A 144,179-nucleotide genomic window follows, 5' to 3' on the forward strand; every position below is an offset into this window, starting at 1 on the left:
TATTATTATTAATGATAATAATAATAATAATAATAATAATAATAATAATAATAATAATAATAATAATAATAATAATAATAACAATAATAATAATAATAACAATAACAATAAAGACTGACTGATTTATTACTCTACGGTTTACTGAATAAAGACGGATAAAAGTTGAAAATGCTCAGTGAAAACAGGCAGAGGCTTTGCATGGTATTGCACTTACAAGTTTACCTTACAGAATCTTTAAAAACTAGTTAAAACGTTATAATAAGAAGTATTTATAATATCTTTGAGTCAAAACAATCATATACGAGGACTGTCCAGAAACTATTCGACTAAAGGCTCTGAAAAATTAAACAGCTATCCTGTTGAGCTAGGACACTAGTCCCCCTCAAAGTAGGCACTTCTAACTTGACACACGTAGCCCAGCGTTCTTTCCATTGCCTGATTCATTTTTCAGATTCAGTTTTCGGTATCTCCTGCAGGTGCTTCGTCAGATTTGTCATGATCTCTTCTCTCGTCTCAAACCGAGAACCCTTCAGCGGAGTTTTGAGCCTGGGGAATGACCAAATGTCGCATGGAGCCATGTCTGGTGAGCAGGGAGCTTGCTGGTGCTGGACCTGCGTGATCTTGTGCTTGGCCAAAAATTCCTGAATCAGTTAAAAAGAATGGGCAAGGGCTCTGTCGTGGTGCAGCTTCCAACTTGTTGCATTCTAAAGGTTTGATCTCTTCCGCCGAACTGGGTCACGAAGACCACAGATAACGTCGAAGTAGCAATGTTTGTTGAGAGTCTGACCTGGTGCGTTTTCGTGATGCACAACACGACGGTTGTCTATCTAATTATCTATCTATTGCCAGACGCCTCAATCCCGTTTGGGGTGGCCTCAAACAAATCGTCTCCAAGTCGCCCTGTCCCCCGCCATTTCACTGCCCTGCTCCCAACTCACACCCCCCTCTCTCATATACCTCTCCACCCCATCCCTCCATCTCATCCTCGGCCTCCCGCTTCCTCTTCCCCCCTCCATCTCACTCACATACACTCTCTTCGTCAGTCTTTCACCCTCCATCCTCTCCACATGGCCAAACCACCTCAGTGTGTTCCTCATAACGCTTCCAATCACATCCACATCCACACCACAACGCTCTTTTATATCCTCATTCGTCAGCCTGTCTCTCCATGTGACTCCACAGGCTCCTCTTAAATAACTCATTTCCACTGCTCTCACTCTTGACTTGTGTCCTTCCAACAACGTCCAAGCTTCACTTCCGTACGTTAGAGTTGGTATCACAATACTGTCATGTAGTAACTTTTTCACTTCCATGCTCACTTCCCTGTTTCTTATCACTGCTTTCAAAGAACCAGCAACCTTTCTTCCCTGCTGTACCCTTTCAAGCACTTCACCCTCCAAACCTCCATCCTTACTCATCACACTACCCAAGTACTTAAACGTACTCACATTTTCCAATTCCTCACCATCCAACCTCGCTGTACATTCACTGATTTCACCTCTCTCAAAGACCATCACTTTACTCTTCCCTACATTCACCTTTAGATTCTGTTTCTTACACACTCTCTCAAACTCATCCACCAAGCCTTGCAGCTCCCCTTCGTCTTCACTCAACAACACAGTATCATCTGCAAACAACAGTACAGGGAGTTTCCAAACACTATCCTCTCTCACCAGGGCCACTCCAACATCCACTACCCTACCTTGTGCCTCTTTTATTACCCCAGCCATGTACAGATTGAACAACCATGGAGACATGACACATCCCTGTTTCAACCCAACTTTCAAAGAGAAAAATTCACTTAGTTCACCATCCACACGCACTGCAGCCTTCGCACCATCGTACATACTCTTCACAGCATTCAACAACTTCCCATCTACTCCATATATTCTTAACACTTTCCACAATCCTTGTCTATCCACCCTGTCATATGCTTTCTCCAAATCCATGAAAGCCGCATACAACTTCTTTCCCTTCTCTAGAAACTTTTCCACTAAAGATCTAAGAATGAATATCTGATCTACACAACCTCTTCCCTTCCTAAAGCCTCCCTGTTCTTCTCCAACTAATTTCTCTGTTCTTTCTCTAACTCTGTCAATAAGTATCCTACCATACACTTTTCCTATTATACTAAGAAGACAAATGCCCCTATGATTACCACACACTTCTTTTTCCCCTTTTCCTTTGTACAAGGGAATAATTATACCTGACTTCCAATCCTCCGGGACTCTACCTTCCTCCCAGGCCAATCTGCACATCTTCCACATCCATTTACTACTATCTCTCCCCCATGCGTCAGCATTTCACCACACACTTCATCAATTCCTGGGGCTTTCCCCGATTGAACTTTCTTCATTGCTTCCACAACTTCTATCCTACTGATTTCTTCCTGTCTTCTCACCTCCCTCCTTCTCCCAGCCATTCCCCAGCGACTTATACTCGCATTACTTCCATCCTCTATATTCAACAATTCCTTAAAGTGTTCTCTCCATCTGCTCACTTTTTCTCCCTTCTCCACTAGTAATCTACCATTTTTATCTTTCACTCCCCTGCTAACTTAACTTCCACCCTGTCTTACTCTTTTCACCTCTTTCCAGAACATTTTCTTACAGTCCCTCCACTTCACACTCAAATTCCTTCCAAATTCCTCATCCACTCTCTTCTTACTCTCTCTTACTAATCTTTTCACCTCTCTCTTTCTTTCTACATATAACTCTCTCTTCCGCCTCTCAACTTCTTCCACGCCCCTGTTTCTCATCCATTCATTGTATGCTTTCTTCTTTTGTGCCACTGCCTGTTTTACCTCTTCAGTCCACCACGCTGTTCCTTGCACCCCCCTCCGTCTTCTCTTCCTTCCACACACCACATCACATGCTGCACATATTTCTTCTGTAAATATCCTACACACACTTTCCACGTCTCCCATCTGTTCCAATTCATATTTGCCCAATCGTTCCTCCACTTCTGTCTTATACTCTGCCTTTTTCTCATCCTCTTGTAACCTTTCCACTCTCCTTGCAACTACTCCTTCCTCTCGTCTTTCCCTTCTTCTATTCCTCCATCTTACTTGAATCCTAATTCTGGCCACCACCAAGTAGTGGTCAGAAAGTCCACTCCCCCAACCTCTATAAACTCTTGCATTCATTACACATCTTCGCATCTTTCATCCACACACACATAATCAATCATTGCCTTCCTTTCATTCAGTTAACCACCCACCCTTCTCATCACTCGCCATGTATACCTGTGGATCATTTTATGCCTGAAGAGGGTATTGGCTATCACCAACCCCTTCCCAGTACAAATGTCCACTAACGTACTCCCATTCTCATCTATCTCAGCAGGGACACCCCACTCACCAACTATTCCATCCACCTTCACATTCCCAACTTTACCATTCATATCACCCATCAAAAACACTCTCTTATTCCTTCCAAACTTTTCCATGCACACTTCTACATTTGTCCAGAACTCTTCTCTCACTCTTCTAGCACGATCTTGCGTTGGCGCGTACACACACACAATCGCCCACATTTGTATTCCAACTTTCAACTTTACCCACACAATCCTTGACCCAACTGATCCATACTGTCTTATGCTCTTCTTCCATCTTTTACTCACAACTATACATACTCCTTCCTTTGCCCTTTCATTCTCACCTACTCATGCACATATACCCCATCCATACTCCCATTCTCTCACACTTTCTCCTCTCCATTTTGTTTCAGTTATTCCACATACATCCACTTTAGCACCCTCAAGCACCTGGACAATCTCTCTCTCTTTCACCTCATCATTCTCTCCCCTTACATTCCAAGTTCCAATAACCATGTCCTTTGTCCGGTCCTTGGTCGTCATCGTTTGGTCAGTCCTTGTCCGAGGCTTATTGTTTGTTTTTTAGTTAGTTGTTTTCCGGGGAGAGGCACTAACCGTCCGCCAACCCTTTTAGTCGCCTTTTACGACAAGCAGGGATACTGGGGGAGTAATCTTGAAAAAAAAAACTACCACCTTGCTGCGAACCTCCCGTGCGATTTTTGGCTGAAGCGACCCTGCATGCTTCCACTGGGACTATTGTTTTGGCTTCTGGGTATTACCTATATACCCAAGTTTCATCTCCAATGATATCAGTCTTCAGAAAGTCTGGGTCGCGATTTGCACACTCCAGCTGGTCTTGAGCAACGTTCATCCTAGGGAAGAGATCATGACAAATGCAACGAAGTACCTGCAGGAGATACCGAAAACTGACATTGGAAGATGAACCAAGCAGTGGAAAGAACACTGTTTTACCTGTGTCAAGTCAGAAGGGGCCTACTTTGATGGGGATGAGTGTCCTAGCTCAACAGGTTAGTTTAACTTTTTTAAAGCCTACGGTCGGATAGTTTCTGGACAGATCATGAATGGCTATTTAAAATTCTGACTAGATGAGAATAGACCAGTTTTTATACCTGTTAATCATGGCTGGAATGGGAACAACTTTTTAATATCCTCGAATGGCATGCACTAGTGTGCGGGTGGTGGTGACGCGAGTTTTCTAGAAGATATTGGCCAAACTGTTTATGAACTTATTGAGAATTCAGAGCCAAGGTATTGAGCACCTGGGAGCTGAGGCTGTCATTGTAGGTGCTGTGTCCCATGATAAAATGCATGTTATCAGTTATTTTCAGGACAGTGTTAGTGTGTCAGCAATAAGCTTCGTGGCCAGGCAATTAAGGGAAAGGTCAGCTTTGAAAGGACAAACTGATTCTGAATACAATTATAACTAGCAGTTATTAGGCCTATAATGTTTTTATTTTGGTACAAATTCAACTATAATCTTTTAAAGAGTAAAAAAAAAACATTATAACTGTAAAGCTTATGTGATTTTCCGGACGCGAAGCCAGTTTTTGGAATATGAAAAATAACTGTGCAGTGGGTGAACTAGGATTTATTTTCTATTGATAAATGGCAATAATTTGAAAAGCGGAGGGACCTTGCTTAAACCCTTCCATACGACGATATACTCTCTAACTGCTTATGATACTAAGCATAGTTAAAGAGATGCTTATTAGTGAAGAGGCTAATGGAAAATATTTGTAGCCTCCAGATTTTTAGCTTCTCTTCAAAGTAATAGATCATCCAGTAGTAGCGAGAAAAGAAGAGGGATGTGTCACCAGATTGAAGGGGCTTCAGGCAACTTAAAACCATAATGGATCTCACAAAAAAAAAAAAGCTACTACTACTACTGCTAATACTACTACTACTACTATTAATGCTAGTACTAATGCTATTATTACTACTACTAGTGGCTGTGGGGCGCGGTAGCACAGTGGTAGCGCGCTGGACTTGTGATCGGGGGATTGCAAGTTCGAGCCTCGCCCGGGCTGCCGTGCCGGGAGCCGAAATTTTTTTTCCTGCCCAGTTCCGTCACTTTGCACATATGGCAAAGTTGCCCTGTGTTTAGTTTGGCAACGCCGCGCAGCAGTGAGCCTGACTTGGGACCGAAGGGGCGCCAAAACCACTGCATAGGATAAACTTGCAGGGGCGATTGCTTGCCTATGGTAGATGGGTCAGTTGCACAGACTGTCTGAGATTATTCACGAACAACAAAGTAGACCCTTAATATGACAACAATAATTGCTTATTTTCCAATCATTATTTTACATTCAGTCCCTCACTGAAGATCAGCAAATGTGTTCCCAGCCCAATGCTATTACCAAATAGAATATATTAAGTGAGTTTATTTTTTTAATTCCTTGTTTCTCTTGATTTACTTATTTTGCACACAATGGTCTATAATGTCTCATGTCTGACCCAATGCCTGTCATCAGCACATGGGAAATAGCATATGGTGCCTGGTGCTGTGTAATATTTAATAAAGATTATACCGTAACAAATAAAGCTTTGCATTTCATCAAATACAAAAACCTTTCAAGCATACTTAACATGAAATAAAAGACATGAGAACATGAAAATAATCTGAAATGTAACCTGACATATGATTTTACTAATATACCTAAGAAAAACAAGAAAATAATCTGAAATCTAACCTGACAAATGATTTTACTAATATATCTAAGAAAAACAAGAAAATAATCTGAAATCTACCCTGACATATATACCTAAGAAAATGTCTAATGAAACATTGATATTCAGGCATCATTGATTCCAATATTTCCCAGCTTGCGCAGAAATTACCAAGGTTAACCCTTAAGAATGATCATGAAAAGCGTTTTAGGTGATAAAATATTATGGGTCATTAACCTCTCTCTCTCTCTCCTGTAAACACAGCTGATTGAATCGTACGTCTGGGAGCAATGGCAAGAAATGACAGGTAAAGTAGTATAGGCCTACAACATATGTTAATGATAAGTGTTCTCAACGAACAGTCATGTACCACCCATAAGACGTACCGCATTTTCATTAAAACAACATATAACTAATTTTAGCAAAGTGTAGAGAGTATCTTCCTTGCATACTCACTTTTTATTGATGACCCTGCATGTTATTATTTTATACTGTTTCAAGCTCTCTCTCTCTCTCTCTCTCTCTCTCTCTCAGCATACGAGTGACGAAGTAAAGACAGTGGTATGGTCCCTTTTTATATTTATTTAAGCTAAGGCAGCGAAAACTATATGACCTCTATGTCTCTATTATTCTTTCAATCCATATAAAATATAGATAGTCAGGTATTATATTTATAGTCAACCATAAAAAAGGTAAATAATTGTTATGAATACTAAACCTGGCATCCGATATGGCTCACTGCTGCGCGGCGTTGCCAAACTAAACACAGGGCAACGTTGCCATATGTGCAAAGTGACGGAACTGGGCAGGAAAAAAAATTTCGCTGCCGGGAGGGGTAGTTACCTCCTGTAACCCTAGCGGGGCTATATAGTCCAATACAGGGCTTAGCTCGGGGGAACTCCATTTCTCCCATTTTTTACTACTACTGGTTAATAATAATAATAAATAATGATAATAATAATAATAATAATAATAATAATATTATTATTAATAATAATAATAATAATAATAATAATAATAATAATATTATTATTATTATTATTATTATTATTATTATTATTATTATTTACATACTTACTTATAGTGCAGCCACAATAAGGAAGCTTCGCCATATCTGTGTTTGATATACAGTATAAGGTATGAAATTTTGGCATCATAAACAAGTCTGTGACCTTTAAAAGTAGTTCAAGGTAATTCATATATGGATCATGTACTTACAGTAGGTTAACCGAAGGTAACTTCTTGTGTAATATCAACAAGATCTGAAAACAAAGGTGTGGAAGAAATAAATGAAGCATGAGTACATTTCCATTTGTCTTAATAACTGGCTAAGTGTATGTTTAACTGTAACCATATTCCTTTCAGGGAATAAGAGGAACCACAGCTTCATTTCTGTAAAGTTGCTGCTTTACAGTTTTTGCTGTTTTCTCTAAAACGTGTTACAAATAAAATGCTGAACAAATATTAATTCGGTCCTTTCCACTAGGCTAAATGGCAAAATCTTCAGCCTAAAATCTCAGCAAACATGTTTATCAGTGAATTTTTAACCAAATAGCTGTATCTAAATTAGTTTCTGAGATATTTCGATTTCAAATTTACATAATTTTTATAAAAATGAGTATATGACCTTCAAAAATAGGTCAGGGGCATTTATACTTGACACAAGTACCCTGGTTACCCTAGGGTAGCTTCCTCTGTAATACGATGAAGCTCTTTGAAAAAAATATGCAAAGAAAAATAATATTACTACTTACCACAACAATAAGCTTCTCCATATATGTGGTAAAGCATAATAATAGTAGTAGTAGTAGCAGTAGTAGTAGTAGTAGTAGGTAGTAGTAGTAGTAGTAGTAGTAGTAGTAGTAATAATAACAAAAATAATAATAATAATAATAATAACAACAAGTAGCAGTGCCAAGGCAGAGCAAACCCGTCCCCGGCAGTCGTTTTGGTGCTGACGTATAAACACAAAAGGATATCTAGTCAAAGATGTCACAAATGGAATTTGGAGAAAATCGGGTGAAAATTGACGACTTTATGTCCATTTGAAGTTTTAAGCGTAACCCGCCTTACATTGATCCCCCTACCGGTACATGGGAGGTGACCCCCTGATGTAACGAGGCATGTTATAGGATGCAGTTATGAAAGATGCACCTTTAGGTTTTGGTGTCATGTCGATATGACGAATTTGAAAGAAATTATGGCGAAAAAATGATTTTTGCCATCATATATATATATATATATATATATATATATATATATATATATATATATATATATATATTTTACCTTTTTTTGGGCCTACAGCCTGGGCCTTGACCCAATTTGGCTCAAAATTTAAGCAGGTGATCAGATCATAGTCCATCATCCCTGTATTTTTTTTTTCAGAATCGCATCACTAGTTTTCGCGTAAAGTTGTTAACAGACAGACAGGCAGACAAACCGAGTGAAAACAATACTCGTCCCCGAGACCCTCCAGAGCCGGGACTGGTAATAATAATAATAATAATAATAATAATAATAATAACAGTAATAATAATAATAATAACAATAATAATAATAATAATACTTAGTTACCTACTTTATTATTGTGCAGCCACAATAAAGAAACTTCACCATATCTATTTAAGGTATTGATTGTCCTGGTATGCATGGGTACATTTTACATTTGTCTCAATATCTGGCTAACTGTATGCTTAACTGTAACCATATTCCATTCAGATAATGAGAGGGACCACAGCTGTACTTCTGTTACAGCTTTACAGCTTATGTGGTTTTCTCTAAAAAGTGATACAAAGAAAACACTGAGCAGATTTGAATTCGGTACTTTCCACTGGGCTAAGTGGCAAAATATTCAGCCAAAATTCTCAGCAAACTTTTTCATCATGGAATTTTCAACCAAATAGTTGTATCTGCATTATTTTCTGAGATATTTCAATTTCGAATGTGCAGTTTTTGCATCAAACATAGGTAAGGGTCATTTATATTTGGCACAAGCACTTGGGTTACCCTAGGGTGCCTTCTTGTATAATATCATCAAGATCTATGAAAAATAAAGAGCAGAAGAAAAAAATTAACACCAAAAGAGTAAGCTTCGCCATAGATTGGCTAAGCTTAATAATAATAATACACTCATATATAAATAACTAAAATCGGTCAGTAGTACAAACAGACTAAGAACCCTAATTTTAGAATACATTGCTATTGACAGTATAAGCCTGTGCTGTCCCTCACCTAACACACGCACACACACTGGTACACACACCACCACACTAATTATCCGCAGACACACACATAAGTATCACAGGTACACACACACACATATGCACGCACGCCCACACGTGCAGATACTGTACATTAAACATGGTACTCGGATTTAGATTGCTCGTGTTAAGACTCGGAGTAATGTGCTTGTATAGCTAAACACACACACACACACACACACACACACACACACACACACACACACACACACACACACACACACACACACACACATTTTTAAATGCATAGTAACGTACTCTCTCTCTCTCTCTCTCTCTCTCTCTCTCTCTCTCTCTCTCTCTCTCTCTCAGACAATACATACTGCGGGGACAGGGGTGTGTGAAAGGCGTCTCCTTCATCAACAAGCATACCAGAATAAAATGTTGGCATGAGGGGAGATAGAAGAGAGAAACAGGAAGAAAGAAAAGCAGAAGAGAGGACGGAGTGGAGGATGGAAGGAAGAAAGGGAGGAGAGAGGAGGAAGAGTGGAGTGACAAAGGAGGGGAGGGCAAGAGGAAGGTTGATTGAAAGATGAGAAGGAAGAAGGAAGGGAGAGTGGAAGGAAAGGAAAACGGGAGGAAGGGATCGTGAGTGGATACACCTAGATGCACGAGTAGAGCTCAGAAAACCATTAATTAACATCAGAATGAGAGTAGATGAAACTAGGGAACATAAAGGAACACCATTGTTAATACTGTTATAACAGTGGTCATCTACACCTGCAGCTATAAAACAGAGACGAAACTTCATACGAAGGTACAGAAAGAGAGATTGAAAGAGTTTAATGTCCGTTTGGAATTAATTGATTTGAGTCAGACTGTTAAACGCCTTCAAGGTGTCCAGTGCAATACCAAAAGTTTCAGAGATTCCGAAAAGAGAAAGACCAAGATTAAGAGAGGAATGTAAGAAGTACACCAGCGTATCATACCTGGCAGAACCCATACTGGTGGTCAGAAAGAAATTAATAAAAATAAGTTCGTGCTAAAAAGAAATTCAACGACTGAAAATATTGAAGATATTAAAGCCAGTGGCAGATGGTTATACAGCTATGGGTGGCCACCCTTCTATAGGATAGACTGAATGAGAATAAACTTCCGTGAAGAAGGCAAGGTACAAATTGACAAACAAAAGTGTTTGCCTAGGCAGGGCGTCGGCGCTGAAGTACAATTCTTATAAACAACAGAAGGGACCCCATCAGGACCATATGCAACATCAGTGTTGAGGCCAGTGAGGGCAGAGATTACATCTTTTAAAGTGATTTTAATGACAGTTATGAGAAAGTCTCCCTGTGCATCTTTATAGAAAAACTACTGGGTGATATTGCACAAGGTTTTAAGTAGGCATAATGATTAAAGACCACCAGAGGAACAAGTGTTAAAATTTTGGGAGAAGGTTATTAGGAGGATGGCTCTGCCTTGCCAGAGGCAAATGTTATAGTTCTTTCGCGGCTTGTCTCGTAAACAGCTCCTGTCTCCCCGTCCTGATTCCCCCCGCCTTTTCCTGTCTTTCCGTCTCCCTCCTGCCCTTCCCATCCTTCTCTCACTTTCCAACCTTCTACTCCTCCTCTTAGTCATCCTCCCCAAACTCTGTCCTGGGTAGGAAGAGGTGAAAGATGGCGTTCTCTCTCTCTCTCTCTCTCTCTCTCTCTCTCTCTCTCTCTCTCTCTCTCTCTCTCTCTCTCTCTCTCTCTCCAGTCCCAGTATTTACCAACCCACCAAGATGGCAACACCGGGGGCACCAGGGTGACAAGCTTCAAGCTTAACCTGACCGTGCATTTCAGAGTTTATTCTTCAGTCAGTTTATCTCCAGACGATTTTAATCATCTTAGGTACGATTTTTCAAACTGAAGGGATTAGATAAATTATACCACTGATTATTCATTTCTCTAGCAGGTGACTCTCCTAACATAAATAGACTGTAGTTCTTTCGGGAAAAAAAGTGAGCAGATGAAGAGAACACTTTAAGGATTTGTTGAACGTAGAGGATGGAAGTAATGCGAGTATAAGTGGCTGGGGAATGGCTGGGAGAAGGAGGGAGGTGAGAAGACAGGAAGAAATCAGTAGGATAGAAGTTGTGGAAGCAATGAAGAAAGTTCAATCGGGGAAAGCCCCAGGAATTGATGGAGTGTGTGGTGAAATGCTGAAGCATGGGGGAGAGATAGTAGTAGAATGGATGTGGAAAATGTGCAGATTGGCCTGGGAGGAAGGTAGAGTCCCGGAGGATTGGAAGTCAGGTATAATTATTCCCTTGTACAAAGGAAAAGGGGAAAAAGAAGTGTTTGGTAATCATAGGGGCATTTGTCTTCTTAGTATAATAGGAAAAGTGTATGGTAGGATACTTATTGACAGAGTTAGAGAAAGAACAGAGAAATTAGTTGGAGAAGAACAGGGAGGCTTTAGGAAGGGAAGAGGTTGTGTAGATCAGATATTCATACTTAGATCTTTTGTGGAAAAGTTTCTAGAGAAGGGAAAGAAGTTGTATGCGGCTTTCATGGATTTGGAGAAAGCATATGACAGGGTGGATAGACAAGGATTGTGGAAAGTGTTAAGAATATATGGAGTAGATGGGAAATTGTTCAATGTTGTGAAGAGTATGTACGAAGGTGCGAAGGCTGCAGTGCGTGTGGATGGTGAACTGAGTGAATTTTTCTCTTTGAAAGTTGGTTTGAAACAGGGATGTGTCATGTCTCCATGGTTGTTCAATCTGTACATGGATGGGGTAATAAAAGAGGTACAAGGTAGGGTAGTGGATGTTGGAGTGGCCCTGGTGAGAGAGGATCGTGCTTGGAAACTCCCTGTACTGTTGTTTGCAGATGATACTGTGTTGTTGAGTGAAGACGAAGGGGAGCTGCAATGCTTGGTGGATGAGTTTGGGAGAGTGTGTAAGAAACGGAATCTAAAGGTGAATGTAGGGAAGAGTAAAGTGATGGTCTTTGAGAGAGGTGAAGTCAGTGAATGTACAGCGAGGTTGGATGGTGAGGAATTGGAAAATGTGAGTACGTTTAAGCACTTGGGTAGTGTGATGAGTAAGGATGGAGGTTTGGAGGGTGAAGTGCTTGAAAGGGTACAGCAGGGAAGAAAGGTTGCTGGTTCTTTGAAAGCAGTGATAAGAAACAGGGAAGTGAGCATGGAAGTGAAAAAGTTACTACATGACAGTATTGTGATACCAACTCTAACGTACGGAAGTGAAGCTTGGACATTGTTGGAAGGACACAAGTCAAGAGTGAGAGCAGTGGAAATGAGTTACGAGTATTTAAGAGGAGCCTGTGGAGTCACATGGAGAGACAGGCTGACGAATGAGGATATAAAGGAGCGTTGTGGTGTTGATGTGGATGTGATAGGAAGCGTTATGAGGAACACACTGAGGTGGTGTGGCCATGTGGAGAGGATGGAGGGTGAAAGACTGACGAAGAGAGAGTATGTGAGTGAGGTGGAGGGGGGAAGAGGGAGGGGGAGGCCGAGGATGAGATGGAGGGATGGGGTGGAGAGGTATATGAGAGAGGGGGGTGTGAGTTGGGAGCAGGGCAGTGAAATGGCTGGGGACAGGGCGACTTGGAGGCGATTTGTTTGTGGCCACCCCAAACGGGATGGAGGCGTCTGGCAATAGATAGATAGATAGATAGTTCTTTCGTCTTAACCTGGCCCAGATTGTCCTTTTGCAACTTGCTTCACGCTGCCCACTGACAGAAAAAGATACTGCTTGGCCTCCACACTCTTTCCTTAGCACAGAGTTAACCTATTGCAACTGCCCAGCATTCAAGTTGAAAACTATGGCAATTTGGGGTCTAGTTAGAGAAGGAATAAAAAAGGGAAATAAAATAGATGTATAGTAGTGGGGAGGGCAAAAAATAAAAACATGTCTTAATAATGGGAGGCAGGCAATTTTAGGTCGTTAATTAAAAAAAAAAAAAAAGATAGATGTAGGAAGGGTAAAAAAAAAAAGTCATATTAATGGAGAGATGGAAATTTTAGGTCAGACTACAGAAGAAAAAATGTAGTAGTAGGAAGGGTTTTTAAAAAATCATATTTGTCGAAAGATGACAATTTTAGGTCACGTCGAGGGAAAATAATAATAGTTGGAAGAGTAAAATAAAACCCCGCTGTATTAGTGTAGTTAGTTCGTGCTGGGTGGAAAAATTAACCCGTTTATTGGCCCAGGAGGCGCATAAGATGTTGACCCCGAGTATTTGCAGGGAGGAGGTAAATTAAATAGAGATGGGAGGCGAATCAGATAAAGATAGGAGGGAAATTAGATCGGGATGGGCGAGGGTCTGGGGTTATTAGATTCGACCGGGCAAATATCGCAGGCTCGGGGATTTTAGCAAACACGGGGTGCCTCAGTGTCAGTTGATTTGTCACCGTCCACCTCACCCCTCCATTCCACCCCTCCATCTTATCTCTCCACCCCTCCACCTCACCCAACAAGCCACCCCTCCATCTTTCCTCTCTCCACTCCTCTTCTCTCATCTCCTCTCGTTTTGTCACTCCATACTGTCAAAACTCAACCCTCCGCCTACCTCTCCCCTCCCCCTCTTCCCATCTCATCTCCTTCCGCATTTTCTTCCCATGCTTCAACCCATCCATCTCACCCCACATTCCACCCTCCACCTTACTTCTCCGTTGCTCCTCTTCCATCCCCATCTCCTCTTCTATCCTCATCTCCTTCCCGTTCCTCTCCCAACAATCCCCACCCTTCTCCACCCTCCATCTCTCCCACACGCCGGTTTCCAATCCATCCCACACTCCACCCCTCCACCTAACCCGCATACTTCACACCCACTTTACCCAGCATTCCACCCTTCCACCTTACCTCCACACTCCACGCTTCCATCCCTCCACCTCACTCAACACTTTGCTTTGCACTCTACCTCACCCCCACACTCCGCCCACCACCTCGCCCCTACACTCCATCCCTCACCTCATCCACACACACCACCCACCCGTCTCACCACCCACACCCCACCCACCACCTCTCTCCTACACTCCACCCATTCACCTCACCGCCACACATCCCCTCTCCCTCCTTCTCCTCTCCGCCTCCTGCCTCCCCTAGTCCTCATCTTCCATTTCCTCTCTTCCTCCCCCTCAGCCACCATGTCGCTTTTACACTCCCTCCTCCCCCTTTCCCTTCCCCCCCAGTCCCCCTCCTCATTATCCATTTTCTTTCTCTACCCTCCCTCCAGCTTAATCACTCACCATGTTCCTTCATCACTTTCCCTCTCCACTCCCAATAATTCCCCTTCTCTCCCTCCTCATCGTCTTTATCTCCTCCCCTTTCCTTTCATCTTCTTCCCCTTATACCTCCCCTCATCTGTATCTCTCCTCTGCTCATCTTTCATCTCCCCTCTCTTTTCTCCCATATCCCATCTCCTCCCTCCCTCCCCCGGCTGCTCTCTCTCCCTCTCTCCTATTTTCTCCTCGCTTCTTCTCCCTTTGTTGTCCTCTCTTTCCTCCCTCTCTTCTCCCCACTCTTTCTTTCTCCCTCCTCTTCCCTCTTCCTTCCCCATCTATCCTTTCGCCATGCTCTCATTTCTGTCAGTTTTTTTCCCAGCGGCTCCTCAGGTTTCCACAAGGAGTAATGACCCCAAAGTAGGAAGCCACAGATTTAACCTGGAGAGCACAACACATTCCTGTAATGATAAAATGATCGAATGGAGCAGGATACCTAGAGATGCTGTACTTTGTTTTATTGGCAGAGCAGTGAGTTTAGATAATCTCTGCATGCACTGGTTTTCAGCACTCAGTTTACATATCGTTTTTGTTGTAGTCGTTGTTTTGTTGTGACTCAGGCTTATCTGAAACGTGAACCTCGTGGACTGCAGGCCAAAGCTGTCATTTCTCCTGCAGTCCGCCATCCTCCTTTCAGTAGACTGGGAAGGAGTTGAGGGACTCTCGTATCACCGCTGCCGCGTAATATCTATGCTGCCGCGTGAAGGCGTCCCTCTCCAGCATCACCGGATTATGACATTAGCCTGTAGGATTTGCTACTTTATCAGTTTTATGTTGGGATATTAAAAAGAAATTGTTCAAATCAGGAACTTGTGTGTGTCTATGCGTGTGTATGTGTGTGTTGGAGGGGGGAGGGGGGATGGATGGGAGGATGTGTGTGTGTGTGTGTGTGTGTGTGTGTGTGAGTGTGGTTAAGTGACTGAGTGAATGAGTGAGTGACTTAAACGAGTGAAATCTCAGTTTCTAATTTTCATTAGTGTACATTTCATTTTGAATATCTTTTGTCGGTCCTGTAAAATTTTCGTCCTGAGAAGATTGTTTTGAACAACTAATTGCCAGAGAGTCTGGAGGGTGGGGGAAAGCTTCTTTATATTATGCCATTTTGAACAGAGTAAGACTGTTTCATTCTATTTTAATAAGACTGAACCACTTTGTTGGAACCGCAAAGCCTGTGTGATCTGTGCATATTTGTGTCTCTATGCATCTTTTTTTTTCTCATCCTTTTCCTGTCCCCCTCGTCCCTCTCCTTTTCTATGTCTCTCCTCCTTAGTCCTCTGTTATCCTCTCCTCTTCTCTCTTTTCTCTCCCGTCCCCTGAATTCGCCTTTGTTTGATATCTATCATTTTTCCACTTCCCTCGTCTTTCCCATCGTATTCCATCCAGCTTCGGTTCCCTCAGTTTCCTTCTTTTTCTGACTGTCTCTTGTTTCACATCATACTTTCCTTTCCATCCTCCACCGTCTCATCTTCTTAGCGCCATTTCCTTACTCTTTCTTTACACCATTCTCTATCCCCTCACCCCAGCCTCTCCTTGCCATCCCCTTCCACCACACCTTCCTATTCCGTTTCTAGTCTCTTCTCCCCTTCTCCTATCTCACCATTCTCTCTCCCTCCCCAGCCAATCCCTCACCCTCCATTCTTCTTCCCTTCCAACTCTTCTATTCTCACTCTTCCCTCTTTCATAGCATTTCTCTTCCTCCCTCTCTCTCTCTTTTTTTTTTTTCATTTTCATCCTTTATCATCATTGCATCTCCCACTCTCACCCCTCGCGACCTCCTATAATTCTAACATCACCTGCCTTACCTCCCCATTCCTCTACATTTACCTCCCTCTCCCCATGTCCCTCACCTCATCTCCCTCTTCTCTCACCTCCCCCTTGATCTCCCTCTCCCCTTCTCCCCGCCTTCTCCCTCGCCCCTTCTCCCTCTCTCTCTCTCTCTCTCTCTCTCTCTCTCTCTCTCTCTCTCTCTTCTCATATCCCTCCTTTCATCTCCCTCTCCTCTCATCTCCCTCTCTTATCATATCCCTTCTTCTCATCTCCCTCTCCTCTCATTTCTCTCTCCTCTCATCTCCCTCTCCTCTCATTCCCTCCCCATTCACTACCTCTCCCCTCACACCTACCCTCCCCTTCAGTTAATTCGCCCCTCACCAAATGACGTGATGAGCGTTCTTTCCCCCTTAAAGGAATTAAAATTGCGTTGTTCACGAGACGACCAAAACGAACACAGTTGCCGTATGATGTTTAGTGATTGGTAGACGTGAGTAGACAAAAACAACGATTATATACGAATATTTTCATTGCCCTTTAATGTCACATATAGGAGGAGGTGGACGAGGGAGGGAGGAGGAAGCACGGTGCGGCAATCCTTACACCACTATTGTGTCTATTCACATGAATAATGGAAGCAGAAAGTTTGTTTCATGATGAAATCAGTGTCCTATTATTTACTGAAAATTTTTGTATGTGTATGTTTGTTATGATGAAAAAATGCAAACCTCAAGAAAAAAAAAAATCTGTTATAGTGGAAATAGAGTGGAGTGGAGAAAGGGAGGAGGTGGAGGAGGGAGGAGGAGGAAGCTCGGTGAGGCAAGACTCGCGCCACAGCTGTGTATATTTGTGTGAATGGTAGAAGCAGACAATTTGTTTCATGATGAAATCAGTGCCTTATTTTTTATTGAAAGTTTGCATGTGTGTATATTTATTATGATGAAAAAGTAAATATCACAGGAAAAAATTGTTATAGTGGAAAATATTTTTGATTAGGGACAGTACATGAATAACTATTTTGTTCACAATATTTTTTTTAGGTTTTATGTTATAGTAATAGTAATTGTGGTAGTAGTAGTAGTAGTTGTTGTTGTTGTTGTTGTTTTAGTGGTTGTTGTAGTAGCAGTGGTCGTATTAGCAGTAATTGTAGTAGTGGTAGTTGTAGTAGTAGTAGTAGTAGTAGTAGTTGTATTAGTGGCAGTTGTAGTAATAGTAGTAGCAGTTGTAGTAATGGTAGTAGTAGTAGTGGTAGTAGTAGCAGTAGTAGTAGTAGTAGTAGTGGTAGTATTTGTAGTTGTTGTAACACCCAGACTTCTAGTGGCACATCAGTGCTAGAACTGAGTGACAATGCAATCCAAACATGCATCTGTGCGTGTGTGTGTGTGTGTGTGTGTGTGTATGTGTGTGTAAGGCAGTGTGGTGAAGCGGTGGTGAGGCAAGCAGGCGCATGGACCTGTAGCTGAGCCAGTCTGCCTCAAGGTCATTGCTATGGTTCCTGGACTCAGAGCAGCATTCACGTCACACTTTTGAAAATCACACACAGAAATGGTGTTTGCGGTGGACTGCATTCTTTTGGATGTGTTATTATTGTCGAGGGCTAGTCTAAATCCTTAACTGTGTCACCACACTTCTGCTATGCATACGGACACGGCCAAACAAACAAAATAAAAATAAAAAAATTGCCCCCTTTCCCCACTCACTCTGACTACACGCACTTCACAGACCATTTGAGGCAATCAGCTCGAAGTCGAAGGTTTGGTGAATATTATGAACTGTTATTTTTTATATTTTTGATTAAGTATTAGCTGAGCTATGACGGTTTAAAAATAGACGATTTTCTCAGAAATGCCTAGCTAGGAGAAGGTTTGGTGGGAATATATACCGGATGAGATGGATTAATGTTCCTGTCTCTGATTACCGAGGCAGTGCCTACTCGCTTTCGGTGGCACACTGCCCCTAAATACAGGTCATGCGGTTGGACCTTTAGTAGACGATGATCAAACAGGAACGCACGTCAAATCATGTACCATAGAATTCATGTTTGGTTGGGAAGTTTATATATATATATATATATATATATATATATATATATATATATATATATATATATATATATATATATATATATATATATATAATTCCTGCAGAGGCCAAACGATTTTGTTAGTAGAATGAATTATAAGAGCCTGAGTTTTATGATAAATAAATGCTTAGCGTTTAGTTTTGAAGAGTGAATGTCAAGGAGGTATAAACAGCTTATTGTAAGTATGAACCCCATCAGTACAAGGAAATTTAATTATTCATTACACTGGATGACTTAATAAACTTAAGGAAGACGACCTCAAGTACGGGGATAAATAAAGACTGTAACTGATCTCCCATGTCCACAGGGTGGTTCTGATCAAGAACACATCTGGTCATATGAGGAATCAGTTGTATGAGGTGAATAGAAGTGATGCTGTTATACAAAGAAATCTCTTGGTAACTGGTATTCGGGAGCCTCCTATCTCCCCATTATATCGTGGTATTTCTTTTTAAACAATCCCAACATCCTCTACCCCCACTGTCTCCTCCCCTCCCTTTTCGATCTCTTCCCCTGTCATTTCTATCCTCCCGCCTTTCCTCCCCTGCCCTTCTCCCCCTGTCCATTCCAGTGAAATCCCTCTCCTCCGTATCCACTCTCCTCCCTGCCCGCGTATCCATTCAAATCTCTGTTCTCCCCCTGCTCACTCCTTTTTCCTCCATATGCTAACCCCTTGCATTGCTCCCTCCTTTCATTTCCCTTCCAATCCCCATCCCTTCCTCTATCTATTCTCTCTCCGCCCCTGCCATGCTTTCTCCATCCCTTACCTTCTCTCATCCTCCACTCCTAAGATTTCGTGACCATCTCGTTCTCCTCTCTTTTCTTTGCCTTCCTGATTCCACCCCTTTCTCTCGTTGACTGCAGCTCAGCTATTATTCTGTGATTATTCCTAAAGCTTGTTGTTAGTGTAATTTCCTGCAGTTGTTATAATCGTCGCTGTATTAAACGTGTGGTGGTCATGGTAGTTTTAAATGTGTAGTGTTCGTGGTAGCTTCAGTAATTGTTCTTCTAATTGCTGTTGTAAATTCGTGGGTTTTCTTTTCATAGCTAATCCCTTCTGCCCTAATATCTTTGTCCTTATCTATCTGTATGTATGTATCTATCTATGTATCCATGTATTATGTATGTATGTATGTATGTATGTAAGTATGCATGCTTGAATATTTATATCTATGTATCTATGTGTTTATATGTCTTTCTATCTGTGTATTATGTATGTGTGCATGTTTGTATGCATGAATGTGTGAATGTATGTATCTATCTGTGTTTATCTATTTGTTTTTCTATCTGTCTGTATTCATACTGACATCAGAATTCTTTTTCATACTCGTATGCGGAGACCAACATGTCTTCTATCCTGCGGGAAAAAGAAGGACATGTTGGTGACTCTGTCTGTCTGTCTGTCTGCCTGTCTGTCTGTCTGTCTGTCTCTCTCTCTCTCTCTCATAACTTCAAGCAAGAGTGGCGGTGGATAGGTCACAAGGCAAATAAATGAACACCTGAACAATGCATGTAAAGTGTCTGTTTTGTTTTCTATGTATTATTCAACCTTGGGGAACTCTGGAGAGAGAGAGAGAGAGAGAGAGAGAGAGAGAGAGAGAGAGAGAGAGAGGTTGTGTTAGAGATTGATAAAGGTTTGTGTTGGGTTTTTGAGGAGGAAAGAGAGGGTTTTCATGTTTCTCTCTCTCTCTCTCTCTCTCTCTCTCTCTCTCTCTCTCTCTCCCAAAAAACTGTAGCCTAGTTAGAATAAGTGCCAGATAGATAAATAGATAAATATATATAGAGATACAAGCAGATAGATATAGATGTACAATATACAGATAGATAAATAGATGAAACTACCATAGACATAGTACTTGCCGGACGGATTGGGCTGATATCTGCATTCATTTCAAGCCATTTCACACCAATGAATTTTGGGGGAGGCGCAAATATTTCTTAGTGGGGTGTTTTTTCATTCAGTTTTCACCGGCGTGTAGGCAGTCATCTGGCGAAATATTTTGCGCTTGATAGCGAAACACAGGATGGGTTTAGGAAGTTAATAATTGCATTGCCAGGTGCACCAGAGGTTTCTCTTCAGTTTGGCAAAAGAAAAAAAAAATCGATTTTTGAAATTTGAAAAAATTGGTGCTGGCACCGGCTACTGGGTCCCAACGATTTCTGGACCCACGACCATTGAGGGGTTTCAACCCCCAGCCCAGCCCAGGACCTTTGACTGATTTTGATGGAAAGTTATAAGATTCCAGGGTTTATGGATATCTACCTTTTTTTTTTTTTTTTTTAAGAACGAATGGCACAAAACTGTGACCTGTAGAGTGTAGAGAGACAGACAGACAGACAGACATATGGAACTGACCAACATGCCTGCTGAATCGAAAGATTCTGGCGAGCACCAAATATATGGAACCGACAAACATGCTTGCCGAATCAAATGATTCCTACAAGCAATAAAAGCTTTGTTGTGGACGTACATGGTTGTGTGTGTTCCTTTTCTTACCTTCCCCTCCCTCCTTTTTTATTAGTTTTTATGCTTCCGCCTACCTATGATGGAGGAGGCGTTAGGAGGTTGGTCTGTCCGTCCGTGTATACATGGGTGCATGCGTGCGAGCGTTGGTCTGTGCGTTTGTAACACTCTTGTGGGTGGGATATCTCCTGAACCCATCGACGGATTTTGCCAGACTTTTGTCACTGATGCAGTATGAGGAGAGAATAAACTGATTAGGTCAACTAGGTCAAGTGGTCAAACATGGTCATATGGGATCGACTTAGGTCATTCCAGTGGGCTCGATATCTCTGAACCCATTAACGGATTTCGACCAAACATTTCTCAGTGATACAGTATGAAGGGGCAATGAAGTGAATAGGTTAGCAGGCTCAAGGACTCAAAAGTCAAGATCATATGGATGTAGTCATGATATCTCCTGAGCCTTTAGACAAATTTCGACCAAACTTTTGTCAGTGATACAGTATGAAGGGACGATGAACTGATTAGTTCGACAAGGTCAAGGGGTCAAAGGTCAAGCTCATATGGGTGTGAGTGATATATCCTGAACCTCTTCATGGATTTTGACCAAACTTCTGTCAGTGACACACAATGAAGGAGCAATGAACTGGTTAGGTCAGCAAGGTCAAGGGGTCAAAGATTAAGGTCACGTTAGGTCTACTTAGTTTATTTTTACACTATTTCAACTCACAATGAATCCTGCCATGGAGGTTGCACGGCGAGTCAGTGCGCAAGGCTTGGCAGAGGCATACCTAGCGACGCTTTACGTCGACAGCTTGAAGCCCGAGTTCTCAGCATTTCATTTTATCCTGTCCTTTTGCGTCATTCCTGTCCACTTCCCTTCAAGCCTTCCTCTCTTGTTTATTCTCTTTTCCTCTCCTGTTCTCCTCTCCCTTCATTCTTTTTCCTTCTTTTTAACCTTTACCATTTCTTCCTTTCCTCTTTTCCTCTTTAGTCTCCTTTCCTCTCCTAACCTTTAATTTTCCTATTTTGTTTTTTACTCCTCGTCCTTTTCTTCGTACCTTTGGTATCTTATCCTTAATATTTTGTGAATTAGAAATACGTCTTCCTATTGACGTTAAAACCAACCAAGTAGTAATGACCACAACGTCTGTGTTCTCTGTATCCTTTTTTTTTTTCTCTCTCTCTCTCTTACCCCTTCTCTTTTCCGCTCTTTCCTCTCATCTTTTTTTTTTTTTTTTTTTTTGCCATCTCTTGTCTTTGTCTTCTAGTTTTTATGCTCAGCTTCTTTCAGTTTTCTTTTCTCTTCCTCTTCTCCCCTCTGATTTTCTTCCCCTTGCATTTACCAGTCTACGAGTACATTTCTCTTTTCATCTCTCCACCCCTTTCTGATTTTCCAGCTTTCTTGCTCTTTCCTTCTCATCTTTCTTCTGTTGTCTTTTCTCCTCTTCTTCTTCTGTGCCTTCTTCCCTCTTATCTCCCCTCTGTTCCTCTCAACTCTCCAAAATGAAACAGTACTCCAAACGTCACGCGCTTAGGAAATAAACAAACTGAGGATGATAGTTTCTTACTTTAATTAAAATGCATTTCCTATTAACCTGTGCAGCTTTTGGTCTGTTTTGCCGCCTCTGCGCACTGTCTGCTTACTCGTTGAACTCTGCCTGCTTTAGCTTGGCCTAAAATTGTTGTCTGTCCATCTGGAATGCTGAGATGTTACAAAAAGATTAACACTTGCAGAAAGGGCTAGTCTCTCTCTCTCTCTCTCTCTCTCTCTCTCTCTCTCACACACACACACACACACACACACACACACACACACACACACACACATATATATATATATATATATATATATATATATATATATATATATCTGGTGGCGCGGTTCATAAAGCACTCAACTCCCAATCTAAATGACCGGAGTTCGAGCCCCGCTCAGGCCGTGCTGCTTGCGTGAGTGAAGTGAGCTCTCACCTGTCCAGTGTAGCTCAAGACGCGCTGTGGTGGAAGGTCCGCAAAGGTCGAAACACAGCGGGAATAAAATTTGGCGGTCTGTCCCCTTGTGCCTACGCCTCACTCCAATCTTGGTGAAGCTTGGCAGAGTGTCGCCTTTCCTCACAAGCAGCCAAGGTCAGCCTGTTGACACCGTTAGGTTAGACTACTAGAATAAGGACCTGTGTTTCAGCCACTGGCTTCAATGAATAGACAGACAGAAAATTATCGTTATTATTAAATTATTACTACACACACACACACACACACACACACACACACACACACACACACACACACATGAAATGGAAAGCTTGTAATACAGTAGTGTTGTCTCATTCTGCCAGTGAGTTACAAGAAATGAGATGCAAAGGACGAACCAAGTTGAGGAAGCCGAGTTTTTATTAAAGTCATCACAGTCCCCGAAGTTAAAGTGTTTCGTTTTACTAAGTTTCTTCTCGCTCTTCTGCTTTCCACCACTATCTTCCTTGTCTCTATCTCCCGAGCATCCTCTTTCCCTTGTCTGTCTTCCCTTGTTGGTCTTTTTTTTTTTCCACTTCTTCCCACTTTATTCGTTTTTCTCCGTCTTTTCCGCCCTTGTCCCTCTCTTCTCTCTGCTCACCCACTTCCACCCTTCTCATTCCCTCATTCTCCTCCTCATTGCTTTTCTCCTCTCCCACTTTCACCTACCTCAACTTTCCAATAATTCTCTCTCTCTCTCTCTCTCTCTCTCTCTCTCTCTCTCTCTCTCTCTCTCTCTCTCTCTCTCTCTCTCTCTCTCTCTCTCTCTCTCTCTCTCTCACCGTCCTTTCCACTCCTCCTTTTCTCTTCTTCTTTCCTCTCTTCCATCTGTTTCTTCTATATCTCTCCTTCCACTAGATCACTCTCCACTTCACCTCCTCCCTCCTTCTCCTTCCTACCTCCTTCCACCACCGTTGTGCCCTAATTAATTCTCTGATTCCCTGTCTGTTTCTGTTTTCCATCGTCCCCCTGCACTTTTCCTCATTTCTTTCCCTCTCCTTCTCATCTACTTCTCTTTTCATGCCCTATCCTTCCACCGAGTTCCTATCCACTTTTCTGATTCCCTTTTCATTTCTCCTCACCCCTCTCAACTCTCCTTTCTGCCCCTCTCATATTAAATATCATCCCCACTGGTCTATATCTCCTTTCACCAAAACTCCTTCTAGTCGCCCCTCATATCCCTATTATTTCATGAATTCCATTTTCACTTCTCCATCTCTTCCCACAAAATCCCTCTGCTCCCCTGTTTCCCTGTCCTCGTCCCTCTATACTAACCTTCTCAACCCCAAGTTCTTTTTCGAATTCCCGTTCTCGTCAAAACTCCTACTAACCCTCTTCAGCACCTCTCATCATTCTTGTTCTATCTCTTATTCTCTCTCCATCTGCCCATCTTGTATCTTCTCATTGCCTCTTTTTCCACTGCTTCCTTCTTCTTTCCTCTCTTGTCTCTTCCTCACCCCTTTCATCCCCATTTCCACCCTTTTCCACTTCTCCTTCCACTAAATCCTCTCCACTTCTCCATCTCTCTTTTATTAATTCCCTCCTCACTCCTCCAGATTCCTTGCAATATTTCTCTTTCCACTTCTCCATCTCCTTTTCCATTGATTCCTACACTACTTCTCCACCTTTCTTCCACGAATTCCTTCTCCACATGTCCATCTCTCCTTCTGTTAATTTCTTCTCGCTTCTTCTCTACTTTTCCTAAGTCCATCTCCACTTCTCCATCTCTCCGCTAACCTCCCTCCTTCTCGTATCCATCTCCTTCCACAAATTCCTTCTCCTTTTCTCCATCCCCTCTCACTAAATCCCACTCCACTATTCCCTCTCTCCTTCCATTAATTCTCTGACCACTTATCCATCTCTCCCTCCTCTGGCTATCTCCCAAATTCCCTCTATTCCTCGTCCCTCACACCCCCTCTCCAATTCTCCCCCCTTCTCTCCACTAATTCTCTCCTCTCCTCTTTTGCTCACCCCGTTGGCCGCCTCTCCCATTGCCCTGTTACCTGGCGGCATTACCCTAATTGCAGACCTACCTGAGCTCTCTCTCTACTTTAGTGTTATGGCCAAGACCCCGCCATTACCAGATTCAGACTTTTTACCAGGCTTGCTCCTTCGCTGCCTCTATTTATCACTGACCTGCACTGATTTTACCTGGCTGAGAGAGAGAGAGAGAGAGAGAGAGAGAGAGAGAGAGAGAGAGATTTACTGCCATCCATTAATGCTCTGAAGTTGTGTTTCACAGTAAAAGGATGGGGAAGTGTTCGTATGTTTTGTGGGTCACAGATCCTTTTGCTGACCAAGTTTGCGAGTACGTCACTTCTTAACAAAGGGCTCTTCTCTTCTCTTCCCTTCTCATGCATTCATTTCTATGTATACATTCTCTCTCTCTCTCTCTCTCTCTCTCTCTCTCTCTCTCTCTCTCCATAAATAACTATATAACTATATATATAACTATATATATAACTATATATATAACTATATATATATATATATATATATATATATATATATATATAACTATATATATATATATATATATATATATATATATATATATATATATATATATATATATAAAACTATATATATAACTATATATAACTATATATATAACTATATATATAACTATATATATATATATATATATATATATATATAATTATTCGCACAAAAGACCAGGTGGGGTCCTAGCTGACCCCACAGACATTTATTGCAATGTCACTCCTTAATCGTGCGAGATTTTTTGCTCATATTTTATGAGGATGTAAAATAACCATCTACAATAATAGTCATGAGAGCCCATATATATATATATATATATATATATATATATATATATATATATAAAGGAGAGGTGTGGTGTGGATGTGGATGTGATAGTAAGCGTTATGAGGAACACACTGAGGTGGTTTGGCCATGTGGAGAGGCTGGTGGTTGAAAGACTGCCGACGAGCGTGTATGTGTGTGCGGTGGTGGGGGGAAGAGGGCGGGGCAGGCCGAGGATGAGATGGAGGGATGGGGTGGAGAGGTATATGAGAGACGTGGGTGAGTGGGGTGCGGGGCAGTGAAATGGCGGGGGACAGGGCGACTTGGAGGCGATGTGTTTGTGGCCACCCCACACGGGATTGAGGCGTCTGGCAATATATATATATATATATATATATATATATATATATATATATATATATATATATATATATATATATATTATTTTACGTACATTCATATTAATTTGATTAGTTCAAACCAAACTTCGTTGTCATAAAAAGTAACGAATCTCTGAGCATAGTACAAAACTGGTAGCAACAGTAGTAGCAGTAGTATTAGAAGCTTTGGTAGCAGCAGTAGCAGCAGCAGCAGTATTAGTATTAGTGTAGTTATAGTAGTAGTAGTAGTAGTTGTTGTTGTTGTTTTATCAATAGAAGTAATATTATTAGTACTGGGAGTGTTAGTAGTATAGGTAATAGGGATATTGACAATGATGATACTGATGGTGGTGGTAACGCTAGTGGCTTAGTCTTAGTCGAAATACCAATATTAACAATAGTAATATTAGTGCTTATAATTACTTCCAATTATTATTTTTGGGCGCGACGTCCAATAATATTCTGACCTATAAATCCACAAGGCAGTATATCATAATGGAATAGCATATAGTTGTACATATACTTTGCTGCCATGGCGTAGATTTTATTTCAATGTTAGCTGCATGCTGCATTTTAAGCTTCAGAGGGATTAATACTGCCTTCCATTAGCCCTGATGTTTATATTGCTTTGGGAGTTATTTTGGGTGTATGTGCAGACTCTCTCTCTCTCTCTCTCTCTCTCTCTCTCTCTCTCTCTCAGGTGTTTACCAGGAAAAAAATTGACTGACTAACTAATAGCCGTTCCATCACATAAAGTTTTCAAATACCATTACCTTTATTTCCTTACCGTTACTGAGTCCACAATGACCAATTCCGACGAAAAGTCGAAAAAAAAAATATTTTCGCATATTTTTGCTTGTCTATTTCTGATAATTTCTCACTGTCGCGTCGCTTGCGATCACCAAAAATTCTCTTGGTATTCTTCTGACACTCCCTGGACTTAAGCCGACATTATGAATATATATATATATATATATATATATATATATATATATATATATATATATATATATGGGTCGATATCTATTACCGGTCTCGTGAAAAAAGCGCACAAACGCACAGACATTCTCGCATGTTGCGATTTCCGACAATTTTGCTCCGTTGCGTAGCGCGCGATCGCCATTTTCTTGGGGGGAGGGGGTATTTTTCTGGCATTCTCTGGACTTAACCCGACGAAATGAAAGAAGAATTAGGTCGATATATGTTACCGTTCTCGTGAAAGGATCGAACAAATGCACAGACACATATACACATACACAGCTTGACTGTTTGGTATAAAACTATAAGGACAAATGTGCATATCTGGGGAACCAATGGAGATATCTAGCTGAAATTGTGTGTACACACTCCTGGCATCATGGGGAAGGTTTTAAGGCATAAACCATTCAAATGTGTTAGGTCTGACTTTTTGGTAAATTTTGGCAATAACATCGATTTATTGCTAAAATTAGGCTGCTTACAGTAATTATATTTTATGTGAAGAAAAAATCTGCCAAACCAAAGTCATCAAATAGAAATGTGCAAGATTTTTTGCTACAGGAGTTTTACTACCACATCGTTGGTCGCCGAACCAGATTATCCAGATTGTCACAACCGGATTTGTCACTGTTGGATTTTGTCACAGCTGGATTTGTTGCCACCGAATTCAGTAATTATCCTTCTTAAACCCTTTGCCATTCCAAAAGCACGCACTTTTCAAAACTGTCTAGAAACCTTCCGAATGTTTTGAAAACAATGCAATACTGTATTTTTCTCTTCCCACATATTCGTCGTTCAGACTCTATGTGATTTAAAAACATATGTGAGCAGATGCCATCCTAGAATATTTTAAAAACATTTTTCAACTGTTTTCAAAGAAAAATCAGATTTTCTAGAGGCCAGGAAACCCAGGCACGTCCTCTAGTATATATATATATATATATATATATATATATATATATATATATATATATATATATATATATATATATATGTATATATATATATATATATATATATATATATATATTATATATATATATATATATATATATATATATATATATATATATATATATATATATATATATATATATATATATATATATATATATATATATCAATCATTTCCTGTGGCACCCCACGGGATGCATAGGGTCTCAATGAACTCTTTCCACCAATATTTGTCTCTTGCCATCTCCTTCAGGTCCCACCAACACTCCTCTCCTGCTTCTTTTTTCATTGTCCTCAACCAGGTTTCCCTCGGCCTACCTCTACCTCTTCTTCCTCTAGCAATCCACTCTGGCACATCCTGTATTAAACAACCTTCTTTTCTGTATATGTGCCCCAGCCACTTCCAGCGAGACAGTTTCACATATTCATTAACTGGTTCCACTCTCGTAATATCCCTTACTCTTTCATTTGTAACTCTGTCTTGCCACTTTACCCCAAGAATCTTTCTCAGTATTTCATTCTCAAATCCTAATACTTTCTGATCTGTTGCAATTGTACTGTACCATGACTCATGCCCGTAAATTAAAATGGGTCTAACCATGGACTTGTAAATTTTCACTTTAGTATGTACCGAAAGCATATTATTATTCCAAACAGATTTCAACATTCCAACAGCTCGCCAAACCTGTCCAATCCTCTCCTCAATTTCATTGTTTAATGATCCATTAGATGATACAATCGTTCCCAGATATTTAAAGTTTTCTACATTCTTCACCACATTATTCCCAATTACACAATCGATTTGGTTCTCCACGTTCATATTAATAATTTCAGTCTTTCCACAATTTATTACCAATCCCACTTTTTCTCCTTCCTCCACCAGACAATCGAGCACCCTCTGCATCTCTTAAATACTTCCGCAAATCAGTACACTATCACCAGCATAGTCCAAATCCATCAGCTTCTTATTTTCTTTCCAGTTAATTCCTGCACCTGTTCTCCTTACAACCTTTTTCATAACATAATCCATAACCAAAACAAATAACAATGGCGAAAAAACTCCTCCTTGAATCACTCCTGACCTAACTTGAAATGGATCACTCAAAGAACCACCCACCATTACCTTACAAAAAGTACCTTCATGCAGGCTTCTAATAATATTTACAAACTTTTCTGGTATACCATAGAATCTCATAATTTTCAACATAGCTCCACGTGAAACACTATCAAACGCCTTTTCAATATCCACAAAACACATGTTAAGTGGCATTTTCATCTCATTAGCTTGTTGCATTAGATGCCTTACAATAAAAATCTGATCATTACAACCTCGACCCTTTCTAAATCCCGCTTGTTCTTCTCTTAAAATTTTATCAATTACTGGCTCTATTCTGTTCAACAAGATTTTGGAAAAGACTTTTGCAACTTCTTCTGGAATTCCACCATTATCCCAAGCCACATTAAAAAGTTTCAAAAGTGCATTCATCAACTCGTCATTTTCCACCTTAAGCATTTCAGGGAATATTCCATCCTCACCTGGAGCCTTAAAATTCTTTATATATATATATTGTTACATAGCCTATGATTTCATCATCCTTTGTGTAATTTTAACGCACAGTTGCTGCATGTTTGATCACGAGCGTGTTCTGCCTCAGTCCCCCCCCTTCTACCGTTATAGTAGAGTAAGTCGTTCTCTCTGTTATACTTTGCGGGATTTTCAGCTCTCTGTCCCCATGGCTTCATTTGCGCGTCCTTATTACAAGTTGTATCAAGCTCTGCCGGCCCCTATATAATGAGCTCAATCTCTGCATCATGGCCACTTAGATCTGCTCCTCATTTTGTTCACATCTCTGTCCTCCCCTGTACAGATATTATTATTGTGAGTGCTCAAGAAATCTCCAAACATCTAGCAGCTGTGTGTAATTTGAGTATTACTGTTATTGCATTTTTTCTTGTACTGTATAGAATAAGTTTAATTTGTAGGCCTAGTGAAGTTTTTGTAATTCATGTAGGGTTCTTTATGTCAGTCATTTTTGATAATAGTTTGTATCTGTAATTATTTATCTGGCATTCACTGAGTATTATCTGGTATCTCATTTTATCAGGGCTAACTTAGATAAATTTACTCTTGCTAATTTCGTGTTAATAGAGGCTATTGCAGTTAACCATATATTTAACCTGTTTTTGCCATTACATTATCCTTATGAGTCCTGAATGTTTTGTTGTTAGTTTAAGCATTAAACTTTAACTTGTAATTTTACCTAACTCTTTTGTTTTGAACCTGGAACTTTACGGGACAGTAGTGACTCTTAGTATTCTCACTTAATGTGTACATTATCTTTCTCTGTTCTGTAACATAAATTTGGCGACCTCATATCAGGATATTCAGGATATTATCATAAGGATATTGCTTGATATTTTGTGACTGTTTCTTATTAATTATGTCTACTATTACTACACTTGATGAAGCCAAAGATTTTTTGTCAAATGTGCAAACAGTGTGTGATATAGAAAACAGAACAAAGAATGAACTTAAGCTCGTTGCTCAACAATTGGGAATTGCTGTTCGCTCTCATCATTCTAAAGATCAAATTGTTGGCATGATTAATAAAAGCTTGTTTAATGTAACTCCTCCAAATGAGCAAACGCAGATTGAATTAGCTAAGTTACAGCTAGCCCTGCAGGAGGCTAAGGCTAAGGAGGCGGAGTCTCGTGTGAAGGAAGCTGAATTTCAAGCACAGGCTAAGGAGGCTGAGTTTCACGCACAAGTTGAACTTGCTAGGATTCAGGCAGACCATGAGTATCGCATGAAACAAGGTGGAACTGGATCATCTTGCTCTGATGATTTTGATGTGGCTAAAAATGTTAAACTTGTCCCTCCTTTTAATGAATCTGATTTAACAAAGTATTTTCAGTTGTTTGAGAGGGTAGCTACAGGTTTTAATTGGCCTAAGGAGTATTGGCCAGTACTCCTTCAAACTGTTCTCACCGGTAAAGCTCAAGTAACTTATGCATCTTTGCCTCAGGATCAATCTGATAATTATGATGTAGTTAAGAGCTTGATTCTTAAGGCCTATGAGCTTGTTCCTGAAGCTTATAGAGTAAAATTTAGGACAACTTATAAGCAAGATAAGCAATCCCATGTTGAGTATGCAAAAATCAAAGAAGATTTGTTAGAGCAGTGGTTAAATTCTAAGAATGTGGATTCTGATTTTGGTAAATTTAAGCAGATGATTTTGCTGGAGGATTTCGAAAGGTGTATTAGTAAAGATGTAAGCCTATATCTTGATGAGAAAAGAATAGATAATTTGTCTGATGCTGCAGTTTTAGCTGATGAGTATGTTCTCACTCACAAGAGATATTCTAGAGAAAAAGGGAAAGCTGAGAGTAAGTACGTTGCCTCTACTCAGAGTACAGGTAACAGGAAAGAGAATAAAGATGATGTTTCTCAGGAAGTAAATACCAGCTTCACCTCTAGATTTCAGAAAAGTAAATGTACTTATTGTAGTAAGCTTGGTCATACTACGGAGAGATGTTTCAGGAGACAGAGTGATGTGAACAAAAAGGAGTCTTTAAATATTCAGTCAATTGGTCTAGTGTCCACTCTTGAGAGTTCCCAGAATTCTTTAACTGAGTTAACTGAACCTGCTTTGAGGGGTAACTTAAATTCTCATGATGGAGCTCCTCTTTTGAGCAGTAACGTGGGTGACACTCTCAAGAGTTCATGTGCTAATTTCCTGTCTGATGGTTTTGTCAGTCCTCTGGACAGTAATGACAGGAAATCAGTTCAAATATATCGTGATACAGGTGCTTGCCAATCCCTTATGCTGACCAGTGTTCTAGGCTCTAATGTTAATTCCTCTGATGAAACTGTAATTTTACAAGGTGTTGGGAATAATTACTTCTCTGTCCCTCTGTGCAGAGTGAATTTAGAGTCTGGTTTTGTTAATGGTTCCGTTATGGTTGGGTTGGTTGAGACACTCCCAATGTCAGGTGTAACTTCCTTACTTGGAAATGATATTGGTGGAAGTCAAGTGTGTCCAGCTCCTCAGTTGTCTAGTGAGCCAGTGGCTGCGTCCCAGGATTGTGATGTCCCTGATGTGTTCCCTGCATGTGCTGTCACTAGGGCTAAGTCTAAAGTTACTGGTAATTTAGAGGATAATGATGATGATGATGTTATCCTAGCTGACACTTTTCTTGCTAATTTGGACCACTCACCAGATGAGGCAGTACCCCGTAGTGTTGATAATTTGTCTCGTCAAGAGTTGGTTGAATTGCAGGTTGCTGACCCTGAGTTGAAAGGTCTAGCTAACTCTGCTTACAGTGAAGAAGAGTCAGCCGGTGCTTCTACTTGTTATTATGTAAAGTCAGGAGTACTTATGAGGAAGTGGAGACCCCCAACAGCATCAGCCGACTGTGAATGGGAGGTTGTACATCAAGTTGTCATCCCTCGTGTTTGTAGGCAGGATATCATTAGAGTGGCTCATGATTCCAGTTTGGCAGGACACCTTGGAGTGAGGAAGACTGTGGCACGCATTTTGAAACACTTCTACTGGCCAGGTATCTTCAGGGATGTTTCCTGGTATTGTAAGTCTTGTCACACCTGTCAAGTTGTGGGGAAGTGTAATCAGACCGAAAAGGTTACACCTCTAGTTCCCATTCCTCCTTTTGAGGCGCCTTTCACCCGTGTGTTGGTGGATATTGTGGGCCCTCTTCCTAAGACTTCTTCAGGATTTTCTTATGTGTTGACCATGATTGATATGGCTACTCGTTATCCTGAAGCCATTCCACTTAGAAACATCTCAGCAAAGAACGTGGTTAAGGAAATGCTGGGGTTCTTCACAAAGTTTGGTCTGCCCAAGGAGGTACAGTCAGACCGGGGAGGTAACTTCATGTCAAATGTTTTCAAGCAGTCTCTGAAAGAGTTGAGCATCACCCAGATCACGTCTTCAGCTTACCATCCCCAGACCCAAGGAGCGTTGGAGAGATATCATCAAACACTCAAATCGATGCTCAAGAAATACTGTTTGGAACATCAGAAAGACTGGGATAAAGGTCTTCCATTCGTTGTGTTTGCTGCAAGAGAATCTCCAAATGAATCACTGGGCTTCTCACCTTTTGAACTACTGTTTGGCCATGAAGTAAGAGGACCCCTTAAGTTACTCAAGGAATGCTGGCTGTCGGAGGAAGATGACGTCAACCTGCTGGAGTATGTGATGAAGTTCAAAGAACGGCTGTCCACTGCTTTACAGCTGGCAAGAGAGAATTTAGGAGCTGCTCAGGAGAAGATGAAGACTTGGTATGATAAGAAGTCCAGGTTACGCCACTTTCAGCCAGGAGATCAGGTTTTGATTCTGCTATCAGTTCATGGGCAACCTCTTCAAGCCAAGTTTAGTGGCCCTTATTTCGTGGAGAAGAAACTCAGTGATGTCAACTGTCATCGCCACGCCAGATCGTAGAAAGAGCAAGCAACTATGTCACATCAACATGCTAAAGTTATATCACAGGCGGGACGAAAATAATCCAGTCTGCACTGTAGCTGTTCCACCCGAGTCTGCAAGTGAAGCTCTCCCATGCAGTATGAGTCTGAGTGATAGTTTGGGGAAGAATCCTGATATCATGAATGATCTCCAGACTAAGCTTTCTCATCTACCACCCAAGGAAAGGCAGGAGTTTTCGGCATTACTGCAGGAGTACCCGCAAGTGTTCCGTGCCACTCCAGGAAGAACCACTGTGTTGATGCATGATGTCGATGTTGAAGACGCAAAGCCAATTAAATTGCCTCCTTACCGTGTGAACCCAGTGAAAGTTCCTCTCATCGAGAAGGAGCTTGGCTACCTGTTGGACCACAAGATGATTGAGCCCTGTCAGTGCGAGTGGAGTTCTCCTGTCACTCTGGTCCCTAAGCCAGGTGGGTCACAGCGGCTTTGCATTGACTACAGACGTGTTAATCAGATAACCAAAACAGACACTTACCCTCTCCCTCGTGTGGAAGATTGCATAGACAAGATCGGAAAGGCTAGGTACATAAGTAAATTGTTAAAGGGATACTGGCAAGTACCTATGACTGAACGTGCTAGGGAGGTCTCATTTTTTGTAACATTGGGAAAGACATTTGCATGTTCTGTAATGCCATGTACAGATTGTTTTAGAGTAATAAGAAATTTCCTTTGTAAATTTCTTTTTTCTTTGTGGGGAGGTGTTACATAGCCTATGATTTCATCATCCTTTGTGTAATTTTAACGCACAGTTGCTGCATGTTTGATCACGAGCGTGTTCTGCCTCAGTCCCCCCCTTCTACCGTTATAGTAGAGTAAGTCGTTCTCTCTGTTATACTTTGCGGGATTTTCAGCTCTCTGTCCCCATGGCTTCATTTGCGCGTCCTTATTACAAGTTGTATCAAGCTCTGCCGGCCCCTATATAATGAGCTCAATCTCTGCATCATGGCCACTTAGATCTGCTCCTCATTTTGTTCACATCTCTGTCCTCCCCTGTACAGATATTATTATTGTGAGTGCTCAAGAAATCTCCAAACATCTAGCAGCTGTGTGTAATTTGAGTATTACTGTTATTGCATTTTTTCTTGTACTGTATAGCATAAGTTTAATTTGTAGGCCTAGTGAAGTTTTTGTAATTCATGTAGGGTTCTTTATGTCAGTCATTTTTGATAATAGTTTGTATCTGTAATTATTTATCTGGCATTCACTGAGTATTATCTGGTATCTCATTTTATCAGGGCTAACTTAGATAAATTTACTCTTGCTAATTTCGTGTTAATAGAGGCTATTGCAGTTAACCATATATTTAACCTGTTTTTGCCATTACATTATCCTTATGAGTCCTGAATGTTTTGTTGTTAGTTTAAGCATTAAACTTTAACTTGTAATTTTACCTAACTCTTTTGTTTTGAACCTGGAACTTTACGGGACAGTAGTGACTCTTAGTATTCTCACTTAATGTGTACATTATCTTTCTCTGTTCCGTAACAATATATATATATATATATATATATATATATATATATATATATATATATATATATATATATATATATATACCTTTTGTCTGTACACCTTCTGCCTCCATGTCAAAGGTTAGATTCACTGCAGCACTTAGTAATCCACTCTCCTGACACCAGTGTTACATCCCCCTCCCACACTACCACAGGCTTCAACAGCAGTAGTTCATTACAGGCAGGATGTTGTCCAGTGAGTTGTTTTTCCTATGGTTAGCCTTTAGGTATACAGTACACAGGATCAGCTCAGGCATCGTAAATAAACACTGGCTTCGTAAGTCCACTGTCTTTTTTTTTTTTTTTTTTTACAGATAATTACACTTGATGCTTCCCAACTTCACAACTATTCTCACTAGTACTGGAGCTATACAAACTTTACTAACTGCCATCACACCTAATGCCTGACAACACTTCACTATTTTCACAAGTACTGATGTTGTACAAACTTCAATAACACTTCACTTCTTGCCAACAATACTTCACAAACTTCACTGACACTGCACTGATACTCAAACTGAACTGAAAACCGACTGAACTGCTCTAGTCTCTTCCCTGTCCTTATATAAGCTTGCATTGTTCTAGAATTATCTATATTTTTCCACAGCTCTGGTGTATTTCAGAGAGAGAGCATCAGTTACAACAGTTGCCAAAATGAAGACATCAAAAATATGCCAGAGTTTTCTGACATTACATAACAGTGTAAATTATTTAGCATACAAACTTCATTTGAATTACATATTTCAACAATTATATAAATAAAACATTATAGAGAAAAAGAGCACAAAAATAATGCTTAAGTTATGAAACAACTATGCTCATGAATAGCAGGCAAACTGGCAATTCTGACTCGTACCGGAGCTACGGTAAACATTAGGAATCAGTGAGAAACTTCTCGACTATCCAACTAGCAAATCCCGCTTCTTCACAATATATATATATATATATATATATATATATATATATATATATATACATACAGAGAGAGAGAGAGAGAGAGAGAGAGAGAGAGAGTCACTAGTGTTGTTTCCCACTATAGAGGATGGGCAGGACGTAGCAGCACTTAAGAATGACGAGATGTGACCATATTAAGGAGAGACATAGGACGCAGTCAAGAGCACTAAATCTTTATTCCTTAACTGTTTTGCCTCGCCCGAGTGGAGAATTCAAGACCCCACTATTTCTGCTGTTTACTCAGCTGGAGAGAGAAGCTTTTGTTCTACATTAAATAATTTTACTGTTTTTCTGTTAATGGGCAAAAATAATTTTCCTAATTTACATAACAACGTTGTCCTTGACAAAGTGGGTTTGACATATCGTGTGGGAGGAGCTAATGAAAGTGTTTTCCAATGGCCAGTCAGCTCTGCCTTCTTAACATCTCTTAATTGGCTAGAAGGTATGACATGTTAGCTTGTAAATGGTAGCTCACGCCTTCTGTATGTGTAATTCAGTAGGCTGGAGATTATACTCAAGACAGTACATTGGTTTGTTAAGTCTAGGAGGTCAAAGTACACTGTTATATAGGCTTTAGGAACTTCCGAGAGACACATTTTTTTACACGTTTTATTACCAGATACATTACTGCAGATACACTCGTTCACTTGGATTAAAAACACACTTTGTGCACAATTTCTCCTTTTTGGTTTACGTCGTCATATCATACGGGTGCGTGGTTATCTTACCAATGAGTCCTCTAGATTCCTCAGGCTGTGAGTATTTATCTGTCTATTGCCAGACGCCTTAATCCCGCAAGGGGTGGCCACAAAATATCACCTCCATGTCGCCCTGTTCCCTGCCATTTCACTGCCCTCCTCCCATCTCACAGTACTTAGCTTCCATTAACTGTAACTTGTTTTGGTTAGAGAAATAATTTAATGTTTCATATTTATATGGTGAGGCCTATGTGACTCCTCTTTTGATATACAAACCTCAATGTGTTTTGGTGTGTATGTTGCATTGTAAAGTAAAGTAAGTTAGTTTTCATGTGAGCTTTACCTTGTCCCTTTTGGTGATTAATTAAAGTTTTAGGGTGCACTGTAGTATATAACCATAACAATATATATATATATATATATATATATATATATATATATATATATATACACACACACACACACACACACACACACACACACACACACACACACACACTTACTATATACCAGGTATATAAAAAAAATCCTCGTGCCTCGTGATACAGCTCTGTGTAAGGTAAGGTTTGTTTGGTACTTGTGGTAAGGAATGGTTGTGGTGATGCTCTTGAGGCAGTGTGATTTTGATTAAGCGTTGCGTTGTGCTGTATTTGTGATGAAGGGAGCATTGGAGTGTGGATGATATATTTCTCTCTCTCTCTCTCTCTCTCTCTCGCCTGTTATTCCCTTTCCTCTTTCCCTTGTCTCTCTTCCTTCGCCACGTTAGTGTTTACCCAATGTTGTCCTTCTTGCACCTTTTTTAATGGAGGTTTGTTAGGTTATATGATTTCAGTGTAACAGTGGATGCTACAGAATTAATCCACACTGGATCGTACAGTGTTATACACTGGTGGATCCTACAGCGTTAGGTAACGATGATTTTACAGTGTTTTTCGACAGTGAATCCTACATGATTATTCAACAGTGGGATCTGCAGTATTATTCAAGAGTGGATTATATAGTATTATTCTACAGTGAATCCTACAGTATTATTCGAAAGTGGGTCCCGCAGTCCTATTCGACAATGGATCCTACAATAGTACGGTGTTATTCAACAGTGGATCCTACAGTACTACTCGACAGTGGATCCTACAATAGTACGATGTTATTCAACAGCGAATCCTACAGTACTATTCGACAGTGGATCCTACAACAGTACGATGTTATTCAACAGCGGATCCTACAGTACTATTCAACAGTGGATCCTACACTTGTAGTGGACAGTGGATAGCATTATACGACACCAGTCTCCACTTTTCGACCCTCCACCTCGCCCATTGTCACATTCGCCAGCTGACCATTACCTCGTTCACCTCTGCCCTTTCCTCTCGTAACCTCGTAAGCCCTCTCGTAATCTATTTTTCTTTTTTTGTGGGAGGGTTTAATTTCTTGGAGGGGGAAAGTGGGGAAGGACTTTATTTTGTTATTGTTTTGTTAGGAGGGATGTTTTTAATTTTTCGAGCGTCGGTAAAGTTTTCAGCAACCTGTTTATTTTTCTTGCCGGGGGTAGTGCAGGCTTTACTTATATATATATATATATATATATATATATATATATATATATATATATATATATATATATTAGGAGTTTGGGTGGGTAGTGGTTTTGTCGATGAATTGGAGGGCTAAATCTCTCTCTCTCTCTCTCTCTCTCTCTCTCTCTCTCTCAGCATGGTGTTGTTTCTTGTAGAGGTGATCTGTTTTATTTATTTGCCTATTTGTTATATTTTCGGAGTAGGTATTTTAACTGAGGGGAAGGAGGCGCGATCCAGCTCACCCTCTTTTGATACAAAAACATGTTGGTTATCTTTGCCTGGTAGGACTGCATGTAGAAATGTTTACGATAATTTTAGGAATGTCTTGTACTCCACTAGATAATTGTTATTACTCACACGCACGTTAGGCGTAGAGGTAGAGAGAGAGAGAGAGAGAGAGAGAGAGTATGAATATTCGTGTGCCTGTGTGTATGTGTGTTGAGATAGTTCCAAATATACAGTATTGTAAATCACCTCTAAATAGAATGAAATGTGATTGTTTCATCCACTCCACTCTTCTTACAACCATAATTTCCTTTTTCTTCACTGCAACACTTTCTGATTTAACCTGTATTCTTCCTATCAGGACTGATATTGTCCTTCAGAACTTATGCCAGCGCGCCTCTCCATTAGCATCAAAAATATATCATGTGCCTTTTGAGTTTTGTCTGCCTGTATATCTGTCTGTCTGTTTATCTCTGCGTATATGTCTATGTATTGTGAGACGCCTTAAACCCGTAAGAGGCAGCCACAAACAAATCGTCCCCACGTCGCTCTGCAGTATATCTGTATCCTTTTACAACTAATTTCACATATCTCAGTGACAGAAAAAAAAAAAAAAACATGACTAGTTCTACATTCTTTCTGTATAACTCCTTCCTGACTAGCATCGTACTCCAGTGTTAAAATATTCTTATAACTCAGCTTTCAAGATGGAGGGATGGCAATTTTAGGCCAAGGCAAAGTGAACAAAGTATGGTTAAATCAATGAGTACTCTCAGTCTGTCATGCTCAGCTCTGCAATATTGTGCACTCTTTCTTACCGCTTGCATACGACCTCCAGTGTTCCAGGAGCAGTACATCATCGAATTAGATTAAGTGTTGACATAATGTGCATCATAATTTACGGACATTTTTAGACTCACTCTCATAGCCATATACAAATATTAGATCTCCATGTATAAAGAATGTCTCTCAATAAAATTTAAGCAGATAGAGAAGCTTTATAAGTGATGTTTATACCATCAACGATACTTACAAGGTTTGGCGCCACGCCCCAAAAATGCAACGTCGTTTCCTCGATATACACATAAAATTTTTCGCGAAGTGAATATTATGCAAATCTGAAACTATGTAAAAATGCTCAGTAGTCTATCCTTTTATGAGCTCTAAGGCCTCGGTACCACAGCCACATAAATGTCACCACAAACTGCTACAGTCTGCATGGAGTGTAGCATAATTCCCACAAACACAGTCCCTCGGAAACTGAAAATGCACTGCAACCCTCTCACGGGCGGGACGACTCTAGTAGGCTACTGAATTCCAGCTAAGGCCAGACAATTTTATTCAGCTGAGTGTGTCACTGGAGCCTCAAAGAGTTAATCCCTGATATCTTAGAACATGTACGTGTATTTTTTTTACTTCTGCTGTGTCCATATAATTTTTCAGCTTATGAGAGCACCGTGTTAGCGAAGAGGGTTAATTGTGACTGTTTCTTAACCCTTCCAGTTCCAAAAATCTCCCGTAAGCTGAATAAAACCGTCAGGGGAGAACAAGAATGAGGCAAATAGTACGTTATTCTCGTAAAGTGAATAAAAGAGAAAAATAGTCTCCATTTCCGTAAAAGCAAGAGCGTTATAGATCAATAACGTCTTTATTACAACATTCTTGCAACTTTCAGACAGTTTTATTCAGCCTGCAGGAGGACTATAGTACAAAAAAGGATTAGAAACAGCATCCTCAAGCCTCTATCAGTCAATAACATCTTTTAGCTTTACCCCGGTCTTGCTACCGTCAGTCGATCTAATTCAGTGCACGGGAGCTTTCTCGTGATATGCCCCCCTCCCTCCATAAGCCAGTGAAATTTCCACTTCCATCGATCTTTCTATCTTTCTATTGCCAGACGCCTTACTCCCGCAAGGGGTAGCCACAAACAAATCGCCTCCATGTCGTACTGTCCCCCGCCATTTCACTGCCTTGCTCCCAGCTCACACACCCCACTGTTATGTACCTCTTCACTCCATCCCTCCATCTCATCCTTGGGATCCCCCACCCTTTCCCTCCCTCCACCTCATTCACATACACTCTCCTCGTCAGTTTCTCGCTCTCCATCCCCTTCACATGGTCAAACCACCTCAGTGTGTTTCTCCTAACGCTTGCCATCACATTCATATCCACACCACAACGCTCCTTCACTTCCACTACTTTCCTCCCTAACTATAGACAATTTTGTACTGCGTTGGGGGGACTTTTTCATCATACTTATAGATGATTTTATATTGCGTTTGGGTGACATTTTCCTACTTACAAAATATCTTATACAGCGTTGGGGTGGCTTTTTCGTCCTACTTACAGACGATTAATACAGCGCTGGGGTGATTTTTTATTCCTACTTACAGAAGATTTTCTACAGCGTTGGAGTGACTTTATTCCTACTTACAGACGATCTGTACAGCATTAGGATGGCTTTTTAAACTAGAGATCTGTAGGTGTAATATGCTCAATTATTTCTATCACTACTTGGACGCTCTCTCAAAGTGAGGAAAATCGTATGATGCATAAGAATAAGAGTCATTGGAGAGAGAGAGAGAGGAAGGGAGAGAGAGAGAGCGCTCCTGCCCGTCCCTAAATATCTACGCGCGGACCATTACCACAGGACGAAGCCTTTGAAAATGCTGATGGTTTAAAATGCATCCACTCAAAATGCTAAACCAACTCTTTGTCCGCTCAAGCCGAGAGAATTATGTGTGTGGTCCTGGGGAGGGGAATATCAATTAGGAGGACGAAGACAGGAGGAAGAGGAAGAGCAGGAAGGAAGACGCGGAGGAGGTGGAAGAGGGTGCATGGGAGGATGAGGTGGAGGAGGAGGAGAATGAGAATGAGGAGGATCGCAAGGAGAAGGTGGAGATTGAAGAAGAAAATGGAAAGTATTAGCTCTGGACGATGATGACAACGATGATGATGATGATGATACGTTAAGATAAAAGCATAAGATAAGATTGAAGAGAGATGGAGGAGAAGGAGAAGGAGGAAGAAGAAGAAAAAGAAGAAGAGAGGAGGAAGAAGAAGAAGAAGAAGAGAGGAGGAAGAAGAAGAAGAAGAAGAGGAGGAGGAGGAGGAGGAGCTTTTAATAGTAAGTGGAACATGAATGTCAGCAAAGAAAGGGTATTAAGGCAAAAAGGAAATAGGGACGCATGAATAAAGGAAAAAAGAAGAGGAACATTACTGGAAAGAGGGGTGAGAGGAATAGGAGGAGCAAGGGTAAGACTGAAGAAGAAAATTAAATGATAGGATGAAGACAGATTCAGAGGTAATGAGCCAAGGATAAGAGAATCAGTATTTAAGAGAACAAGAGAATGATGAGAGACATGAGTAAAAAAATCAAGAGGAAATGCATAAATTAAGGAAAACAAATAACCCGAAGGAAAAGGGGAAACAATAAAGGACAAAGAATAAAGGAGAAATTACAAGGAAAACACAAGTACAAGACTGCAAAGGAAATGAAAGAAGGAAACCAAACACAGCTACTACAGATTACCCAACTTGACGAAGATTCTCGTCTTTTTGCAGCTCATTTCCCATAGTTCACTGGCATAAGAAAACATTACTTTGGCCCACATCCCTTCCATAGCATTTCACCATGGTTCTCTCTTGCTGCAGCTCATGATATAAGATGTAGAAATGGGGCTCTTAGGCCATGTTAAGTTGGATAGAGTTTAATCCTCTCTAAGCAGCTTGTTTTAGGAAGCCAATACGGCAGAGATACAGATAGCAAAGCATGAAGCCCTTGAAGCGTCTTATATATGTATATACAGGTATGCGTTTGTGTTGGTGGGGAAAGGAGAAGCATGATTTAATTAATTATTTAATTATTTATTTACTTATTTATTCATTTATTTATGCATTTGTTTATTGTATTACGCTGCGCTTTGCCTAACTGCATCAAGTACTAAAGGAAGAACGAAGTGGTGTATAATAACAGCAAAGGCATTTTCGCATAAGGCGTGTTTCTAAGAACTGTAAGCTTGCCTTCCTATTCAACATGCTCACTTTCCCAAACCACCTGTCCCTCCAGCCGAAACCGGCAGGAAAATGCAGAAAGGAGGAAGTACTGTATAGAGAACTGCCTTGGTGAGAGGGGATTTTTCTGAAATCTTGTTCTTTGTGTCATGAATCACACCAAACAGGACCAGGTATTTCTTTTTTACTTAATAACTCAGTTCTTTTATGTGATTTGCCATTATCTATTGATTTAGGAGAAAAATGGCTGATTAATAAATGAAGCCCTATTTTGACATGAATGGTACTGTAGTTACAGCAGATGTGGAACCACAGGTGAATGAAAGATCTAAGCCAGCTCGGCCAAAGGTCTTGGATATTATCCGTGCAACAATAAAAATGTCACCGAAATCCCTAAAGAATAATGGTCAGAAACCTGAAAGGAATGTTGGAACGTCAAGGGATCGCTGCGGACGGAACTTATTAAAGATTGTTAAGGAAACTAACTGAAGATCGAGTGAACGTATGTGGGTAAGGGTAAGAATGGTCATCCTCCTTCGTGACAGCGTGAATGCCAACTAACTACTGGGAAGAAGGAAAGGTGCGAGTTAACAGATGATGATGAAAGAGTATACTGTGGCAGTTATCAGCATAGTAGCACAGTTCTCGAGAACAGATGGAGAACTGTAGATGATCTATTGCGACAAATGGAAATATTGGTTGGAAAACAGCCTCATATTAGAGCTTGACTTCTATAATTTCTCTAACGTTTCAGACAACACAGAACCCGTCTACAGAGAGAGATTGAAGATGGGTTCTGTGTAGCCCGAAACGTTAGGGAACATAAAGAATTAAAGCTCTCACCTATCTCTCTCTCCCACCCAACAATTCCAGAGTGAGAGCTCCCACCAGGATCATAAACCATATCAAACGAAAGTTGTGAGGCCAGAAGCTACATGGTTAAATCTTTCTCCAGGGACTCACTTTCACTTCGGAGGGTATCTCGTAAGGTGAATACACCCGTCTGGATTGGCAGTAATATAACTGAAATATATCATCATACTGAAGCTGATAAAATTCCAGAATTGATGTAGAAGGACGGGAGAGAGTTGTGTCAGTAAGAGGGTATGGAGTGACAATGAAGCGTGTTATGGTTGGCGTAAAAGATTATCCTTTCTAAGTCTTGTGCTATTACCTCTTGAAGTTCTTTTGCATGTTGCTGGTATAATCTGAGCATTCACATGGTTTGGAATAATAAGGTACAAGAGAACAACAGCAAGGTATTCAAAGGAAGAGCTTTTACAAGACATAATCAACGAGAATACGACGCATTAGAAACGAGAACGCTAGGACATACCTTACATTACACTTCACAGCCCACACCCCACACTCCACATCCCGCCCCACACGCTTTACAAACTGACTTCACCCACCCTAAACCTCGAGCTTACATCACCACGCACTTCACCTTTCACCCCACTCTCCAAACCTCACACCATCTCACTAAAGCCCCAACATCACCGTACCTTCCATTTGTTCTGCTATCCCTCAGCTCACCTCACACCTCACATCTTCCCTCACTCTTCACATCACAACACCTCACGTCAACTTTCACCCTCATACCTCATGCGACCTAACATTACCTTATCCTTCATCTTACCTCAGCCCTCATCCTTTTCCTCACACTTGACGTCAAAACCTCACCTGACCTCACTCCTCACCCCCATCCCTCGTCTCACACCCAATCACATCACACCTCACCTCACCATCCCTCAATCCTCACTTCACCCTTACCTTCATCCCTCATCTCACAGCACTTCACCCCCCACCCTACACCTCACACCACATCATCTCACTCCAACGCTTCACACCAAATCATTTCACCCCTCAACTCTCTCCTCCTGATTCACGGTTCATGAATTTGGCAGAGGCACGTAAACTCAATTAATTACCCCTATTGCTTCAGTTCTTACAACTGACACCCCACATCCCACACTCCACACCCCACACCCCACACTCCACGCCCCAAATCCCATACTTCACACCCCAATATTCATACCTCACACCCCACACACCACACGCCACTCCATATTCCACTCTTCACCCCATACCCCATACTTCACACCCCACACCCCGCACTCCACATCCCACACTCCACACTCCACATCTCAAACCCCACGCCCCACACCTCACACTCCACTCTTCACACCCTGCACCTAACATCTCTCACCTCACAACTCACACCCCACACACTGTACTCCATATCCCACACATCACACCAAGTGCCCCACACCCAACACCCTGCACCCTGCTCCCCACAGCCCGCACCCCACAACCAAACATCTCACACTTCCACACCTCACACTCCCACACCTCACACTCCCACACGCCACACTCACACCTCACACCCCACATTAACACCTCATCCCACACACACCTTACACTTTGGACGTCACATCCCACTTCTCATACCCCACACCTCACGTCTTACACCCCACACCCCACAACTCACAACCCACAACTCATATTCCACACCCCACACCCCAAGTCAATATTGCCAGTCGGTCACCCTACCTTATAATCCACAACCCATCAACCTCCCAGTCATCCTCCCTTCCTTCTCGTCCATCAATTCCCCATTTCTTTCTCCACCATCTTCCACATCTTCTGTCCCTTATTCCATCTCTTCCCTCCGTTCCTCTCTCTCTCTCTCTCTCTCTCTCTCTCTCTCTCTCTCTCTCTCTCTCTTTCTCTCGCTGTCCCTTACCCCCTTCTCTTTGCCCCTTCCCTTTTCTTCTCATCGCCCCTCCCCCCTCCCTCCCATAAACACATGCAAAAAGAGATAGGGACACAGCAAATTTAATAGTATAGGTATTGTGTGTGGGGGTAGGAGGCACTTGAACATCTGCATTTGCTTTGCTCAGTACAGATGTTTTCTTTCCTCTGGGGTATGGAGAGGTAGTTCTCTTCCTCAATATGTGTATAATAATAACGATATTAATAATAATAATAATAGTAATAATAATGAAGTTTAGTCACGTATATTTGAATGTTGTTCACAGCATGGAAGTACATTTTAAAAAATTGCAGCAGAATTTTCCCTTAAATCATGAGCTCCTTTTTTCTGTCCTGGATCATGCTAATTACGTTCATATTGTCTAGAACAACATCTATGCAACGAACAGTAAACTTTTTCAATTCTAATTTTTCCTGTTCTTTCAGGCGCCCTGCCAACCTCTTCTCTTAATTTACTGCGTCATTCCTTTCCCCTTTTCATTCAAATGGTTCTGCATCATATCATCCTCTGTTAAAACTTAAACAGCTTGCTCAGATATTTGCAGGCATCTCTACACTGGATGATTCTGTTCTTGATCCTACATATCTTCCACAGTCCGACTTCCTGAATAACATTAATTTTATCAAATCGTTTACTTTGAGCCTGACTTTTTGCCTTTTTTTTGCATTATTTGGCCGCATAAAGTATAGTTGCTTTATTCCAAGGGGATCACCACATACAGCATATCCAAAGTAGCAGGAGTAAAAGGGTTTTCGTTTCAGCTCCTCTCCTATCACAGCCACCCTTCAGCCTCTCCCTCTTCCCAGCAACTTTGCATCTGTCCCAGTGTTATAACTTTAATATTTTGAGTGCTATTTGTCATTCATGTACGCAACTGGTCAGCTTGTCTTCCATAACATGTCTCTCCCGGTCTTCTGACCTCTAGTATACACAGTGTGTCTATTCGTTTCGAAATGAATGAATCATGAAGACGGGTATCATCAGTTGACCTGTCTATAGAACAGAGAGACTTTGCAGGATTTAAGCCATGGATTCATTGTATAAACATACTAATGAATCTGCATTGTACCTCATCCTTCCCCAGAGCCTCCTTTTCCCTCAACATCTACCTCACCATTACCATCATCCCTCCTTTCACCTCACTTCTTTCATCGTCCCTGTCTGTACTCCTCTTACCACCCACATCCAACTCCGCTGTGTCATCCCTCTTTCACAGTTACCTTCCTGCATATGCATTCTCTCCCTCTCCTCACTCATTCCTTCTTCTTCTCTTCATTCACTCTCCCATCCTCTCTTCCCCACCTCTCCTTCCCTCCCTCACCTACTCTTCCTCCCTCTCTTCCCTTACTCTCCATCTCTCCCTTCACTTACGCATCCTCCCTCCCTTCATTACTTCCCTCCCCTCACCTGCTCTCCCTCCCTCTCTTCCCTTACTCTCCTTCCCTCCACACACTTACTGTCCGTTCCTCTCTTCACTTACTCGCCCTCTCTCACATCGATTACTCTCCCTCCCTCACCTCACTCATCCTACTTAAGCCATTTCCTACCTATTTGACTACTCCCTTGACCTGTTAACACATACACACACACTTTCTCTCTCTCTCTCTCTCTCTCTCTCTCTCTCTCTCTCTCACACACACACACACACACACACACACACACACACACACTCATTGCATGTCATTTTTCCAGATGGATTTTCTTTTCTTTTTTAATTATATGTAATTATCTTTGTAATATCAGTGTGAAGATTTTGCTAGAAGCAGTTTCTTAAAGGATATTATGAATTTTGCATGGTCTGGAAATGTCTTGCACTGGATGCATACATTCATACATAAATATATATCTGTCATCTCTCTCTCTCTCTCTCTCTCTCTCTGTATATATATATATATATATATATATATTCTGAACAAAGAATTTACTAACATTGACACTTAGGCTGACCTGCTTGATGGGGCTTGAAGATGAGTTCCGAGGCTGGGAGCGGTGGTTAGTTGCCACCTGCGCACTCATTTCTCCCCGCCACCACTGTTGAGTCCCCCCACACCACCACGTCCCGATGCTTCAACATCAAAACCCTCAACATCCAGTGGGAGCTCATCAAGCTCCCCAGTGTCGTCAATGCCCTCTTCCACAGCACTGTCGGCCTCCCTAGGCTGTATGTTCTCCGAAGCATAGGCTGGTTGAATATGAGAGGACAGGAATGATGTTATCAGAGTGTGATGACGTGCATGAACTCTGGCGTTGAAAATATCCTTGTAATTACCCAGAAGTCTATCCACCATCGGGAGGAAGGTGTCACTGATCTCTGGCCTCCCATCACATTCCTTAATTTGCTCTTTCAAACGAGCAGTGTTTGCTAGCAAGTCTGTGATTTGGTGAGATGCTGGCGTACCTGGTGGGACAGGTAAGGGTTATTCTTGAACATCGTTGTCTTTGACTTGTTCGTCTGTTTCCAACATTTCCTCAATGGTCGGTTCAGGCTGCGGGGGCTGAAAACAAGTGACTGAGGAGATGCGTGGCTCGCGAAAATCGTAGAAAAATCGCGAGACTACTAGAGGAAAAAAAAAAAAAACTCCCTTGTCATCGCGAAACAAAATTTCGCGAGAGTATATATCGCGAAACTAGTGACGATACTTGTGTATGTATATATATATATATATATATATATATATATATATATATATATATATATATATATATATATATATACATAGATATATGCATTCATGTGTGAGAACATGTGTATGTAAAATATGTGCGTATGTATGTGTGTGTATACAGGCCTGTGAAAATTGAAATTCACTGAGGGAAACACAATCCCCTTAGGGTGCATGAATACAGCAGAAGGAGGGAAGGAAAGAAGGAAGGAAGGAAGTATAAGAAGGAAGGAAGGAGGGAAGGAAAGCAGAATAGGGCAGGAAGTAAGGAGGGATGGACGAACAGACGGATCTAGAGGAAATGAGAAAGTGTCAGGAAAGAAAGAGGGGGGATGGAGGGAGAGAAGGAATTGGACTGGAGGGAGGGGAGGTAGAGATGAATAGAGTGAGGTATGGATTTGATAGAGAGAGAGAGAGAGAGAGAGAGAGAGAGAGAGAGATCAGGATGGAGGTAGGGCAGAAAGTCATGTGTGTGAGACAGGAGGCAGGGCGGTGATAACTTTAAAGGCAAAAGATAGGAGAAAGGAAGTGATAAGTATGGTGTCTTTAGTGACAAGAGAGAGAGAGAGAGAGAGAGAGAGAGAGAGAGAGGAAGGGGGAGCTAGAAACTTAACTTTCTTCAAAATACGTTGATTCTCCATTCCCAGTCTGCCACATTTTCTTCGTGAGGAGAGTCTGCGTTCCTCATGTTAGGTTTTGACTTAGTGGTGGTGGTGGTGTGTGTGTGTGTGTGTGTGTGTGTGTGTGTGTGTGTGTGTGTGTGTGTGTGTGTGTGTGTGTGTGTGTGTGTGCACGTGCGCGTTTATGCATGTGTGCGTGCGCGTTTGCTTGTGTGTGTGTTCGTGTATGTGCGCGCGAGCGTGTGCTTGTGTGTGTGTGAGACAGTACTCTCGTGTGCGTACGTGTTATGTGTGTGTGTGAGACACCGCCGGATTAAGAGGAGGGCCCAAGGGGCCCGGGCCCTGGGCCACCCACCAAGAGGGGGCCTCCCACCAGAGCAACTTGTGTTCATTTCATTTCGTGTTTATGCATTACATATTACAGCACTGGATGAATAGTCCCCGTTCAGTATTTCCTAACTAAAAGCGTCCTATTTATATATTAGGATTTAGGTTACCAGTCTGTGGTGTATGCCATTGGGGGAGTTGGAAAGGGGGCCTCCCTTCCAAGCGGGCCCCGGGCCTCCCACTTGCTTAATCCAGCCGTGGTGTGAGACAGTACTCGTGTGTGCGTATGTGTGTTCTTACCTAATTGTATCTTTACAGGAATGAGTCAAGCTCGTACTGTCCCGTGTCTTAAACCATATTTATCGTACATATCCTTAAATTTCTGAATTGTTTTGGCACACACTATTTCATTCGGTAGTGCATTCCATTGATCAATTGCTCTGTTTGGGAAACTGAATTTCCTTACGTCTTTATCACCTCTCTTCTTATGCAGTTTTTTGCAGTGTCCTCTTGCTGATGCTTCCCCATATGTTAAGTAATCATTTATGTCTATTTTCTCCTTCCCTGATATGCATTTATAGCATTATCACGTCACCTCTTTTCCTTCTCTCCTGTAGTGTTGGTAGATTCAGTTTATTTAATCTTTCTTCGTAGCTTAGATCCCTTAAGCTTGGTATCCATCTTGTAGCGGCCCTTTGAACTTTTTCAATCTTGTCTATGTGTTTTTTGAGATGAGGACTCCAGACTACTGATGCATACTCCAGGGTTGGTCTGATGAATGACGTTATTATCCTTCTTAGCATGTCTTCATTTATGTATGTGAATGCTATTCTCATATTTGCAAGCAGTGTATACATGTTCCGTACCGTCTCACTGATGTGGTCAGCCGGAGATAGTCTGTTATTGATAATCACACCTAGGTCCTTCTGTCTTTCTGATGTGTGTAGGGTTTTATTTCCTAACTTATTATCCCAATCAGGTCTTTTTCCACTTTTACCAAACTTGATTACATGACACTTGTCCACACTGAATTCCATTTGCCATGTATTACTCCATTCATGAAGTTTATTTATTTCTTCTTGTAGCTCTTTACAAGAGTCTGTTAGTAATTCTCCTTTGTATTTTTGCATCATCTGCAAACATATTTAGATAGCTTTCATTTCCAGCGTTACTGTTTAGATCATTTATATACACTAAAAACATGGTTGGTGCCAGCACTGAACCCTGTGGTACTCCACTAGTCACTTCTTTCCATGATGAGTAGTTTCCCCTTAGTACTGTTCTCATTTCTCTTTTTATGAGAAAATCTTGCATCCAACAAAACAGTTTGCCTTGAATTCCTCCTTCATGGTACAGTTTCCATAAAAGTCTTTGGTGTGGTACTGTGTCAAATTCTTTCTTGAAATCTAAATAGATACTGTCCACCCATCCTTCTCCTTCCTGTATTGTGTCTGTTACTTTGTCATAGTAGCTCAACAGACTAGTAACACATGATTTTCCTTTTCTGAAACCAAACTGTCTTTCTGTTATCATACTGTGTTCTTCTAGATGATTTACCCAAGCTTTTCTTATAAGCTTTTCTAATACCTTGCTTACAACACTGGTCAGTGATACTGGTCGGTAGTTGAGAGGATTTTGTCTATTTACTTTCTTGAATAAGGGGACAATATTTGCTTTCTTCCATATATCAGGTAGTTTACCTTGACTCAAGGATTTCTTGAAAATTAAAAATAATGGTTTACTTAACTCCTTTGCACATTCTCGTAGCACCCAACATGAAATTTCATCAGGACCATTTCCTTTTCCTCTGTCAAGTTTACTTAACTCCTCCTGTATTACTTTTTCTGATATTTGTATATCTGGTAGTATGTGTGGACATGCATGTTCCACATAGTCCCTCTCAATTTTTTTTTTTTTTCTGTAAAAACTGATTGAAAATTCTTATTTAGTGCTTCACAAATATCTTTCTCTTGTGTATTGGTGATTCCCTCGTCCATAATGGATTGTATTATATCTTTTACTTTGGTTTTGCTTCTGATGTAGCTGTAAAATAGCTTTGGTTGATCACTACTTTTATTTATTATATCCTCCTCAAACTGTTTTTGAGCTTCCCTCCTTATTCTTGTATAATCGTTTCTTGCCTGTTTGTAATTATTATATGCCCTTTCACTATTGTGTCTTCTGTATCTATTCCACAACAAATCTCTTCTTTCTTTTGACTTTTTACATTCTGTATTGAACCATTTCTGTATTTTCTTATCTGCTTCTTTGTGCTGTGGGATGTACTTCTAGACTCCTATTTCATAAAATTCACAGAATTTTTTATATACAGCATTTAAATCTTGTTCTCTAAGCTCATTTTCTCAATTCACTTCTAAGAAATACTTCTTTAGGTCTTGATAATTTCCCTTTTTATAGTTTAGGCTCTTTTTGTAACTTTCATTGCTGTTAACTATGTCATATGCTATCCCGAAGTTGTAATTTAGTACTGCATGATCGCTTTGCCGAGTGGAGGGTGATATATTAAACTGTCAGTATCATTTTCTTGCCTAGTAAATATGAGATCTAGCACTGAAGGTACATCGAGTCTTCTTTTTCTGGTGGTTTCCCTCACATGTTGGTTAGGAAAAACTCTTGCACGAGATCCAGGAGCTTTTGGTTCCAACAGCTTTCTTGGCTGATTATATCTAGAGTATTCCAATTTATATTTGTATTAAAATCTCCAGTTAGTATAATTCTTTCCGATTTCTCTTCCATTTTATGTAGTAATGCTCTTAAACTCTGAATTGTACTCTCTGCCAGGTCCTCATATTCGTCTCTTTCCCATGTGTTTGATCTGGGTGGCATGTACAAATTGCCTACAATTACTTTCCCTTCAGATGTGTTGATCTCTACTGCAATCAGTTCCACTTGTGATAGTATATCTAGTTTTATTTCATTGACTTTTAGATTTTTCTTAGTTAATATTATAATTCCTCCTCCTTTTTTTAAGTTTCTGTCTCTTCTCCATATATTGTATTCCTCTAAGTTTAGTATGTCATTGGATATCCTTAGTGTCAATTTTGTTTCAGGTAGGCATATTATATGTGGTTCATTTTCTCTGACATAATCATTCATCTCTAGTAATTTGATACCATTCTATCCACATTTGAGTACATCAACTTTATCATCTTGTTTATATACTTGTCATGACATGGTTCTGCTACCTTCCTCCTTTTTATTCCCCCCTGTTTATGTACCATTTTCGTACCTGCAATCCTATTACTTTGTAAAAAAAAAAATGTGTTCTTCTCCTCTTCTGATCTTCCCTCATTTTTTGTTTTTGCTTCCTCCCTCTTCTCTTTCCGTAATTCCAGTTCCTCTTGTGTTAGGCATCTTTTTATCCATACATTTTTTACTCCTCTTTTTCCATAAGATTCTTTGCATTTTTTAGTATCTCCTCCACGGTGTTTACACTCTGGAAAGTTACCTTTAGAGGTCTTGACTTGCTTTTCTCGTATTTCCCTAACCTTTTGTGTTCCTCTATGTCTTTACTACAGATTTCCTCTGATACTTCTTTCAATAAGCTCATTACATTTGCCATCTCCTTTTTGTCTCTTGTGATCTTGTTTTTTACTTCTTCCTCTTCTATACCAGTGATTACTATAGATTTGTTGATATCTACTGAATCTCTGACTAACCTTGGATTGTTTTGGATTATTCTTTTCACTTCCTTTTTAATGCTTTTTTCTTCCACCTTTGTTTCTAAGTCTTTCTTTACTTTCACCATTTCAGCATACGTGGTTTCCACATCATTTTTGTAGCTTTGCACAGCTTCATTCACCTGTGTTATCTGCTCCTCAGTATCACTGCTCTGGTCTATCAGACTGCTTACATGCCTAATTGTCTCTGTATCATTTTTGAACTCTTCCTTAATACTTTCGTGATTGACTACTGTACTTGCCATTTCATTCATTTTCCTCCTAAGTGTACTCAATTCCACTGTTAGTTCACTGATGGTTGTGTCTTTCTTGTTGACCTCCCTTCCTAGTTTTTCTATTTCTTCCTTTTGCAAGTGCATCTGCTTCTTTATTTCATTAATTTCATTCTGGAAAGCCATCTCCAGTTTGTGTACACGTTCAACCAGTCTATTGTGAGTCTCCATTTCAACCAGTTCTTGGTAGAAATCATCATCTTGCTTTCTACCTTTAGCCCTTTTCTTTTCCAAATTTGCTTTACTAAAGTATGTGGCCATTTTGCAATACTAAAAGCACAGAGTACTTACATTCCCTAGGGCAGTTGTAGTCTAAACAAACAATCAGCTGACTGAGTGTATTCTTTCGCTGCTCGGTTCTCTTTTCTGTTTGAGCAAGTCTTGTTTAAACTTCTTATTTTTTTTTAATAATAAAAAAATCATTTAGTCTAACCTGGTACAGAGCTTGACTCATATAAAGATACTAATTTAGGTAATGCCACTGGCCGTGCTGGCTCGGTATGGAGCGCTGTCGGCGCACGTCTGTTCTCCTTGGTAGCTGCTGTGTGTGTGTGTGTGTGTGTGGAGGGAGATAAACCTAATTACTGGCACGCTCTTAATTGATCCAGCCTTCGACCGTCCTTGGACTTTATTTTAGATACAAGGAAGAGGGAACCAAAGGCTACTCGTACAAGCTGGCAAAGATTGTTGTTCACTCCAAGATAAATGATAACAAGATAATGAAGAGCCAAATTCATGATACTTCTTTTCGAGATTCCTGGACACACTGCTTTTAAAAGACTGGAGGTCATGGGCAGTAGGAAATACACACAGAGGAAGACAGTTCAAGTGTTGACCTATTGAGTACATAAAGTGCTGGGAGTAACGGTTAAGTCTTGCATTAGAGGGCTGAGAAGGAAAGGGATGAGAGTTTTCTACTAGACGGGTGCTACATGCCTGCCGTAGTGGTGGAGGGATGCAAGCAGACAGTTCAGAGGGTCAGTACCATTCAAGTAGCGACAGAAAGGAGAAAAAGATCCAACAGTGCAGCGAAGAGACAGGGGTTAGGGAGAGTCAGTAAGAGGAGGAAAGTTAATGAGATGACAAGCCTTTGACTCTACCTTGTTGAGAAGAGCTGTATGTAAGGAGCCTCCCCACACGTGAAAGATGTACTCTGCAAAGGGCGAATAAAACCCCTGTATAAAATCAACACCTATGGAGGGATAAAGAAGGCACGGAGTCGGCATAACACCTAATCTCTTGGAAGCAGATTTTATGAGGGAAGTGATATGATCTTCCAAGATAAATTCAGGAAGAATAAAACCCCAAGTATGTTCAAAGATGATGCAGGATGGAGTTGGACATTGCTACAAATTAGAAGATACTCCTGTGGTAAATTCTGGCGGATCAAAAGATGTAAGAACTGAGTGTTTGATGCATTACAAACACCAAGATTACTTTTATCCCAATCAGAAATATGAGCCAATTCAGATATTAAGTGTGCCATAGCCTCACCCTTTGTTGGTTGAAGTAACTGCTGAGATGGAAGCTGCTGCAAGTGGATGGAAAGGTGAAGGATAGAGTTTGGGCATGTTAGTGGATAAGGTTAGATGTACAACTTAGGTCATTAATGAATTGATGGAAGAGAGTGTATGAAAGGATAGGACTCTGAAGAACACCACTGTTGATAGCCCTGAGAGAAGAACGGTGGCCGTCTACAACAACAGCTATAGAACCTGAAGAATGGCAGCAGGTAATGAAGGCTCAGATAGGAGACAAGCCGTAAGTGGGCAGTTTGGAAATTAAGGATTTTGCCAGACTCGATCGAAAGCCTTTGAGACGTCAAGAACAATGGCAAAACCTTCACCAAAGTCCCGAAAACAGGATGCCTATAGTCACGGCGCACGACTCTGAGGTTGTCATTATCGTACCCTGGCAACCTACCATTCAAAAGTGCGTCCGATTTCGTCTCATATTATACACGAATCATGTTATGGTCCTTTCGCAGCAAGAAGTCCGTTCAGGGTGTGGCAGAAGTTGGAATTCCCCCGAGTGCGCCGTTGCCAATTTGACCACCAATTATCGGATTATCACTCTGTCTCCCTACCTACCCCCATCCCACCTGTTTCTCTCTCCCTCCCTCCCTCTCTCTCTCTCTCTCTCTCTCTCTCTATTTATATATATATATATATATATATATATATATATATATATATATATATATATAGATATATATAAGTTGAAAATTAATAATAATATATATATATATATATATATATATATATATATATATATATATATATATATCCTTCGCCGACCTCGGCGTGGCAACATGGGAAAAAAGCCCTGCCACGTGTCGTAGAATTCATTTAAATCGTTGTTATAATTCTAAAAAGTGATACTCAGTGTTCTATATAGCTTCCTTTATTATATACAGAATATAAAATACAATTTCAAATAGCACATAGATGAGAAATAAGAGAGAGAGAGGCATGTACTACGGTTGATTTGGTAGCATCGCTAGAGGTGATTCACCAGGTGGGCCCCACCCTGAACGGACTTCTTGCGTTGAAAGGACCATAGTAATCACGAATATGTTAACCACGAATATTATTTTTATTCATGAACATATTATACACGAAATCAGACGCACTTTTGCATGGCAGGTTGCCAGGGCACGATAATAACAACCTCAGAGTCGCACGCCGCGACTACAGGAGTCTGAAAGGAATGTAAGGAGATCGCCTGTGAAGTGTCCCTGGCGGAACCGATAATGGCCATCGGAAAGATGTTTAAGATAGGAAAGGTGCTTTAATTTTTAGTTGTTGTTAAGAATAGATTCAAATCTTTAGAAATGCAGGATGTTCAAGCGACTGGTCGATAGTTAGAGGGCTGAGAATGGTCACCCTTCCTTGGGACTGGCTGAATGAGAGCAAACTACTAGTGAGAAGGAAAGATACAAGTTGACAGATGTTCGAATGAGTTTACCTGGGCAGTTTGTAAGCACAGAAGCACAGTTCTAGACGACAACAGGAGGAACCCCATCAGGCCCAGATGTATTGTTTGAATTGATGCCAGCGATGGTAGAAAACACATCAATTTAAGAAATAGTAATGTCAGCCATGAGGAAATCAGAGGGAGGAAGTGATGGAAGAATACACCAGAATCGTCCAAGTTTGAATCTGAGAAGAAAGCTTGAGCGAAGAGTTCAGCTTTATCAATAGAAGACACAGCTAGAATGCTATCAGGGTGGAAAAAAGGAGGGAAGGGTGATGAAGTAAAGTCATTAGAAAGGTTCTTGAGAAGGTGCCAGAAGGAGCGGGAAGAATTTGAGCCAGAGAGTTCAGAACATGTGTTATGAATGAAAATATTTTTAACGGAGCAAAGAACAGACTTAGCACGGTTCCGGTAAGAGACATGAGAGATGAGATTCACGGGTGGGTTGGCTCCGGTACCCTTTGTAGGTCTTCTCCTTGTTGTGAACAGCATCAAAACAAATGTGATTAAATCAAGACGTTTTTGTACTGGTCACAAAATAAGAGAAAGTAATATATGCTTCCATGTCCTAGAAAATAACCTCCATAATGTGCTAGGCACATCCAGATGGTTCTCGGCCATGGAAGCAATAATCATTCCAGGGAAAATCAAAGAAGTACTGCCTGAGGGGGCCTCCCAATCAGCAGCTCCGAAGTGACACAGTCACCGCTTCCTGGGAGGGTCCACAAACCTTACATGAGCGATTGGACAGGTTAAGGGGATAAGGTTGTGATCGAGGGAGCTCAATGAATCAGCAAAGATTAACAGTATAAGCAGAAGGATAAGTTGTAATGAAAAGATCACATATGTTGTAACTCTCTCCATGGCTGTCAGGGATACGGGTTGAGTGCTATACAAGCTGCTCTAGGTCATTAAAAAAGCTGTAGGCTTGTTCACTGTTCAGACATTAAAAAAAAAAAAAAAAAAAAAAGGCTTACTATCAGTCAGAAACGTGAAATAACACATCAGTTCATAACCTGTATAGTATCAATATGTTTAATATTTTTCTCCTTCAGTACAGTGTTCTGATTATTTATTATTAATTATTGTTATTATTATTATTATTATTATTATTATTATTATTATTATTATCAATAATGCTGGAAGTAGAAAGAATAAAGCAAAATATAGTTAAGAAAGAATAACGCAAAACATAGTTCATTCTACTGTAGTTCCATTTGGCATAAATTTCAAGGAACAAAGAATATAACAAGAGATCTCATTGTACTGTGAGAACCAATAAAGACCTTGCGCAACCTCAGCAGCCCATTTCCCTTCAGCAAATAAAGCCCAGGTACTTTAATAAGGCGCTTTGGCTACCACGCGAGACAATAGGGAGAGGCTGGAGGCGCGCTCAATAAAGTCATGCAATCAGACCCATGCACCGCCCTCTCACCGCAATATCCCTCCAGTATTTTGAGAGAGAGAGAGAGAGAGAGAGAGAGAAATCTCGTCAAAGTGTTCTGTCAGTAGGGTTGGTTGTAGGTAGGAAATTTGTGAGCAGTGTGGGACATTCTGTGAGCAATATCAAAAAATTGTTTGTCAGCTGTGTTTGGGAGTATTATGGTAAATTGTGAGAGTGCGATGCCAGTACTCAGTATTTTAAGAGCAATATTTGATGTTTTGTGGCAAGAGTATTGAGGCAGTATTTTGTGTGCAGTATGGAGGAGTGTTCTGGAATTTGGAAACAGTATTAGGCGTGGTTTGGTATTAGGTAAGAGTATCAGGTAAGAGTATCGGGGAGTAGTATTGGGAAGTACTCCTGAGAGCATTATGGCAGTGTTTTGTGAGCAGTATTTCTTGAGCATGAGGAAGACTGGATATTTTGGAAGACTGGTCGGTATTTTGTGAACAGTATTAGAGAGTACAGTCCTATAGTGTACTGGGGAGCAGTACAAGTTTGGTGAGCAGTACTGGGGAGTAGTACATTTATGTTGAGCAGTATTGGGGTGTAGTACATGTATGGTGAGCAGTATTGGGGAGTAGTACATGTATGGTGACCAGTATTAGGTAGTAGTACATACTGTATATGGTGAGCAGTGCTGGGAAGTAGTACATGTACGGTGAGCAGTATTGGGGAGTAATATGAAGTACTGGGGAGCAGTATAGGTATTATGATCATTACTGGGGAGTGTTATAGGTATTGTTAGCAATATTGGGGAGTGGTATTGGTATTGTGGGCAGTACTGGGGGGTAGTGTAAAATATTGGTGAGTAGTATACGTATTGGTAATAGTACTGAGAAGTAGTATTAAATCTTGAGGAGTGGTATATATCTGGTAACAGTAGTCTGGAGTGGTTTGAAGTGTTGGGAGTAGCATATGTATTGTGAGTTGTATTGGGAGGTACTATAAAGTACTGGGAATAGTATAGGTACTGTGAGCATTATTGGGAAGTAATAGAAAGTACTGGGAGTAGTATAGGTACTGTGAGCAGTATTCGGAATAATATCAATATTGTGAGCAGTATTGGGGAGTATTATCGGTATTGTGAGCAGTATTAGGGAGTTGTGTAAAGTTTTGGGGAGCAAATAAGGTATTGGACAGTAGTATATAGCACTGAGGACTACTGGTATTGTGAGCAGTATTGGGGAGTAGTATGGGCATTGGGAGTAGTATTCGGCCATGTTGTAAGCAATGCACTACTTTTTCCCTTCTCCCTATCTACCCTATCCCTCCATATTGTCTCTCGCCCCTTCCCTGTCTCCTCCTTTCCTTCCTTTTGTCTCCCTTCCTTTCTTTCTCTCCAGATCCATTTCTTTCCACTTCGTTTATTTTCCAGGCACTGCTTCTCATTTCCTTTTCCTCCCGTTCATCTCTTTCCCCACAACCTTCCCTCCTCTCTCTTTCATTCTCTTTCCTTCTCCTACTTCTCCTTTTCCCTTTCCGTCTTCTTCTTCACTATCTTCTCACGGTCATCTTCAATATCCCATCTCCCCTCCTCTTTTCATTTCCTTTGTCCTCATTCTTCATCTAACTTTCCTCTCATTTCCTTTTCCTACCCATTTCCTCTCTCCTCCCATTCGCCTTTCCCTCCTTTTAGTCTCTCCTCTTTCCTTCGGTTTCCTATCCTCCATTCACTTTCTTCACGTCCTCTCGACTTCCTCCAGACTCTTATTCATTCTCTCCACCCGTTCTTCTCCGTTCCCTTTCCTTCATTCATCGTCCTCCTCTCCTCCTTCCAATTCTGTCTTCGCGATCCCATTCTCTTCATTCCTGTTCCTCCATCCCCTCCTCCACATTATTCTCCTCCTTTCTCCTCGCCTCCATTCCCTTCCCTCAGTCTACCTTTTCCCTTCCCTCCTTCCCACTTTCCTCTCATCTCTTCTCTCCTCTTCATCTCCGTCCCCCTCCTCCTCCTGGCCTTAATCGGCGAGAGCTTTCAACGACACTGGTAATATAGGGGTTGATCTGGATTCTGAGAGAGTACTAAAGCCGCCGCAACTTCAGAGAGAGAGAGAGACAGAGAGATTGAGAGAGAGAGAGAGACAGACAGAGAGACAGACAGACAGAGAGAGAGAGATGAACAGTGAGGGGGTCTTGGTGTCGTGGTGTGGGTGTATGTTTATGAGGGTCAAGGGAATGGTTATGTTGTTGAGGGTATGTGGGTGTGAGTGTTGGTGTGAAGGAGAGTGTGGATGAAACAGTGGGGGTGAGGGTGTGGGGGTGTGAATGAGAGTGTGTGGGTGTAGGTACTGTAAGAGTGAGATAGTGTGGACGAGAGTGAGAATGTGGGTGAGACTGTGGGAGTATGGGTAAGGTTGGGTGGATATGGCTGAGATGTGGTCGTGTAGGTGAGGTGAGGTTTGGAGATGTGAGTAAGGATAATGAAATGTAAATGAATGAGGGTTAGGAGATATGCGTGAGGCTTGGGGTGTGTTGGCGAGTGTGAAAGGGTGTGTAAGTGAGGATGTCATGTGTGGAGGAGAGTGTGACATTGAAGGTATGGGGATTTGGTAAAGACAGGTGGTGTGTAGAGCAGTTTGTGTGTGTGTGTGTGTGTGTGTGTGTGTGTGTGTGTGTGTGTGTGTGTGTGTAGGTTTCCTTGTGGGTGAGACAAGGAGTGTGGGTGAGGATATAGTGATGTGTGAGAGGCCGTGCGTGTGTATGAGGATGTGGAGGTTTGTGTGTGGGTGTGAGTGTGTGGCGGTATGGATGAGAGGGGGTGTATGTGGAAAGATGGTGTGGGTAAGGCAGGGAAGGAGGATGGAAGTCAATTTTAGGCGAATGGGTCGTGAAAAATGGATACGGTAGTAAAAGGAGACGGTACGGTGGAGGAAGATGCACTCGACAACGTAAAAAAAGCAAAGAAAACGCAGAGAAAGAGAGAGAGAGAGAGAGAGAGAGAGAGATGAAAGTAACAAAAATTTATCATAAAGGAAAATTTGAAATAATGCCTCTAAGTCGTTCAGTGGGATGAAGATTTTTATTATTATTATTTATTATTATTGTTTTTATTTATTTTTTAATTTTTATTACTTGATATTAATTTCTGCTACTTTCAAATTATATGAATAAATTTAGGAGAAGCTTTCAAATGAAATGAAGGACTACATAATATAATTTTCAGTGATCACTTCATACGGTGACTCTGCTAAGCTAAGTAATCCGGAGGTAGCAAGATTATTAAACGATAGGCTTCTCGTCGGTGACTGCGTTGTCGATATATAGAATAAGAGGAACAAAGCAATGCACTGAACGGAATATAAAAACTGGACTTGAGGAACAGAGAAAGGCCAAAATCAAGGCATACTATAACCTTGCCAAAATCGAACCTCTTTCTCCTTTCCATACCTTGAAGTCTTCCGCAAGTTTGGTCTGAACTGAATTAAAAGTACTTAAGTTGATAGTACTAAGTTAAACGTTGGCCTAGCCTTGTGAACTTGACTATTGGCCCATTGTTCTAAAGAGCAATAGGTCAACCCCTTGGCTGACCCCAAACCCCTCCACCAAGTTCAGTCAAAATCCGATAAAAACTGGTTGACTTCCCTCCCCCGACACACACAGACAAGCGAGGAGAAGATAACAGGAAGCGTTCAGATTGGCAGAATATGTACACCATGGGAGTAAGGCAAGGGCTTGGCTGACGCATCACAGTAAGTAATTCATTGCCAGAGACGTTACTGCCGCCGCTGTTGCTCCTGCTCCTGTTGTTGTTTCACCCCTCACCCCTCACCCTTCTGCTCCTCCCTCACACACACACACACACACACACACACACACACACACACACACACAGACACACACACACACATAGTCTTTTAACAGTTTACGGCGCACATACAATATATATTTCTTTATTCTTCTTTCTGCATATCTCTATTTTTTCCACTTTAGTAACAGGTTTCTCTCTCTCTCTCTCTCTCCCTTTTGCACCAACATGTTCTATTTTTTCTTTCATTCATTCACTCCTCCTCTCTCTTTTCAGCTCTCCTCCTCTTTCTCCCTCCACTCGTCTATCCTCTTCCTCCTCCTCCTCCTCTCTCTTTTTCTTCTCCATCTCCCTCCTTTCTTTCGTCTCCCTCCCCACCTTTGCGTGTTTCCTTTCTCACCAGCTCCACTTACCTTTTTTCCATTCCTCCTCCTGCTCCTCCTCCTCCTCCTCCTCCCTGTTCTCCTCGCGCTATCCCTTTCTATCTCATTCCCTGCTCCTCTCTCTATTCCCTTCCCCTCTGCAGTTTCTATTCCTTCTTTCTTCTCCTCCCTCCTTTTCCTCTCCCCACCTGTTCTTTCCTCTCTCTCATATTAGCTTCTCTCTCTCTTACCCCTTTCCCTTCCATAATTATCCTCCCCTTCATCAACTCTCCTCTCTTCCATTCTCCTCTTCTCTCCCTTCCCCCCTCTCAAGTTTTGTCCATTTTCCATTTTCTTTTACTCCCCTTTCCTTCCTCTTTCTCCTCGTCTCTACTCCCTACTGCCTCATTCGCTGCCCGACTGTCTTGTTGGTTAGACCTCCTGCTCCCTTTGGGGAATACCCACAGCTAAGTGCCTTGTCTGAGTGTTTGTGAGTGTGATTACAAAGGTGTGATTGTTTAGGTGAATGATACAGCTGCTTGTTTGGTTTCCAAGTGTAGTCTGTGCCGTGTAAATACTTTTTTTTGCGTCTTCGAGTTTAGTTTGCAAATGTGTGTTTGATTTTCCAGTATTAGCTCTGTTCAGTAGACGGCATGGCCTAATGAGTAAGCGACTCATTTTCTTTCTGTGTTATCTATATGACTGAGTGTTGAATGATTTAGACGGCGGTCTTCACTGCTTTAAGGTAAAATAAATAAATAAATAAATAAATCCTGTATAAATAGTTTACCCTGACAAGCTCATCCCTGTCCTAGATACGCAGTTACTTCCGCCGTCCCACCACAGGGCCTGACAAAGTGTCCTAAAAAAAACTGCAGGAATGCGTTGCTTGTATATATTTCTTTCTGTACCGGGATTAATTCAGTAATAAAGGATTAAAGTAGTGCTTGTCATTTTATTAGTATTTCAGTATTTTCAAACTGTAAACGATATGCTGTGACTCTAGCGATTATATCAGCATTCATTTACATTTTGGACAACAGGCGACGAGGTGTTTTGTTGTTTTCCCCAACAGCCACTTCTCTATTTACATTATTTTTTTTGTAGCGAAGTATCACCCCTGTTTGTTTGCAGGTAAGGTAAAATTATATTTTCATATATTTTCATTTTCAGAGATCACTAAGTGTATTTGGTAGGCAAATATATTCCGTACCTGTGTGTTGCTGTGTTTATTTATTATACATATATATTTAAGGTATAGTCAGTCATCTGTTCTTCCATTCTAAATATCAGTAATTATACACATAATTATTTGTATTAACCTAGATCATATTCAGTAACCTAACTCATACTCAGGTACGGTATAATATCAGTTCGGTGTTCTGGTTATTGGCATCAATTATTTAAGAGTGTATGTTTTTTCTTGTCCTCTCGTTACAGGAATTGTTCAGTTTTCAGTTTAGAGTCTATGACACAGTAGTAAATTCACCTTCAGCAGGTGTTGTTAAGCTTTCCACAACTTGTTTCATCTCTTAAAATAACAGGAAACTTTAATACTGTGCTCGTGTTGTGACTTTTCATTGTTCTTATACGAGTATTTAGGTGATAGTATATTTTTATTTCATCATTCCAGACAGCAGTTAGCATTCCATTGTTTATAGCAGATTATTAACATATATATATAACATGTAGCAGCTCAGTGGGTTAGAGCGCTCTGCTTTGACCGAAGGGTCGGAGGATCGAATCCACCGAAGACAACAGGAAGGGCGTCCGGTCATAAAATGCTACACACTCCAAGCCAAAGTCTTCTACCCAGGGGCGACGCTTTAGCTATTCGGGGATGCCTGGTGTAAAACCAAATTATTATTATTTATTAATATTATTAGCATATTTATATGCTTTGCAGGTACATTTACTTACCAATAAGGTAGCTGTTCCTCTGCAGTTTAATAGCTGCAAAACCTTCACCAGCAAAACCTTCACGCACAACTACTGTATAAATTGTAATCGTTCTGCTAGCAGATATTGTAAAGCTAACTGCATCTCGTCCTATTATCTCCTCCAGGAGTTAATCAGTAATATATATATATATTTTTTGATACGACTTCAAAGTAATTTTGAATTTCAGAATGCCCCCGAACTTTACATGCATAGCTTGCTCTGGTAGTTTCACCGGATCCTTTTATACAGACCGATCCTATGTGTGCAAGATGTGCAAGCAAACTATGTCAAAACCTAGATGACAAGTTGACTGAGGCTACCAACAAAATTAACAGCTTACACGAAAAGTTGACATGTTCGAGGAGTTTATTGTGAACAACAATGAACACAATGTGAAGGGGAATGTCACTGATCAGCCAATGACTGGTGATGTCAAGGATGACAGTGTTGCTGACCATCCTTCTCTCACTGTAGTTAATTCTCCCCCCTCCCCCCCCCCGTCCACTATACAGGATGCTTTCCAGTCTGTGCAGAATGGTGCAAAGTTTGCGTGAAAAAGGAGCATCATTCCAGTAACTACATACTATAAATTTCAGATTCTTGAAGGAATAGAGGAAGAGCCCTATGAGGCACGAGTTGTGGGGGACTCCATCATCAGTGGTCAGTTGGTGAAATTTTGTGGCAGGGCACCCTCTGGATGAAAGCACTTCTGTTTTACTTAGTGATGCAGTACCTTTTTTCTGGAGAAAAAGCAGCCATCAATGGAGGTGAATGCACCAAACAATGTACACATCATACATCTAATAACACTATAGGCAACATAATCTCCCACATCAAAATAGAAAATACATTAAAGCTCTTCTTGTAAATGCACGTAGTTTGTATAATAATTTTTCTGATTTAGAGTTTCCCGTCTTTACTGAAGATAATTAAAAAAGCTGGTATTACAGAATCGTGGCTAAATACTGAACAAAGAGATTTTCTAGCTGATTATAACTTACCAGGTTATCACATTTTCTATAGTTAAAAAAGAAAGATAGAGTGAGAGGGGGGGTTGTGATATCATATATTAAAGAAAGACAGAAGAAGAAGAAAGCAAAGGAAGGAAGGAAAAGAGGAAAGGGCAATCACCCGAGAGAGCAGCACTACATCGAGTGAATGGATGGTAAGCTCCCCCACCAACCGCTAATATATATATATATATATATATATATATATATATATATATATATATATATATATATATATATATATATATATATATATATATACATATATATATATGTAAAACTTTTTTATTTATTTATATTTAGAGTCAGGATGATTCAATCGCAGAACAGAACACATTGATAAATAATGTATATTTACTGTTGTGTTACCGTCATTTTCAGGGAGATAGTGTATAATTAGATTTCATTTCTTATTATATTATAAAATATCCGTTGCGGTTTTAATATGCTGCATGGTGGTCCTTCCCACTCTTTGCTGCTGGCTTAAGCTGAAAGGATTGGTGTGTGTGTGTGGGGGGGGGTGAGCCTTCCTGCTTTTCTGTCCTTGTCTTTAACAGATAGAATAGTTTTATTAGTTATAACCTTCCCCAAACCAAACACCCACGAAAGAAGCAGATCTGTTGCTTTCCTTTGTACTCCTTTGTGCCTTTCTCGTTCTCTTCTTCCACCATCTTTCTTCCATTCTCTCTTTTTCCTCTTCGCTCAGCCTCTACTCTCAGTCCCACCTTCCTTTTCCTGCTCTCTTTTCTCTCTGTCTCCCTTTTTTTTTTTTTTCCATTATCTCTGTTTCCCTCTCCGTGCTCTCTACCACGTGTGTGTGTTTTTTTTTTTCGTAGTCCCCTTCTCTCTCCTCTTTCCGTCGCTCGTTCGCCCTCTTGTCGCCTGCCTTTTCTCTCCCCTGTTCTCTTCCTCTTCGTGTCTCACTCCTCTCTCTTGCATTTTCTATTCTTCCTTTCTTCCTTCCTCATCTCATTTCCCCCCTTCTCTCCTCTCATTTCCCTCTTGCCACCATCTTCTCCTTAATCCTTTACTCCTTTCTAACCTCACCACTCTCCCCCTTCTTTTCTCTTTTCGCCCCTTCCTCTCCTCCCCAATGTCGGTCATCCCTCCCAGTGCACTCAGCTTCCCTTCCTTCCCTCTTTCGCCCACTTGGCTTCCTCTTCCTCCTTCCTCTCCCTTTATGTCCTCGCCTCTTCTCTTCTCTTCTTTCTTCTCCTCTCCTCTCTTCTTCTCTCCTCCCCTCCCCTCCCCTTCCTTCCCCTCTCTTCACTCCTCTTTCGTCTCTCTTATTTTTCTCTCATTTCCTACCCCCTTCTCACTCGCTTCATCTCCTCCCTCCTCTCTTCTCTTCTCTCTCCTCTCTTTTTCTCTCCTTCATGCGTCTCTCCACAGCTCGTGCGGATGTCGGGGGCAGGTGACGGGCCCTTCAGCAGATGGCACTTAAATACCGCTCCTTGAAAAGATCCCGCACCTCTGATCAAAACCACTCTCTTAATATCAGCTGGAGGAGGAGGACAGAGGGAGGGAGGGAAGGAGACTGAGAGAGGGAGGGAGAGGAGAGAAGGGTGAAGGGAGGGCAGGGAGATGGAAAGGGGGCAGAGGAAGAGGAAGGAAATAAAAGGGGGAGAAAAGAAAAAGAGACAGACTGAATGACCCAGCACCTCTGATCCAAACTACTCCTCAATGTCATCAGCTGGAGGAGCAGGAGGGAGGGAAGGAGACTGGGAGGGGGAGGGAGAGGAAAGAAGGCTGAAGGGAGGACAGGGAGATGGAAAGGGAGAAAAGAGGAGGAGGGAAAAAATGAAGAAAGGCAGAAGAGAGACTGAAAGATCTGCACCTCTGATCAAAACCACCCTTAGTGTCTGATGCGGGATGGAGGGAGAGAGAAAGCAGGAGGATGGAAAGAAGGAGGAGAGAAGAGAGAGACGGAGGACAGAGAGACAGAGAGAAGAGGAGGAGAAATGAGAGAGGAGAGGGGAGAGAGGAAAGAAAAGCAGAGGGTGAGAAGGTAAAAAAAAAAAAGTAGATTGAAAGACCCCGCACTTCTGATCAAAACCACTCCCTCATTGTCAGACGGAGGAGGAAGAGGGAGGGTAGGAGACAGGGGAGGGAAGGAAAGAGGGAGGGAAGAGAAGGAGAGAGAGGAGGAGGAGGAAGAGGGAAGGAGAGATGAGAGAAAAAGGAGAGAAGAAAGACAGAAGAGAGAGGGAGAAGAGATAGATAAAGTGAAATGTTGGATGGAAGAGTGGGAAGAAAGGGGACTAAGGAAAGAAGGTAGGACGAAGGAGAGAGAGAGAGAGAGAGAGAGAGAGAGAGAGAGAGAAGTGATGGATTGAAAGATGCACCAACTTTGATCAAAACCACTCCCTTAATGTTGGATGGATGAGAGGAAGGAAGGAAGGAATGGAGGGAGACGAGAGAGAGAGGGTACAGCAGGAGTAAGAGGAGAGAGAAAAGGAGGACGGGAGAAAAAAATAATGAAGCGTAAGAGGGTAAATGACAAGGTGAGGAAAATTCTAAAAGCTGCAATTCTGATCAAAGCCACCCTCTTTAAAATGACTTGTAGAGGAGAGGGAGACAGGGAGAATATACATGAAGAAGGGAGAGGGAAGGGAGGAGAGGGATGAAGGGGAAAAAAGGGGAAAAGAGGGAGGAAATGAATGAAAAGAGGATGGGCTAAAAAATGCTGAATCTCTATACACAGGCACTTTCTTTCTTAGAGAGAGAGAGAGAGAGAGAGAGAGAGAGAGAGAGAGAGAATGTGGTTAAAGGAAGGAGAAATCATTGAGAGACCCAAGATATCTGATGAAAACTGTTTGGAGGAAGGAGGAAGGGAAGGGGGAGAAAAGAGAGGAAATTTGAGATGAAGAAGGAAATAAGGAAGAAATTGGAGGAAATTGGAGGAAGAAATGGGAAGGGCTTGATAGAGAGAGGGAGAGAGAGAGAGAGAGAGAGAGAGAGAGAGAGAGAAGTGATGAAAAGGGAGGGACAGTAAAAGGAAAACGGAAAGGAGAAGGAACTGGAGGAAACCAGACAAGAAATGGAAAAAAAGGAGGGAGAGTGAATGAAATGGGAGTGAGAATTGAATTAAAGGAAAATAAAGGAAAAAGGGGAACTGGAGACTCGTGGAGAGATTATTAAAGGAAAGAGAGAGAAGAACTGAAAGAAAGAGGAGGGGGAATTGGAGAAGAGAGGAGGGAGAGTAGGAGGAAAAAGGAGCGAGAACTGGAGAAGAGACGGAGAATTGCAGGAAAGAGGAGATAGAAAAAGAGGAAAGAGGATAAAGAATTGCAGGAAGAAGAGTGGAGAAGGAGGAAAGTAGAGGGAAGCTTGGAGGAAAGTGGTTGGAAAATTGGAGGAAAGTTGAGGGAGAATTGGAGGATAGAGGGAGCATTGGAGGAAAATGAAAAAAAAAAGTATTGGAGAAAACAGGAGAAAGTTATAGAAGACAAAGGAAGAGATCTGGAGGAAAGAGGAGGGAGAATGGGGGAAAGAGGAGAGAGAAATAATGGAGAAAGAGTGAGAAATGGATGGAAAATTGACTGGGAAGTGGAGGAAAGGAGAGAGAATTGAGGAAGGGAAGAGATCGCCAAGAAGAGTTCGCTTTTCTGATCAAATTCTTGTCTTGATATCTGGAGAGGAGGGTGAAGGAAGGAAGGAAGGAAGGAAGGAAAGAAAGATGGATGGAGGGAGCAGGAGGAGGAGACTGAAAAGACATGGAAGAAAAAAAGGAGGAAAGAGAGAGAGAGGGAAGGAATGAGGCAAGGAAGAAAGAGGGGAGGAGAGCAAAGAAAATGAGGAAAAAAGTAGAGAATGATGTGATTAGAAGAAAAAATATAGTAAAGAAGAGAAAAACAACGAAGCAAGAATAAAAGACGTTTAGGTTAAGGAAAACATTTGGAAAACTAAAAAAAATGCTTCCAGTGGAATGTAAATGAGAGAGAGAGAGAGAGAGAGAGAGAGAAGCAAGGAGGGAAGAAGGAACGGCTGTAAAACCTCAGTAAAATTATTAGATTGTTCCTATCACGGCCTTTCATCGCAGAGAGAGAGAGAGAGAGAGAGAGAGAGAGAGAGAGAGAGAGAGAGAGGGGGGGGAGAATACTGAGATAAAGAACTTATGATATTGTGGAGGAACAACACTTTCAGTCTTTAACCCTCTTCAGTAAAAGTTTGGCTGAGACAGTTGCGTTTTCTTTGTAACTATGTACAATTGTGGCCATGGTTTTAACATTGAAACAATTCACATCTCTCTTAAAATTTCTTCAGTCGTATGGCGCACTATCGGCAACGTGAGTCCTCTCCATGTCTTTAAAAATTAGCACCTTGAAATCGATGCAAATGACACAGATGACACATATAGCTTCTGAATATCTGTTCTTCACTTTCTTTTTTATCCAGCATCCAACCCTAATTATATCTCTGACTGCCTTGGAGAGAGTTTCAGCATACTTGACCTCATTCTTACAGCTAATTCCTCTGCTTACACTGTTAATCTTTTCTCACCATTGCACTCCTCCAATCACAACTTTGTCACCTTAACCTGTCCTATCGCTCCAGTAAGGGCTGTGGACCCTTCCAAGTAGCTGTGGCTGTGGCACTTTGGAGCTACTGACTGGGAGGCCCTCGGGTAGTACTTCTTTGATTTTCCCTGGAATGATTATTGCTTCCATGGCCAAGAGCCATGTGAGTGTGCCATCCGCATTATGAAGGGTATTCTCTCAGGCAAGGAAGCATGTAGTCCTCTCTATTATCCTGTGACTAATGCAAAAAAAAAAAAAACTTTGGATTAACCCATGGCGTCCGGCATTTATTTCCACCGACTTTTCCCCCAGCCCAGGATTTCTGGAATATCACCGTCTTTTAAACAATAATTTCTCAGCTGATACTGAGCCAGGAATAAAAAACTGTCATAATACTCACCAATCTTTCAACTTCAAGCTGATGGTTTCAGATTGTCCGCGTTGTGCGTAGAATCAGAGAGAGAGCCCTTGGAAGTGGGGTAACTTTGTGTGTTTTTTCCCGTATATGCTTTCAGAAGTGTGGTGTGAGTGTGCGGTGGTGTAAGCTGGGGAGTGCAGTCACTCTGACAACGACCTTGAGGCAGGTTGGCTGAGGTCTCACTGGACACAAGGAATATATTTGCATAGGTGTATCCATGACGGAGGTATGCAGGTAGCTGGAGCGTGACTGGGATGCACACAGGAGGGTTGCCAGTGTTTGCCTGTGGTAGTAATTACCCGCGAAATATCCAAACATTGCTGCAGAACACTACATCATGTATACTGTACATGCTTCTCAGACATCTCCAGGCTGTCATCTTTACATGACACTCAGATGCCATGGGTTAATCACACATTTTCTAATGCTGCCCCCAACAAGAAAGGGGCCTACAAAAAGGATTTGATCGAACCCACCCCAAATCTCATCACTCTTATGTTTTTGCCCAGAATCGTGCCAAGTCTGTTCTTCGCTCTGCTAAGAATAATTTCATCTGTACTAAATGCTCTGAACTTTCCAGCTCGAATTCTTCCCACTCCTTCTGGTACCTTGCCAAAAATTTTCTGACAACTTTACCCCATCATTCTTCCCTCTTTTTCCTTAACTCTGATGGCTCTGTAGCTATTTCTTCTACTGATAAAACAGAACATTTTGTTCAGAGCTTCTCTTCCAGTTCCACCTTAGACAATTCTGGTGCTGTTCCTTCATCATTTCTCCCTTCTGTCTTACTCATGACTGACAGTTAACTTTCTTCAATATTATTGGTATATTTTCTGCCATCACTGGTTTAGTACTATCAAGACATATGGGCTTGACGGGGTCCCTCCTGTTGTCCTCAGGAAATGTCTGTCTATCTATCTATTGCCAGACGCCTCAATCCCATTTGGGGTGGCCACAAACAAATCGCCTCCAAGTCGCCCTGTCCCCCGCCATTTCACTGCCCTGCTCCCAACTCACACACCCCTCTCTCATATACCTCTCCACCCCATCCCTCCATCTCATCCTCGGCCTCCCCCTCCCTCTTCCCCCCTCCACCTCACTCACATACACTCTCTTCGTCAGTCTTTCACCCTCCATCCTCTCCACATGGCCAAACCACCTCAGTGTGTTCCTCATAATGCTTCCTATCACATCCACATCCACACCACAACGCTCCTTTATATCCTCATTCGTCAGCCTGTCTCTCCACGTAACTCCACAGGCTCCTCTTAAATAACTCATTTCCACTGCTCTCACTCTTGACTTGTGTCCTTCCAACAATGTCCAAGCTTCACTTCCGTACGTTAGAGTTGGTATCACAATACTGTCATGTAGTAACTTTTTCACTTCCATGCTCACTTCCCTGTTTCTTATCACTGCTTTCAAGGAACCAGCAACCTTTCTTCCCTGCTGTACCTTTTCAAGCACTTCACCCTCCAAACCTCCATCCTTACTCATCACGCTACCCAAGTACTTAAACGTACTCACATTTTCCAATTCCTCACCATCCAACCTTGCTGTACATTCATTAACTTCACCTCTCTCAAAGACCATCATTTTACTCTTCCCTACATTCACCTTTAGGTTCCATTTCTTACACACTCTCTCAAACTCATCCACCAAGCCTTGCAGCTCCCCTTCGTCTTCACTCAACAACACAGTATCATCTGCAAACAACAGTACAGGGAGTTTCCAAACACTATCCTCTCTCACCAGGGCCACTCCAACATCCACTAACCTACCTTGTACCTCTTTTATTACCCCATCCATGTACAGATTGAACAACCATGGAGACATGACACATCCCTGTTTCAAACCAAATTTCAAAGAGAAAAATTCACTTAGTTCACCATCCACACGCACTGCAGCCTTCGCACCATCGTACATACTGTTCACAGCATTCAACAACTTCCCATCTACTCCATATATTCTTAACACTTTCCACAATCCTTGTCTATCCACACTGTCATATGCTTTCTCCAAATCCATGAAAGCCGCATACAACTTCTTTCCCTTCTCTAGAAACTTTTCCACTAGAGATCTAAGAATGAATATCTGATCTACACAACCTCTTCCCTTCCTAAAGCCTCCCTGTTCTTCTCCAACTAATTTCTCTGTTCTTTCTCTAACTCTGTCTATAAGTATCCTACCATGCACTTTTCCTATTATACTAAGAAGACAAATGCCCCTATGATTACCACACACTTCTTTTTCCCCTTTTCCTTTGTACAAGGGAATAATTATACCTGACTTCCAATCCTCCGGGACTCTACCTTCCTCCCAGGCCAATCTGCACATCTTCCACATCCATTCTACTACTATCTCTCCCCCATGCTTCATCATTTCACCACACACTCCATCAATTCCTGGGGCTTTCCCCGATTTAACTTTCTTCATTGCTTCCACAACTTCTATCCTACTGATTTCTTCCTGTCTTCTCACCTCCCTCCTTCTCCCAGCCATTCCCCAGCCACTTATACTCGCATTACTTCCATCCTCTACGTTCAACAATTCCTTAAAGTGTTCTCTCCATCTGCTCACTTTTTCTCCCTTCTCCACTAGTAATCTACCATTTTGATCTTTCACTCCCCTGCTAACTTCACTTCCACCCTGTCTCACTCTTTTCACTTCTCTCCAGAACATTTTCTTACAGTCCCTCCACTTTACACTCAAATTCCTTCCAAATTCCTCATCCACTCTCTTCTTACTCTCTCTTACTAATCTTTTTCAGGAAATGTGCTTCTGTGTTTACATTCATCCTAGGTAAACTCTTTAGTCTTTGTCTGTCAACTTGTACCTTACTTTCTTGCTGGAAGTTTGCTCTCATTCAGCCTATCCCAAAGAAGGGTTACCATTCCCAGCCCTTTAACTATTACCCTATTGCTTTAGCATCCTGTACTTCTAAAGTTTCTGAATCTATCCTTAACAAAGAAAAATTTGAAGCACGGTTCCTATCACAACCATCTTCCCGATCGTCAGTATGGGTTCCGCCAGGAATGCTCCACTAGCGATCTTCTCACCTGCTTTTCAGACTCCATGTCATCCTCCTTTCAAAACTCTGTCGAACGCTTTGCCATTGCACTCAACATCGCAAAGGCTTTCGATCAAGTTTGGTATGAATCTTTAAACTCCAAACTGCCTTTTTACAGTTTCTGTCCTTCTATCTGTGCCTTCATCTCTAGTATCCTTTCTGGTCGTTGTATAACTACTGTTGTAGACGGCCACCATTCTTCTCCTAGAGCTATCAATAGTTTTGTTTGTCAGGGCTCTGTCCTACCCCCAGGTCTCCCTTCTATTCATCAATGCCCTTCTAAGCTGTACATCAAACCCTATCCATTCATATGCTGATGATTCCACTCTTCACCTTTCCATTTGCTTTCGCAGTGTCCGTGTCAGCAGTTACTTCAACAAACAAGGTATGAGGCTATGGCTCACCTGATGTCTGAGATGGCTCATATCTCTGATTAGTTAAAGATAATCTTGTTGGTTTTAATGCTACAAAAACTCAGTTGTTTCATCTTTCAAACCACCAAAATTTTCTGCAGGAGTATCCTCTAACTTTTTACACTATCCAACTCAATCCTGCACCATCTTTAAACATACTTGAAATTTCATTCTCTCGGGAATTATCTTGGAGAAATCATATTACCTCTTCTGTAAAATCTGCTTTCAAGAGATTAGGTGTCCTAAGATGACTCCGTGCCTTCTTTACTTCTGCACAGTTGTTGGTTTTATTCACAGGTTTTATTCTCCCCTGTGTAAAGTACAACTCTCAGGTGTGGGGAGGCTACCCTCACACACAGCTCTTCTTAACAAGGTGGAGTCAAAGGCTTTTCACCTCATTAACTGTCCTCCTCTTTGTGGCTTCCTTCAACCATTGTCTCTTCGTCGTACTGTTACATCTTTATATCTGTTCTATCGCTACTTCAATGGTCACTGCTCCAATGAACTTGCTTCTTGCATCCCTCCATCACTACAGCGGGCGTGTAGCACCTGTCAAGCAACAAACTCTTATCCCTTTGCTGTCCAACTCTCTTATGCAATAGTTAACCGTTACTCCCAGTACCTCATGTATGCAGCAGGTTAAGCCTGGAACCGTCTTTCTCTGTCTTTATTTTTTAATGCCATGACCTCCACTCTTTGAAACGCAATGTGTCCAGGCATCTCAGAATTAACGGATCTTGAGTTTGGCTCTTTTATCTTGTTTCTCCTTTTCTCATGGAAGAAACAATCTTGCAGGCTTCTAGCCTTTGTTTCCTTCTTCCTTGCATAAAAAAAAATCCAGTCACATCTTCCGTGGTTTACTTTCATTTCCCCTAGCTCTCATCTTCTTCACTCAAGATTCATCTTCTTCCATCCACTTTCATGTTCTTCCCTCCATTCTTATATTCCTCCCTCCACTCCCATCTTCCTATCTCTGTTTTCCTCCTCCTCCCTCCACTCTCATCTTCCTCCATCCACTCTCATCCTCTTCCATCGTCCTCTTCCTCCAGTCACTCTCATCCTCTTCCATCCTCCTCTTCCTCCGTCCACTCTCATCCTCTTCCTTCATCCACTATCATCCTCTTCCATCATCCTCTTCCTCCATCCACTCTCATCCTCATCCATCATCCTCTTCCTCCGTCCACTGTCATCCTCTTCCTCCATTCATTCTCATCCTTTTCCATCCTCCTCGTCCTCCCTCCTCCAAGACACGTCACACAAGACTAAAGAGGAGGGAAGGTACGAAGCCATTGTTGTGAGGCGTGAAGTTACGTGAAGGCACTATAAGCCGGAGTACCTGTGGGCAGTTTTTATTTTTTTAGACAATAACCTGCAGCTTTCATCTTTTCTTTCCCTCCAGCTCATTTTCTTTATATCCTACTCCATATGATTTTTTCCCCTCTCTTTGCTCTTATCTTTTCACCTTTAGATCATTTTCCCTCAATTCTTATCTTCACTCCTCTTCTTTATTCTTCCTCTCTACTTCCATTTTCCTCTCTCTCTCTCTCTCTCTCTCTCTCTCTCTCTCTCTCTCTCTCTCTCTCTCTCTCTCTCTCTCTCTCTCTCTCTCTCTCTCTCTCTCTCTCTCTCTCTCTCTCTCTCTCTCTCTCTCTCTCCATCTTCACCTCTCGCTTTCGTCTTCCTTGCTTTATTGGCATCATTTAAATGCTGTTTCTTCCTTATCTTCCCCTGCCAGTCCCTTTAATCTTCTCAATCTTCTGTTTCATTCTCGGATAACATTTTTTTCCTTCCTATTTCCCCTCCTCCCCTCTTCTTTTCCCCTCCACTTCCTCTCCCATTTCTCTTACTACCCCTGTCCATCTCCTCCCTCTCTCTTGTTCCTTTCCCTCTCCTTTCCTTTCTTTTCTTTTTTTCATTCTCTTCTCTTTCCCTTCCTTCTTTTACCCTCTCCTTCACCCCGTTAGTCTTCTTTTACCTCTGTCTTCTCCCCATATTGTCCTGTTCCTTCCCAGTTCCTTCCCTATTCCTTTCTCCCGATCATTCAGGTTTTCTCCCTCCCCCCTCCTTCTTCTTTCGCTGTCTTTCTCTTTCCCTCTCCTTTACCCCAGTCCTTTTACTACTTATATTTTCTCTACATTATCTTCCCTCCCTCTGTTCCCTCCTGTCCACTTTCTCTCTTCTTTTCGCTTTCTCTCCCCCTTCCACTTTCTCTATCCCTTCACTTACTCTCTCCCTTTCGCTTACTCTCTCCCTTCCACTTTCTCTATCCCTTCACTTTCTCTGTCCCTTCCACTTTCACATTTTTTTTCCCTTCCATCATCTGTCCGTCTCTTTCTCTTTTCCACCCTACATCTTTCCTCTCTCCCTCCCAGTTCCCTTTCGTCTTCTCTATTCACCCCATTCTCTGTATCTCCCAGGATCTTCCATCGTTTGTCAACATCTTCCTTTCCTCTTTACCGATCTCTCTTCTCCTCCTTTTTGCTTTCTACCTTATACCTCTGTCCTCCGTCCCTCCCCATCGCTCCTCTCCTCTCCACTCCTCTCGCCTCTCCACTCTTCCCGCCTCTCCTCTCTTCCCTACTCCCCTGCTCTCCTCTCCTCTCTCCGACTATCTCCTGTGTTTGCTCCTTTGTTCCTCTGTTTCCTCATTTCACCGTCTCTCCTGTATTCACATTTTCATATATTATCATTCCTTCCCCTGCATCACCTCCTATCGTCAGCGTTTCTCTTTTTTCATCTCATTTCTGGATTTAGTTCCACTCTCTCTCTCTCTCTCTCTCTCTCTCTCTCTCTCTCTCTCTTCTGTGTGTGTGTGTGTGTGTGTGTGTGTGTGTGTGTGTGTGTGTGTGTGTGTGTGTGTGTGTTTGAAATATCATTATCAAAATCAGGCTAATATCCACGAATTTTTAATAAAATCATGCGGTTAGCTAGAATACGGCAAAGATATCATCATGCTAAAGGACCTAACAGAGATAATTTTAAAGCTTTTTTTTTTTTTTACGAGAATTATCTTCTGAATAGAACACTTGACCCATAACCATAATTTACTATGACATACTGGAGGGGTTCAATTTCAACCTTCCTTATTACAGTTTTCCTCTACATTTTAAAGCCTTTTTTTTTTATTTATTTATTTACCTTCTGACCTCTTTTTTTCTTATCTTTTTTTCAGTATGGTGGAGGTGAGGTGAATGGTAAGTACTGTATTGCCGTCTATATGTTGCTCATCAGTCCTGTTCTAGGTAATACAGAACACTGCGTAGTTCCTATGTCTTACCGATTTCTTGCACTTATTACAAATTGCAATTCTCTCTCTCTATGCCTGTCCGTCTGAATCTATCTATCTATATTTTTCCTTTTACATATTGATGGTACCGAAATATTGCCTTTGTAGAGTGCAAGGCAATAGGGATTTATATTATGCAAAGTAAATCGGTAAGGAAGAGTTACAATGAGTTCTTCTATGGAACTTTTGTGTGTGTGTGTGTGTGTGTGTGTGTGTGTGTGTGTGTGTGTGTTTGTGAGGATTTCTAAAAAAAAAACAAGAATAGACAAATACCTCACAGGCTATTTATTAAAAGAAAAATTAATGAGAGTAGATAATAGACACACACACACACACACACACACACACACACACACACACACACACACACACACACACACACACACACATAAAACAGTCAAATCCTTCATCACTAATTTCACCCAATTTACAAAAATCTTCGTCAAAATAATGGAACCTGGAGGTGAACGCCGAGCCAATACAAGCAGATAATTAGAGTGATGGAGAGGGAATTAGTCGCTATTATCTCTTATCTGGTTAGTTGGGGTGCAGGGGTATTGAGGTCACGCGTGTTTTTTTTTTTTTTTTTTTTTTTTTTTTTTTTTTTTTTGGAGGGGGAGGGGTAGGAAGGTATGATTAAGTTTGGTAATTACGAGTATATCATGGATGGATGGTATAACTGAGGTGTCTGTTTTTGTTAGGAACGGACAAAGGACATTCTGAGGGTAGGAACGTGGAATGTGAGAGGAGTGAATGATGAAGTAAAAGAGAGAGAGATTGTCCAGGTGCTTGAGGATGCAAAAGTGGATATATGTGGATTGACTGAAACTAAATGGGAAGGTGAAAGGATGAGAGAATGGGAATACGGTGTAGGTATATGTGCGGGAGTCAGTGAGAATGAGAGGGCAAGAGAGGGAGTATGTCTGATGTTAAGCAAGAAGTGGAAGGAGAATATAAGAGAGTATGGAACAGTGGGTGCAAGGATTGTATGGGTGAGGATGAAAGTAGGTATACAAGCTTGGGCGGTTGTATGTGTGTATGCTCCAACAGAGGATCGAGTGGCAAGAGTGAAAGATGAGTTTTGGGCGAGAGTAGAAGCATGTATGGACAAGTTTGAGAGGAGCGAGAGAGTGCTGTTGATTGGAGACATGAATGGCAAAGTTGGGAATGTACGAGTGGATGGAGTGGTTGGTCAGTGGGGTGTGCCAGCTGAAGTAGATGGGAATGGTAGTGCTTTGGTGGACATCTGTGCTGGTAAGGGGTTGGCAATAGCCAACACCTACTTTCGTCATAAGATGATCCACCGGTATACATGGAAAGTAATGAGGAGGATGGATGGTGAACTTGTTGAACGAAAGGCAATGATAGACTACGTGTGTGTGGATGAGCGAATGAGAAGACAAGTGTTGGATGCAAGGGTGTGGAGAGGGTGGGGGAATGGAGTCTCGGACCATCACTTAGTGATGGCCAAGGTAGAGCTGCAAAGAAAGTGGTTGAGGAGACGAAGGGGAAGACAGGAGGAAGCAGCTCCTGTGAGAAGAGTGGAGAAATTGCAAGATAGTGAGAAAAGGACAGAGTATAAGAGCATAGTGGAAGAAAGATTGGGAAGGTATGAGCTAGAGCAGATGGAAGGGGTGGAAGACGTATGTAAGATATTCATGGAAGAGATAAGCGCAGCGTGTGAGGCGGTTTGTGGAGTGAGGAGGAGATGCAAGGGTATGCAAGGGACAGCATGGTGGAATGAAGAGGTGAAACGAGCTGTGGAACAAAAGAAGAAGGCATATGGTGAATGGTTGGCGAGTAGAGGTAGGCGAGAAGATGAGAGAGAGAAGAGAGAGGTATATGTGAGCAGGAGAAGGGAGGTTAAGAGACTGGTGAAGGAGAGTAAGAAGAAAGTGGATGAAGAGTTTGGGAGGAATCTGAGTGTGAAATGGAGGGAGAGTAAGAAATTGTTTTGGAAGGAGGTAAAGAAAGTAAGGCAGTGTGAAAGGGGAAATAGTAGGGGAGTGAAAGATAGGAATAATAGATTGTTGGTGGAGAAGAGAGAGAAATTGAGGAGATGGAAGGAGCACTTTGAGGATTTGTTGAATGTAGAGAGTGAGAGCAGTGTGAGTATAAGTGGTTGGGGAATGGCTGGGAGAAGAAGAGATGAGAGGAGGGAGGAAGAGATCAGTAGGTCGGAAGTAGTGGAAGCGATGAAGAAGATTAAGCTGGGAAAGGCCCCAGGAATTGATGGAGTGTGTGGTGAAATGCTTAGGTATGGGGGTGAGATTGTTGTGGAGTGGATATGGAAGTTGTGTAGATTGGCTTGGGAAGAGGGAAGGGTTCCAGAGGACTGGAAATCAGGTATAATTGTTCCTCTGTACAAAGGAAAAGGGGAGAGAGAAGTATGTGGTAACCATAGGGGTATTTGCCTTCTTAGTGTGACTGGTAAAATATATGGTAGAATACTCATTGATAGGGTTAGGCATATGACAGAGGAGCTAGTTGGAGAAGAACAAGGGGGATTTAGGAAGGGAAAAGGGTGTGTAGACCAGATATTTGTTCTAAGATGTTTAGTGGAGAAGTATCTAGAGAAGGGAAGGAAAGTGTATGCTGCCTTCATGGACTTGGAGAAAGCTTATGACAGAATAGATAGGCAAGGTATGTGGAAGGTATTAAGAATATATGGAGTGGAGGGGAAATTGTTGAGTGCTGTGAAGAGTATGTACGAGGGAGCTAGGGCTACGGTGCGAGTGGATGGTGAGCTGAGTGAGTTCTTTGATCTCAATGTGGGACTGAAACAGAGGTGTGTGATGTCTCCATGGCTGTTTAATATATATATGGATGGGGTTGTAAAGGAGGTGCAAGGTAGGGCAGTGGATGTGGGGGTGGCCCTAATGAAAGAGGGTGAGATTTGGAAGCTTCCGGTGTTGCTGTTTGCTGATGATACAGTATTGTTGAGTGAAGATGAATGGGAGTTGCAAGGTTTGATGAATGAATTTGGGACAGTGTGTAGGAGGAGGAAGCTGAAAGTTAATGTAAACAAAAGTAAAGTTATGGTGTTTGAGAGGAATGAAGTCACAGAGTGTGCAGTGAGGTTGGATGGTGAGGATATGGAGAATGTGAGTGCATTCAAGTACTTGGGTAGTGTGATGAGTAAGGATGGAACTTTGGGGGATGAAGTACGTGAAAGGGTACAGCAGGGAAGAAAGGTTGTTGGTACACTGAAAGCAGTGATGAGAAATAGGGACGTGAGTATGGAAGTTAAGAAGTCACTGCATGATGGTATTGTGATCCCTACCCTGACGTATGGAAGCGAGGCGTGGACCTTGCAAGAGGGGAACAAGTCAAGAGTGAGAGCAGTGGAAATGAGTTACTTTAGAGGAGCATGTGGAGTGACGTGGAGGGACAGGTTGACGAATGAAGAAGTGAAGGAACGTTGTGGGGTAGATGTGGATGTGGTTGAAAAGATTAGGAGAAATACACTGAGGTGGTTTGGACATATGGAGAGAATGGAGGATGAAAGACTGACTAAGAGGGTGTATGTAGGTGAGGTGGAGGGAGGGAGAGGGAGGGGTAGACCGAGAATGAGGTGGAGGGATGGAGTTGAGAGGTATATGAGGGAGGGGGGGGTGAGTTGGGGGGAGGGGAGTCAAATGGTGGGTGACAGAGTGACTTGGAGGCGTTTTGTCTGCGGCCACCCTTTGCGGGATTAGGGCGTCGGGCTATAGATAGATAGATAGATTATTATTATTATTTCTAGAGAAGGGAAAGAAGTTGTATGCGTCTTTCATGTATATGGAGAAAGCATATGACAGGGTGGACAGACAAGGCTTGTGGAAAGTATTAAGGATATATGGAGTAAATGGAATGTCTTTGAATGCCGTGAAGAGTATGTATGAGGGTGCTCAGGCTGCAGTGTCTGTTGATAATGAATTTTTCTATTTTAACGTTGGATTGGTACAGGAATGTGTTATGTCCCCTTGGCTGTTGAATCTGTATACGGATGGGGTTATAAAAGTGATACAAGGTAGGGCAGTGGATGTTGAGCGACCCTAATATGAGAGGGCAGTGTTTGGAAACTCCCTGTATTGTTGTTCGCAGATGATACTGGTTTGTTAAGTAAAGACGAAGGGGAACTGCAAGGCTAAGTGAATGAGTCTGGGAATGTGTGTAAAAAAGGAAAAATAAAGGTGAATGTAGGGAAGAGTAAAGTTATTGCCTTTGAGTGCAGTAAAGTCAATGTACAGTGAGGCTGGATGAGGAGGTAATGGAAAATGTGAGTGCGTTTAAGTACTTGTGTAGTGTGATGAGTAAGGATGGAAGTTTCGAGGGTGAAGTGCTTGAAAGGATACAGTAGGGAAGAAAGGTTGCTGGTTCTTTGAAAGCAGTGATAAGGAACAGGAAAGTGAGCATGGAAGTGAAAAAGTCACTGCACAACAGAATTGTGATACCAACTCTAACTTATGGAAGCGAAGCTTGGACCTTGTTGGTGAGACAGACTGACAAGCAAGGAAGTGAAGGAGCACTATGGTGTGGATGTGGATGTGATAGAAGGCGTTAGGAGAAGCTGAGGTAGTTTGGCCATGTGGAGAAGATGGAGAGTGAGAGACTAATGAGGAAAGTGTATGTGAGTGAGGTGGAAAGGGGGAGAGGGAGGAGAAGGCCGAGGATGAGATGGAAGGATGGAGTGGAGAGGTATATGAGAGAAGGGGACGTGAGCTGGGAGCTAGGCAGTGAGGTGGCATTGGACAGGGAGACGTGGAGGCGATTTGTTTGTTGTAATCCCTTAAGGAATTGTGGCGTCTTTCAATAGATAGATATTGTATATAGATTATCACTATTATTATTATTATTATTATTATTATTATTATTATTATTGTTGTTATCATCATCATCGGCCGCTTTTACCAAGCTGGAGCAATAGTGTTTTTGCTCGGCCCTGTGTGTATATATATATATATATATATATATATATATATATATATATATATATATATATATATATATATATATATATATATATATGTGTGTGTGTGTGTGTGTGTGTGTGTGTGTGTGTGTGTGTGTATGTTCCCATTATATCTCAAGAAAGCCTTGAGCCATCAACAGGAAACCTTCAGAGTATCAAGATATGGCCAAAATCTTAGACGAGCTCGAAAATGGGCTCCTGGGGTCAAGGTCAAGGTCACCAAAATGGCTGTAAAATGTCAACTAGTTTATATCGCTTGCCTTTTACACCATTATACCTCATAAACGGCTTGAGCTATCAACATGAAACCTCAGGATATCAAGATATGCCCAAAAACTTTGGACGAATTCGAAAATGGGCGCTCGGGGTCAAGGTTAAGGTCACAAAAATTGCTGCCAAAGGTCAACTACTTTTTTCACCTGCCTTTAGCACCATTATTCCTCATGAATGGCTTGAGCTATGAACATAAAACCTTCATGATATCAATATCTGGCCAAAATTTTAGACATTCAAAAATCGACACCCTGGGTCAAGGTCAAGGTCAATGAAATGGCTGCCAAAAGTCAGTTTTTTTTTTTTTTTTTTTTTTTTATGGATTAGCTTTTTGTTAAATGCAGTGACTGAATTCCGTAGAGTTTTGTGAATTTTCTTCACATATGGCTTGTAAGTACCTTGCAGTTTGGCCAGCAGCATATTTTGGTGGGAGATTAGCATTCAACTCCCGAATGCTGTTATTATTACTATTGCTACTGTACATTATTATCATTATTATTGTAATTATTTGTTACCCGTGGCCAAACTGGGCTAAGGCTCAGGCTGTAGGCCATAAAAATGTAAAAGAAAAAAAGTTTAGAAAAATGGTTTTGCACCATAACTCCTTTCAAATTTGTTATATAGACCTGAAACCAAAACCGAAAGGCCCATCTTTCAAATCTGCACTCTATAACATGCCTCATTTCATCAGGGGGGTCGCCCCCCAGTTAGCAGTAGGGTGGTCAATGTCAGGGGAGTCAGGCCTTAGGTTTTAAATAAGAATAAAATTGTCAATTTTCACCCGATTTACTGCAAATTTGATATGTGACATCTTTGACTAGATATCCTGTTGTGTTTATACGTCAGCACTAAAATGACTGCCGGGGACGAGTTTGTTGTGCCTTGGCATCGCTTCTTGTTTGGTAACTAACATTAACAGTTTTGTGGCGGTTGAGATGCTTACTGGTAATTATAATAATAATAATAATAATAATAATAATAATAATTTATTTTATTATTATTATTATTATTATTATTATTATTACTGCTACTACTACTACTACTGCTGCTGCTGCTGCTACTATTCTTACTGTCATTATTACCTGTATAATGTAAATAAGGAAAGTATGATTTTCTTGATCATGGTGTGCAAGGATACGTGGTAATTGGTACATCGTTACATTTTATTATTGATCTCCATCTATTGTCATTGGTGGAGATCTATGTATCCTTGACTTTTATTATTATTATTATTATTATTATTATTATTATTCCGTCACTTTTCGTCTCTGATTTTCATCATACTTATTGAGGATGTTCAGCACCATAACCCTATCATAGTGACCTCAACCTACTTTTCAAGGTCACAAATCCAAATAATGTCCAGAGATCGTGAATTTTAAACCTTAGTCTACTCCTATACTATTTTGGATACACGAACATAGAAGAAAACCCCATGATGAAATTATTTTCAAAATGTTTGTATGGAAAACCAATGGTCATTCATACCCGACATTCCGATTTTTCGGACACCCCTCTTTCAATTGCTTTTCCATGTAGGGATATATATGCAGTATATACATAACATATATATATATATATATATATATATATATATATATATATATATATATATATATATATATATATATATATATATATATATATATATATAAATGAGGCACTTCTTCGCCCAAGAAGTTTTGTTTGGTCTTGGCCCAGATCTGTATGATTTTTTGGTGGCAATTTGATCAAAGGTTTTTTATTTATTGCAAAAAGTGAGCTTCAGTGACCCTGACCTGCTTTTAAGGTCATGCTCACACTCCCAAAAATGTCCAAATATAATGAATTTTGAACCTAAATTTAGTCCAGAACTATTATACATATATGGAAATCTCTTGATAAAATTATTTGCCAAATCTTTGTAAGGAAAAAACCTGAAGATCATTCATGCGCTTTGACGATATGTCGGACAGAATACCTTTCAATTGCCCTCCCATACAAGAAAAGAATAATAATTATAAAACGTAATGAGGTACGTGTTGGCCCTAGATTTTTTTGTCTAGTCCTGGACCAGGTCTTTATTCTTTTTGGTGGCCGCTTGACCAACGGGTTTTGAATTTTTCCATAAAACATAAGTTGTGCCTGGCAGCAAGATTCTTACTCATGGACATCAGTAATTGTCTTCAACAGTTACAATCTTTTAGTTATCATTTTTTGTAGTAGTAGTAGTAGTAGTAGTAGTGTTCTTTATTAATATTAGTATTACCATTATTATTGCTTAGCTTGTTATTATCAGGGGCGTTTGTTATTGTTGCCTTTGTTGCTGCTGCATCTGCTGCTGCTGGTGTTGACGTTCTTGTTTCTGTCGCAGTACACTGTGCACTAATTCGTCGCGGTGCAAATCCTAGAGAAAGCCAGAGAATATCCTATCACATAGTAGTAAACCATGGTTGGGACACAGGGTGGTTTCCTAAAGCATGGTTGTTCTGGGATACGGTAGTCCAGCCTCTGATAATCCTACATCCTTGGTTCATCAGGCCTAAGATAGGGGTAATAAGGATTGATATTAATATTATTATTATTATTATTATTATTATTATTATTATTATTATCATTATTATTATTATTGTTATTATTATTGGTATTGTTTTAACTGTTTCTGATGATGACAACTGACTTTGTTCGTAGTGCATGAAAACTCTCTCTCTCTCTCTCTCTCTCTCTCTCTCTCTCTCTCTCTCTCTCTCTCATTAGCTCATTACTGTCATGTCAGTTAGGCCAGATTGCGGTACCCCTTGTCAGTAATGGTGGTTGTTAGGGAGGCTCTATGAGTCACTAACCACTATCGACGTTGATGGCATAATGTTGGTAGTTGTGGTGGAGGTCAGATAGATATGGTGGTAGTTGTGGTATGTAGAGAGAGAATGTTGGTTAATTGTTACATAGAGCTGTTGTAAATGCTGGGATGATGTTGGTAGGCTTCTGGTAGGATGTTGGTAGTTGTGGTGAAGGTTAGATAGAAGTGAAGGTACTCCTGGTAGGTTGTAATGGTGGTAGCTGTTGTTGATTAGTGTTGGTAGTTGTTGAAGATAGTGAGATAATATTGGTAGTTACGGTTGAAGTCATACAGATAAAGTGATAGTAGTGTAATGCCTGAAAACAGAGAAACACTTCTTTTGTTTATTTGAAGATATTACTATTTGTTTTGTATTTTCTCATATACTGTATGTGGACTACTTTTAAAATGTGTATTTACTGAATACAAAGCAATGCTGACTGATTATTAGTACATTTTTTCACTTTCGAGAACTTAGCCATCTTGTCATTATTATATGTAATCACAGTTTATATTTCTGAAAATAGCCATACGTTTTTGTTGTGTGGAATTATCACTATGTAACTGATCTTTTATTTTATATGTAGATTGCCAGTAAAATGAAGTTGATTTTGTGAAATTTTTGCTTCCGCCTTACCTGCATATTTGAATTGTTGGGCAATATGTTTAGTGCATATAGTACTGCATATTTTTCACCTTTATACTGCATATTTGCATGCATATTTCGTAATTTTTTAGTGCATAATTACCCGAGCCCTACTTAAAAAAAAAAAAAGCAAAATAATGGATGTACACTTCAGCACACGATGGCTAAAACATGCCTTAACGCATATAGCCTAATCCAGCTACTTATTTTCATAAAGTTTAATAATGATTCTGCTGTTGATAATAAATGGCTTCTGTAGATAGAAACTCTTCGGTATGTACAGGTAAAGACATAGGTTCTCTACCGTCATTGCTTCTACTTCACAATTAGGGGATGTCCGTTGCTTTCTTACTTCATATATCATCACCAAGTTCACCTATGGGTAAGAAAAAAAAAAACTTCCTGAGCCTCAGTGGTATGTACAGTTAGGGTTACAAGTTCTCCCAATATTCCATTAATTTTGCTTCGCAGTTAGAGCATATCCGTTATTTTCTTATTCCATGTATCATATCGAAAAGTCATCTATGGAAAAATATAAAATTAAAAATACTCTCGGTTTCATAATGTTCACAAAAGTGGTAGAATATTGGCCAACGAACGCCTTTAAATGAACCAACTCGCTCACTGCTCTCTCTCTCTCTCTCTCTCTCTCTCTCTCTCTCTCTCTCTCTCTCTCTCTCTCTCTCTCTCTCTCACAGACCGGCGGGCCTGAATATTATCCGCGGTGTAATAATAAATGGCGGGGTGACTGCCAAGTATTATAGCCCTGTGTTTTAATTTGGGGTCGGGACGGGAGAACTCACATTTTTCACGCGGCCGAAATTAATCCACAGGCGCTATAATTCTGGCCGCTGGGAGTGAGTTTGGGAATAAAGGTGTGTGGTTTTACTTGGTATGACTAGAGAGGTGGGGAATGGATAGATGCGGATGTGTTTTAGTGGTGGGCTGTATTAACCTCTGCTCTTTGTTCTGTCTGTCTGTCTCACCACCAACCTTCACCACCACTATCTCCACCATCCTCTTCCACCACTATCTCCACCATCCTCCCACACCACTATCTCCACCATCCTCCCCCACCACTATCTCCACCATCCTCCCCCACCACTGTCTCCGCCATCCTCCCCCACCACTGTCTCCACAATCCTCCACAACCACTATCTCCACCATCCTCCACCACCACTATCTCCACCATCCTCCACCACCATCTCCACCTCCACCTCCACTCCACCTAGTTCCCTCACCGAATAAATCTGGCGTGCCGAAGAAACCAATACGAAAGGCCCAGGTTTTGAAGGACATATTTTCCTCTCTCTCTCTCTCTCTCTCTCTCTCTCTCTCTCTCTCTCTCTCTCTCTCTCTCTCTCCGCAGCATCTGGCGTATGGACATATTTGAAGAAGAGAGACAAAGACGGGATAAGGAGATGAAAAGACTGATTACATGAAGAAGGGAAGGGGAAGGGGAAGAGAGAGAGAGAGAGAGAGAGAGAGAGAGAGATCGGGGGGAGGGGGAGGTCAGTGGTAGCCTTGCATGTACTGTACTTTTGTAAAATATATTAATACACCTAATTATAACGAGGCAGTGAGCAGAACTTCCAAACTCAGTGATGTGGTTTTCGCTGCTCTAAACTGTCCAGAATATATATGTTTTCCACCCAAATCTGTTAGAAACTTGGGGTGGAGTTTGTGTGTGTGTGTGTGTGTGTGTGTGTGTGTGTGTATTTTAATTTACATCAGTCCATTTCTCAACCACTACGTATCTCCCGTAACTGATAACCTTATGGTCGAAAACTGTCTGCCTCATAATTTACCCATAAGGCCATCGGTAATTCAGGTTCCGTAACCGCGGAGAATTGGACCCACAGTGATGGATATTACTCAAAATTAGACCTCGAATAACTTCCTGATTTTTCTCAAATTTCGCCTGCCACTCTGCGGCCCCGTGCTCTTTGAGTCTGTTCCCACCTTGACCCGTAATCTCGTCGGTTAAGGAAGCTCACTAACACCTCTTCAGTAGCGATTTATTTTTGGATATGAGTAGTTAATATCCTCTTTTACATTACATGTGCAGAGTATGGCAATATTGGAAAGATTTGCGTAACACTGAAGAGAACTGTAATAAGCAAAATAAATCGCTTAGGAAGAGGTCTTAAAGAGCTTCCTCAGCCTACGAGAATACGGGCCTGTATGTAAAGAGTTACGTAAGTTTCCGAATATAACATACAGCAATAATGATGTATCCAGCTATGCCCCAATCTGTAATTGCCTGTAGTATTAGCAATCATGTAATATGTGGTACAGAATCGAGTATGAGAGCACTAATGTACCGTGCACTGCCAATCACTTTGCGGAGATTGAAGTTCTGGGGATAATGGTTATTAGTGTGTGTGTGTGTGTGTGTGTGTGTGTGTGTGTGAAATATTGAAATTGTCATTAAAATTGCATTTCAGTGGTACTAGAAAAGTTGCGTTCAGAAGTTCATGAGTTGCCAGTGATCGCCGGGTAATTAAAATAGGAATTCAGTCAACCACTCGCGGGTCGCACAGCCATAATTATATTTCCCAAAATCTCTCCCATGATATTTAGCGACGAAGAGTACATAAATTCTTCGACACCGTAATCATTGGTTATTACACCAGTTTTCTTTAGATTTACTAAGTAAAATACTGCAGGAAGTTATTAGAATGCATAAAACAAGTGGCCCTTTAGCATTTATCACGTAATATTACAAGTCTCGCTGCACGTTTAATTTGAAACACTTTTCATTTATTTATCAAAGAGATTAATGTTTCATCTGGCAAATGTTGATGAGAATGTATCTACTATACGTTACAAAAAAGGGACAATATATGAAGGCGAAAACTAGTGAAGGCGAAGCCGCCGATCGAAATCGCAAGTACCAATGTTTCCGGGAAGACGACAACAGAATTTGGCGCGGGCGTGTGCATACTGTACAGTCTCCATCTGATTCCCATAAATATTTTGCAGCCAAGCGACTTCATTTTAGTTTTATATAAATATATAATTATATGCCTGAAAGTTTTATTTGAGTAAATCTATATAAAGACACTTGAATGTAAGTAATCTGTTTTAAGCCATGTAGAATACTTATCCGAGGTTTAGCCGAATATTTCAGTTTAGTGACTCCCTTCAACATTATCATACTGAAGCTTCTTTTCTTCATTTGACTGAATAAATAATTATGTTCACGAAATAGACGTGTTGCCGGTTCTGGGTAAACATGGCCAGTGCACTCTGCCATGTACTTAAAAACTTACGGTATATGTATCTTTTGATTTAATTCATCATTTGCACTGAACAAGACGTGATAACTTTAATTCTTTGCGGCTGGAGGGAAGGAGCAGCCATGTTGGCGATGACGTAAGCATTCACACTGCAGACGACGCTCCAATCCATCACACAATACTTTACCAGTAACAGAGATGATAGTTGTACCTACATGGCCACCATAGATCCAAACTACCCCCTTCAGGTATGTTGTGAAGGAATACTTTTCATGGTGTAAATGGATGGTACCTGTTAGGTATGTAAACTGTGGTGAAATCGACCAGAAGTAGGTTACAGCTTCACCATTCCCGAGCGGTGCTTGTACCTCATGAGGTGGGAAGTGTTAAATGTATGCCGTACAGTATCAGTTGTATGAGTTTATGATGGTATTATGCTCATATTTAAAATCTGACCTCTTCATTATTAGTTTTCTGAAAAAAAAAAAAAAGTTTCAGTGACTCTGAGCTGCAATACTTAAGGGGAGAGTGACGAAATACCGAATAAGCGGTCATTTACCGAATTGGCACTTTTTAATTGGTAAGTGTTATAGATTTTATCACCATAGAGGTTCAAACTCACCTAATTATCCGAAATCTGGTCAATTTTTTGTATTTAATTTTACCTTTTAAAAAATCCGGATTCACAGCGAAAACGGGTTAAAATTAGCAGAAGTGTTTCTCCTTTAGCACAACAGCATGCCTTGGCAGACTTCTGCTTTGTATAAATATTAATTTAACATACAAATGCACTTATTTGCACCTTAAATCAGTATCTGTGCAAAACAAGGGTGTCAAGGCTTGTTGGCGATCTACAGAGAAATACCCGAAAACCTTAACACGTTTTCGCTCTTACTCCTAATATTCTATTAATAGTTAAATTAAGCACAGTTTTTTGACCGAATTTCAGATAATTAGCTGTGTATGAACCTATATAGTGAAGAATATATTTTCACAACAGGAAAGACCGCATGCCAGCACTGGAAACTTCCGACGAGCAATCAGCCACCATTGCTTTCGTTGAGTGTTATTGGCTGGTATACATAGGAATAATTTCCCTACTGTGCTTTGTCAGTGCACTTACACGTTGGAACGAAACTTTAACAATTATTCCTCTTCTCACTGGACATTCTTAACAGGTCAGAAATAAGCACAATGTATGCTGACTAAACTTAAACAAAGCAGACTATGCTGCCTCAGTGTGAGTAGTGACGTCACAACCAATCACAGGCCGTTTCAGAATCACGTGATTTTTCGGCTACTTTATTATTTTTTCATGTTTCTGCACATTTTGGGGTGAAATAATGGTTGACATAGTTATTTTGTGCATATTTTTTACCCATACAAGTATCTAACTTCAAAAAAATTTTGACCGGAAACTCGTCTATTATACTTATGAACGAAGTGATAAAGGAAACACAAAACAGTAGTTTAGTTGACCGAATTTTTATTTTTAAAATTAAGTTATCAGGTGAAGACTGACAATTTTTAGGAGTTTGTGAATTCTCCTACTGAGAGAGAGAGAGAGAGAGAGGGAGAGAGAGAGAGAGAGAGAGAGAGAGAGGCAGGCCCATAACATTTGCCCAAGGCAAGAACAGACCAACTATTTTTCTCCCCTGCCTCAGGTATTAGGTCAGTTGGTCCTATGGCATGTCGTACTGTCAGAAACTTTGTCGTCGAGTGGTAGCCTACTAGTCACTTTCCAAAAAAAAGGACTAAATGGAACCGTAGAAGGCTAAAAATAAAACCATGCTCGTTCGGACTCGTACTTCATCTGTGATGTGGACTCCTTTTTCTCGATTGTTATGTTTCCTGACCTCTGGACAAAGATCCTATGGCCAGTTTTATGGGATGGTCTCGTATGGGTTTTAGAGAATGTTTACAAGTCAGGATACAGTTGTTGTGTGAGGATCGTGCAACCTGCTTTCTCATCGTATTTCATGAGACTGGTTAATCTAGTGGATTACAACTTTGCAACTGGATGGGGCTCACAAACGATGGGACCCACAAAAGCTTACAGTACATCCGGGGAGTGGTTGGGGTTTGTTGCTTACATGAAGCCACAATGGGAAGAGCAAAGTTGATCACCCTAGCTTTTAATGTCGAGACCACCACAGGTCCATACACTGTTGATGGGGCTGAAAAGGACTAGATGATGGATCTCTCTCTCTCTCTCTCTCTCTCTCTCTCTCTCTCTCCAGTGAACTTTGGATCTGTAAATCTAATCCTGTCTATTTTTACTCTGAAGAATCCACCTGCCATATTATAACCAGGTTCTCAAAGTGTCCTTCACACACACACACACACACACACACACACACACACACACACACACACACACACACACACACACACGGTGATACATAACTTTTGATTGGTCTTGCGTCAGACTAGGTAAAAAAATAAAAAACGATCCTCAGTTTTTCCCATCTCTCACCCTAACTTAAGCCCCAGCCACACACACACTTTCACACACCTGGTTCAATACTTTTTCCTCCACATTCCCTCTCCCCTTCCCACCCTCGGGCGGACATTTAAGGAAGTGCATTAGTACGGTAGGTCGTTTCCTGTGTTCGCTTGTGTTCGCACCCTCTCCAGGATTCTTTAGCCCCTTTAGTCCGACGCTGGATTTTACATTTTGTTCATACTAAATTCAGACATTTTTATTCAGCTTTAGCGAGACATCAGGCTGTGAACGGGGTAATGGAGACTCTTTTGAACTCCGTCACTAATCCCTCCAGACCTTAACAAAATTGTCTTGAGGAAGTAGAAATGAAAATGACGTTCTCAGGCTGAATGTGTTAATGAGCAGACACACACACACACACACATACAGCTCCCACATGCATATTTCACCCTCCACTCCAATAGCATTCTACAACCTACCTACACCCTTGCCTATAGCATTGGGAAGGGGTGGGTCATTTTTCTAGCAGCAAAGTAGTACAGATCAATTACCGTCCAAAACTCATAAAACTCGGCTTCAGCGTGTATTATTGTGCTGTCCATCCTTGCCAAGTGTGTGCAAGTCGATCGCCACAATGCAGACATATTTTTCTTACACTTTTCTGCATTTCTTTCACACCCTCTGACTCCCATATCCCACCCCAGCCACTCTGTCTCTCACTTCTACACCCTACTCCCTCATGGTACATCCTGCTCCTATTATCTCTCATTTTTCAACTCCCATATCCTACCCCAACACCTCTGATTTTACCTCTACACCGTCTTCCCTCATAGTCCGTCCGCTTCCTTTTATCGCTCACTCTCTCACTCCCAATTTCTCATACCCAGACCAAACGATTGTCTCTCACTTTCTCACTCCATCACTCAACCCTCTCATTTTACCACCTCACTCTCACACCATACCAAAACTCTTGTCACCTCATCACCCCACTTCCGCCCTCCTGTACCTTATCTCATCCCTTTGTCTCTCTCATTCTTCCACTCGTACACCCTGTTGTCTCACTCCCACTCCTCACTGTCTCATCCCTTGTCGCTCACTTCCCATTCTCTCACGTCTCACGTCTTTTTCTCTCTCTCACGCCTACATCCTACTCTGTTACTTCCAATCCCTGCTTTCTTACAGCCCATCTCAGTACCTTTCTCACTCCCAAATCCTACACGCTTCCTCCATTTGTTAATCACACACACACACACACACACACACACACACACACACACACACACACACACACACACACACACACACACACACACACACACACACACACACACACACACAAACAAACATACTCACACACATTCTCTCTCTCTCTCTCTCTCTCTCTCTCTCTCTCATGGTGGCGGCGGCTGTGGTTTATACTGGAGGAGGCCAACTTCTTCCCTCCGCAGAATTGGCCTTAAATTTGTGCAGGAGTGAAAACCCGAGGACTTGCCGTAAAGTGAACTGGGTGACGCGGGAGGGGGAGATGGAGGTGGTTTGGGGGGGAGGAGTTGGAGGAGGAAAATGATGATGGTGAAGAAGTCGAAGAGAGAGAGAGAGAGAGAGAGTGAATGGGGAGGAAGAGAGTGGTAGAGGGAATGGCAAAAGGATGAGAGAGGGAAGGGAGGTGTTTGGTAGACCTCTAATAGCCTAACAACACTAGTATTCTTTTCAAACTAACGCCAGACGATTTTATTAAGAAAAATTTGAGAATAAAACTAGTAGACAACATATATAAGATAAACAAAATAAATATAAATCCTTGAGCGATGACACAGACAAAGCTAAAAAAATGTCTTTGTTCTGGAGTGAGGGAGTTTTTTTTAACACCTGCGTTGTTACAAAGAGCTAAGAAAAATTGCTTGTCGGTAGCAACACGTAGTAGAAAAGGGTGAGAGAAAAAAGCCTGTTGTCTGTCTGTAAGAGAGTGAGTTGGATTCCAGGCTGAGAAGTTGAATTTCTCTGAGACACACACTGCATAACTTAACCAAAAACTCATCGTAATATCATTAAAAAAAAAGTATTTATACCATCACATCATTATTCTTGGTGGGAGCCTGAGAATGTACTCGGTATGGACGTCGGGTATTAGCGCAAAAGTTGTGACATGTGAAGGTGTAGGGCACGTAGGACTGCTGGATCCAGTGTTATAAGGAAAAATACAATGAGAAAATGATAATAATGGATAAAGGAGACAGATATGAAAGGGAGTGCTACAATAATAATGAAAGAAGTAAAGAAGGCATAAACGATAACGGAATAATAAGCTGAAATGCCGTAAATGTGCAGGGAATGTATAAATAAAGAGAAGAAATGGAAGTAGATGAGAAAGAAAGGTGAATGGGAAAGAAAGAAATTAGACGAGAAAATTATGAAAACAGAATAAAAAGAAAGAAACATGGCACAGGGGAAAGAAAAAGAACAAGAAAATGGCATGAAAGTGAAATAAAAACATCAGTGAGAGAGAGAGAGAGAGAGAGAGAGAGAGAGAGAGAGAGATACTATAGTACTGTAGAAGGGATGGATTATAAGAAAAGTGAAAGAGAACAAAAGACAGAAAAGACAAAAGAAAAAAAGATAACTGAGGTAGGTGGCAGAGAAGGAACAAAATGAAGAGGTAAGACAGTAAGGAAAGAGAAAGAAAATGAAAGGAGTGAAGAAGTAAGGAAAGGAAGGGAGGGGAGAGTGAGGAAGGGAGGGGGGAGGTAGAAGAGGATAAGGGGGAGTGAACTATGCATGGGAGGGGGGTGTGGGGAGAGTAGGAGAAGGGAGTAGGTTTATGTGTTTAGGAGGGAGGAAGGCAGAAGAAGAGAGAAGGGAGAGAGGGGAGAAAGAGAGGGGGAGAGAGGCTAATACGTGTGGGAGGAGAGTGAGGAAGGATAGGAGGGGAAGGATGAGAGGTTCCTGTGTAAAGGACGAAGAGAAGGAAGGAAATGAGAACGAACAGAGGGGGGGGAGGGAAGAGAGGTAAAGGAGGGAGAGAAGGAAGTGGGGCAGGCAGGAACAGCAAGGGAGGGAGATGAGGGAAAGGGGAGGAGTGAGGGAGGGTAGAAGGAAAGGGAGGGGGATCACGTGTAGGAAGGAGAAAGAGTGAGAGGAAGAGGAAAGGGGGAAGGTAGGAGGGAGGGAGGGGGTAACGATTGAGATGAGGAGAGTGCAGGACGAAAGGAGGGTTGTAAACGAATGATATAAGGGAGTGCTGTGCTGGCTGAGAGAGAGAGAGAGAGAGAGAGAGAGAGAGAGAGAGAGAGAGAGAGAGAACATTGTACTGAACCACATGTTTTAAGGCATCCATATAGATTTCTCAAAACACCTATGATGCAAGCCATTTTGAAACAGATAGGAGGTGGATTTGCATACGTGGGTGTTCTAGTCTGGATCAGAAGGTTGTTGTAGTTGTTGTGGTGGTAGTTGTGGTGGTGGGTGCGACGGTTGTGGTTGTTGTAGATAGGAGGTTGCTGTTGTAGCTGTAGTAGTGGTTGTTTCAGTACTCGTAGGTGTTGGAGTTTGGTTGAGATGGTTATGACTGTGATAGATGGTGATGTAGAAGAGAGGTGGTTACTGCTGCTGATATTGTAGTGGTGGTAGTAGTTGTAGTAGCAGTTGTGTGTGCTGTAGCTTGGTTCAGATGAGTGTTGAGGTTGTGGTTGTTGTTGTTTGCATCATATTGTTATTGTTGTTGGGCATTGGTGGTTGTGGATGATGTTTTTTTTTCTGGTTGTGGTGGTTTTAGTAGCTGCGGGCACTGTAGTTTGGTTTAGGTAGACGGTTGTTGTTTGAGTTGTAGCTTGAGTGAGGTGCTAATTATTATAGTTAAGGCTGTAGAGATGACTGGCATGGTTGTTGTGGTGGTAGTGGTTGTGGTAGTTTAATTCTGTTGATTGTCGTTGCAGAGATAGTTCTTGTGGTAGTTGTAGTCGTGGTGTTCAAGATAGTTTGGTTTACATGGTTGTTGTTTTGGTTATGGCCGTATTGCGTGATGTAGTTTGGATGAGATGGTCGGTGTGATTGTAGAGATGGTTGTTGCAGCAGTAGTTATTATGGTTGTTGTTGTTTACTTCAGATACTTGTTGTGGTGGTTTGACATGGTTGTAGAGGTGGTTGCGCTGGAGTAGTGGTTGTGTGTGCTGTAGCCAGGATGATGTTATTGTTTTGTGGCTGTGATGGTCTTACTGGCAGTGGTTCGTTCGTGAGTTGCTTGTAGATTTAAATGTCGTACTAATACTGCTGTAGCATTCAAGAAAATAGCATTTTATTATGCGGGTATAGTACTAGTGCAAGGAATAGTAGTAGTAGTAGTAGTAGTAGTAGTAGTAGTAGTAATGGTAGTAGCAGTAGTAGTCAATCATTTACTTGATCAGTTAATCTTAATTTCGCAATACACAGTACACAGAATGCTTATCACCCATAGCGATAAAAAATCGAGTTAAACTGAATGAAGTTGATGTGCAGTTTTTTCCAGTGCATTCAGAAAAACACATGGAAACTGCATAATGTGCTTCTACGATATGTTTCATCGAATATAGTTCTCCCTCCGTGCCAAGGGATCTCTGTACAGTATGCGGCATGTGTCAGGAGCGTGAAGCTTTATGATAGTGAGACCTGGGCAGTAATGGAGGAGGATATTCACAGAAATGACAATAATTAGGTAAATGTGCATTGCATTCTTGAGTGCGAGGCCTAGGGGAGCTAGATTTACGATGGGGGAGTTGAGAGGTAGGATGAGACTGGATTGTATTGGTGTTGTAATGAGGAGAGGTGGATTGAGATGGGCATGTGGAGAGGATGGTTGATGATAACTGGGTGCAGAAAGTCAGAAGTGTTAAAATTAGAGGTAGGGTTGCGAGAAGCAGACCGAAAAAGACCTGGAACCAGGTCATTGAGTGTGACCTCAGGGATAAGGGACTGTATATGGAAGCTACCACAGATCGAGCAGCATGGAGAGCCGCCATTAAGTGACCAAGGCCGACGCATGTAAGCATGTTGAAGCCTCTAAAATCTAAACGAAACGAACCGAAATGAACTTAATATAAACATTCACATTAATTATATTGATTAGAACTGTGCATCCACCAGATGGTTAAAATCCAGTATACAGTGAAAGTAAGAAAAACATCCTAGTCGACATGTTTCGTACATACTAGTAGTAGTACCAGCAGCAATAGGTGGATTGTGGGCTGTAATTTCCCTCATCTCGCAGTCTATCATTCTCCATTCGAGGGACAGTGAGGGAATTGAGAAGAATCTGTGTAACCGGGCAGAAGACTGGCTCAGTTATATAGGTGTCAGCACGTGAAGGCGTCCCTCTCCAGCACCCGCGTGGGTACACTGATCCATTTCGGTAATTACGGAGCTGTGAAGTAGGACACATGGGGAGTAAGTTTCGTGTGACTTGTATATCCTCTGACTACTTTAAATTCACAAAGTTATAAGCAACATTTACAGTTAGTAACTTAAGCCCTGTGCCGCTTCAGCCAGACTGTGTAAGTGCCTCTAGCGGGCTTTTCTCTAACCAAGCTCCAGCATTTCTTTGTCAGAATGTAAACAAGAACCAGTGGGTGGTTTTCATTCCAGGCAAATGGTGAACGACTGCCAGTCGGAGGTTGGCACAGGGTAGTATTACAGGACATATCCCGCTGCTTTAACCGGAGTATGATGTTGATGCTTTTGACCTACTTAAATTAAATTGTGTAGGACTGTTGGGTAGCAAACATAATGCAATCAATCCATCACTATTAATTGATACTTTGTTTTAGGTATTATATAGGTTCCTAATGACAGGGAATCCCACAATGCCTCATGTTTCCAGTGTTGCCGTGTTTCGCAATGCTACTTATCAGAGAAGCACGATGCGTAAAGGTCATTATTATTACCAGCCGCGATAGCGAAGCTGGTACAGTATTGTGTGTATGTTAGCATGGTAACTTCGCAACCGCTCAAGGTATCATCACAAAATTTTACAGGTGTGTAACAGGGGAAAAAATTGACCACGAGTTCAAAATTGGTGAAAGTAGGTCAAGGTCTGTGTGTCTGTTACCACGATAACTTCGCAACCACTGAAGATATCATAACAAAATTTTACAGGTGTGTAGTAGGGATGAAAATCTTACACGAGTATTGTTTTTAGTTTGTTTGAGTGCCTGTGTGTCTGTTAGCACGATAACTTTGCAACCGGTCAAGATATCATCACATAACTTTACAGGTGTGTAGTAGGGATGAAAATCTCCTACGAGTTCGAAATTGGTGGAAGTAGATCAAGGTATGTGTGTCTGTTACCACAATAACTTCGCAGCTGCTCGAGATATCACAAAATTTGCTGGTGTGTAGCTCGGATGAAAATCTCCTGCGAGATCGAAATTGGCGAAAGTAGGTCAAGGTCAAGGTTGTATTTCGAGCCGCGCTAGATATGTATCGGCCCGCGGCTGGTGTGTTTCCCGCCCTGGGGTGGGGGGGGGAGGGCTCTTCAGTCACTGTTATTATTATTATTATTATTATTATTATTATTATTATTATTATTATTATCATTATTATTATTTATTATTATTATATTATTACTATTATTATTATTATTATTAATTAATTAGTTAATTAAAGTGGTTGCAGATGTTGTAGGAGCCCCATGTTTGTAATCTAGAAATCTGCCACGCTTGCTAATCTCCAGTGGCCAAAAAAACAAATGAGGATGGAACATGGTAGGAATTTAAAAACAAGTTTAAATTATCTCCTGAGGAAGTAAAGGTTCACGTAAGAAGTAGAATATATAATGGGGAAAATAACAATATTGGGAGATAATGAGAGATGTTAAACCTTTATGCAAAATATACGAAGGAAACAATGGAACATTAAGAAAGAGATAAAAGTTATTAAGATGTTTGTTTGATTTCACAAATTACGATGATATTTATTTTCATTGCTGTGTACAATAACTAATATCTAATTTACTGTCTCCTGCATTCATGAAAGGTGTAAGTAAGTGATAATGATATGTATTTGTATTTAAATGATTATTGCCTGAGTCTAAAACATAAATACACTTTAATATTTTCCTATTGTAGGCACAGATGTAAAATTCATGTTTCCAGTAATAATACTGCAGATGTATTTCGGAAAACAAGAACATAATTTTGCCCGCACAGCCTAACACACAGGATCGGTGACAGGAACATAGTGTTGTACATTGTGTTACACTAAAATTACTGCTCTTTTGTTCTTTTAGTGATGTTTGCCTCGGAAATGTAAGAGTGTTGTATTCTTCTCTAACGTCAAACTCTTTTAAGCAAGTCTTAACTCTACACTGCTGTTTGCTGATGTTCTGTTAAGTGAACGTGTGAGAGAGTTGGAAGGCTTTATGAAAGAGTTTGAGTGTAAAAAAAACAAAACCTGAAAGCGACCGTAACAAAGAGTAAAGTAATGGTCCTTAGAGGAATGAAGTCACGGAGTGCATGGAAAGGAAGGTGGCATATGTATGCTGAGAGTAGCGATAATGAATAGGAAAGTGAGTATGAAAGAAGTTACAAAAGTGTGTGAATATACATGAGATAGTGTGAGGACTTGTGGGATAGTATCAGTGTATGGAGTAGTGTGGGAGAGTGTAGAAAGGTGTGAGAGTGTATTGGAAAGCGTGAGTGTTTGCAGGGAAGTATGAAGAATTAAGGGGTAGTGTAAGAGAGTGTTGGGTAGTGTGGTATGGGGGATTGCATGAGAGTGTGTGGGACAATATACGGGTGTTTAAGATAGTATGAGTGTGTGTTGGGTGGTATAAGTGAGTGTTGGGTATTGTGAAAGTGTGTGGGATTGTGTGAAGGTGTGCGGGATAGTATGTAGGTGTGTGGGTAACATCAGACGCATGTTTAAGGCGGTGGTGTCCTAATTGGTACGTGTCAGCTGTACCTGTATCATTTATTTTCCATCTCTCCCTCCCTCCCTCCCTCCCGCAGGCACACACACACACACACACACACACACACACACACACACACACACACACACACACACACACACACACACACACACACACACACACACACACACACACACACACACACACACACACACACACACACACACACACACACACACACACACACACACACACACACACACACACACACACACACACACACACACACACAATTACCTCCCTTTCACCACCGCTCTCTCATTCCCTTTCTAAACACGACACTGCTCATCTGATAGGCAATTATTATGAATTCGAGTGAGATGTTTCGGAATGTCAGGCGTGGGTCGGCGTTCCAAGCTTCCTTGTTAGGTAATATTGAAGTACTAGCTGATAAAATTAAAGAACTTTTGAGCGTGACTGTACCGGGAGTCAAAATTTTTAACCTTGATAAACTCGAAACTAAGCTACAGTATGGAGGGTTTGCCGTTTTTCTACCCAGTGCCTTATAATTGCGTAATATAGTCTATATCTCACAGCAGTTATGAAGTAAAAGTTTGTATAGATAGTTTGGCTCTTGAACTGGAGAGGAGAATTTGGAGGCATGAAGGATAAGAGGATGATAGTATGGTCCATTTCTCTGTACACATGTTTTTGATAGTTATTTCAGTTTGTATGCCGTCATATTTCTGTGTCTGGAATCCTCCCACCTCATATATTAGTGGAAAGGAGTTAGGCTGTGATGGTTGTGATGAATGTTCGCAACACTGAACATAAATCATTCTATATGGATCTTGGTTCTTGGTGTTCAGGGCAGGTGTGAATCTTGAGCGCATTTTCGCACGCCGTTGTTACATGGTACTGGAATATGATCGTCAAATATCTATGAACTGGTTTAATCTGCAGTGTAGAGAGTATAGGAGGTTAGGAGACTTAGGGGTTGCAGTATATATATATATATATATATATATTGCTTTTTCTTGTCATGTTGTGTGTTGCAATCTAGAGGAATGACTGCTTTCTGTGTCAATCACATTTGCAGGCCTATTTCTTTGTGAATCATTCACCCTCTGCATAGAGCCAACGTTGATTGGGTTAATCGTCGATACTTGTTCTTTTTCTTGAAATTCATTTCCTTGCCAAGTAAACCTTTCTGTTCCCATCTTTTCTTCCATCTTACCATTTTGTTGTTGTTTGTGTTAAATTTGTGTTGTATTGTCATATTTTAGTGATTGTCATGGTTATGTCCCTCGAAGTGCTTTGATTTGTATTTTATTGTTATCGCTGTTACATCCTCGTTTTTATATCAGTGCTGTATAAAGGAATATAGGAACGTTTAATTACATTAGCTTTTCGCTGAATAACATTTTCATTATGACAACATTTTGTAGTTTCTTCTTGCTATTTCTAGACGATTTAATTCAAGTCTGAAGAGGCATCTCATCTAGAAGGCGATTTTTAACTCCTCCAATTCGAAAAGTCTTTCCTGAAACGAATAAAAGCCTCTGAATGTAGCTACTGTAGAATACAATAAAAAAAAAAACGTTTCCAAGCTAAATGAAAAAAAAAGTACTGTACAGCATATTACATTTGTTACAGGAAACATTATTCAATATCGCCACATCATTTACCGTGTTAACAGGAAAAATACACACTGTTTTAATAAAAATGGTAATTAATACATTCATATATATATACACATTCTTATACATCGGTACATACATGCATACATATATGGAAACGTTCATTATCGAAGCACAATTACGGCGCGTGAAATTAACAAACGTTGGCGAGGTATTGCATACATAAAATATTAAAGAGCAGCAGGTTCGTACATACACACATCACTAAGACTGTACTAACACGCTATCGATTCACACACACACACACACACACACACAGGGAGGCAGCACTAACGCACACGACCTCACAGAAATGTTAACTTTTCATTTTTTTTTATTTTTACTTCCGTCGCAAGCTGCTGTAAGAGATACAGGAGTGTAGCCTGTTATTGTTTTTGTCGTCATCGTTGTTGTTGTTGTTGATGACGATGATGTTGATAATGCTGATAATGTTATAGAAAAATATAAACAAACCTTCACTGCAGTCAAATAATGAATTCTGACGAACTCAGTTTTGCAAGGTATACTATCACGGTCTCTACCCACCCTCCACGACAGTCCCAGTTCATCCTATCCATTCCTTTGTCGACCATACACATTTCTTTCCCCTCTACTCACGTTCAATGTGGAAGGATATTAAAAAAAAATACTAATAATTCTAAACCCATACACTAGTCATACAAAATCCATAGTCCCGGTGTATGCAGTCCTGACCCAGCCATACAGTTCAACCATTACCCGTCCATCCCACCCATTCCTTTGCACACCAAGGCCCTTTATTTACCTTTCCCATCAACACCTTCACGGAGCGACGCAGGATACGCGGTCAACGAATGCGCTTGCCTTTAGTTATTGTTTCCAGTCGTAAAATATCATCCTGTTTTATTTTTGATATTTGTGAGTTAATAAAGTAGTTTTTTCTCCTCTTTCCCATTAACCCTTCTGTCTGTGTCTGTCTGTCTGTCTGTCTGTCTGTCTGTCTGTCTGTCTCTCTCTCTCTCTCTCTCTCTCTCTCTCTCTGTTCGTAACCATTTTCCTTCCTTTTTGCTTCCCCATCTCTCTTTCTCCTCTTCCTTTCAAACCAAGGCCATTAAATTTTTGTTGGTAATTTACTGTACAGTCTGAGAGAGAGAGAGAGAGAGAGAGAGAGAGAGAGAGAGAGAGAGAGAGAGAGAGAGAGAGAGAGAGAGAGTTAGCATGCATGTTTAAATTTTTTACACATGAGCAGGTATGCCTGTCCATACTTGTGTGTGTGTGTGTGTGTGTGTGTGTGTGTGTGTGTGTGTGTGTGTGTGTGTGTGTGTGTGTGTGTGTGTGTGTGTGTGTGTTTTAATTAACGAAAAAAATTATACCCTTATATAAAAATAATCTTTACTGTGGATGTGCAACATTTTCAGCCCTACTTGGACCCTCTTCCTTGTAGGACTGTAACTACTCTATTTTCATCGTAGACACTTTATTTGTGGACAACACTAATATCTCTATTATACTGTAGATACCACGAAATTAACACCAGTTTATATACAGATAAACTGGAATCACTATCTTTACTGGCATGATAATATCCAGAAGGAGAAACAAAACAATAACCTTCCCTTGTGTGTGTGTGTGTGTGTGTGTGTGTGTGTGTGTGTGTGTGTGTGTGTGTGTTTTGCTCACTAACCGGATATATTGTAATGGTATCTGAAATGTGATGGTGTTTGTATTGTATATTAAATCGTGTCTGTGTATTTGGGTTTTCATTTATGTGTGTGTGTGTGTGTGTGTGTGTGTGTGTGTGTGTGTGTGTGTGTGTGTGTGTGTGTGTGAAGGTAACATGTAGTGAGGGACGGGTGTGGTTGGGGATGAAAATTGTAAAAGAAAGAGTTAATGGGGGGGGGATAGTCGAGTATAACGTGGGTTTGTTGGAGCTTGGAGAGTAATTTCTCTCTCTCTCTCTCTCTCTCTCTCTCTCTCTCTCTCATTATTTTTCTCCTTGTTTCCTCATTCGCTCTTCCTTCCATGATCTCTCTCTCTTCTCATCCCCAGCTCATCTGTTTTTCATCAATTTCTCTTTTCATCTTCATTTCCTTGGCCTCTCCACTCGCTCATTTTCTTCCTCCTCTCACTTAAGCACATCAGGTTCACGTCATTTCTGTTTTATACTAGGTGAGTGAAGGAGAGGGACGCCTTCTTGTGATGGCACTGGTATAACCGGTCGGCTCTTCTGCCCGGTTGCACATATGTCCCTCAGTTCCCTCCCTATCCCCCGAAAGGAGGACGGAGGACTAAGGGAGGAGGGTAGATTCAGCCTGCAGTCCACTGAATTTACATTAAGATGAGCCTGGGGTTAAAACTACTAGTATTGCTACTACCATTACTGCTACTACTACTACTACTACTACTACTACTACTACTACCGCTACTACTATTCCTACTACTACTACCGCCACTACTCCTACTACTACTACTACTACTACTATTACTCCTACTACTACTACTACTACTACTACCGCTACTACTACTCCTACTACTACTACCGCCACTACTCCTACTACTACTACTACTCCTACTACTACTATTACTACTACTACACTACTTCTACTACTACTGCTGCTGCTGCTACTGCTACTACTACTACTGCTACTACTACTACTGCTACTACTACTGCAACTAGACAATTTTCTTCACCGTCGAGGGAAATGTCTAGTAAATAAAGGGACTGACAGTCTCAGGCTCACGTAGCGAAATCATGGTTTAATATTCTTTGGCGTTAGCTCGCATAGACTACTGGTGTCGACATGACCACGGGATGGTTATTAGTGGTTTATGAACACTGGCTCCTATAACTCACTCCTCCCTCTATATAATCATCTGCCGTTAGGTGCAGTAGAATATTAGCCTTCTTCCTGCCTAGAGAGAGTTAATGAATACTATCTGACCCCTCCAGTTCAAAAAGCCTCACCAGAACTGGTAAAAAAAAAAAAAAGCATTTGTTACGAGAACATATTAGAAAAGACGTCATCGAGCTGGAGAGTTTAGTATCTTTTGACTACATAAATTCATGCTTATTTCCCCACATGTCTAGTTAACTGTTTACAAAAATCCACCTGGCGAGATGCTACCTTGAGATTAGGTTTTGGTTCATAGGTCGGTGTTCTTGTCGAATAAGGAAGTTTACCAACACCTCTTCCTTAGCGATTTATTTTTGGATATGGTTGGTTAGCATCAATTTGTATATTATTTATGCTGAAAGTGTTGTAATCGGAATTATTCAAATGACACAGAAGGGGATAGTAATGAGTAATAAGCAAAATAAATCGCTTAGGAATGGGTGTTAAGGAACTTCCTTAACCGACGAGAAAACGGATCGTAGTCTTGTTAGCCAATAAGGCTCCCTTGCACATTGTCGTTATTAGATTAATAACTTGGCTGAGAAATACTAACTTTTTTTTTTTCTGATCAAGTTTAGAAGATCTCATTAAGCTGAGACAGACCTACGATGGAAATAAAATGAATATCTCTTCCTAATGGTCTATCTAAGAACTGTGAGATTTACATGGAGGCGATTTGTTTGTGGCCATCCCTTTCGGGATTAAGGCATCTGGCTATAGACAGACACTATTGCATATATGGCCAGACGACTGTGGTCACTTCTGAGAAGCATTCCGGAGTCAAAGCGTTCAATAATTTTACAACACATTTACATTCACGTGTATTACTAAGTACTATTACATATTCATATCAGCTGACAAATTTTTTTCCTTTAGTTTTACCCTTTACAGATTTTCATATTCAGTTTAGGAAAGATTCTTCAAAGTGGAGAGGTTAGATACAGCCTTCATGCACTTCCTCAATACGGAGACTTTTTTCCCAGGTTGAACAAAATTGCTTGTTAGTAGCAAGAATGAAACAGAGACGTCACCACATTAAAAGGGTGAGAAGAATCAGTAAGACATAAAAGTATGTTATGTATGTCAGCTGTGTTGATATCATAATGGTAGAAAATGCATTACTGTGACGAATACGGCTCAATAAGCAATATAGGTAATCTCTAAAAATGGTCTCACCAGTGTGTGAAGTGGCCAGTAATTTGTGAGATTGTTTAGTGTACATCAGTCACTCTACTACGGTACTTCTCATGTATCGCCACACAACACGATACCACGCTCCAGTGCACCGTAGCAAGGGCAGCATAAAGGTTTGTGACCCTCCCACCGCTGGTTTTCGACGGTGTTTGCAAAGATGTCGTAGTCGGCGCAACGTGCACGCGTGGAATTTCAACTCACGCTTGGCAATGTAACAATAGATATTCACAGTGTAATTTCAAAACTGATGAAGATGAAAGTGTGAGCAAGATTACTGTATTTAGATGGTCTTGCTAGTTCTGGATGAACAGTAAGTCGGTAAGGATGTGGCAAAGAATGGTCACTTGCGAACATCGGGTAATGAAGACTGTATCGCTCAGATCAAAGAGGTCCCAGTGGAAGACGCCAATATCACCAAGACGCCCAGAAGCATGTCAGTTAAGATCAGAGGCGAATATTACGCTGACTGCATTTTTTATATTCACAGATCTGAGCACACAGAATTTATCTCCACTCATATATAATGTAAATGCAACTTTCTACCTGGAAGTGTGAAACCTTTTTGTGAGGTGCAAATGATGTAAGAAGGTAAACAGAAGGTGCCTGCCTTACCATGACAGAGCACCCAACCAAGCAGTGCTCGTTAACCAACATTTCTTGTCCGAGAAAAACATTCAATATGTGCCACATCCAACTTATTCGCATAACTTAGCACTGCGTCACTGGTTGTTTTCCAAAATTCAGCTCATGATAAGAGAACATCGTTGTGACATGATTTAAGACATCCAATCTAGAGTGATGAACATCGTATAGACCATACAGTAGACAGGGCATCAAGAAAGACGCGCTCCAGTGATCCTGCTACGAGTGGACAGCACGTTAGAAAAAGTGTGTGAACGTAGGAAGAGAATAAAGTGAAGGGGATAACTCAAGATAATAATGTTCAGGTAAAACGGAATTGATGAACCAATGTCGGAACTTTTTTATCACATGTAGTAAATCGCTAGGATGAGGTGTCAGAACCCCCATCCCAACCTTAATTGACAAGAAAAAGATCCAGAGATCATGAGAGCGGAAATGGTAACAGAAAAAAGTCACACTCAGGAAATGCTGTCAGAAAACTGGTCTGACTCTGAGTTGATGTCCACACACACACACACACACACACACACACACACACACACGTACCTTGGATCATTCTAACCTTTTTTGCATTTCCTCACTTTCTTTTATTTTTATCCAGGCTAATTTCAAACTCCCTTGATATCATAAGTAATTCAACCCCTTCTCGATGTTTTATCCGATAGATTTTTTGCTTTTGTTTCTGTCACTTTAACTGCTTAGCTGTGAATAACCTACCTTGGATTTTATCTCTGCTAATGTTACGCTATTTTACAACGCTGGAGAGCATAATAGAGCACCAGAAATGTTTAATGACTGCCGCGGTTAACGTTTTGGTTAAAATAAAAATGTTTTTTTTTTTGTCTTTTAAATTATTTTTTCTGCTTGCGGTGAACGATATTATTCTATCATTTTCAGCATGCGATGGACGATATTATTCCTTAAAAAAAAAACAAAGAAAAAAAAAGCTTGCCACGGAGTGTATTACATTTTTAGATTTTCAGATTACCATGGATTATATCTTTTTTATTTTCAGATTTGGATGGGCGTTATTATTCATTAATTTTCAGCTTACGACGAACGATATTGTTCAGATCAGAGAAACTCCCCTCTGCTAAGAGGTTAAATAATAGCAACTCCTTAACCACAAGAGGTCTCCCCTAAGCTTAAACAATTCATTTTTTCCCTTGAACACAAAGAGGATGTCATCGTACTAAAAACGTTAACGAGAGTATTTTAGAGTGGTTTTACTGACTCTACGCGTAATAATACTGATGATATATATATATATATATATATATATATATATATATATACTGGTAGGCATATTCACTCAGTGTTTACAAGGACGTGGGGGCAATAGGTGAAAAACAGTATAGGAGCAAGTGAGGTTGTGAATCGTTCCCCAGTCACACAAGATCGAAGAAATATACTCCTTTCACTCTAACTTGACCTAAAACTGCCATCCCTTCGTTCTGAATGCAGGGTTGTAACGGTATATTAACGCTGGAATATGAGGTTAGTCACGAAGAAGTACCTTGGAAAGGGTGGTGAAACATAGCACTGTCTTTTTCTGCAGCTGAGCTACATAAGATATACAAAATTACGATATTTGGGTCATGTTAACGTGAAGGAACTGGAGATGACTGAACATATATGCAGTGATGAAGGGATATCCTATGTAGAACAGATGTGAGTGTAATGCAAGGGAAGTGTGGAGGGTTTGGGGGTAATAGCGGGCGAGAGGGAAGGAAATTGCTGTGTTGGTATGTGATGTGAGAATAAAGTGTCTGACGCAATGGCTTCTGCAGAGCCCTTTTTCTAGGAATGCTGGAGTTATTTTTATTTTTTTTTTTCACTGCTTCACTGACGAAGAAAACACCTTAAAACTGCATCAGCGACCAACATCAGGCATCAAGGTCTTGCGGGGGGAGGGGGGGCTGGCTGGTGGAATGGTGGTGTGCGATGATGTTCTGCATACGATGATTTACGTATTGGTATGAGACATTGGAAGGAGTGTACGATGTCCGATGGCATCTTCAAAATGTACTATAATTTTTGTCTTCTCAGCTCTTCTCCGGAAGTTTGGTACTTCCACCAAGCTTATTGACTAGTCTCTCTCTCTCTCTCTCTCTCTCTCTCTCTCTCTCTCTCTCTCTCTCTCTCACTGAACCCTCGAGCACCAGTCTCCCACAAGTAGGTCACTGAGGCTGCTCCGTCAAAGAAAGTAAATCTGAGGTACATGGCTACAAGTGATACCTCAAGAGTAGAATGTAATAAAATAGTGCCAGAAAGCAAAATAAAAGTTGCCATTCTATTATGAGGAATCATGTCATTAGTGGATGATTAACAATGTGGAGAAGAACTTAAACTCGAGAGAGAGAAAGAGAGAGAGAGAGAGAGAGAGAGCGGGGATGGTGTGTGACTGGCGATTGCGTAAGCGTATGATGGCAGTGCAAAAGAGAACCCCAGACACCAACATTGCTTCCTCGTTGTGATGCTTCCCATTGTGTCGTTGCAAGTAACTGATGGCCGCATTAGAAGTAACAGCATTATCTACAACAATTCCCAAAGCAAACAGCAAGCCATTAATGTCACTGGAGCTAAAACAATGACACTAGAGATGTGCGTTCAGTGCTCAGATATTGTTAACAACCTACATCGAGCTTTTAAATGGTCAGTTGGGTCCATTAGGAATATGGAAACAATCTCTCTGTTGTAGTCACATTTCATACTGTTATCCAATTTGGCATACCACTGCAATGGTCTGATTAGTGTATTGTATTCTCTCTGAATCAGGACGATGTTACCGGTAACAGGTAAGAGTAAGAAGTACAGCAGATGGACGAACCTAGATAACTGCTGCCTTGTTTGACAATGAGGCTGCTCCTTCACACAAAGGAGAACGTGTGTAATGCCTGTGCGATGGGTACTGAAGAGGGACGCCTTATGTGGCGACACCGATATAGCTGGTCGGTTCTACTGTCCAGATATGTAAATGTCCCTCAACTCCCTATCCCCTGATAGGAGGATTGTGGACTACAGGGGAGGACAACTTCAACCTGCATTTCAGCAGGCTACATTTCGAGAAGCCTGGGGTTGCAGCTACTACGACCATCTGTGTGATGAATGTATTGTTTCATGACAGCGAAACGTGGCAAGTAAAAGATAAGGATTTTAATAGGCTAGAGTGAATTGAGATGAGAATTTTGAGATCGATATAAAATATCTTCTCGTGGGACAGGATGGACACAGAGCTGAGAGAACGTTTTAGAATTAAGTGTATTTGTGGCCTGATGGCGAAAAGAATGACTAAAATGGTATGGACATGTGGATAATATGAAAGAGGTTAAATGGTGAGAAAGACAACATGAATATTGAAGATGACACGGCAAAGCGTAATGGCTTCAGGGTAAAGAGATTAACCAGACATGCTGCAAAAGGTCGAGCAACCATCAGGCGACGAATGCTCTAAAAAATGCTGAGATGACCGAGACTTGAGGAAGTTATTGTAAAAAGAGAATAGTTACGTGGGTGCGTGGGTATATGATCTTCAGCCCACTCACACCGAAGACTTCGTGCTTGTTATACTCTTTTGTATCCCGACAATTTCATGCACATTTGAAGATTTTTTTTTTCACCCAGGGTAATATTGAAAAAGGTGGCGTGGAAATATTCTGATAAACTTATTTTAAAAAATAATGATTTCTTATGCCACAAATCCGTACTTTTACGTGGTATTACACTTTAATTTCACCGTCCCTTCTCAGTGTACAAAATCTGGTTTCTCTTCGTACTGAACCGGCGATTTAAGAAGCGGGGGGAGGGAGATACGGAGGTAGAGGAAAGATATGAGTAAGGTGGAAGGACACCATAAGAGGCAGGGGTTGAGGGGTACAAGTGAGGGAGGGTGGAAGTGAATGTAATCATCTTTTCCTCCTGCCACTATTCCCCACTACTTTAAACCACGTAGCAGGAAGGAAGTTAGTCTCTCTCTCTCTCTCTCTCTCTCTCTCTCTCTTTTCCCACATAATCTTGTACCCACTCTCCACTCCCTCCCATATCCACATCCTCCCACGCATACTCCCTTTAACTACTTGAGTCACAGGTTATCTTCTTTTTTTATATTTTTTTCCACAATTTTAGTATATAATATTTAACGCAGGAGAACCCCTTTTTAGTGAAGGAGTCAGTAAAGGATAAATAAACTCTCTAAGCTGGTAAAGAATCAGTAGAGCTTAATGGAGCCAGGAGAGAACTATAATATGAAGAGATATTTTTGTAGAGAAGATAATTTTCTTTACTCCACTCCCCATCCTCCCAACTCCGTCCTGCTTCCCACTTCAGCCACTCCATCCTCTCACTTCACCTATCCTTCCCACTCCACCCAATCATTTTTCACACCGCTCTCAGCATTCTCCCTCCACCCGCCCATTCCTCTCGCTATGCTATCCTACTCCCCTCACTGCTAATCCTCTCCACTACAACCCAAATGTTCATCTCACCCCAACCACCCTTTTCTCTCATTTCATACAGTTCCACTCCCCCCACTCTGCTAACCGACCCCACTCCACTCACTTGTGCCTCTCATCCTACCCATTCATTCCTTTCACGCCATACACTCTCCCACTCCCCCCACTCCATTAACTCTCCCCACTCCCCCCACTCCATTAACTCTCCCCACTCCCCCCACTCCATTAACTCTCCCCACTCCCCCCACTCCATTAACTCTCCCCACTCCCCCCACTCTACTAACCCTCCCAACTCCACCCACCTGTTCTTCTTACCCCCACCCATTCTCTCCATTCCATCCACTTTCTCCACTCCGCCCACTCGCTTGTCTCATTCCACGCATCCTCTCCATTCCACCCTCTCTTCCCACTCCACATACTCACCCTCCTTCCTCGCTTATCGGCTCGATTTCTGCCTCTCCATTTATCATCCTCCCTCTCATGTTTCCCTTCGCTTCATTTTCTCCTCTTTTTTATTCTCCATCTCAACTTGTCTGTCTGCATCTCTCTCTCTCTCTCTCTCTATCTCTCTCTCTCTCTCTCTCGTTCCTTCCTTCTTTTCTTCCTTCTATCCCACTCTTCCTAAACAACTCACTTCTCCTTCCGTTCTGCTCTTCTTTCCTTCCCCCTTTCATCCCCTCGTCTTCCCTCCTCCTCTCTCTCCTTCCGTCTTGCTCTTCTCCCTTCTCCCTCTTTTCCTTCCTCCCTCCCAGCTTCCTGCAATCCTCCCATGCGATCTCTCCTTCCATTTTATCCTATTACTATCTTTCAGCTTCTCATTCTATCCATCTTTCCTTCGTGCCAGTCTCCCACACATTCCCTCCTCTTCTCCCTCCTTCCTTTCTCTCTCCCCTCATTCCTTCCCTCTAACGCTCCATTTCTCCGTCCTGCCTGTCTCCCACGCAGTCCCTAATCTTCTCTCTCCTGTTCTCCCTCACCTCTTCCCTCTCCCTCCGTCCTTCCCTCCGTCCTTCCCTCCAGCCTACCCTCACACCCTTCCTTATCATTACCATCACAGTTGGACTTAAAATTAGCTCCCCTGCCAAATTACAGACAGAGACACGGTAAGCCAAACCTTAATTTGCTTGCCGTCACATAGTACAGTATACCTTGATTCACTTGCTTGAAATTGTTTGACTTGATTGACGTTGCTTGGGTTGTTTGGGGGAGCTTGAGTTGCTAGGAGATTCTTGCAGCCTCGTTGTTCCTTCAGTTTTTTTTAGTTCCTTGAGTTTCTTAGAGTTTCATAGTTTCTTTGAGATTCTTTGAGTCTGAGTTTCTTGATTTGTTTGAAGTTGCCTGTGCTGCTTGAAGTTGCAGCGTTGCATGGCGTTACTTGATTTACTTGACTCTTGATTTGCTTGTAGTTGCTTCATATGCTTCAAGTTGCTTAATTGCTGAGGTTACTTGAGTTGCTTGGAGTTACCTGAAGTGCTTGGAGTTGCTTGAGTTGTTTGGTCCCTTGATTTGCTTGAAACCGCCGCAGGTGACATATTCTTGAAGATGTTACAGGTGGCTTGAAGTGCCTGAAGGAACTTGGAATTGTCTGAATTGAGTTCACTGACTTAACTGGGCTTAGTTATTTGAGGGAGTTACTTGAGGGGATTGAAGTGATTATTTTAATAAAGTTGAGTCAACCGACTGACAATACGATTAACTGAATTGAGCTGAATGAACTCGTTTGATACTGAGAAGGTTGAATTGACTGAGTTGAATGACTGTTAACTTGATTAGGTAACCAGAGTTGAAAATTAACAGAAGTGACAGCCGCATTACTTCATTTAATTGAATATAGCTGGTTGAAATGGCTGAGTTGCCTGACGTCATTTAACTGACAGCGTTGATTGAATCCTTTATTTTTTTTCCCCTGAAATGTTTATTTTTCTTCAGATCCTTTACGCCTCTTGTGATTCATTAATCCTCTTGTATCGTTTTCCTTTTTGTCATTTGTAAGCTAATGAGACATGATGTATTACGTATTTCACTGTTACCTCCACGCAGCTCAGTGGCAGAACAGGACAGTACGACTGGTCTACATTCTTTCTGTTGCACTTTTTCCTGACTAGCATCATGTGGAGTATTGATTTAATATCACAGCTCAGCATTCAAGATGGAGAGGTAGCAATTTGAGATCAAGTTACAGTAAAAATAGTACAGTATAGTTTGTGAATTCATCCTCAAATAAGGTAAGTCTCATAACGTAGGTTATGATTTTGTGTCTTGGTACTAAAATTGTCTGTTGTGTGTGTGTGTGTGTGTGTGTGTGTGTGTGTGTGTGTGTGTGTGTGTGTGTGTGTGTGTGTGTGTGTGTGTGTTTTGCGTGTGTTTTGCTTTCGTTGCGTTGCTTGCTTGGCTTTCAGTATGCGTATTCTTTTCTTTCTATGTTATTAACGTCCCTTATATTACCATGGTTGCTTTCGCCGACCTGTTTGTGTTGACACTGCAGATTGAGTTCCTTTATTTCCTTTTATGTGTGTTCCATTCCTTGCCTTGATTGTGTTGCTCTTGATACTTAATTTGATTGAGTTGCTTGTGTTACTTGTTTGCTTGTGAATATTTTTGTTTGTTTTGCTTCCCTTGATTAAGTTGCTTATGTGGCATGTTTACTAGTTACCTCTGATGTGTTGTGCATTCCTTGTTTGAATTGCTTGTGCTGCCTGTCTGTCTGTGTTACTCTTCATGGTTTTGCTGTATACTTTGCTTTCCTTGGCTGAGCTGCTTGTGCTTCTTGTGTGTTTGTTAATTGTTACTCTTGATGTTTTTGTTTTCCTTGGCTGAATTACTTGTGTTGCTTGCTCACTTGTTTTTTTTTTTTTTATGTTTGTCTTAATTACCTTGATTGTTACTTGCTCTGTTTATATGTTTTTTATTTTACTTTTTCGTTTTCCTTGACTGAATTGCTTGTGTTGTTTGTGTGCTTGTTACTCTGGATGTTTTTGCCTTCCTTGATTGACGTGCTTATGTCGCTGCTGACGTTAGTCGATGCTTTTGTTTTCTTTGGCTGAATTACTTGTGTCGCTTGTTTCCTTATGTTATATTTTGTGTGTGTGTGTGTGTTTTTTTTGCCTTCCTTGATTGAGTTGCTTGTGCTGCTTGGTTGCATGTGTGGCGGCAGTGATGGTAACGTTGTTAGATGCCGCCACTACCGTATAATCACAAAGCCCACCTCCATCTCGTGGTGTGAAAATCGACAGCGTTACCTGGTCGTTGTCCTTAATTAGCTCACCTGTCGAGTTCACCTGGATACCTTATCATTTGCACACCGAGTCACTCATTCCTTGGTGCTGACTTTTCTGAAAATATTCTCGTCTATAGTTTCCAGCAGGCCATTCATGTCAGTTTATTATCGCGTTCATTTACTATATTCATATATTTAGTATACTCATAGTCATCGGTCATCTACCTTTCTCTTATCTAAGCTTTGTATTTTCTGTTCACTATTCTGACCGTGTTTTCGGCTGCATAATCGAGTCAGCCATTCTTATACCAACAAATATTTCATTCATCTGGCTTATTTTCACGTTTCTTTTGGCTATTTTTTAATGATTACCCTGTTCCACCTAAATTTGCAATGCATACATACATCCACCGTTCCCAGTTTTCCTTCCATCCACCTCACTCAACCATTCTCCCAACCACCATCTCCTTCAGACTTTACATCCAACCACCCTCCCATTCACCTACCCACATCATCCAAGTATAACCGTCGATGCACCATTCTTCTCATTGTCATATTACGGCCCCATTAACATTTTCTAATATGTCCCTCTCAATCAGTGATCTAAAGAGAGGAAACCGATAGGGAACCACTTTCGAGAGAGTGACATATTGGATATTTTCTGAGTTGATATTTCCGTCCCAGCACTATACTCTGTTCACCTTAACTTGGCTCAGATTATCATCCTTTTGCCGCTTGTTTCAAACAGTGACAGAAAAAGATAATGCTGTGGCTCAACTTCTTTTCCATGGCTCTCCTTTGTAAGCAGCATTATATTCTACTATATATCTATTGTTACAACTCAGCATTCAAGTAAAGAGATGGCAGTTTTAGGCTAAGTTAGAGTAAATGTGTATAGCAATTTACAGCACTCAAAGCAGGATGTCAATTTCTGTACAGCACCAACCAAGCCTACGTTATGCATCGTTGTTAGAATGGCATACACCAACTTCTGCTCCATGCTTGCTGCGTCTTAGAAATCAAATATATTTATCCAACGATCTTTTCCCTTTTCAAGCTTCGGGATACATGCTAAAAGTTTTAATATTGCAAAGACTGGAAGCCAATTTCCTGAGGTTGTAGTAGCGTCATTCCTGTTGTCAGATCGCGCTGTTTGGGTTTTCCTGCTGCTGGGGAAGGGAGGGTGAGGTGAGAAGGAGGCAGCTGTTAGCCCGCTCCGGTCAGAGGGCGAGTTGAATCCAGGGTGGTTTCTATACAACAGCCCAGACAGTGTTAATGAGCAGGCAAGTCTCATGATTTGAGTTGTGTGTGTGTGTGTGTGTGTGTGTGTGTGTGTGTGTGTGTGTGTGTGTGTGTGTGTGTGTGTGTGTGGGTGTGTGTGTGGGTGTGTGTGTGGGTGGGTGTATGCGCGCGCGCGCTGATGAGGTGAGCTTTTTTTGCAGAAACACCCTGAATTCAACAGGCCTTCCGATTAGCGTGCGTTAAAACCTTTGAATCACGAATGTACTGTACATACAATATATTTGTCTTGAAGAAAGGTAATATATTAAAGTACTAACACAACTGAGAGAGAGAGAGAGAGAGAGGTTAGCTGTGGAAAGGAAGCCCATTATCAAAATAATTAACTGACTGCTGAAATTCTCTCTCTCTCTTTCTCTCTCTCTCTCTCTCTCTCTGTCAGATGGAAATTTCACCCCCTCCTCTCTCACCCAGAAACCAGGCTGTATTTTTCCATCACCCTTACCAGCCTCACAGACCACAGGAAAAAAATTACAAAAACCAGGTAAAAACACAACTTTATATTCCAACTTTTCTGCTTAAAATCTTGTTGTGTAAAAAAGTTGGATTAGACTACACCTTGCCTAGCTTTAATCTAGGCACAATGATTCTCTCGTCCTTTTTTAAGTCTCTCTCTCTCTCTTTCCGTATGTGTGTGTGTGTGTATGTATATATATATATATATATATATATATATATATATATATATATATATATATATATATATAATTACCTGTGTGGCTAGTATTATCTGCTTGTCTCCCATCTTGCACTCTCCTTGCCTCCAGTATACAGAAGATTCAAGCCAACTTCCTTCCGTTCTCGTCCCCTTGCAACTTTGCTCCTTCCAGCAACATTTCAATTTGTGTTGCAAGTTAGTACCATTGGTGATACTGTTAGCGCGAGCTCTCTCTCTCTCTCTCTCTCTCTCTCTCTCTCTCTCTCTCTCTCTCTCTAAAGTGTCTGCATATGCATAATATCGTGTGTGTATTTATATGTATGTGTGTATTAATATACGTATGTATGGATGGATGGCTATATGTATGTGAATGTATGCATATATTTATTTATTATTCATTGATCCTTTTACCTATATTCACATCTAAATATAACAGGCCTTTCCAGGAAACTATCGAATATATCGGCTGATCTGTTGCGAGCAGGAGCAAATTCAAACGACCACACGGCCATAGCCATGTTCATTGCATTCCTGGAAGTTACATAAACCGCTGAATTCAACCGTAACGGCCTGGATGTTAACGTGGTTTGAGTTTATGCTTACAAATTGTTGGATCGGATCGGTTGCTGAAAATTCCCTCGATTTCTGGTAATATATATTTTTTTTTATTAGAACAGTTAACATAAAATAAAATAGTTGTTGAGGGTGTGAAATATGCTGACTTTAATTTTTAAATATTGAAAATGCTTTTTATAGGAGGCTCTAAGAACGAATAGACAATGCCATGTCCAAATGGAGCCAAACTTAGGAAATGAATCTCAGAGAAGGACGCTCTTTAGTCCAATGTAAAATTTTTAGTTCTGTAGAGACTAATATTCATGGTAAGATGGGTGTGTAGATAAGGGCTTGTATTCTCGTCGGATAAGGAAGCTCCCTATCACCTACTGTATTCATAGGCGATTTATTTTTGGATATCGTGGTTAATCTACATTTGTACGTTATTTATGCAGAGTATGGCGATATTAGAAGGATTTATGTAACACAGAAGAGGACGGTGAGGTGCAGTAATCAAAATAACTTGCTTACGAGAAAGTATTAGGGAACTGCCTCAGCTGATGAGAATACTGGCTTAGGAGAGGTTAGATAGCTCTTTTGTTAACCTCTTCATTGCTAAAGTGCTCTTTTAATATAAATATAATCGTCTCTCTACAAGAACCGTTAATTAAAGTGATCATTTTTATACTCATGATTGAAGAAGTTAAACTCAATTCCCCCCACCCCTTCCCTCGCACAAAACATTGACACGTTTTCTCGGCGGTTGAGGGAGCTCCTTAACTCATTTTCCCAAGCGATTTATTTTGTCTATTACACTTTTTTGCCTTTTTCTGTTACTTGAATCCCTCTATTATCGCCATACTCAGCATAAATTACGTACATATGGATACTACCCAACCATATCTAAAAATAAATTGTTAAGCAAGAGGTGTTAGGCAGGTCATTAACCGATGATGTTATGGGTCATTGTCTCTCTGAACAAGAAATTGAGCTTCTGACTGAGCATGCAGTATTTAGATGAGTACGAAAACCATCACTGGACTAAAAATTAAGTTTAATCTCAGAGTAATAATCCAATACTGTTAATATTAGAACTAGTATATTACTTGTTTACAGTATTGTTATATAAGACCAAAGTACAATAAAAAAATAAATGCATAAATAAATAAGTATTCCTGAGTGAGGCTTGTATTGTTTCTTTGCCCATGGAAGACTTTATCCCACTTGATGAGACAGGGAGCAAAGCAGACATACCCTAATGGTGTAGCAGTCGAAGCAGTGGAAGAGTAGAGGAGCTTTTATCCTTATCTGTACTTAACCGACTCCCTCAAATGATGCAAGGGCTTCACTCCATAACCCCTCCAGAACGGAGACTTGCTTAACTGATTTATTCTTGCCACCTATAAACGATTTCATTCAGCTCACGGAGAGGAGTCGGGTTGTGAAGAGGTTAGTGGAGACTTTTCCTACCCCAGTCACTACAGTTTTTATATTTAAATCTTAAGAAAATCGTCTGAAGGTAGGAAGAATAAAGGAGAATTTTCGTGATCGTACCGAACGGGTGAAAATTTAAAAGGCGAAGGGAAAAGCAAAATTTTATTTATCCATAGGCACTTACCAATCGCCTATGGGTATTATCAGCCTGCACTCCACATCACCGGTGTAGCTAGAAGCAGTGTAGGTAGTCTAGGCACGCTAGATCTACGTTAGGTAATTGAAAACTTATGGTAAAAAATTAAAGCTTGGTTTCATCCTTGCAGTTTCAGTCGCATATGTCTGGAATGGACTATTACTAATACTCTGAACGTAAACGTATGAAGCAGTATCTGGTTCGTGACTATAAATTTTGAGGCATGTGATGGTGACAGAACATGCTGTCTTGCTCAGTCAGTGCTAACTAGGCTACCTTGTAAATTCCTGGACTTAGATTTCAAACATTTTTACGGTCGATTCCTCGTCGTAACTTCGATATGTTTCTACAGGAAAAACTAGGCAAGGGAAGTTGCTGCATTCCTTTCCCTGATCTTCCTGCAGAAAACAATTGTAACTTGTAGTACTTATAGAGCTAGAACAGGAGACGGAGGAAGATTCGACAGTCTCCTTGTCCTTCCTGCAAATCAAAACCAGAGTTACGGTGGGCAATTTATCGTCAGTGCTTTTGTGTATCACGGCACTTAATGCAATATAATTACATGTATTAATTACTGGTATTTTATAACTGACCGAACAAAACTATGGGATTACTTATACACTGGCACACTAATTTTTATTAATACCGCTGTATAAAATTAGCTTCAAGCGAAAATGTGTGTTGGCTCACTTTATGATACGTAGGAATAGGATTCACTCTCCTATGACATGACAACAGTTCATTTAATTATCTTTAATTAATCCACAATATGACATTATGATGTAGGCCAATTTCCGTCGTCTAATCAGTGAGTGGATGGATGTGTGACCCACTTTTACTAGGCACCCTGCTGATCCTTCTGTTGCTTCTGTATCTTTCTTTACCCCGTGGAGTGTGGTGATGTGAAGAGGAGGAAGAACACAGAAAAAAGATTTACCTAAGAGAATCATAAAACTAGCAAGAGAGAGGGAGGTAGGGAAGGAGGGAGAGCAGGAAGGAAAGCTGAGGAAAGGAGATAATAATTTGTGGTGAGGGAAATGAAAGAAGGTTAAGGGGAGTGGTGGCAAGACCAGGTTGGACTGCACTCAACCGTGGCAGTCTCATACACAGCCCAACCCTCTCCTCAAATGGGGGTGGTCTGGTCGGGTTGATAAAGAATACACGTTTCGAAAACATTCTGACGTGGGTTAGAACCCCACTGACTGCCACTGATTTGCTAACTGAATATAGTTGGAAAAAATGGACATCATAATGAAAATTATATATATATATATATATATATATATATATATATATATATATATATAGTTAAGATGCAGGATTTGCTAGTTAGGTATTCTGGACGTTTCTCGATGTTCCTGGTATTTTTCCGTTACGAGTCAGAGTTGCCAGTTAGCCTGCTATTGTGAGCGTAGTTATTTCGTAAGTTATGCGTAAATTTTTCTACTCTTTTTCTTTATAATGTTTTATTTATGTGATTGCTTGTTAAATTATATAATTTAATTTAAGTTCGTATGGTAAATGATTTAGTGTCAAGTAATGTAAGAACACTCTGGCATGTTTTGTATATCTTTGAGTTGGCAACTGTTGTTCTCGTAGAATGTAGAAGATTCTAGAGTAATGCAAGCTTATATACAATAAGGATAGGGAAGAGACTAGTTCAAGGGCAGTCGGTTTTCAGTTCAGTTTGAGTGTAATGCAGTGTCAGTGCTGTTAGTGAAGTGTTGCTGGGAAGCATTAAGTGTAATATTATTGCAACTAGTGACGATTATCTTCGGTGCTTGTGAAAACAGTGGAGTGTTGTCAAGCATCAACTGTACTTGCGGTTAGTATAGTTTGTATAGCTCCAATGCTTGTGAGAATAGTGAAGTGAAGTTGGAAAACATTAAGTGTAATTATTTGGAAAGTAAAGACAGTGAACTTAAGAAGCCAGTGTCTATTTACAACACCTCATCTGATCTTGTGTGCTCTACACCAAAAGGCTGCCTGTAGGAAGAACAATTCACTGGGCAACGTACTTCCTATACTGAACTACTGCTGTTGGAGCCTGTGGCAGTGTGGGGGTGGGAACGTAACACTGGTGTCAGGAGTATGGATTTTTAGAAAGTGCTGCAGTAAGTCTAATTTTCGACATGGAGGAAGAGGGTGTGCAGACAAGGAGCAGAGCAGGGCAGGAGGAGGAGGTGTCCCTGGCTGCAATTATGAAGATATTACAAGCTTTGCAGAAAGAACTTAAAGGACAATTACAGGCACAAAATAAAGAACTCAAAGAACAAGTACAAGTACAAAGTGTACAACTACAAGCACTGAGTGAAGTACAGAAAGAAATCAAAGAACTATTACAGGCACGATGTGTACAATTGAAGGCACAGAGTGAACAGCTACAGGCACAACATGAAGAACAAAAAGAACGATATGAATAACATCAAGAGGCATTACAGAAGCAACAGAGGGAATTACAACTGAGGATGCAAGGACAGCTAGATGCTTTCATGGGCAAAATGAAGGAAGAACAGCAACAGCTTAACCCGTCGCATGCCAGTACCATTTTAAAACGGTCTGACATAATTCCGCGGCCAGTGCTAGTGCTGTTTTAAAATGGTCTAATATAAAAAACTTCACTGTGACCACAGTTTTCAAGATTCACCGGTAAAAATTGGCAGGCATGCAAGATAACTGTTCCTCTACCATCCCCCAGGCTGTCAAGGCCATACACTCACTAGCTCCCCACCTCATGCTCCCTCTGCCTCACTCTGCCTGTGTGCCTCATCCAGTGCTGTACATAGTGAAGGTATTTTGTAAATATTTTCATGTAAGTATAAGCTGTAAATATTTTCTTGTAAGTGTAAGGACTATATAGTGAAGTCAAGTTGTAAATACCTTTTTATAAGTGCCAGGACTGTACGTAATGAAGTCAGGTTGTACCTATCTTCAAGTAAGTATAAGATAATGCATTCACAATGAGAAAGACACACAAATTGTGATAGATGCTGAAGTATTAAGTAATCAGAAAAGTGTACTGAACATTGCTGTACCTTCCCAGCAAAAATACATGAGTATACCTTACATAGAAAACGGCTTTCTCTCACGTACGTGGTGAGCATGAGAGAGCAGCTATACCTGTACACGAGTATGCAGGACTCAATAAAACTGATTTCCGAGCCTTGGTGAGCATTTTAATGGCGAAATTCGTTGTTTCCACATCAAAATCTATCATTTTAGCCAAGAAAAAAGGTCAAAAAATGGCCGGCACTCGGATGACCCATAGGGCTAAAAATAGTCGGCACACGACGGGTTAAGAAGAAAGTAGTTGCCAAGCTAGAACAGCAGAAGTATAAGAGGGCAGTGCAACTTCTTACTAGTCTCAAGGGTGCTGCAATGGAAATTCTGGGTCAGACGTCAGTACAGTAGAGGAGAAGATGCAGATGGAGGATGTAGATTTACATCCAGTGCTAGAGTGGTTGCAGCGGAGTACAGTACGACCATCTTGGGAAGAAGTTTCCAGGTTAAGCCCTGCAACCAAGAGTTACTGGAGTCAGCGGGACACTCTTCTTTTGAACAAGAGACTACTGGAGCCTCAGTGGGAGGCACCCGATGGCCTCAGCAAGTATTGGCATCTGGTGGTTCTGAAGAAAATGTGGTCTAAGATCTTGGATGAGTCTCATAACCAGATCACCAGTGTGCACCTGAGAGTGAAGAAAACCCTAAGCCAGCTGAGGCAGAGGTTCTACTGGATTGGCATGTGTCAGGATGTTGAAGAGTGGTGTTGGGCCTGCAATGTATGCTGTGCCAAGAAGGGACCCAAGAAACGTGGTTGCACCCCTCTTCAGCTGTACCAAATGGCTGCACCGATAGAAAGAGTCATGGTGGACATTGCTGGACCTCTGCCACTGACTGAAAGAGGAAACTGGTATATACAGTATGTCACCATGGACTACTTCACAAAGTGGCCAGAAGCCCATGCTATCCCCAATCAAGAGGTTGCGACTGTTGCTCAGGCGTTGGTTGACCACTTCTTCTGTCATTTTAGGATGCCACAAGAGCTACATTCAGACCGGGGTAGAAACTTCGTGTCTGCTGTGTTCCGTGAGTGCTGCAAGTTATTGAGGATCAAGAAGACCAGGACGACCCCACTAAGGCCACAGTCAGATGGGATGGTGGAGAAATTCAATTTGACACTAGGAAAAGAACTGGCCAATACTGTGTAGAGGGACAAACGGCATGGGACCAGAAATTACCTGAATTGCTGATGGCACATCAGGCTGCATCCTATGAGTTTACCTGCTACACCCCTGCAAAACTGATGTTGGGCAACGAGTTATATTTACCCATTGACTCAGTAATGGGAACACCACCTGGTGAACAGCTCCCTATAGACTCTTCCATCTATGTGAAGCATCTTCAGGAGAGGCTGGCTGAGGTACATCATGAAGTGTGAGGAGCCCTCAAGTTTTCAGGAGAGGTGATGAAGTGCAAGGATGCTTCCAAGGCAAGTGAGGTAAGCTTCAGGGATGGTGATCAAGTTTGGTTATACAATCCTAAGTGAAAGACGGGACAGTCACGGAAGCTGCAGAGCCCATGGGATGGGCCTTCCACTGTGTTGGACCACCTTTCAGACATAACGTATCGGATTCGGGGAGGCAGGAAATCTCTCCCAAAGACGGTACACGTAAATCATCTGTGGCAGTACCATGGGCCAGGACAGTACAGCTTGGACGTCTCCGAGGAATCGTGCTCCCCTGCAGCCGAGGATGTTGGGGAGGACCATGGAGCTGAAGTGCAAGAGGATGGTGACAATTTCCCAAGAGAAGAAGTGAATCAGGAAGAGGACCAAGATCTTCCTGGAGGAGTGGAGTATGTGGAGGAGCAAGGACATCTTCGGATGCTGCTTAGGAAAAGACCTGATAAGTTGAAGGATTATTTTGTGTATAGATAGATGTTTCAAATGGATTAATTATGCTTGTATATATTGTGCAGTTTTGTCGAGACGACAAAGAACTAGGAAGGGGGTAGTGTTAAGAAGAGAGATTTGCAAGTTAGGTAGTCAAGACGTTTCTTGATGTTCCCGGTATTTTACTGTTACGAGTCAGAGTTGCCAGTTAGCCTGCTATTGTGAGCGCAGTTATTTCGTAAGTTATGCATTAATTATTCTGCCCTTTTTTTTTTTTAATGTTTTATATGTGAGATTGCTTGTTAAATTATGTAATTTAAGTTCGTATGATAAATGATTTAGAGAGTAATGTAATGTAAGAAAACACTGGCATGTTTTGTATATCTTTGAGTTGACAACTGCTGTTCTCGTAGAATGTAGAAGTTTCTAGGGTAATGCAACCATATATAAGGATGAGGAAGAGACTAGTTCAAGGACAGTCGGTTTTCAGTTCAGTTTGAGTGTAATGCAGTGTCAGTGCTGTTAGTGAAGTGTTGCTGGGAAGCATTAAGTGTAATATTATTGCAACTAGTGACGATTATCTTCGGTGCTTGTGAAAAAAGTGGAGTGTTGTCAAGCATCACCTGTACTTACGGTTAGTATTGTTTGTATAGCTCCAATGCTTGTGAGAATAGTGAAGTGAAGTTGGAAAACATTAAGTGTAATTATTTGGAAAGTAAAGACAGTGAACTTAAGAAGCCAGTGTCTATTTACAACACCTCAGCTGATCTTGTGTGTTCTACACCAAAATGTTGCCTCTAGGAAGAATAACCCAGTTGGCAACGTCATTCCTATACTGAACTACTGCAGTGTGGGGGTGGGGACGTAACAATATATATCTATACTTACATACATATACATATATATCAATGTCTATCAATCGATCTATCAACCTTACTATCTATCTATCTATTTATCTCTCTATCTATATCTATCTGTCTATCTATTTATCTATCTATCTATCTCTATATATATATTGTACATACATACATACATATATACATTGTTACATAGCCTATGATTTCATCATCCTTTGTGTAATTATAACGCACAGTATGCTGCATGTTTGATCACGAGCGTGTTCTGCCTCGGTCCCCCCTTCTACCGTTATAGTAGAGTAAGTCGTCCTTTCTGTTGTTCAGAGCCGGATTGTCAACTCTTTGTCCCCATGGCTTAATTTGCGCGTCCTTCTTACAAGTTGTATCAAGCTCTGCCGGCCCCTATATAATGAGCTCAATCTCTACATTAATTTCCACTTAGATCTACTCCTCATTTTGTTCACATCTCTCCTCCCCTGTACAGTTATTATTGTGAGTGCTCAGACAGTCTCCAGCCGTCTAGCAGCTGTGTAATTTGAGTATAACTGTTGTTGCATTTTTTCCTTGTACTGTATTGCATAAGGTGTTGATTAGTAGGCCATAGTGAGGTTTTTGTAATTCATGTAAGGTTCTTTTTGTCAGTCATTTTTGATAATATTTTGTATCTGCAATAATTTATCTTGCATTAACTGAGCATTACCCAGTGTATTTTCATTTTATCAGGGCTGACTTAGATATTTTTATTCTTGCTAATTTCGTGTTAATTGAGGCTATTGCAGTTAACCATATATTTGACCTGTTTTTTGCCATTACATTATCCTTATGAGTCCTGAATGTTTTGTTGTTAGTTTGAGCATTAAACTTTAACTTGTAATTTTACCTAACTCTGTTTTGAACCTGGAACTTTACGGGACAGTAGTGATTTTTAGTATTCTCACTTAAAGTGCACATTATCTTCCTCTGTTCCGTAACATAAATTTGGCGACCTCTTATCAGGATATTCAGGATATTATCATAAGGATATTGCTTGATATTTTGTGACTGTGATTTATTCATGATGTCTACTATTACTACACTTGATGAAGCCAAAGATTTTTTGTCAAATGTGCAAACAGTGTGTGATGTAGAAAACAGAACAAAGAATGAACTTAAGCTTGTTGCTCAACAATTGGGAATTGCTGTTCGCTCTCATCATTCTAAAGATCAAATTGTTGACATGATTAATGAAAGCATGTTTAATGTAACTCCTCCAAATGAGCAAACGCAGATTGAATTAGCTAAGTTACAGCTAGCCCTGCAGGAGGCAAAAGCTAAGGAGGCTGAGTTTCAGGCAAATGCTCGTATTCAAGAGGCACAGGTACAGGCTCAGGCACAAATTGAACTTGCTAGGATTCAGGCAGACCATGAGTATCGCATGAAACAAGGTGGAACTGGATCATCTAGCTCTGATGATTTTGATGTGGCTAAAAATGTTAAACTTGTCCCTCCTTTTAATGAATCTGATTTAACAAAGTATTTTCAGTTGTTTGAGAGGGTCGCTACAGGTTTTAATTGGCCAAAAAAGTATTGGCCAGTACTCCTTCAAACTGTTCTCACCGGTAAAGCTCAAGTAACTTATGCATCTTTGCCTCAGGATCAATCTGATAATTATGATGTAGTTAAGAGCTTGATTCTTAAGGCCTATGAACTTGTTCCTCAAGCCTATAGAGTAAAATTTAGGACAACTTACAAGCAAGATAAGCAATCCCATGTTGAGTACGCAAAAGTCAAAGAAGATCTGTTAGAGCAGTGGTTAAATTCTAAGAATGTGGATTCTGATTTTGGTAAATTTAAGCAGATGATTTTGCTGGAGGACTTCAAAAGGTGTATTAGTAAAGATGTAGGCCGATATCTTGATGAGAAAAGAATAGATAATTTGTCTGATGCTGCAGTTTTAGCTGATGAATATGTTCTCACTCACAAGAGATATTCTAGAGAAAACGGGAAAGCTGAGAGTAAGTACGTTGCCTCTACTCAGAGTACAGGTAACAGGAAAGAGAATAAAGATGATGTTTCTCAGGAAGTAAATACCAGCTCCACCTCTAGATTTCAGAAAAGTAAATGTACTTATTGTAGTAAGCTTGGTCATACTACGGAGAAATGTTTCAGGAGACATCGTGATGTGAACAAAAAGAAGTCTTTAAATATTCAGTCAATTGGTCTAGTGTCCACCCTTGAGAGTTCCCAGAATTCTTTAACTGAGTTAACTGAACCTGCTTTGAGGGGTAACTTAAATTCTCATGATGGAGCTCCTCTTTTGAGCAGTAACGTGGGTGACACTCTCAAGAGTTCATGTGCTAATTTCATGTCTGATGGTTTTGTCAGTTCTCTGGACAGTAATGACAGGAAATCAGTTAAAATATATCGTGATACAGGTGCTTGCCAATCCCTTATGGTGACCAGTGTTCTAGGCTCTAATGTTAATTCCTCTGATGAAACTGTAATCTTACAAGGTGTAGGGAATAATTACTTCTCTGTCCCTCTGTGCAGAGTGAATTTAGAGTCTGGTTTTGTTAATGGTTCCGTTATGGTTGGGTTGGTTGAGACACTCCCAATGTCAGGTGTAACTTTCTTACTTGGAAATGATATTGGTGGAAGTCAAGTGTGTCCAGCTCCTCAGTTGTCTAGTGAGCCAGTGGCTGCGACCCAGGATTGTGATGTCCCTGATGTGTTCCCTGCATGTGCTGTCAATAGGGCTAAGTCTAAAGATACTGGTGACTTAGAGGATAATGATGATGATGATGTTATCCTAGCTGACACTTTTCTTGCTAATTTGGACCACTCACCAGATGAGGCAGTACCCCGTAGTGTTGATAATTTGTCTCGTCAAGAGTTGGTTGAGTTGCAGGTTGCTGACCCTGAGTTGAAAGGTCTAGCTAACTCTGCTTGCAGTGAGGAAGAGTCAGCTGGTGCTTCTACTTGTTATTATATAAAGTCAGGAGTACTTATGAGGAAGTGGAGACCCCCAACAGCATCAGCTGACTGTGAATGGGAGGTTGTACATCAATTTGTCATCCCTCGTGTTTGTAGGCAGGATATCATTAGAGTGGCTCATGACTCCAGTTTGGCAGGACACCTTGGAGTGAGGAAGACTGTGGCAAGCATTTGAAACACTTCTACTGGCCAGGTATCTTCAGAGATGCTTCCTGGTATTGTAAGTCTTGTCACATCTGTCAAGTTGTGGGGAAGTGTAATCAGACCGAAAAGGTTGTACCTCTAGTTCCCATTCCTCCTTTTGAGACGCCTTTCACCCGTGTATTGGTGGATATTGTGGGCCCTCTTCCTAAGACTTCTACAGGATTTTCTTATGTGTTGACCCTGATTGATATAGCTACTCGTTATCCTGAAGCCATTCCACTTAGAAATATCTCAGCAAAGAACGTGGTTAAGGAAATGCTAGTGTTCTTCACCAAGGTTGGTCTGCCCAAGGAGGTACAGTCAGACCGGGGAAGTAATTTCATGTCAAATGTTTTCAAGCAGTCTCTGAAAGAGTTGAGCATCACCCATATCACGTCTTCAGCTTACCATCCCCAGACTCAAGGAGCATTGGAGAGATATCATCAAACACTCAAATCGATGCTCAAGAAATACTGTTTGGAACATCAGAAAGATTGGGGTAAAGGTCTTCCATTCGTTGTGTTTGCCGCAAGAAAATCTCCAAATGAATCACTGGGCTTCTCACCTTTTGAACTACTGTTTGGCCATGAAGTAAGAGGACCTCTTAAGTTACTCAAGGAATGCTGGCTGTCGGAGGAAGATGACGTCAACCTGCTGGAGTATGTGATGAAGTTCAAAGAACGGCTGTCCACTGCTTTACAGCTGGCGAGAGAGAACTTAGGAGCTGCTCAGGAGAAGATGAAGACTTGGTATGATAAGAAGTCCAGGTTACGCCACTTTCAGCCAGGAGATCAGGTTTTGATTCTGCTACCAGTTCATGGGCAACCTCTTCAAGCCAAGTTTAGTGGTCCTTATTTCGTGGAGAAGAAACTCAGTGATGTCAACTATGTCATCGCCACACCAGATCGTAGAAAGAACAAGCAACTATGTCACATCAACATGCTAAAGTTATATCACAGACGGGACGAAAATAACCCAGTCTGCACTGTGGCTGTCCCACCCGAGTCTGCAAGTGAAGTTCTCCAATGCAGCATGAGCCTGAGTGATGTCACTCTAGTCCCTAAGCCAGGTGGGTCACAGCGGCTTTGCATCGACTACAGACGTGTTGATCAGATAACCAAAACAGACACTTACCCTCTCCCTCGCGTGGAAGATTGCATAGACAAGATCGGAAAGGCTAGGTACATAAGTAAGTTTGATTTGTTAAAGGGATACTGGCAAGTACCTATGACTGAACGTGCTAGGGAGATCTCATGTTTTGTAACACTAGGAAAGACTTTTGCATGTTCTGTAATGCCATATGGTATGAAGAATGCACCAGCCACATTTCAGAAGCTCATGAATGTTGTAACAGAGGGTTTGGCAGGGAGTGTTGTTTATATTGATGATGTATTAATCTTCAGTGACAACTGGAAAGATCACCTATGCCATGTCAGTAAATTTCTTGAGCGTTTGGTTCATGCTAATCTTGTAGCTAATTTATCAAAGTGTGAGTTTGGTCAAGCTAAAGTTCAGTACCTTGGGTATGTAATTGGTGATGGACATGTTGCACCACCAGCAGCTAAGGTTCAGGTTATAAGTGATCTTCCCAGACCTAAAAGTAGGAAAGAGCTACAAAGATTTTTGGGAATGGTAGGTTATTACAGGAGATTTGTTCTTAACTTTTCAATTCTTGTATCACCACTTACAGACCTACTGAAAAAGGGAGTTAAATTTGTCTGGACCGATAACTGTGAATCCTCTTTCAACAAACTTAAAGCTATCCTATTAAGTCAGCCAGTGCTCGCTACTCCAAATTTTGCTAAGCCTTTTAAGATGGCTGTTGATGCAAGTGATACAGGAGCTGGGGCTGTTTTGCTGCAAGAGGATGATCAGGGTATTGAACATCCTGTATCTTATTACAGTAAGAAGTTCACTCCACCTCAAAAGAACTACTCAACTATTGAGAAAGAGCTTTTGGCCTTGATTTTGGGTTTACAGCATTTTTCATTTTATTTGTGTTCTGGTTTTGACCCCATAGTCATTTATACCGATCATAACCCACTGAAATTCCTTAGTAAGTTTAAAGATAAAAATCAGAGATTGACAAGATGGAGTCTACTTCTTCAGGAGTATTCATTAGACATACAACATGTCAAGGGGAAAGAAAATGTAATTGCAGATTGCTTATCTAGACTTTAGACAGATTGTTTTAGAGTAATAAGAAATTTCCTTTGTAAATTTCTTTTTCTTTGTGGGGAGGTGTTACATAGCCAATGATTTCATCATCCTTTGTGTAATTTTATCGCACAGTATGCTGCATGTTTGATCACGAGCGTGTTCTGCCTCGGCCCCCCCTTCTACCGTTATAGTAGAGTAAGTCGTCCTTTCTGTTGTTCAGAGCCGGATTGTCAACTCTTTGTCCCCATGGCTTCATTTGCGCGTCCTTCTTACAAGTTGTATCAAGCTCTGCCGGCCCCTATATAATGAGCTCAGTCTCTACATTAATTGCCACTTAGATCTACTCCTCATTTTGTTCACATCTCTGTCCTCCCCTGTACAGTTATTATTGTGAGTGCTCAGAAAGTCTCCAGCCATCTAGCAGCTGTGTAATTTGAGTATAAGTGTTATTGCATTTTTTCCTTGTACTGTATAGCATAAGGTGTTGATTTGTAGGCCATAGTGAGGATTTTGTAATTCATGTAAGGTTCTTTTTGTCAGTCATTTTTGATAATAGTTTGTATCTGTAATAATTTATCTTGCATTAACTGAGCATTACCCAGTGTATTTTCATTTTATCAGGGCTGACTTAAATATATTTATTCTTGCTAATTTCGTGTTAATAGAGGCTATTGCAGTTAACCATATATTTAACCTGTTTTTTGCCATTACATTATCCTTATGAGTCCTGAATGTTTTGTTGTTAGTTTGAGCATTAAACTTTAACTTGTAATTTTACCTAACTCTTTGTTTTGAACCTGGAACTTTACGGGACAGTAGTGTCTCTTAGTATTCTCACTTAAAGTGTACATTATCTTTCTCTGTTCCGTAACAACATATATACATATCTCTCTGTCTATTCATCTATCTATCTGCAGTATCTCTCTCTTTCTCTCTCACTCTTTATATATATATATATATATATATATATATATATATATATATATATATATATATATATATATATATATATATATATGATGTGAAGAAGAAGGAACCAAAGGCCATGAGCCCGCAAAACTGTTCCTTCCAAGAGAAAAACAAAATACAGGAGAGAGCCAAATTCATGATCTATATATATATATATATATATATATATATATATATATATATATATATATATATATATATATATATATATATAATGTGTGTGTGTGTGTGTTTATTTATATGCTTATGTATATACTGTACATATATATACATAATATACATAGATACATACATACAGACATATGTTTCTATCTATCTATGTATCTATATACAGTATATATATATATATATATATATATATATATATATATATATATATATATATATATATATATATATATATATATATATATATATGCGTGTGTGTGTGTGTGTGAGGAAAGAGAGAGAGAGAGAGAGAGAAGATAAAAGGGAAAAGAAAAGGCCACATTATTACGTCTTCGTAATTAAATTTCATTAGTTTGTCACACACACACACACACACACACACACACACACACACACACACACACACACACACACACACACACACACACACACACAAACTTAAGCAACACTACCAGCCTCACTATGAAACACTGTGCACTTTATTAATAAAGCCTGAGATATATTGGCCTGTGGGAGGACAGTGTGTGTGTGTGTGTGTGTTGCATTTGACATTTGAGTGAGCTTTGCGCTGTTGAAGGTCATGTTGTAAAGACGAAGTCACGAGAGAGAGTGTGTGTGTGTGTGTGTGTGTGTGCTGCATTTGACATTTGAGTGAGCTTTGCGCTGTTGAAGGTCATGTTGTAAAGACGAAGTCACGAGAGAGAGAGGGAGAGAGAGAGAGAGAGAGAGAGTACACTGCTAAGTTTGTTGTCAAGCCACTGCAATTGTAAGAAACAGTTAATAATTCATACCGGTATTCTTGGCGACCTAAGGAAAGATTTCTTGTTTTCAAGGATTGAAAGAGATGTATTTAATCTCTTCAATTCAACGAGTTTTTCCTGTTTTTGCTCATCTAATCTAACTTAACCGAATCAAAACATTTTCTATTTTTCTTCCTCTCAATTCATACTTAGATGCTGGACACCTTTCTCCTTAACACCTTCACTAAGAGTGGATACTTGATGAAGCTCTTTCACTTTTTCCCTACTACCGCAGGACGATTTCATTCAGTTTTAGGCGAACCTCTTAATTATGAAGGGTTTAAATCTATCTGTGTGCCTGTATCTATTTAACGAGCTATAGTATTGCGAAACACCTTAAACCCGTAAGAGTGGCCACAAACAAATCGCCATCATGTCGCTCACCCAATACTTTGCTATTAGGCTGATCTTCTGACTGGCATCCTTCTCTGTCATCTCTCTCCTCTCCATCCTTCTCTTTCATCTTTCGCCTCCCCATCCGTCTCTCTCCTCCCTCTCCTCCCCATCCGTCCATCTGATAATCTCTCTCTCTCTCTCTCTCTCTCTCTCTCTCTCTCTCTCTCTCTCTCTCTCTCTCTCTCTCTCTCTCTCTCTCCTCCATGAACTTTTTTACCCTTTGGACCTGTGTTTCCACTTGGGTCCATTTCTCCAAGGACTCCCAAATGGACCTATTCCAGCCAAACACCTATTTACCCACAGACCAATTCCTCAGTGGACTTCCCCCTCCCCATCAATACATTTACTCACTCATCCAGTAATGTAAGACCATCTCCTGGCTTGGTGTCCTCTGGGTAGACAAATCCACCAACCCACTTATAAAGCCTACCCAACTGACCTAAAAAAAAGGTTTGTCCTCTCGGAACCCGCAAATCCACCCACCCATTCATAAAGCTGACCCACCCACTATGTCCATCAACACCCACCCACCTTGCACCACTCACCTACCTTTCCACCTATCCCTCCCCACCCACGCACAACACTCGTTTTTCCATACTATACAGTTCTGACCCATCAATGAAATTGATATACTGCTGTCTGCCCAGGTTGCTTTTTCTTACTGTACAATGTGATTCATCCAAAGAAACTGGTAAATGTCATTTTTTCACACACACACACACACACACACACACACACACACACACACACACACACACACACATATATATATATATATATATATATATATATATATATATATATATATATATATATATATATATATATATATATATATATATATATGTAATATGTTTCAGAATGTTAGGGTACCAGATATGTTTTCGTTTCGTTATTTGTTCAAAAATTTTCATGGCAGCTATTCGATACTGGTGTTCCATTTCAGATGTTCCCTGGCATATATTGTGTGGATTTGAAATGTTTGATAAACGGCCAAGCTTTGTTTAATGCTATCCTGGTTTACTCTAGTACTGGATTCATTCCATTAGCTGGAACTTATGTGCTATTTGTCCTCCAGGCTGCTGCAGTTACTCGTATTTATTTATTTTAATCTATTGCCACGTTCCATACCTTACTTTTTAATTTATATCTCCACTGTCACACTCATATACGAGTATCTTTACCCCCACCGCCTCCCACTCTCTCCCACATATCACATCAAACCTCATCCCTAATATGCCGTACCATTCCCACCCTCTTTATACACCACCACACCCCACCCTTGCTACACTACTCCCTCCCTCATTACACCCCTCCAATCCGCCCCTACTACTCCACTTCCACCCTATCACACCACCCTTACTATTCCACTCACATCTCATTACACCACGCCTACTACACCACTCCCATCCCTACCTTCCTTCACCCTATCCTACATACCACCTCAAACTTCATCCTTAGTATACCACTCCCACCTCCATTACACAACCCCCACCCTATGACACCACCCAACCCCATGACGCCACCCTATCCTACCCCACTAAACTAACATCACCCTCAGTACAATACCCCCACTCTACATCCAAATTCCGCTATACTACCACCTACCCACTCCTCCGCTCCCCTCCTGACCTATTCATATGAGCTAATAATGGTATTACCTTCATGAATATCGACAGAACGAATGTGTGTGTGTGTGTGTGTGTGTGTGTGTGTGTGTGTGTGTGTGTGTGTGTGTGTGCTTTATGTAGCTTGTGCGAACAGAATGTTAATTATGGTTCACGTATTTTTTTTTTATGTGTCCGACTCTGGGCATAGGCTTCGCAGCCCGCCCTCAATGCCCAGTAGTCCTCCTACATACCATAGGCTACACCTCTCTACATGTCACCATTACTTATGGTATAAATTATGTGTTCAATGATTGTTTATGTAAAACTAAGTAGATAATTTCTGTGGCACTGTTTTCGAAGAATAAACAAATGGACATTCATATCATTTCATTTCTCTCCGAGTTTAATGAGACCTCATTTACTTTCTGGTGTTCAGTACTGGTGTCAGTGCTATGGAACAGATGTAACAATTTTAGAAGATCCCAATGAATTTTTAGAAACTGATGCACAACAGTGAGATTCATTCGTTTAAATAAGGTACACATAGGGTGCACTAACATAGAGTCAGGGCAAGTTTAGTTTGGCTGAAATCATGAAAGGTTTGAATTACGTGACACTAGGTACTACCATATCGAGGCAACAACGAAGACAGAACGCTAGAACATTTACCAAAGCCCGTGCATTTTGTTTACGAGATGTTAGCAAGGAACTGGTAGCATTGTTCATTTTGGAATAAGGAAGGAACCAAAGACTGGGAGTTTCCAAATGTTCTTCATAAAAAAAAAAAAAAGTTCAACACTGGGAGACACAGCCAGTAAAGACAGACTGGCCAGTTGATCGCGTGCTTATATGAATGACTGAGAATATCGGTTAATTCTTGGAGTAGAGGGTGGACAGAAAAGGGGTGTGAGTGTCATAGGTACAGCAGGTGGGTGCCCGTCATAATTTGAATGCATACAGGCGGACTAATTAGAAGTGCAGTGACCAGTGCAATAGCTATAGAAGACTTGGATAGATGCACCACTGCCTTAAGGGGAGACGGAATAGGGAAAACAAGAAGAGGGTCGGTGGGACAGATAACCCGTGACTACCCTATAGAGAATGTCTGTATATGGTAGACTCGCCGACATATGCAATTAGTACTTCACACCAAGTCGAGTAAGGCGCCTGGACGGTCAGCAATTGAGTGGGGTTGAAGAAAACACGGGGTCACTTCAACATGCCTATGCAGCCTCTAAGAAGCTGAATTCATTGGGAAGCGACGTGATGTTTCAGAAATATAGAGCAAGGAAAAGAGTTATTGAGAACACTCAAAGTTCATGAAGCACAGTGTACTTGAAAGGGGATAGTTGTGTGGGAGGTAATGAGGAGTTAAATGAAAGAGAAATGGACCTTTGCAGGCTTGAAATATAAGATTCGCTTTGCTCCTGCCATATCCTCACCATTTTAGTGTTATAGTGACGATTGTGATGGACGCTGCAAGACTACGGGAAAGTTTGAAGGGTGACATCATCAGCGCTGGAGTATGTGAATCTTGGTAAAGTCAGTCACACTGTTGTTATATTTTCTTACATTCCACTATGTAAGGTATGTGTGTATATGAATGTGTAAGTGTGAAAGTGTACATGGGCATTTGTGTGTGTGTGTGTGTGTGTGTGTGTGTGTGTGTGTGTGTGTGTGTGTGTGTGTGTGTGTGTGTGTGTGTGTGTGTGTGTGTGTGTGGACTACATACAAGGCGCCCTCTTATTTTCGCTTCAATCCCGATTCCAAATTGCTAAATAAATTGTCCTTGTTTTCTGCCACCTAGCCACGCACCTCAATATGTTTCGAGGAGGCGGGTGCGGGGTTAGGTGCGGGGCAGTGTGGGATGGGATGGGGTGGAGCGGGGAGCAGTGGGTTGGGGTGAAGTGGAGTGGAGTGGGGCGAGGTGAGTCGGTGCGATGTGGGGTGGAGTGGGGTTTGGGGTGAAGCGAGATTTGGTGAGGTGGGGTTGGGTACTGAAACGGGGTGCGATAGGGTAAACCGATGGTAAAGAGGGGAGGGGCTGGGTAGAATAGGATTGTTAGGGTTGTGTGGAAGAAGCACAGTACGAAGCAGGGCTTGATGATGGGGAGGAGTGAGGAGAATGGAAAGGGGAGAGTCGGGAAGAATGTGTGGTGGTGAGATAAATCCTTCACTCTGACCAGCAATTTTTCATTTTATTTTGGCCTTCCTACACTCTTTCTTTCAGTTGAATATATACTTGTAGAACGGAAAGGGGTATATATAGACTAATCAACGTCTGGCAGCCACAAGAAAATTGTAGAAATGTCACCTTTTTGTTCTGAAGTGGTTAAAGGCAGGGAGAGAAGTGCGGGGAATATACATGGTACAGTGGATATTTCATGATGGGGGATACGATGTGAAGGGTGTGGATGTGAGGGAGTATGGAAAAGGGTGGTGGTGGTGGTGGTGGTGTGGATGTGCTGGGTTATGATAGAGAAAATATATGAGGAGCTGGAATATAGAACATTGCATAAGAGAGGAAAAGAGCTGAGGTGTGGGAGGGGCAGATGGTTTGTGGAGAATGTGGAGCGTGATGGAATAATTATAATGATGGGCAGAGAAGCATACAGTATACTATAGCAGAGTAAGTGAAAGAGCATGGGGAGGATGTAGAACGTGATAGAAATGGCCATATGGTTGGGTGGGAGCATGTACCGTAAAGTAAAGAAAGGTGGGGAAGTTGGGGAGGTAGGGAGGGCACATGTAAGATAGGAAACGACGATGCTACGAGGGAAAGAGAGTGCAAAACAAAGGTGATGTACGGAGAGCTCAAAGTGAAAGAGGTAGATTTTGGAACAGGGAGGGTATGAAGTTGGGGAGAAAACATACCGTAGGTGGATGCAAAAGCTGGAGAGGGCTAGGGAGAGGATACAATTAGGGCAGCGATATAGTAAAGGAGGAAACTGAAGATAATAAGAAAAGAAGAAGAGACAGAAGGAAAGATGAAAGCAGAGAATATGGAAAGCATGTGTGTTGATATGTGTATGAGAGAGAGAGAGAGAGAGAGAGAGAGAGAGAGAGAGAGAGAGAGAGAGAGAGAGAGAGAGATTATGATGGGGGGAAAAGTTAAGTAAAGAGAGTAGAAGAGGGATGGGTAGGATGGGAAAATAGTGAAAGGTCAAGAGAAAGCAAAATTATAGATTGAGAAAAATGAGCAAGGGAAGGAAGGTGACAAAGGAGATGGAGAGAGGGAGCAGGCAGAGGAATGGAAGTGCGCAAGGGGTGAAAAGTATAGAAGGGGCAGGAAGGGAAGGGTTACATTTTAGGAGAGGGTGGGGAAGATGTAGATGGCAGGGTTGAAGATCACTTACATCTGGAATCATTTTTTTTTTTTTTTTTTTTTTCCGGCCTATCAACCATTGGGGCCGAAGCCCCTGGTTATTAAGGCCATATATATATATATATATATATATATATATAAATAAATATATATATACATATATATATATATGTATGTATATATGTATATATATATATATATATATATATATATATATATATATATATATATATATATATATATATATATATGTATATATATATATATATATATATATATATATATATATATATATATATATATATATATTTACATATATATATATATATATATATATATATATATACATTTAAACATATATACATATATACACAAACATATATGTATACATACATACACACACACACACACACACACACACACACACACACACACACTTCCATGCATACATAAAGACACACTTTCATGCAAACGTACATATATATATATAATAATTTTAATCTTATTTATTTTATTTTTTGTTTTTTTTTTTTAATTTTTTCTTGGTTTTATATTTTTTATACCTTATATTATAAAGAAAAACTAATCTAAAGACCCGAAAACTAATCACCTAACAAACAAATCGCTAACCTACACTAAATCCTACAGAGACAGATAGCTAGACTTACACTAATGGTAAAAACACCTCGACTAACAGAACACCATCGACTGCAGATATGTAATGCCTTTCTACATGACATACCTGCACTCATCACCTGGTGACTGTCAGTCGAGGCACAACCTAATATAGGGGACATCAATATATGAAAGGGAACCAGACGAGTCAGGAACATTTCCATATACGTCAGCTGTCGTCCCTAATTAGAATAACTTAAGCAAGATAATATAATGTATTTACATAATTTGTACAAAAAGTGAAGAACCTCGCCCAGCAGACCACCATCGACTGCAAGTGCCCAATACTTTCCTATATTGCACACTTGCACTCATCAGCTGGTGACTGTCAGGCGAGGAACTTGGCTTAATGTAGGGGACATCTATATTAGAAATAGATCGGTGGGAGGAGGAACTATTTAAAATATGTCAACTGTCAACCCTAATTAATATTACAATATATACATATTTACCGTTGATAAAAACCATAACCACACAGTAAAAAAGTCACATCATTCTGATCAGTCCGGTCTCTCTCAAGAAAGCCATCAATTTATCAGTCATAACAATGTTCCCATCACCCAGGATGGTGGAAAGGGTGAAGGGGACATCTACTGCGCCGCAGTAATTTATAAGTGAAGCACGTTCACGAATAAATCGCCGACAGCGCAGGATGATATGACTGATAGATAACACCGCATTACAGATGTCACAGTGCGATGGGAAGCGTCTTTCCATATATGGTTTTATGTGGGTTAAAATGGTGGCATTGAGCCTTAACCGTGCCAACACTTTTTCTTCTAGGCGACTGGGACGGTTGGCAGTGTCCAAGTTGCCCAGGTACGGCTTACAAGTTGGAATATTTAGTCTGGTCCCCTGACCTTGCCACAGAAGATTTATTGATTTCTTTCCGAGTGAGAGACTCGACCGTAGATCACGAGGAACGTCCCAAGTCTCCTCGAGCTCTACAGCTGACTTTGCAAGTAAGTCAGCCTGCTCACTGCCGTAGATACGACAATGACCAGGCACCCAGATCAGCGTGAATGACTTGTTGCATGAATGCAACTTATTAATGATGCGGCCCTGGATCTCGTGAGAGTCCGTAGTGCAAGATGCTATTGCCTGAAGGGCTGATTTTGAATCTGAAAATATGACAAATGAGTCATGCCTAGAATTGAGAGCATAGTCTATGGCTTTGTCAATAGCAAAAAGTTCTGAAGTAAACACAGATGTATGAGTCAGCAACCGAAACCTGAGGGCACATTCAGTCGACCACACACTTGCACCCACACATTCACTCGACTTGGAGCCGTCGGTGTACAATTGATGGGACCCCAAGTGACGAACAATGATGTTACGAAACAAGTGGTGGACCTCCGCCTCTGGCGCCTTGGCCTTTGGTGCTGGGAGCCATGTGACATTGACTGTAAAGCTGGGTGGCTCCCAAGGCGCTATATTTTTAAGCACCAACTTGTCACAGTCACTGGGGTCCACATCAAGCTCCTGAGTCAGTAGGTGGAGGCGAGCGGCAAGTGGCCGACGCACCCCCCGCAGAAGGTGGTGGTATTGACGCAGGGGGGTACAGGCCACATTGCCGATATTACTTTTCCTTAATGTCCTTACGCCGTAGGACAAGGCCAGGTGGTCTCGGCGAATACGGAGGGGAGGCACATTCGCCTCCACTTCCATACGAGCCACACGGGTACACCGGACAGCTCCAAGACACATTCGCAAACATTTATTCTGTAACACATCCAATCCTTTCAGCGTGGCATCGGATGCCGAGCCATACACCAGTGCGCCATAGTCTAGCTTCGATCGAATAAGGGACTTATATACCATTAATAAAGATTTTCTGTCGGCACCCCAGGTAGTACCCGCTAGGTACTTGAGGACATTTAACGGTTTATCACAACGAGCAAGCAAAGTATTAATGTGAAGTTTAAAATTCATTCTACGATCAAAATGTATTCCTAAAAATTTTACAGAATTTTGAAAAGGTACCACCTGATTATCCAAAGTTAAGCACAAATTAGGTACATTACGATTAGTGAAGACTATAGCGGCACACTTACATACGGAAAACTTAAATCCCCACTGCAAGGCCCATTGGTGGACGGAGTCAAGGGCTGCTTGAATCCGCCCAGCCGAAAATTGTGCATTACAGGAAGAGTGCCATATTGCACAATCGTCAGCATAGAGCGAGTATTTAAGACTCCTCGGGATGGGAGCTGATGACAGAATATCATTGATCATAATAATAAAGTAGGACTAAGCACACTTCCCTGTGGCACCCCGTTTTCCTGGATAAATATATCCGATGTTATGTTACGGGGCAATTTGACAGAGAAAGTTCTGTCCCTTAAGAAATTTGAAATAAAAACAGGCAAATTTCCTCTTAAACCATAAGCATAGAGCTTCATTAGTATACCGTGTCGAGAGGTCATGTCATAGGCTTTATGGATGTCCAAGAACACCCCTATCATGAATTCTTTATTGGCAAATGCCTCTGCAATACAATGCTCCAAATTCATTAAATGATCTAGTGAACTTCTGTATTTACAGAAGCCACAGTGTTGATCATTTAACAAATTCTTCGACTCTAAAACAAAAAGAAGCCTATTGTTAACCATACGTTCCATGACCTTACATAGACAAGAAGTCAACACAATAGGACGAAATGAAGTGGGATTCATAAGACAACCAGCCTCTTTGGGTATCGGTATGACATGCACAAAGTGCCATGAGTTTGGGAACGTTCGAGACGCCCAAATCTCATTGTACAATGCTAACATCTTAATCAGGTTGTCCTGATTAAGATGCTGGATCATACTGTACGTGATGGTGTCTGGTCCAGGGCTGGTGTCTTTACAGGATTTAAGGGCAAGGAGCAGTTCATCTAGCGTAAACTCTTGGTTGTACGGGGAGTCTACGTCTTCTGTGGCAAAGTCTAATATCTGTAGCTCAGCCGTGCGTTTATAATGTTGGAAACGTGGGTCATAATTGGCTGAGCTACTTACATGAGAAAAACTCCTGGCGAGGATGTTAGCAACGTCCACGGGCTCGTCATAGATGTTATTATTTACTTGCAGGGTGGTGACTGGGAAATATGGGCCTTTATTATTTAATATTCTTATGGTGGACAAGACTTTACGTAATGGTGTTGTACGAGTCACCGTGGACACAATGGACCGCCAGGAGTCACGTTTGGCCCTTCTTATTATTCTCATTGCCTCAGCCCATGCCTGTTTGTATGCAATAAAATTTTTCTCAGTGGGCTGACTATCAAAAATCCTGTATCTCCTATTGCATTTTCTTAATGCTTGTCGGCAATCCGGCGTCCACCAATGTGCTCTATGCTTTGCATGAACTGTAGAAGTCTTGGGAATAGCAGCCTCAGCTGCGTGGAATATGGAAGTAGTTATATTTTCGACCTTAACATCTATGGTCTCCCCAGATATATCTAAATTGGCGATCCTTGAGAAGGATCCCCAATCTGCTTTCTTATAGTTAAATTTTGGAGGTGGAGGGTCCGAAATGATGTTGTGTGTATAAGAAAGACAGATGGGTAAATGATCACTTCCCAAGGAGTCGTCGTAAGGGTCCCATGAGAGATCTTGATGTATACCAGGGGAGGCCAAAGATAAGTCAATGGCCGAAAAGTTACCAGTACGATCATCTACACGAGTCGCTCTACCATCGTTCAGAAGACAGAGGTTGGACTGTAGTATTAGGTCGGCTACTTGCTCCCCACGACCATCAATCCTCAAGCTACCCCATTGATAGTGATGGGCGTTAAAATCGCCCAACACTAACTTATTTCCAGGCAGATGTTCATATAGTGAATTTAAAGCATCACTATCAATGGGGCCATGTGGAGGACAGTACAGAGAGCAAATAGACAGATACGTGTTATTAAATTTTACTCTGCACGCAACAGCTTCCAGAGTAGAATTTAGAATCACTTCCGTTTGTGGGTGTGATTTGTGTGTGTAAATGGCAACTCCGTGACCTTCATATCTTCTGTATGAGGGGTAGTGTTTGAACTGTGGAGGATCAGGAGGATCCTCCAGGCGCGTCTCCTGTAAACAAACAACGTCTGGCCTGTGTATTGACAGCAAGATTGCTATATCTTGTAACTTATTCCCAATACCTCTACAATTCCACTGTAATACAGTGAAAGCGACGGTTTAAGATTTACATTGGGGGCCAGTGTGTTTAGGCTTTTTTTGCCGCCCGCCAGAAGGCGAGCGACTACCGGTGGACCTATCCCAGTGCTTGCTTACGGAAACCTCCATATTTTCATCAATTACGAGGTTCCCAGATTCCACCGAGGAAGAGCTACCCTTTCTCTCCCTCGCTGGGCCAGGAGCAGGAAGAACATGAGGACGTGACTTAGTAAGGGTGGTCATATTACTCTTACAAGAGTTGTCAGGCTTGACTGACTGAGAAGCAGCAGCAGCCTGAGAGTAGGATGTTGTAACAGGGGTATCAGGTTGAGAGGTGGATTGGACAGGAGGCTGAGATGGAGAGGTAGAATGTGTGACAAGAGGAACCAGTTCAGGGTCAGTCTGTGTCCCAGCAGAGCACATCACGGGACGGGACATCACCGCCGAAGCATAGGACCTATTCGGCGTAGGAGTTGCATGCAACTTCTTCACCTTTTTCCTTGCTTCGTAGTAGGAGACACCCTCAGTCGCCTTCACTGTGCAGACCTCTTTCTCCTCCTTCCACTTGGGACAATCCCTAGAGGAAGTTGAGTGAGCAGCCTTACAGTGGAAGCAACAGATAGTCTCTGATGCGCATTGCTCAGCATCGTGACCCTGTGTTGCACATTTGCCACACACTGACTGTGACGCCCGACAATTCTTAGCAATGTGCCCATATAATTGACACTTCATGCAGTGGAGTGGGTTGGGGATATAAGGTATGACATTAACAATTTCATAGCCAACTTTGACATGTGCCGGGAGTGAAACTTTGCCAAAAGTCAAAACAATGGTGGCCGTCTTCGTCCTTATGCCTTCGGAAAATCCACTTATAAACCGGGCATCGATGACATCTTGCTGAGCAAGTTCCTCTATGATGTCTTCCTCACTAATCACCATGAGATCCCTGCAAGTGATAACTCCCTTGCAGGAATTCATGGATGTTGGGATCTTGGCCTCGACATCATAGATATGAAACTTACGCAGCTTCAGCAAATCTTTAACTTGGGAGGAATTATTAGTCTTGACAAGGAGGTCTCCATTCACAAGTTTTTTTACTTGTTCCACCTCCCCAGCACAGCCATCAATAACCTTCTTAATCATGAAGGGATTGAGACTGCTCAAGGGAGTGGAACCTAGAGCATGGATGATTACAAATTCAGCATTTTTTACATTAATGTCCAGAGGCAATCGAGTCTGGGGCCGTTCTGTCTGGGGGCTGTCAGTCCGTTGATCGGTCACGGGTCGGTCAGGACCACCTCCCCCCCTGAGGGGGGGAGAGGCAGTAGGGGCGTCCTCCATAGTACCACTCTACCCTAGCGGGGGAAGTGGGAAGAAGGAGAGAAAACGAGCAAGGGACAAACAACCGGGAACCACACACCTAAGTCTGAGGTTGCCCTCTCAAACCACTCCAGGGAGGCCCGACCGTGTTTATTCACGCCCAGAGCGATCAGTGGGGGGGACCCTCCGTGGGCGATAAGCAAAGGTAAACTCAGTTTATGAGAACAGATACCTACTGTTCAAGACTAACAGGAAGGGGAGGTAACTGAGTACTAGCTAATCCTAAGCGTCACCAGAAGGGTGAAAAAAAAGAAGCTAATGCCGGTAAGGCAGCCCTGAAAACTAGAGAAGAGCGCCGAGAAAAACACGTCTACCCTCTTCACGACCATGCATCAAAGTCCCCCTGGAATCAAGGGGCGTATTTCTTTTTATAAGCTGTCCAGTAAATCTGTACATTCAATCTAGGAAAGGAGTCTATTGGAAAAGGGTTCATGAAAGTTATATCGAACCCCCAGGTAGTAAAACTCTCTCATGAGCTGAATCAAAGCCTCTGAAAATGACAAGAGTAAAATGCGAAATACGTAATAGGTTCGTTGATGTTGTTGTTGTTGTTTTGCCCCCAAGTTTATTTGGATGTGACCCAGTGGACCGCAGCAAACCATCCACTCGCTGAATATGGTTCAGAGGCTGAGTTGAGGCTGTAGGAGGGTTTGATGTTGGACGGACAGAGGTGATGAGATCAGACAGCATGAGGTACGAGGGAGGAAAGGAGAGAGGGAGAGAGATGGAAATGAAGCAAAATGAGGTTAGTGAGAGGGGTGGCGAGGAAGAAGATGGAAGTAAAAAAAATGAGGATCAGCGAGAGAATGGGAGGGAGAATAGGAAAGTTGAAGCAAAATGAGGAATGTGTGAAAAGAGGAGTAAATAATAAAGTCAGGTTGGTGGTGAGAGGCGGTAAGGAGAGAGAGAGAGAGAGAGAGAGAGAGAGAGAGAGAGAGAGAAGGACAGACAGACAGACAGACAGAGACAGAGAGAGAGTGTGGAGGAGGAGAAGGAGGAAGAGGAAGAGCAGCATCCCCAGTGGACACAAACACAACGATACTCGTATTTGAATTCAAGACGTGGAATATTAAGTCATGGGTTGCGGATACGAGATTTTTTTTTTACCACCTCATGTCAACGCTGCTCTCTCTCTCTCTCTCTCTCTCTCTCTCTCTCTCTGGAAAGGATTAAAAAACATAGCTATTAAAACCTTGAAGGACATGTTCCCATTATCAGCAAATCAGGCCCCTTTCCCAGATTTTCGTCTACATCAGAAACATGAAGGAGCTAACGCTAGCAATTCTCCGGCTATGCTCTTTTCACCATAACTTGGCAAAGATTTCTGTACTCTTTCAGCTTATTTAACAAAACTTAGTGGTACATAAAGACAATGCATCGGCTCTACATCCTTTCCATGACTCTGCTTTCAGACAAGCACTACATTCTAGTGTTAATCTGTTGCTACAATTGAGTATTCACGATGGAGGGATGGCAAATTTAGGTCAAGTAGGAGTAAAAAAATAGTCACAGGGAACAGAGAACATAATGACCATGTAACTAAAGTGACTGGGATTCTTTTTACACTCTTGGCATCTCTATGAACAACATAAAGTATAAATACATTTCCTGCAGCTTGGGTTTCTTTATAAGAGCATAAGATAATTGCGAATAATACCGTCAGCGAGAGGGATATACGATACGACATGCGGTCAGTAAACCTCAGCTAAGTAAAACACGGGGAGACAAACTCTCATCACCCGTATTAAGAAAGAGTGGGAGATGTTGGGAGAGGGAAGAGATGAAGATGGGAGAGATGGGGAAAGATGACGGCAGGAGTCATAATGGGAAGAGAGAGGTACTTACTGATATTAGTCTTCTGCTGTTAGATGTATTGTAATACATCATGTTTCTGAAGCTCTCTAACACCCCTTCATTAGCTTTTTTATCTTTGGATACAGGTGGTTAATATCCTCCTGTACGTTATTTGTACAGAGTATGTCAATATGGGGATGATTTATGTAACACAGAAGAGGACAGTAAGTTGTAATAAAGACAATAAGTCGCTTAGGACGAGAATACGGACCCATGTCCTAACATGCTTAATATTCCACAACATTTCCAACAGGTAATGAGGCTCTAGTTTCAGCCACCATTAAAATATGTATATAGGGCAATTATTATACCTGCATCTACGTAGGATCACTACCACTAATTTCTTTACACCCTTGGCTCGAGGCAAATCGAAGCCAGGGTTGAAAAAGATCCAGGCATACTGACAGGGTTAGGCTAGCAGCTTGATACTGATTTACGAACTGCTTCATAACTGTGCTCATGTGTTTCGACCGTGAGACTAAGTTGTGGTACAGGTGGGTGAGCCCCTCATTATGAAATGGCCTGTGTTCTCTCATCATGCCTGTCTTGTAGCCTGGCTTCAACCCACCACGAGCCAGGGGGGTAAAGAAATTGGTGATGGCGATAGTACAGTACATCACACGAAACTTGGCTATTTTAAAGATATGTTATTAATTATTAACTTTCAACCAGATGACGTCTTTTATAGGTAATTCCCGTTGCCTCCAGATGACTGTATTGAAGCTATTAAGGACCTCTTGCAGTGATAGTGTTAATGAACTGATCCATGACCCATATTCTCTGTGACTGCAGAAGCTCCCTTACATCTTTTCCTAAGCTACCGATATTTAATTTGTTCATTGCACTTGATGTTCTCTTCTGTTGCATTAAATCCTTTCAGTATTGCCTTACTCTGCATTAGTTATAATACCAGCTAGCTATAATAGCAGTGACATTGATCAGACAGTGCGTGTTCTGTTTGAGAGCCAGTAGAGGAGGACAAGCTACCATTTTCATGGCAGCACTGCTCGCCGCATGGTGGCTGGGAGACAAACTCTCGAGTATGAAGAGCGTGCTAGTTGGAACACACAATATTGTTCTTAAGCAGCTTGCTTGCTAGACTGTAGCGCTACCCACCCCTCCCAAACCAAAAACTTGCTAGACTATACTCATTTTTTTATTTTATTTTTTATTTTTTCGATGCAAAGATGCACTTGACAGGTTGGTGATGATTGGCTGAATGCAACATGTCTAAATAACATCGTTGCATTTGACTTAGTAAGTTTCGATTCGGATTACCGGTAATTATTTGAAATGCAACAATGTTATTCGGACATGTTACATTCACCCAGTCATCACCAACCTGTCAAATGCATCTTCGCCTCGATTAAAAAAAAAAATGAGTGTAGTGCGCTACCCACCCATCCCAACCAC

The sequence above is a fragment of the Coenobita brevimanus genome, chromosome 96, assembly GCF_032717465.1.
Source record: "Coenobita brevimanus isolate Jiangsu-jjx chromosome 96, ASM3271746v2, whole genome shotgun sequence".
In the NCBI taxonomy this organism is placed as follows: domain Eukaryota; kingdom Metazoa; phylum Arthropoda; class Malacostraca; order Decapoda; family Coenobitidae; genus Coenobita; species Coenobita brevimanus.